This window comes from Hevea brasiliensis, chromosome 12 (assembly GCF_030052815.1).
Source record: "Hevea brasiliensis isolate MT/VB/25A 57/8 chromosome 12, ASM3005281v1, whole genome shotgun sequence".
In the NCBI taxonomy this organism is placed as follows: Eukaryota; Viridiplantae; Streptophyta; class Magnoliopsida; order Malpighiales; family Euphorbiaceae; genus Hevea; species Hevea brasiliensis.
Window position 1 is genome coordinate 90,391,711 of NC_079504.1, and position 144,179 is coordinate 90,535,889.

At 34.7% G+C, this 144,179-nt stretch overlaps 1 protein-coding gene across 1 annotated transcript; it reads right to left on the minus strand.

Annotated features, from left to right (window-relative positions):
* Positions 1 to 138,117: 138,117 nt before the first annotated feature.
* Positions 138,118 to 139,243, minus strand: LOC131171249 (uncharacterized). Its single transcript, XM_058130719.1, has 3 exons — positions 138,959 to 139,243; positions 138,769 to 138,861; positions 138,118 to 138,228 (listed from the first exon to the last, which is right to left on the minus strand). Exons 1-3 carry the CDS (start codon positions 139,241 to 139,243, stop codon positions 138,118 to 138,120), a joined length of 489 nt encoding a protein of 162 aa, XP_057986702.1.
* Positions 139,244 to 144,179: the final 4,936 nt, after the last annotated feature.

Here is a 144,179-nt window from a genome sequence, read left to right on the forward strand (position 1 = left end):
ACCCCAAATTATGGCCAGAACATATCCAACAAGGCAGTTGCAGTCACTGTTCACTGCACTGTAGATATGATCAATTCTGCAGTTTTTCAATCCGGCCAGCTGTGGTTTTTGGACCATAACTGGAGCTACAAAACTCCAAATGGAGTAATTCAAAAAATGAAATTCTACTAGACAAAATAAGGAACAACTTTCATGTTTACCATTTCCTCAAATTCCCACTGTAACAGTCACTAATGGAATAGTAAAGTTAGGGTACAAAAACTGAAAATTCTGCTCCCTTAGTTCTAAGCTTAGAAATGGTATTGGTGATTAATTCTAACAAGTTTTGAATGCAAAATGTGGTACATTGGGGGTGTTAAAACCAATGTACCTATTTTCTATCCAAAATTCAACATTTTTGTTGATCAATGAAGTGAATAGTGACACCAAAACTTGAAATTCAAAAATTGAAGAATTCAAAAGTATCAAATGCCCTAGTATACCTAACAAGATTGGTTTGGATAGTTTGGCATGCCAATAGGGTTCAGCTAGCAGTACTGCACATGGCATTATGCCATTTTGTGATTTCATGGCTTTTGGCCATTTTGACATTGTGTTGATATTTGGCCTTGTGCCTATGGTCATTATAGCTTATTAGCTGTTCTGTTGCACACCGGGAGATACATATGTGACCGATGGTGTGACGGCCCGAGGTACTTGATACCCAGTGCCAGTTTACCCGTTTATCCAGCCCAGTCATCCAGTATAGGTTACTTGGGCAACCAAAAGAATGAAAGTGGATAAAGTTAACAAAATAAATTATTATAATAAGTACAAAACCAGTAAAACATCGATACATTCAATACATATTTATTTTCTGCTATTCCTTTTATTTTATTATTGCACCACTAAGCATTATTGCTTAGCGCGTTGCTTTTTCCACGAGTAGGTTCTGGAGATACTGATCGAGAGCCCAGTAGACCACAGACTGGGTGAGTCCATCCTGCAGCTCTGCATACTGTCCGTGTCACCTCACCATCATCAGTGTATTGGTAGGACACTAGGTTTCATTTTGATATTTTGTAACTAATTTTTATTTTCTCATATGTAATTGAACTTATGAAATGTATTTTGATGTTCATGTAAATAATGAGAATTGTGTTTGTGAATGGAAAAGTGAATGTTTATCTGTGATTTATACATGATTATCACATGAGATGAATGATTGAGAAATGAAATTGAAAAATGTTGAGATTTTGATATTGGAGTTTGAGATGATTGAATATGATTATTGGAAGTGTTTTTCACAGGTTCCGAATAACTGTTTTCTCCATTTTTAGCTGGTACTCTGCCGAATTTTCTATAAAATTTTCGGAACCTCAAATAAATTAAAATTTCAACAAATGACTTAAATAGATTATATTTCACAAATTCTGTTCAAAATTATGATGAAAATTAATTAAGATAAAATAGAGTGTTCCGGTACACCGTGTGACATAGCTTACTCGGATATACTGTAGACGGGTAAGGGGTGTCACAATATGTCTTTTGTCTTTTGTCTTATGGAAGACCAAAAAATCAATTTAATCAAATTAATAATTATGGGATTTATGGCATCATGCATGATGTCATCTTCCTTCACTTTTTCATTTTCTCTTTTTCTTTATTTATTTTTCTATTAGTTCTTTAATTTAATTCCCGACTCCAAAATTTTCTTTTCTCCGATTTTATTTGACAATTAGGTCAGGAGTCAGCTCTCGGGGTCAATTGACCAAATTGCCCCTCGTCGGTTTGCAAATAATCCAATATTTCTTCTGGCTCCCGGACCTAATTATTTGACTGGCTTAACAGTTCTTTTTCATGATTTTTTCTTTTCCACTGTGTTCATAAGGGTCCTAAGGACCACAGCGTCACATTTTATGATTCAAAATTTGAGTTTAAATTGACTTCGCAGTCGTTCCCGAGAAGGTCATCCATCGCTGTGACTCTCGGCTCGTTTAACTTCTTATGTTCTGTTTTTCTTATTTATACTTAACTAATTTGCAATCACTAATTATTTGTGTTTATGGTTTGTCTAGTTGTCTTAAGAGTGATTTTAAACCCCTTAATTTTCCTGACCGACTCCGGTCACCGGAACAGTGAAATATACCAGGCTATACCAATAGGGGTGTTACAATTCTCCCCCCCTTAAAATAAATTTCATCTCAAAATTTTACCTGGTATTAATCTCTGAACAGCTATGGGTGTTGTCTCCTCATGTCCTCTTCTTGTTCCCAAGTAGCCTCCTGGCCTGAATGATGGTTCCACAGCACTTTCACCAACGGTATCTGCTTGTTCCGTAGCTGTTTCATCTCATAAGCCAGAATCTCTATGAGTTCTTCTTCATAGGTGAGGTTTGGATTCACTTCAATTTCTTCTACTGGTAGTACATGAGATGGGTCTGATCGATACCTCCTCAACATAGACACATGAAAGACATTATGTATCTTCTCCAACTCTGGACGTAGAGCTAAACGATATGCTAAAGGATCCACTCTTTCCAGAACCTCATATGGCCCAATGAAACGAGGACTCAGTTTCCCCTTTCTGCTGAATCTCATAATTCTCTTCCAAGGAGAAACTTTTAGGAAAACTTTCTCACCCACTGCATACTCAATATCCCTTCTTTTCAAATCAATGTAGGACTTCTAACGGTCTAATGCAGTCTTAAGTCAATCTCTGATCACCTTAATTTTCTCTTCAGTCTGCTAAACAATTTCGGGTCCAATCATCTTTCTTTCACCCATGTCATCCCAACACAATGGGGTTCTACATTTTCTGCCATACAAAGCTTCATATAGAGGCATCCCAATGCTTGATTGGTAGCTGTTGTTATAAGCAAACTCAATCAAAGGCAAGTGTGTGTCCCAACTGCCCTCAAATTCAATCACACAAGCCCATAGCATGTCCTCCAAGATCTGAATTACCCTCTCGGGTGGCCATCATGCGTGGGTGGAATGCGATCAAGTTCAATCTAGTTCATAAGGCTCCCTGAAGACTACCCCAGAATCTAGAAGTGAACCTAGGATCTCCGTCTGATACGATGGATACTGGCACTCCATGCAGTCTCACAATCTTATCAATGTACAACTTGGCCAATCTTTCTAAACTGTAGTCCATCCGAACTGGCAGAAAATGAGCAGACTTGGTTAGTCTGTCAACAATGACCCATACTGCATCATGACTCATCTGTGTCCTCGGAAGTCCCATCACAAAATCCATCGTTATTCTCTCCCATTTCCATTTTGGTACTGGTAGTGGATGTAACAACCCAACGGGTACTTGATGCTCTGCCTTCACTTGCTGACAAGTTAGGCATTTGGAAATAAACTCTGCCACATCTCTTTTCTTACCCATCCACCAGTAATGCTCCTTTAGCCCTCTATAGATTTTTGTGCCACCAGGGTGCATGGCAAAAGGAGACTCATATGCTTCCTTCAAAATGATCTGCCTCAAATCCACATCATTAGGAACACACATTCTGCCTTGGTGTAGCAGTAGACCATCATCTTTGACTGAGATTTCTGGTTTCTTACACTGCTTGTCTTCTTCCAACAGCTTCTGATATTTCTGATCATTCTGAGCAGCCATTCTAATCTGATTAATCAACACTGGCTGTACATGCCATGCAACTGCTGTCTGCCCCTCATCATTAACTCTAAGCTGGCATGTAATGATCTCAACTCATGTACCATAGACAAAGGAGTAACCCGTAGACTAGCCATAGTCTTGCGACTTAAGGCGTCAGCCACAACATTAGCTTTCCCTGGCTGATAGTCTATCAGACAATCATAGTCTTTTATCAATTCTAACCATCTCCTCTGTTTCAAATTCAACTCCTTCTGAGTACCCAAATACTTCAAACTCTTATGATCTGTGTAGATGTACCACTTCTCCCCATACAAATAATGCCTCTAGATCTTAAGAGCAAACACAATAGCTGCAAGCTCCAAATCATGTGTCGGATAGTTCCTCTCATGCAGTTTTAGTTGGCGTGATGCATAGGCAATGACATTTTGATCTTGCATCAATACACAACCTAACCCATTGTGAGAAGCATCACTATATACTGTGTATTCTTTACCCAGAGTAGGTAAAGTCAGGACTAGAGCTTCAGTCAAACATTTCTTCAATTTATCAAAACTCTGTTGGCATTTATCCATCCACTGAAATTTCACATCTTTTCTAAGCACCTTGGTCAATAGAGATGCCAACATGGAGAATCCCTTCACAAATCTATGGTAGTATCCAGCTAAACCCAGAAAACTGCAAATCTGCGTGATTTTTCTAGGTGGCCTCCAATTAAGGACAACTTCAATCTTACTTGGATCTACCTTGATGCCCTCTTCTGATACTACATGCCCCAAGAAAGATATTTCCTTCAGCCAAAATTCACACTTCGATAATTTGGTATATAGCTGTTTCTCCCTCAAAGTCTGCAGTACAATCCGCAGATGTCTATCATGCTCTTCTGTACACCTCGAATAGACCAATATATCATCAATAAATACCACAACAAACTGGTCGAGGTATGGTCTGAAGATAGTGTTCATCAGATCCATAAAAGCAACCGGAGCATTAGTTAACCCGAATGGCATAACCAAGAACTCATAATGGCCATAGTGGGTTCTGAAGGCAGTTTTAGAAATACTCTGCTCTTTGTACTTTCAGCTGATAATAACCTGATCTCAGGTCAATTTTGGAGAACACAGCTGCACCCCTCAACTGATCAAACAAGTCATCAATGCGGGGCAATGGATATCTATTCTTTATTGTCACCTTATTCAACTGTCGATAATCAATACACAAGCAGAGAGTGCCATCCTTCTTCTTAACAAATAACACTGGCGCTCCCCAAGGTGACACACTAAGGTGGATAAAGCCCTTGTCAAGCAACTCTTGCAACTACACTTTTGACTCTTTCAATTCTGTAGGTGCCATTCTATACGGTGTTATGGAGATTGGGTCCACACCAGGAATAACTTCAATCTCAAACTGCACCTCTCTTTTTGGAGGTAATCCTGGCAATTCATCAGGAAACACATCTAGAAAGTCACATACAGTAGGGATGTCCCTTTTTAACAGTTCTTTTTCGTGATTTTCCCTTCTCCACTATGTTCGTAAGGGTCCTAAGGACCGCAGCGTCACATTTTACGGTTTGAAATTTGAGTTTAAATCGACTTCGTAGTCGTTCCCGAGAAGGTCACCCATCGCTGTGACTCTCGGTTCGTTTAACTTATTATGTTCTATTTTTCTTATTTATACTTAACTAATTGGCAATTACTAATTATTTGTGTTTATGATTTATCTAGTTGTCTTAAGAGTGGTTTTAAACCCCTTAATTGTCTGGACCGACTTCAGTTACCGGAACAGTGAATTATACCAGGCTATACCAATAAGAGTGTTACAGCAGAACCTTAAACAGATCCTTTAGCCGTGGTAGTAGGTAGTCCAGATCTACGGGCACTAGTACAGTCTTTAGCAAACTGCCGCGTACCACCACAGTGAAGGAGTGGAAGCATGAAAATCATTAGATTAGAACATAGAATTCAAAAATTTTCTTCTAGGGTTTCATGCGTCATGCCACATCCATTATGTGCCTAATTGATTTCAATGTTCAATTGCATATTAAAACACTTTCAATATGTATTAGGATCTATATTTTCCATTTAAGATTTTTCAATTAACAAATTAATTCATTTGAACCCTAGATTGATACAAGAATATGTGCACTATCCTTTAGATGCACTGTAGATGTAATTGGTACCTTTGTGAATCACCTAGGACCCCAAGAGTTGTCCCTGTAAGTTGTCCGCACCAAGATCACCAATGGCAGCCCCTAAACCAGCTTTTCAAGTCTTGCAAACCAATTAGAAATTAGGGATTTACCTTTAGAGAGGTTGTAGATTTGTATAGGACACTAGAAACAATTTCTAGCAATTTTAATTCAAAAAGATTTGGGCAATTCTCTTTAAGTTGATGTGAGAAGAAGAAGAAGAGAGGAGTGCACCATAGGTGGCTGCACCTTTTTTGAGAAAATCAGAATCTATTTTATTTTTTTTTTCTTTCTTTTCCGTTTTATAATTAGGTCATCACTTAAAACCCTTGCCACATGTCATCACCTGATTGCATCTTAATTTTAATTGACCTAATCATATTAAGCCAAGAGTCAAAGCTAGATTTAATCTTGACTTTGATCACCCTGCATGATAGGAAGACAAATGGCAAACTTATATGGTGCCATGTGTCACCATCTCATGGTGCCTTATGTCACCCTGTGAAATGACCAAATTACCCTTGTATTTTAATTTTGAGTTCTCAATCCAAAATAATTATTTCTCCTCTTCTAATCAATTTATATAAAATATAAATTAACTAATTAATCTCTATTAATTAATTTCTCATAATTAAATTCATATTTAAACACTTTAAACGTAAATTTAACTTATACTATATATCCAATAGCCTAGATTTAGTTTCAAGCCATGCTAAGGACTTTGCAATCTTATTACAAACCAAACTTATTTAATTAATCAATTAAAAACTTTAATTAATCAATTAAATCACATTTAACTTGGTGATTATCTTGTGTATGTGTGTGACTTACTATGCTTATCACTAATTAGCAATGAGTTATGATATTAACTCTTAATATCATCAGAACTCTTTCTTACCATAAATGATTTCTCTAAATCATTTTAGACATCTCATAGACTATGGTTGACACCTAGCATAGCATGCCATGACCACCCAATCAGTAACAAGGAATACCTTTAAATAAACCTATAATCATATGTTACCATGCACTAGAATCTCTTTGTTACAAAATCCCAATTCGAGCTAGAGTCATGGTTTATGTCAAAACCCCATTTGCTATGAATATTATGTTCTTTTTAATTCCAGTTCTTGATTAATTAGATTTTCTTGTCTAAACTCTTTTATGACTAAATCTGTCTGTCCTGGCTAGGAACTTGCAACATCAAGAACAATTAAATGAACATAAGATTTTATCCCTATTTACTTAGGGTATTAGATTCCATCTTGATCAACACCTACCTCCATATACAACTAGTAGGAGCCAACACATGCCCATATACCCATACACAGTACAAGTATGAAAGTAGTTTCAAACTCAAACCACCTATAAACATGATAACTATGTTATCTCAGGTCTAAAGATTATATGCACTGATATGATATATGATAATGTATTGACAAGAGTAAACTCCATGTGCTTGTTATATGCATCACTGGTTCGGCCTACTTATCATGTATAAGTGCCTATCATGTTTGTTATATGGCATGAGACTCACCATTCCATCTTATTTATATCTCATATAAATACCTTGGGAACAAACATGATTGCAATTTTTCTGGATAAGTCATGTCCTTATTGTGAAGTATCCTCGATTGTGAACCAATTTATGATACTTTGTGCTAGAAATATTGTCACTCATATTCTTAACAACTTAAGAATAGAATTTCTAACAAAATATCAATGGACTTTTTCTATTACACATAAATACATTATGTAAATGGAAAAGTGAAATTGCCTTTTACTAATAAAATATTTACTAGATACATACTAAATGATATGCTCTAGGGTATACTACTAACAATCTCCTACTAGCACTAAAGCCATTCATTACAATATCTTAGACCCATCTTCTTAAGATGTCGGTCTAACTGAGCTTGTGACATAGGCTTCGTGAATGGATCAGCTGGATTTTCAACTGATGTTATTTTCTGCATGGCTATATCGCCTCGCCTAACTATTTCTCTGATAATGTGGTAGCTCCTTTTTATGTGTTTGGATTTCTGGTGAGATTGGGTTTCCTTATATCCAAACAGCCTCTTTTGCAGCATCTGATACAGTAATATACTCGACCTATGTAGTGGAATCAATAGTCATACTCTATTTGAAACTCTTCCAACTGACTGCCCCTCTATTACAAATGAACACAAACCCAGAGGTAGACTTTCTATCATTGATATCTGATTGAAAATCAAAATCAGTATAACTATCCAATTGCAAGTCACCATCTCTATAAATCAAGAATAAATCCTTAGTTCTTCTCAAGTACTTAAGGATATTCTTGACAGCTATCTAGTGTTCTAAACCTGGATTGGATTGAAACCTGCTAGTCAAACTAACAGCATATGCGATATCCGGCCTAGTACACAACATTGCATACATCAAACTTCCAATAGCCGAAGCATATGGAATCCTGGCCATTTAATCTCTTTCTTCAAGTATATTTGGAGACATCTATTTAGAAAGGTGGATACCATATCTCACTGATAACAATCCTCTCTTGGAATCAAGCATGTTAAACCTCTTTAACACCTTTTCCAAGTATAGACTTTGGGATAAACCAATTATTCTTTTCGCTCTATCTCTATAGATGCGAATTCCAAGAATATAGATTGCCTCCCCTAAGTCTTTCATGGAGAATGTAATTGACAACCATACCTTTACAACTGTCAACATACCTGTGTTATTACCCATCAACAAAATGTCATTCATATATAAGATAAGGAAAGTGACAGCACTATCACTAACCTTCTTATATACACATGGTTCATCCTCATTTTTGATAAAACCAAATGACTTAATGGCTTCATCAAAATGGATGTTCCAACTCCTTGAAGCATGTTTCAACCCATAAATGGATCAATTTAGCTTGCATACCTTGGAACCATCTAAGGATTCAAAACCCCTAGTTCCAAGAAAATGTTTTCTTCAATGTATTCATTGATAAAAGCTGTTTTGACATCCATCTGCCAAATCTCATAATCATAGTATGCAACTATTGCTAATAGAATCCTAATTGATTTAAGCATGGCAACAGGCGAGAAAGTCTCCTCATAGTCGATTCCTTGCCTTTGGCGAAACAATTTCGCTACTAGCATTGCTTTATAGTTCTTTACCTTTCATAAGAACCAATTTTCTTCTTGAAAACCCATTTATTCCCTATAGGTACAATACCTTCAGGTGGGTCAACAAGATCCCAAACTTGATTCTTATAAATGGAATCAATTTCGGATTTCATAGCTTCAATCCATTTTGAAGAGTCTATATCTGATATAACTTCTTCATAGGTAAGTGGATCATCTCCATGATCTACTTCTTCATGAGTCAACAACTCTTGTTCATCTCCATGAAGGAAACCATATCTCATTGGTGGGTGAGATATCCTGGTTGATCTACAAGGAATTACTATAAATGTTTCATCAATTGGTGTAGGTTGACTAAATGGATCTATATCCATTTGATCTGTTGGTTAGTCAGAATTCTCCAATTCTAATTCTATTTGCTTTCCTTTGCCTCCTTCTTGAATAAACTGTTATTCAAGAAAAGTGACATCTCTACTTGCCACAACCTTTTATGATGTAGGCAAATAAAAATAATATGCCATGTTCTTTCAAGTATTCATCAAATTCAGTACTTAGGTATTCATCTCCACGATCTGATCGAAGAGTTTTAATACTTTTTCCTGTTTGATTTTCCACTTTAGATTTAAATTCTTTAAATTTTTCAAAGGATTCATGTTTGTATTTCATCAAATACAAAAACCCAAACCTTAATTTATCATCAGTAAAGGTAATAAAGTAATGAAAACCACCTCTAGCCATTTCTTTAAATGGACCACATCCATCACTATGTATTAACTCTAAAATATTTTCAGCTCTTAGTCCTTGTCCAACAAAGGGTGATCTAGTCATTTTGCCCTGAAGGCATGATTCACAAGTTGGAGTAGGCTTAGAACCCAATGAGGATAAAATCCCCATTTTCTCCAATTTTGCAATCATATCTTCTACAACATGACCTAATCTTAAGTGCCAAATATATTTTGAACTTGAGTTGATTTTCACCATGGCATTGTATTCTTTTAGATTGCTTGCATTCATTTTGTGTTTATAATTATTATCTAAATAATAAAAACCATCATGCATATAACCTGACCTAACATATTTATTTCCAAAATAAATATTACAAACATCATTTGTGAACTGAAATTCACAGCCATTTCAAGTCAAACTAGATATAGAAATGATGTTCTTAAAAGCATCAGGTACATATAAAATATTATTTAAACACAAAACATTTCTAGACATGTAAAAAGATTTAGATCCTATGGCTAAAGCTTCAACAGTTGAGCCATTGCCAATATGAAGTCTAACATCTCGAGAACACAAGCTGCTTCTATTCGCTAGTTCCTGCATATCATAAGAAATGTGAGAATTGGCACCAGTATCTAAAACCCAAGCTGTAGATGAACTATGAGCATCATCAGCATCTAAATAACAAGATATAGACATACCTTCTGAAGGTGTATCCTTCTTGTCCTTCAAAGAAGCAAGATATTCTAGGCAGTTCCTTTTCCAGTGCCCATCCTTCTGGCAATGGAAACACTTTCCTTTGCTTCCATCAGCTTTGGCCTTCCCCTTCAGTTTGGCTATTTTCTTGGAAGGACCAAGAATTTGAGGTTTCTTTTTCTTATTGCCCTTCTTCTTATTGGACTTTCCATTAGAAGAAGATGCAATCAAAGCTACCTCTTTTCCTTTATTGCTCAACATATTCTTTTGGGCAATAACCAGCATGTTAAGTAAACCAGCCAAGGTGTATCCCTGCTTAGTCATATGGAAATTTGTCACAAAATTCCCAAATGACTCAGGTAGGGACTGAAGGATCAAATCCGTCTGTAGCTAGAAATCCATGTGAAAGTCAAGATGTTCTAGTTGCTCAATCAACTGAATCATCTTGTGGACATGATCCCTAACATTCTGTCCCTCTAACATCCTCATGTGGAATAGCTATCTAGATATCTCATACCTAGCATTCCTGCTGTGCTCACCATATAACTCTTGTAGATGAAGGAGGATCTCAATTGCATATTGCATATTTTCATGTTGGTTTTATAACTCATTACTCATAGAAGCAAGCATGTAACACTTGGCTCTCATATCATGCTCCTTCCACTTGTCCAAAGTTTCATGTTCCTCTTGAGTGGCCTCTGGAGGTAAAGGACTAGGAACCTTTGAGTCTAGAACATATCCTATATGTTCAAGGTTCAGGACAAGTTTCAAATTTCTGAGCCAATCAAAAATAGTAGGTCCTGTCAATCTATTGTGATCAAGTATGCTCGCAAGGATATTGGATAGTGGTGGTTGTTGTGTGCTCATTATTATCAGAAGAATAACTATAGAAAATAACCAGATTAATTAGTAAATATATCATATAATTAACCAAAATGATTATGGTCTTTTAATGAAATTGGTCCTCCCACTAACTTAGCGAATCCTACACTTCCAAAGTAGGAAACAGAAATCCTAGTTGAATGGATTTCTAGTGGGTGATTGAATTCTTATAGTCTTATTAATCATCCTCATACACATCCATTATTGGAATTACAATAAACTGTAAGTGAGCAACTCCTTGCCCATCACATCTCATGTGAGGTTCAATCATTTACCTAGCCCCTAATGCTCAAATCTCAGGCACATCCATTATTGACTTATCTTGCATTAGTTAAGTTGATCCCATTGAGCCAGTAAACATGCAAATAATTTTAATGTCCTCAGGCACATCCATTATTGGCCACCAAACCATTTACATATTTACAACATCTCATGCTTAACAATTATTCTTAAGAAAATCTCTTAAATTAATTGCATCATACGCGAGTATTTAAAATTTTTTAAAATAATTGCCTCAATGGAGGGCCCATGATATAATTATTTTAATTATACCATTTCCAACTTAATCATTTGTTTGGAAGATTTAGTGGTCGGCTTAATTACTATTATGGTCTCACTTTGCACATTATCAAATTAGCATGCATATATCTTATACTTGCATACATTCCCATACATCTCATGCATACATGGATAAATAAATAATATGGTATGATCATGGACTTTCTAAGGGATTCAATTATGAGTCACCAAGAATTGAATCAGGGCATTCCTAGGTGCATTTCATTTATTAATATTACAATAGTTGCTGAAGGAGTACATAATCAACATTTAATCTTGAAGTCCTCCCACTGGTCCCACTAATGGTCTTGACCTCTTTGATCTTCTTGCAATCAAATTACATAGTAATCCTTGGCATACCAAGGCAAATTTACAAGAACATGGACTTTAAAGTCCTCAAATAAATGAAATTACAATCCAAAAATATTATAACAATTATAATACAATGCCACAAAATTAAAATTAATTATTTTACAACCCAAAGAAAAATAAAAGAAATAAATCCAATCACATTGGTCTTTTATTGTCCATGATCATCCATCATGCATATTACCATTTAACAATTAAATAAAACATACATACTAAAATTAAATTGAATATCTCATATTCAACTAAAAAATTTAGATTTGAATCTCATTCAACCAAATTTAAAAATTTAGATTTGAATCTTATTCAAAACAAATTTAAAAATTCAGATTTGAATCTCATTCAAACAAATTTAAAAATTCATATTGTAATCTCATTCAAACAATTGAATCAAAATATAATTGTGTGATTAAAACTCCTAATTAAACATTTTAATTAGTCATGGGCCTAATTATGGGCCTTGAAACCAAGCCCACACTCAAGCCCAAAAACCATGCGCATGGTTGAATGAACCAAACCATGGGCACCAATGGTGCTCTACACCTTACCGCCACATTGTTAGTCTAAACAGCAATGAATCAATCAATTTTTGATCAAATCACACAATTAAATCAGATATTAAATAATCAAAATGGCAAATATAGTGGCTCTAAAACCAATTGAAGGAGCAAAAGCATAAAAATTGTTAGATTAGAGCATTGAATTCAAAAATTTTCTTCTAGGGTTTCATGCATCATGCCACATCCATTATGTGCCTAATTGATTTCAATGTTCAATTGCATATTAAAAAACTTTTAATATGTATTAGGATCTACATTTTCCATTTAAGATTTTTCAATTAACAAATCAATTCATTTAAACCCTAGATTGATACAAGAATATGTGCACTAACCCTGTCATACCTTACCCCTCTGTAAGGCATAACATGATCCCGTAGAATACTAATGAACTACCGAACTTCACCTACCGATAACTCATTAAGTACCCTACAAGGGATTTTAAAACAATTTTCTTACATTTTGAAAGTGGTGAGCATTTTGGTAGGAATTAAAACCATTTATTCAAAGTTTAAATACTAGTGAAAATTTTTATCCATTTAAATTTTGCCGCAAATTTTATAAAAATTTTGACAGAGTTCCGTTTGTAATTGGAGAAAACAGTTCTTCAAATACCTAAAAAAAACACTTCCAAAAGTTTTTTACAACTCCCAACCTTCAATAAATCTCAATCAACCCAATTCAATCACTTCAAAGTAATTTCCACAATACAAATCAAATTCATCATCTCAAAATATTTAATACTTCATTCACAAGGCATAAGTCATGAAATTCATATGTACAAATATTAAATTTATGGAAGGAAATCCAAAATAATATTATTACAATTTATTCACAACTGCTCAACTACATTGATACATACAACATTTCTATATTTACATCAAAATTATCTATAAGGGCATAAAATAATACCCGTACAAAAGACCAGAGTAGTCCTCTATTTAATAGCAGCTCACTCTGCTGCTTTCCCCTTGCTCTTATCTGCGACAGCAAAATAAGCTATCGCTGAGTATAAAAATACTCAGTGGTGCACAATAAAAATTTAAAATGCAATACAGAAATCATTCATTAGTGAAACACAATTTAAATATTTCTCAAATTATCAAAGCTCATAATAACACAATTTAGTCAAACAATTTCATAAACACAGTGTTGCCAAAGTCATACACAACTTAAGCCATGACACAAAATTTCCGATCAATGCCGTGTTGTACACCACGACAAAGCAATCTCAACCCCATTAATCGAATCAATGAGGGAGGTGGCTAGCCAGCTAATGAGTACTCATCCGATCTCAACCTCAACTGGTAAACCAGAGAGGGAGGAAAATAAACAATCTCAACCCCATAAATGGAGGAGGAATAATGTGATACTGTCATGCTAAGTGTGAACATAAAATCAATTCAAAACAATTTATTCAAATAATTTATGAGAAATCTGATCAATTTCCAAAGTCACATTTACAATTATAAAATGGCAACACAGTACATAATTAATCAAAGAAGTCAAATTTTTGAGATTAAAATATTTAAACAATTATTATTGTGCACAAACCTGACGTGAGTCGCCTTTAGGCCTTGACTCAGTCTCTTCGAGTTTCCAAGTCCTTTTCAGCTGAAACACACAATTTCACAGTGTTTTAGTACCATAACTTAGCATAAATCCAAAAATAAATTTCACTTCATTTTTACCTAGCTTTAATGTACTAATTTCGACGTTCTCGAAGTTTTTGTGTTTGGGTTACTATTCACTACACTATTAAGTCAAATTGTTGACGTTTTAAGGCTTAATAGGTATGGGAACTCCAACTTCACCCACATACCACATTTTGGTCATTAAATTTGTTGGTTTTGGTTATTTTCTCAAAGCTTAAGTCCTTTTGGCTAAATTGTCAAATTTTCAGTTTTGGTGCTCCAAGTTGCACTGTTCCATTGGTCAATCTACTGTTGGAATTTGCAAACCTTTCTTCATAGAAAATGTTCCTTATTGTATTAAGTTTATTCTCATTTTTGGATCACCTCAATTGGAGTTTTGTAGCTCAAGTTATGGCCATTTGAACTAGGACTGGCGGATTGGACACAACCCAGATTTTACGGGCAGTGCAGCGCGAAAGGCATTTGAGTCACCAACTTGGGGTGGCCAAATGGCTTGGTTGCTGGCAGATTTTGGACTTGTGTTATTCACGAAAATTTTAGGTCTATATCTCATCTAACCTCTGGTAAAATTTTAGGTCATTTTGACCTGCCTAGCTCGAGTTATGACCAAATGAAACTGTTCATTTGGTCAGTTTATGCATGCATCGCTCTTATTCAACTTTGGTCAATTGGTTCACTAAGTTTTGGTCACTTTTTGGGCATGATTCCTAAATGAAAATTGTGTCATTTTATGTCTATTTTCATCCCCAATTGGTACCATATCAATTGGACTTGTAAAATTTCAGTTTTGGTCCTTCAAAGTTGACTTGGTCATGCTGCCAGTAGCATGACCATTCACCCTCTGAATTTGGCTTCACTTCCAACAATTCAAACACAACTCATTTGGTCACAATTGACCATTTTTCACTTCACAATAGGTCAAACATGCCATTTACTCATTTCTTGCATTTTTGGTTCACAAACCCTAAGTCCCAAAACCCTAACTCACTTAATTGTTACAATTAATCACATTTATGCATTTCCATCTTACTACCATACTCATGTAAGTTTACTAACACCTTTAATTCATTCTAAACACATCAAACCATAAAAAATCATACTCCCCTTCAACAGGCTGAAATTTCAGTTTGGTCCTTCCCCCCCATATTTGTTTTCATTTCATTAATTCCAACAACCAATTAGGCATTTAAAATGGAAAAATGGCAAGTTAACATACTAACCTCAACTTAAACACCAAATCTTCAATTGTTCTCCTTCTTTCTTCTTTCTTTCTTGTTCTTAAGTTGAGATTGCAAGCTCTAGTAAGGTTTTTAGGGGATTTATTAAGGTTGAGTGGAGGAATTAAAGCTTAAGTGCAAGCTTTAATGGAGGGTTAGCAATGGTGAAATGAAGGAGAGAGTGAAGCGGCACCAAGGAGAAGAAGAAGAGATTTTTCTATTTTTTTTCTTTTGTTTTCTTTTATCAATTTTGCTTATGGAAGACTACAAAATCTAATTTAATAAATATTTAATTAATTTAGTTATGGCATCATGCATGAGGTCATGCATGATGTCATCACCTTTTTACTTTTTGATTTTCCTCTTTTTTTTTATTTTTTTCTATTAGTTCTTTAATTTGATTCTTGATTCCAAAATTTTCTTTTCTCCGATTTTATTTGACAGTTAGGTCAGGAGTCAGCTCTCGGGGTCAATTGACCAAATTGCCTCTCCGGTTCATCCCGGTTTGCAAATAATTCCATATTTCTTCCGGCTCCCTGACCTAATTTTTTGACTGGCTTAACAGTTCTTTTTCGTGATTTTCTCTTTTCCACTGTGTTCATAATGGTCCTAAGGACTGCAGCGTCATATTTTACGGTTCGAAATTTGAGTTTAAAATGACTTCGCAGTCGTTCCCGAGGAGGTCACCCATCGCCGTGACTCTCGGCTCGTTTAACTTCTTATGTTTTGTTTTTCTTATTTTTACTTAACTAGTTGAACATTACTAATTATTTGTGTTTATGGTTTCTCTAGTTGTCTTAAGTATGGTTCTAATCCCCTTAATTGTCCGGACCGACTTCGGTCACCAGAACAGTAAAATATACCAGGCTATACAAATAGGGGTGTTACAAACCCTTTGATGCACTGTAGATGTAATTGGTAGCTTTGTGAAGCACCTAGGACCTCAAGAGTTGTCCCTCTAGCCTTTCCACACCAAGATCACCAATAGCAGCCCCTAAACCAGTTTCTCAAGTCTTGCCAACCAATTAGAAATTAGGGATTTGCCTTTAGAGATGTTGTAGATGTGTATAGGACACTAGAAACAATTTCTAGCAATTTTAATTCAAAAAGATTTAGGCAATTCTCTTTGAATTGATGAGAGAAGAAGAAAAAGAAGAGAGGAGTGCACTATAGGTGGAGGCACCTTTTTTTAGAAAATCAGAATCTATTTTATTTTATTTTTTCTTTCTATTCCCTTTTATAATTAGGTCATCACTTAAAACCCTTGCCACATGTCATCACTTGATTGCATCTTAATTTTAATTAACCTAATCACATTAAGCCAAGTGTCAAAGCTAGATTTAATCTTGACTTTGATCACCTTGCATGATAGGAAGACAAATGGCAAACTTATATGGTGCCATGTGTCACCATCTCATGATGCCACATGTCACCATCTCATGATGCCACATGTCACCATCTCATGATGCCACATGTCACCCTGTGAAATGACCAAATTATAGTTGTGTTTTAATTTTAAGTTCTCAATCCAAAATAATTATTTCTCCTCTTCTAATCAATTTATATCAAATATAAATTAATTAAATAATCTCTATTAATTAATTTCTCATAATTAAATTCATATTTAAATATTTTAAATATAAATTTAACTTATATTATACATCCAATAGCCTAGATTTGATTTCAAGCCATGATAGGGACATTATAATTTTATTGCAAATCAAACATATTTAATTAATCAATTAAACACTTTAATTAATCAATTAAATCACATTTAACTTGGTGATTATCTTGTGTATGTGTGTGGCTTACTAGGCTCATCACTAATTGGCAATGACATATGATATTAACTCTTAATATTATCAGAACTCTTTTTTACCATAAATGATTTCTCTAAATCATTTTAGGCATCTCATAGACCATGGTTGACACCTAGCATAGCATGCCATGGCCACCCAATCAGTAATAAGGAATACCTTTAAATGAACCTATAATCATATGTTACCATGCACTAGAATATCTCTGTTACAAAATCCCAATTTGAGCTGGAGTTATAGTTTATGTCAAACCCCATTTGCTATGAATATTATATTCTCTTTTAATTCCAGTTCTTGATTAATTAGATTTTCTTGTCAGAAACTCTTTTCTGACTAAATCTGTCTATCCTGGCCAGGAGCTTAAAACATCAAGAACAATTAAATGAACATAGGATTTTATCCCTATTTTTTTAGAGTAACAGATTCCATCTTGATCAACACCTACCTCCATATATAACTAGTAGGAGCCAACACATGCCCATATACCCATACACAGTATAAGTATGAAAGCAATATCAAACTCAAAGCACCTATATATAAGATAAATGTCACACCCTACTCCTCGTAAGATGTAACATGCTCCCGTAGTACACCTAATGAATTACCGTACTTCGCCTACCGATAACCCATTAAATATATACTACAAGGTATTTTAAAACAATTTTCTTATTTTTGATAAGTGGTGAGCATTTTCTAATAGGTATTTAAAACATTTAATTAAAATTAAAACTAGTTAATATTTTTTGTCCATTTTATTTTTCCGCAAATTTTATAAAAATTTTGGCAAAGTTCCGTTTGTATTTTGAGAAAATAGTTCTTCAAAACCTGAAAATAAAGACACTCCCAATATTTTTCTCAACAACTTCTTCAAATTTCACAATCAATCTCAACCAATTCCTCAAGTCTAAAAATTCAAACAATCCTCATTTTACAAATCAACACAAGCAATTCAATACACAGTTAAAATTAAATCAAATATTGAAATATCTCATTAAAATAACAAAATGAATATTTACATTCATGGGAGTATTAAAAATTTAGTAGTGCAAACTTTATAAATACATAAAATCTCAAGATAATATTACAATAATTTGTATTTGATTACAATCGAAGTATATATATTACAAAAGAGTTGGTACAACTGCTCAAAGTAAATTTTATACATATGATTATAGAATTACATGAAAAGTTAATGTACAAGGGTATACCTATGATATACCCAAGGATAATCTCACCATATCTTTCAGTAACCTTGCTCAGCTGCTCTATATTTTCTTTCACCTGCGACAGCATACAAAGCTATCGCTGAGTAGTGAACTTAGTGGTGCACAAACTAATAATTTAAAACTTAATATAAATTATTCTTAACAATTCATAATGAATAAAAATTTAAAATTTCTAAATTCTTCAAAATCCATGACATACAAAAATCATTATTTTCATTCATGCAAATTATTCATTTGAATAACATTTTCATCAAATAGTAACTATTTATTTACATTTCTTTTAAATTTCGAAACAATACAAAAATATTTTGAATCATTAACAAATTATTTATTTCAATTACAATTTATCAAATTATGCATAATTTAAAGGGCGTTGCCAACAATTCACACAGTTGATCCCATGACCCAAAATTCAAATAGATGTTGTGTTGTATACCACAACATTTCACATTCTCCCAATAACCGAGGCTAAAAGGGAGAAACAAAGACTAGCTAGTATATATGAGTACTCATTCAAATTCTTCCCCAACTGGCAAGCCAGAGAGGAAGTAACTCGCCCCATCTAGTGGAGGAGATATCTCACTAGACAAGCTAATGAGAATTCACAACAAATTTTGTCATGTCAACTGTGGTTTCAAATCATATTCAAAACAATTTCTATTTACAAAGTGTTTACAAATCATAAATATATTTAATCATCATAAATTAATGCTCAAAGTTGGCAACACATCAAACTTAAAATTTACAATTCTCAAAACAATGCAATAAATCCTTAAATGTACAAGAAAATTTATATTCAAATTATACAATTTCATTCAATAAGTTAAAATTCTCAACACAACAAAAATCATAAATCATACAATAAATTTATTTCAAATCAATTTGGAATTGAAAAATAACAAAAGAGTTAGTTGTGCACAAACCTTAAGCGAATCACCTCTTGACCTTGACTCGATTCCTTGGGTTTTTTCCCGGTGTTCTTTTCAACTGAAACACACAGTTTCACAGTGTTTCAGTATCATAACTCATCGTAAATCCAAAAATAAATTCAAATTCACTTATACCTAGCTTTAATATGCTAAACTTGGCGTTCTTCAAAATTTATGTTTTGGGGTTACTATTCACTACTCTATTCAAGTCAATTTGTTGACTTTCTAAGGCTTAATAGGTATGGGAATTCTAACTTTACCAACATACCAAATTTTGGTCACTAAATTTGTTGGTTTTGGTGGTTTACTCAAATTCTAAGTCTTTTAGGCAAATTTGATAAATTTTCAGTTTTGGTGTCTAAGGTTGCACTATTCCATTAGTCACTTTACTGTTGAAATTTGGCAAAACTTTCCTCATAGAAAATGTTCCCTATTGTCTTAAGTTTATTCTCCTTTTTGAATCACTCCAATTGGAATTTTTGAGCTCAAGTTATAGCCATTTGAACCATGGCTGCCGGATTGGTCTCAACCCAGATTTCAGGGTAAATTTTGGTTCTGGCAGTTTTAGGTCACCAAATTTGGGTGGCCAAATGATTTGGTTAATGGCATAATTTGGGTTTGTATTCTTCATGAAAGTTTTAGGTCTATATCTCAACTGTCCACTGGTCAAATTTCAGGTCATTTAGACCTGCCTAGCTCAAGTTATGGCCAAATGAACAAATACTGTTCATTTGGTCATTTTGTACAGGGTCGACTGAGATTTTCCAAGTTTGGTCAAATTGTTCACTAGGTTTTAGTCACTTTTTAGGCATGTTTCCTAAATGAAAATTGTGTCATTTAGTGTCTATTTTCATTCCCAATTGGTCTCATACCAATTGGACTTGTAAATTTTCATTTTTGGTCCCTTAAAGGGACCTTGGTCATGCTCCACGCTCAATCCGAATTTGATCTCAACTCCAACACTTCCAACACACTTCATTTGGTCACCATTTACCATTTTCCATTTAAACTAGGTCAAATATATCATTTACCAATTTCTCACATTTTTGTCTCTAAACCCTAAGTGTCCAAACCCTAGTTTACTAATTCTTTACATTTGATTGATTCAATGCCTATATACATGTTTCTTCATCTCAAACAAGATCACATATACTTTTAAATCTATCAAACCATGCAAATATTGAAGGAACGGAAGCGTGAAAAATACAAGTTTATACCATTGAATTCAAAAATTTTCACCTAGGGTCACATGCATCATGCAAGATTTATTTTTATCTATTTGATTTCAATGATAAACAACACATTAAAACTCTTTTAATATGTTTTTGGATCTGTATTTGCCATTTAAGATTTCAAAATTAATCAGATTAATTTTAGAACCCTAGATTAAATCAAGAACGATTACACTAACCTCTTGATGCACTGCAGCGTGTCTGCGCCTTTGAGATTCGTCTTCAGGACACTAGATGTTGTCCCTCTAGCTTGTCCACACCAAGAACACCTATAGCAGCCCTTGAACAGCTTCTAAAGCCTTTTCTATTAATTAGAAATTCAAGTTCTACCTTTTAAGAGATTAGAGATGTAAACAGGACACTAGAAACAATTTCTAGTGTTCTTAATTAAAGAGATTGATGGCTAATCTCTTTGAATTGATGAGAGATGAAGAAGAATAGATGAAAAGCCTCAAAGTGGCGTGACAAAGGAGAGGAGTGGCTATTGGTTATTTTTTCTTTTCATAACCATACTTAAATAGCTAGGTTAACACATTAAACCCTTGCCACATGTCACCCTTTGATTAGCTCTAGGTTTAAGTGACCCAATCACATTGTGCCAAGTGTCAAACCTATATTTAATCTTGATTTTAATCATCTTACATGATTAAAAAACATTTGGCAAGCTTATGTGTAATCCCATGTGTCACCATCTCATGGTGCCACGTGTCACACTGTGAAATGACCAAAATGGCCCTATGTCTTAATTTTGAGTTCTTAACTCAAAATAATTATTTTTCTTCTTCTAATTAATTAATCTCTATTAAATAATTTCTCATTAATGAAATTCATATTTAAACACTTTAAATATAAATTTAATTTATACTACACATCCAATAATCTAGATTTGGTTTCAAGTCATGCTAGGGACTTTGCAATTTAATTGCAAACCAAACCTATTTAATTAATCAATTAAACTATTTAATTAATTAATTAAATCATATTTAAATAGGTGATAACTTGTGTATGTGTGTGACTTACTAGGCTCATCACTAATTGGCAATGAGACATGATATCAACTCTTAATATCATCAGAACTCTTTCTTACCATAAATGATTTCTCTAAATCATTTTATGCACCTCATAGACCATGGTTAACACCTAGCATAGCATGCCATGGCCACCCAATTAGTAATAAGGTTTACCTTAAATGAACCTATAATCATATGTTACCATGCACTAGAATCTCTCTGTTATAAAATCCCAACTCAAACTGGAGTCATGGTTTATGTCAAACTCCATTTGCTATGAATATTATGTTCTCTTTTAATTCTAGTTCTTGATTAAAAAGATTTTCTCATCAGAAACTCTTTTCTGAATAAATCTATCTGTCCTGGCTAGGAACTTGAAACATCAAGAACAATTAAATGGACATAGGATTTTATCTCTATTTACTTAGAGGAACAGATTCCATCTTGATCAACACCTACTTCCATATATAACTAGTAGGAGCCAACAGATGCCCATAATAATTCTTTTTCGTGATTTTCTCTTTTCCACTGTGTTCGTAATAGCCCTAAGGACCGCGGCATCACATTTTACGGTTCGAAATTTGAGTTTAAATCGACTTTGCAATTGTTCTTGAGAAGGTCACCCATCGCCGTGACTTTCGGCTCGTTTAACTTCTTATGTTCTGTTTTTCTTATTTATAGTTAACTAATTGACAATTACTAATTATTTGTGTTTATGGCTTATCTAGTTGTCTTATGTGTGGTTCTAATCCTCTTAATTGTCCGGATTGACACCGGTCACCAAAACAGTGAAATATACTAGGCTATACAAATAGGGGTGTTACAATAAATGTGTTATCTCAGGTCCAAAGATTATATGCACTGATATAATATATAACAATGTATTGACAAGAGTAAACTCCAAGTGCTTGTCATATGCGTCACTGGTTCGGCTTACTTATCATTATAAGTGCCTATCATGTTTGTTATATGGCATGATACTCACCATTCCATCTTATTTATATCTCATATAAATACCTTAGGAACAAATGTGATTACAATATTTCTGGATAAGTCATGTCCTTATTGTGAAGCATCCTCAATTGTGAACCAATTTATTATACTTTGTGCTAGAAATATTGTCACTCATATTCTTAACAACATAAGAATAGAATTTCTAACAAAATATCAATGGACCTTTTCTTTTACACATAAATACATTATGTAAACGGAAAAGTAAAATTGCCTTTTATTAATAAAATATGTACAAGATACATACTAAACGATATGCTCTAAGGCATACTACTAACACACAGTTGTCACAGGAATCAATGGCCTTGTGGCATACCCCTCCATGGGTCTTGCCACATGTGATATCCTCACTTTAGGTAGTCCGTACATTCTCCTGTTCCAGTAACCAATGGCTGTCCGAAGAGCCAAAATGCCCAAAACTATATTTAAGCTAGAGTGAGGAGTCATAAATAACTTAAATAATGATAAGAAAAATTAAGAAAAATTTTAGAAAAGAAATGCTCTAAGGTTAAATGAGCCGATGCCCTAGCAATGGGTGACCTAATGTGAAGTTGCTGTCTTCACAGTTAGTAGCTCTAAACCTGGGGAAATTTCTGTGAAATAGTTTTTGGGACTCCAAAGAAGATTCATTGAGGTTTTGATGGCATTAGAATGCCAAGAAAATGCTTAGAAAAATTTTTAGATCGGTACAGATGATTTTAGTTCATTAAGCAAAACGAAGGGCATTTTGGTCATTTCGCCTTCAAAGATAATTTTTAACCGACTTGTCCATTTATGTAAGTGAATTATATGACATAAAATATGAATAAATATTACTAAAAATTTAATTAAAAATGAGTAGAAAAGAAAGAAAAAGAAAATGAAAATAAATACCTAATTATGACATAATATGATGTCATAAAGACCCCTTAGCCAATCAAATTTTAACAAGCACACCACTAACACATTAAAAAGAGGAAAAAGAGGTCAAAATTAGAAAAACCAATCTGCCCTTTCTTCTTCACTTTGGCCGACCTCCATGGATGCACTTTCCATGAATTTTTCAAGCTTTTTAGCTAAAAAGTCTCCCTTCTCTCACACTAAAAGCCCTAACCACCTTCACTAAAAATTACACCCACACCAAGGAGAAGTGTTTGGTAGCCAAGAAAGAATGAGAAAGTGAAGAAAAAATTGAAGTCTTAGTTAGCTTGGATTTGAGCTACAAGAGGTTAGTGCTTATTTATGCATATCTCTCTCTTTATTCCATGTTAGGGACTTAAATTGAGCATGAAATTGTAAGAAAATTGAAATAAAACTTATGTGTATGAGCACCATGGAATTCGACAGCCCTAAGGAAGTGATGATGTTGATGGTTTAAATTGAATTAAATTGGTTTAGTGATGGTATTTGAGAAGTGTGAATGGAGTAAAGATGGTAGTTCATGTGATATGCATGAATTAGGGATAGTTAGGGTTTTCTGATCAATTGGGGGTTTTGTGTTTTAAGGTTTCATTGGAGCTCTAATGGTCAAGTAGTGACCATTTAAGTTAAGTTAACCATAAATTGAAGTGAGTTATGGCATTAGAAATAGCTTTGGTATGCTGCCTTGTTGTTGAGATTCTGGACCCTTTGAGTCCAATGTGTTTAGATGGTTATATCTTGGGGTAGGTTGCTATAACTAGTGAAAGGCCAATTAGATTTGAAACTATACACATAATGACACAACTTTGATGAAGGAAGCCTGCCCAGAAAACCACTTTAGAATGACCTAAAAACTGGCAAAATCTGGGTAACCAATTATTGACCTGGAAAAATTGACCAAATGAACAGTACGGTCATAATTCAGTGTAGAAAAGTCCAATTGACCTAAATTTTATATCAATGGAAATATTAGACCATTTAGGACAACTTTCATGAAGACCATAAATCCAAATTTTGACCAGAACTTAATGAAAATTTCCACCAAAGTCAGGACACCAAAACTACCAAAATTGGTTCTGCCCAGAAATTTTGGAAAATTTCAATCCGGCCAGTTATGGTATTTAGGCCATAACTTGAGCTACAAAACTCCAAATGGAGTGATTCAAAAAGGGAATTTAAGAAGACACATAAAGGAACAATTTTGATGAAAAAAATTTTGCCAAATTCTCACTGTAGCTTAGACCAATGGAATAGTAAACATAAGACACAAAAACTAAATTTTTTAAAATACTTCTAGGAGGCTTTAAAGTGCAATTGGCAATCAATGCTAACAAATTTAGAACTTAAAATGTGGGATCTTAGTGTAACTAGGATTAACATATTTACTAGGTATGAAAAAGTCCACTTTTTGAGTGAATAGTAAGGTAAATAATCATCTCAATAATATTAATGCAAATAACCAAAACTTAAATTACAAATGATAAGTTAGATAAATAGTGTAATGAATAAATGGATTATATTAATATATGAATAAGAAATTAGTTCTTATTATTGTAGAAAGGAAAAATACTTTGAGTACAATGTTATATAAGGATAATTGATGTGAATTGTGATCATATGAATGATCAAATGAATGTATAAATTATAATGAATGCATAAATTATGTAGAATTGTATTTTAGAAATTTATGCTTCTGGTAGGAATAGAATTGAAATATTATAAATTATTATTGGAGCTTATAATGAAATAATGAAATAATAAAACATAATAACACTTAATGGTACTTATGTGCCCATGTATTGCCCAGACACATGTGTCAGATTGGATAGATTGGTATGCCAATAGGGTATTGTTTTAGCAATACTACGTAAGGCTTTATGCCCGTATTTATGGATTATCTGTTATCATGGCTTTTAGCCATACTGATATGTTATCATGGCTTTTAGCCATACTGATTGCATACGTAGTTGACGTTCTGAGCTTACACGTCCCATGGTATGACAACCCGAGGCACTGCAGTGCCCAGTGCCCAGGACCCATTTATCTAGTTTAGTCAGCCTGTCATAGGTTACTTGGATAGTGAAATTTGTTAAGAATAATGTGAATTAAATGAATGAATAAGAAAGAAACTAGAATTAGTTTTAAAAATTTTATTTACTATGCAATGATTAAAAATACCTAAAAATAAATTAGTGAAATGATAAGAAGATTTGCAAAAGAAGTAGAACGTAAATAAATATTATAAATGCGTTTCTCATAATAATTTAAGACTAAATTTAATATTGTTAAATAATTGACTATTGTATATATTATTACTATAAAGTTTATACACTAAGCATTTTTAAAGAAGGACAAATTAGGATAACTGATAATTAATATTAGTAATCTCACACAAAATTAAATTAATTCTTGAGCATCCAAATATTGCTTCGGTTTTGTCTTTATTGTATATTATTTTCTTTGTTATATTATTGCACCACTAAGTAGCGATGCTTAGCGCGATGGATTTGTTTTCTCGCGCAAGTACTGAAGATAAAGCCCAGTGGATATTAGACTGGGATTTTGGAGTTCTAATCTGCAGAGTGTTTAAGGTTGTCACCTTCTCAACAATGCATATAGATAGGGCTCATATAAGTCATTTTATGTATTTTGTATATTATAAAAATTTCGTATGTTGTAATGTAAACTAGGAAATTGTAATTAATGTGCATATGTTGTAAATTAATAAATTAGCTATTTCATCTGAAATTAATTTGTATATTATGTAAATTATAAATTTGTGTAATTAGTTTATAAATCATGTAAATTTATGTAATTTGAGAATTTTTACATATGAATTGAGTATGAATAGAAATGTATGGAAATGATTATGGGCATAATATATATGGATGATATTCTAAATGATGATATTTTTATTGTAAAATATTATTGAAAATTTCAAGCAGGTGAATAGTAAAATACGCCAAATGGTAATAGAAACAGGGGAAACTCCGCTAGTTTCTCCTTAGAAAAATAATTAATATTAAAATATAACTAAAACAAATTATTAAAAGAATAAAGTAAGATAAGATAGGGTGCTCCGGCACTGAGTATAACATGTCTTGCTTGGCTACACTATAGATGGGTAAGGGGTGTTACACCACACGTCTCATAGAGACAAGGAGGGAAGGAACTTCTGGATGTCTGCTGACTGGATCTAAGTGGTCTCTATCCTGAGAACCTTCCCCTACTAGATTTCTGCTACTATGTCCCCCAAAGTTCTTCCTCTTACCTGAATTACCACTGGAACTCTGACCCCCAGGCTTCCCACTCTTCTATTTTTCTGTCGTCCCCTTCTCTGATTCCCCTTCTGATTCTATCCTCTCTAGCTCTAGGGCATAGGATATTAATTAAGAGAAGTTCTTATGCTGAAACTCCACTATTTGTAACCTCAAACTAAGCTTTAAATCATACTCAAATCTTTTGCATCTGTCCCTGCTGGTGGTGAGTAGGCTTCCAGCATAGTGGCTTAAATAGGAGAATTCCCTCTCACACTCAACCACTGTTCTGTTCCCCTATTTCAGACTCAAAAATTCTTGTAGCTTCATATCTACATAAGTATCTAGGATGTATTTCTGTCTAAACTCTCTAAGGAAGTCATTCCATGTCAACACTAGGGGTTCCACTAGGCTGTGGGGAATGGTTTTCCACCATTCATACGGATCCCCATGTAGTAAAGAAGCTGAGTATTCAAATTTTAAGTCTTCCATGCAGTGTAGCTTCTTAAAAATCCTTTCCATCCTCTCAAGCCACTGTTCTGCTTCCAACGGATCTACTGTACCCTTGAACTCAGCAGCCCCATATTTCATTAACTTATCATATTATTTGGCAGGAGGTGATGGTTGCACTTTTGGTGGTTACACTGGTGTCTCACCTTACCCCTCTGTAAGGCATAACATGATCCCGTAGAATACCTAATGAACTACCGAACTTCACCTCCCGATAACTCATTAAGTACCCTATAAGGGATTTTAAAACAATTTTCTTACTTTTATAAGTAGTGAGCATTTTCTAATAGGTATTAAAACATTTATTTAGATTTTATAAACTAGTTAAAATTTTTGTCCATTTTATTTTTCTGCAAATTTTATAAAAATTTCGGTAGAGTGCTGTCTGTATTTTGAGAAAATAGTTCTTCAAATACCTATAAAAAGCACTTCCAATACTTTATCTCAACAACTTCATCAATTTCCACAACCATCCCAACCAAATTCAACATCATTTCTCAATTTCCAAAATTCAACAATCATTAAAATACTATTAATCAATTTCATTCAAATTAAAACAAAATACTTCCATTCATATTTCATTAAAGATAAAACAATTTATATACATCATTACAGAAATTTACATTAAGAGAAATCTAAATCAAAATTTATCATAAGCTTTATACAACTTTATACAACTGCTCGTGACCATTTTCTACATTTACATACATTACATACATCAAAATAATTTTTACAATCAGGGTATAAAATATACTCGATAGAACTTCAGGGTAGGTCACTCCATAATCCTCAGCAGCTCACTCTGCTGCTCCTCTAGTCTCTATATCTGCGACAGCAATAACAGCCATCGCTGAGTACTAGGACTCAGTGGTGCACAACCTACTAAAATAACCTTTATGCAAAATTTAAATCATACTTATTCAAAAATTAAACGGAATATGGGAAATAAATACAAAACATGATTTATATGATTTTAATCCAAATAATTTCATTTCAAAGGTCTCAAAACACATTTCATAAAAACACACAGTTATATCATGCCATTCGAAACAAATATAATCTCAATAGCCAGAGGCTAAGGAGAAGTCACAACACAAGGCTAACTAGCTCAAATATATGGGAACCCATTCTTTTTCTTCTTCTACTGGCACACACCTCAACACTTCAGCCAGAGAAGGAATCAAAATTTGAAACTGATTTCCCCCACTAGTCATGCTAGTGAGGTATTCAAATATATGGTCATGACATTGTGGTTTCAAAACTATCTTAACAATTTACTAAACATTTGATGCCATTTCAAATATAAACAATTAAACTTTCAACAATTTAAATTAAAAGCAAAATAAACATTTCAAGATAATGATATCACAATTCAATATTTCAATTAATTCAAAACAATGTGGAGGAGAAAATTTACAGAAATTCTATGTTCTGCACAAACCTTAAGCGAGTCTCCTCTTGGCCTTGACTCGATTCCTTGGGTTCTTTCCCGGTATTCTTTTCTACTGAAACACACAGTTTCACAGTGTTTCAGTATCACAACTCATCATAAATCCAAAAATAAATTCAAATTCACTTATACCTAGCTTTAATATGCTAAACTTGGCATTCTTTAAATTTTGTATTTCGGGGTTGCTATTCATGACACTATTCAAGTCAATTTGTTAACTTTCTAAGGTTTAATAAGTATGGGAATTCCAACTATACTCACATACCACATTTTGGTCACCAATTTTGTTACATTTAACTAATTGAAAGCATACCAACATCACTTCCACACTAATAAAAGTTTATCTACACTATTAATTCAAGCAAATTCATACATTACCATGGCAAACCCTAGATGACCGAATTTACTTCTAATCCTCCAACAATTATTTTCATTTCATTTTAAGTAGATTTCTAAGTTAGTTAAGCTACAAACAAAATAATTAAATTAAAAGGTTGAAGTTTGAATTACTACCTTGAATACAGAATTTTCTTCTTCCTTTCCTTCAAGTTTTCTTTTCTTTCTTTCCCTTGCACCTTCCTTTCTAGTTGCCCAATCAAGTTTTATATAGGGTAGACTATTTTTTTATGGTGGAATTTTGTTATTTTCAAGCTCACAAAAGAGCTTTAATGGAGGTTTATGGGTGAGGGAGAGAGTGAGAGAGAGAGGGACGGCAATGAAGAAGACTCTCTTTTTTTTTTCTTTTTTTTCTTTTTCTTTTATTAATTTATCCTTTATGGAAGGCCACAAATTATCCAAATTTATTTTTTTTAATTAGTGTTTATTGCATCATGCATGATGTCATACATGATGTCATCACCTTTCACTTTTCCTTTTTATTTTTATTTATTTATTTTTTCATTAGTTCTTTAATTTAATTCTCGATTCTGAAATTTTTTTTTCTCTGATTTTATTTGACAGTTAGGTCAGGAGTCAGCTCTCGGGGTCAATTGACCAAATTGCCCCTCGCAGGTTCGACCCGGTTTGCAAATAATTCAATATTTCTTCCAGATCCCTGACCTAGTTATTTGACCGGCTTAATATTTCTTTTTTGTGATATTCTCTTTTCCACTATGTTCGCAATAGTCCTAAAGACCGCAGCGTCACATTTTACAATTTGAAATTTGAGTTTAAATCAACTTCGCAATCCTTCCCGATAAGGTCACCCATCGCTGTGACTCTCGACTCATTTAACTTCTTATGTTCTGTTTTTCTTATTTATACTTAACCATTTGACAATTGCTAATTATTTGTGTTTAGGGCTTATCTAGTTGTCTTAAGTGTGGTTCTAATCCTCTTAATTGTCCGGACTGACACCGATCATCGAAATAGTGAAATATACCAGGCTATACAAACAGGGATGTTAAAACTGGGGCCTGTGCTTGCATATTTACAGCCATTTGTTGGAAGAGTGTGGCCATTTATTAGGCGAATTGTGTGGGGAATTGCTACATTGATGGAACTCGTGCAGCTGACCCACCAGCATTCTAAGGAGCTGGGGCCTCCCCCTGTGCCTCAGCTGCAACTGATTGCTCTACTGAGTGATCCCATTCTTCCATTTTAATTCACAGGGATTTCTACTTCCTGATAACCAATAAAAAGGAGAATTCTCTCCATTAGTCTATATTCAAGACATAAATGTAATGTATGTATCATTCAAGGACAACTGAGCAGCTGTACAAATTAAAAGTTAATTCAAATTCACAGTTCAAAACTCATTTCAAAAACATCCTCTGATACCACTAAAACATGTCACACCTTATCCCTTAGTAAGCCATAACATGACCCCATAGTATACCTAATAAATCACTAAACTTCACCTACCGATAATCTATTAAATATATTACAAGGGGTTTTACACATCAATTTCCTGTTTAAGTTTGGCATGGTGAGAAAAGCAATATTAAAATTGTAATTAGTTCAAATTCATGCCATAAAATTTATTTGGAAATAATTTAGCATTTTTAAAGTTTTGTAAAAATTTTGCGTGGTTATGGCAAAAAATACAAGAAAATAGTTCTTTTAAACCTGTGAAATTCAATTTATAAAATATCTTGTACATAATTGAATTCAATCCAATTCAAACATTTCATTTCATTTCACAATTGCTCATAAAATGTGCTCAATTCATATACAAATCAAAATAAAGGTTTATATTCAATTTACAACTCAAAAGGGATACAATATCATTACACTTTTATTTGTACAACTGCTCATCTATCTATATACACATACAGATCAATTTACATCAAAAAGGAAATTTACAAAGGGTATAATTGATGTACCTGATAATAGTCCAAATGTAGTTCTAATCTGCGCCATAAGCAGCTCACTCTACTGCTTTATCTATCTCCTTACCTACGATAGTATGAACAAGCTATCGCTGAGTATTACACTCAGTGGTGCACAACTTAAAATTTTAAAGCCCAATATAAATCATAGTTTCAAACACATGGAAAATATTACAATTTCTCTAAAATGAGAGAATCATTTAATAAAATCACATTTTATTCCAAACAATCATAAAACACAAGTTTGCTGAAAAACACATAGTTTAGAACATGACACAAATTTCTGATTCATCCTAATAGCCAAAGGTTAATAAGGAATATAAGGACTAGCTAGCAAATATGATTATTCATTCAATCCGTCCTCAACTAGCAACACACCTCAACACTTTAGCCAGAGAGGGAAAACAAATCTAATTCATCTCACTAGGCAAGCTAGTGAGGAATAAAAATCACATAGTCATGCCATCTATGGTTTCAAACCATGTTCACTATCACATTTCATTCAAACAAGTACCCAAAAGGGTTAGCAACATACAAATTCTCAAAAAACTTTCAAATTTCATTCAAAACCGGCCCACCTCCATACTACAATAATATAAAAGGGGCCAACATCCACCTTTCCAAGATTAAAATTTCATTTCACAAAATCAAAATTCTCAAATTGCAAGGGGAAAATTCAAACTCGTTTATAATAAGTCATTTAAATCAAATTCAAAGTGAAAAACAAAGCAAAGGATTAGTTGTGCACAAACCTCAAATGGATCTCTTTATTTATCCTAAGCTGTCACACTTTACCCCTCCGTAAAGCATAACATGATCCCGTAGTATACCTAATGAATTACCTAACATTGTCTACTGATAACCCATTAAATACACCACAAGGGATTTTAAACCTTTTTCCTATTTCTTTTTGCAGTGGTGAGCACTTTTGACAGGTGTTACAGGTGTTAATTTTTTTTTTTTAACTGAAGTGAAACCAAATAACAAATCTGAAGTATAAGTAATTTCAATAAAAATTTCGGCAGAGTGCCATCTGTATTTTGAATAAAACAGTTCTTAAAAAACCTGGAAAAAGCACTTCCAATATATTTGTTCAATCCCAAACTCCAATATGGCTCAACACTAATCAATTTTCTCAATATTTGTCAAACTCAATTCAATATCAATTTTCAGCATTTCCAAAGATAGACTACAAAATGACTGAGTAGTTCAAAAGTTAAGATAAGAAATAAATATATTACAACTTTAGTTTACAACTGCTCAAGACCAAGTACAATATATACATACAATGCACATACATTATAAGAAAAATTACAAAAAGGTGGTATACTCAATATACCTAGCAGAATCCCAAAATGTAGCACAAGTAGCCTACTCTGCTGCTTTGTCTGTCTGTCTACCTGTGACAGCAATGAAAATGCTATCGCTGAGCCAATGTCTCAGTGGTGCACAACATTAAGAAAATACAATGTAAAACCATAAACCATAAATCATATAAACTTTGGATACTTAAAATCACAGTTAAATTCAAAAGAAAGAGAATGTCATAAAGAATTAAACTCCATTTCACAATGTCTCAATGAATATCAATAAATCACACACACAGCTTAATCATAATTCCAAAGTCCAATTCGTCCCAAAAGCCAATGGCTAGTGAAGAATAACATAACTAGCTAGCAATTATATGAGTACTCATCCTATTCGTCCTCAACTGGCACACACCTCAACACTTTAGCCAGGGAGGGAATTCAAAGCCAATTCGTCCCACTAGACAAGCTAGCAAGGAATTCAATCAAATATACAGGATAGCTATTATTTCAAACCATTTGCAATATTTTTCACGCAATAAGTATCCATCAAATTCTATGCAAATAATTTTCCACAATTTAAACAATAACATACAACTTGTCATAATTTATTTCAATTGAAAATTCAAAAGAAATAACTGTTGTGCACAAACCTTTGATGAGTAGCCTCTTGGCCTTGACTCAGTGTTTCTTTCCCCTTCCCTGAGTCTTTGCTAACTGAAACACACAATTTAAAGTGTTTCAGTACTCAGTTAAATTGTCTCTAACAATAAAGTTTAATAATTAAATTTATTTAATACTATTGCTTTCATTAGTCAACCTATAATGTTGACCTTTGATGCACTCCGGGGGAATAAATTTTAATGTTACCAATATGTCACATTTTGTAGTCCTTTAGTGTTGGTATATGTTACAATTTCATTTTCAATTGTATTGCATTTTATTGCAATTTATCGGATTTCGATATGCTGTTTTGACCTAGCCGGATGACCTAGTTCCCTCGATTTTTGGGTTCTGGTCAGAATCACAAACTTCTAGGTCTATGTCTTAGTGAACTTTTGCCATAAATTTTAGGTCATTTGGAGTTTACTAGACCAAGTTATGGTCATTTTACTATTACTGGATAGATTGCACTAAAATGGCAAACTTAGGTCATTTTTAGGTCATTTCCGATTCTGACAATTTTTATACTTGAAATTGTGCAAGCATTTTGACTTGCTTATGGTCATTTCTGGGTTTGGTGGTCTCAAAAAAAAAAAAATGTAGCCCTATGTCTAAGCTTTCCAACCCTATAAATTTCAGGTCATTTGGACCTGTTTTGAGTGAGTTATGGCCAAAATACTAACTGCTGTTCAAATGGTCAATTTTCAGGTTTGCAAAATCACAAATCCAGATTTGGTCAGTTTTCATGTCACTTTCAGAATAGAATTTTGGTAGGCTTTCAACATAAAAGTTGGCACATTTTGTGCCTACTTTCACCTCCAATTGGCCTTATTCCAATTGGAGTCACACACTTAGGGTTATAGGCTCATTTGCATACTACCCTTTACATGTCTCTCAAACACCAATCCAAATACACATTAACCTTGTTATAGGTCTACTTCTTTACCAAATTCTGAATTGGTACTAACCATAACCACTCAACACATCATATTTAGGTCAGCTTGGGCAGAATATAATAATTCACAATACATCAATTACACTTCCATTTCACAATATCCAATTTCAACGATACATACACATGAATACCTCTCATTAACACATCTAATTTCTCATCAATAATCTCATACACATTCTACCATCCTTGGTACCAAAATTCACTAAACTATTTCATGAATTTAAACACTCTACCATGCATCACAAGGCTGCCCAATTGCTCATATACAATAAGTTTCTCAATTTCAATACAAGATCTCACTTTACATTTATACTTCACACATACACATAAAATACATTGGCTAAAACATCTTATGACATTAATCAACATGATTTCTCATCAATTATATGTAAAAGCAAGCTAAAAATCTTGAACTTCCATGGCTGTCGAAAATGGAACATCACCCTAACACATCAAACCTCAACATTTCTTCCATAAATCAACTCACCACAACACCCACACAAACTTTGATGAAGAAAGGGAGAGGAAATGAGCACTTACTCAATTTGAAGCTTGTTAAAAACTCATCAGAACCTTTCTTTCTTGCTCCCTATCTCCTCCCCAAGGTGTATAGACAAAACTTTAGTGAAGAAACTATGGTGAAATGGAGCTTAGAATGGGAGTGCATGTGGCTTGCGTGAGGTTTGGCTATGGAGCTTCCATGGAGGATTGGTTTCGGCTGAATGGTGATAGGTTGAAGATGATGATATCTACTATCCCAAATGTTGTATTTTAATGTCCATTAATTCCCCTTAGTGGAGCACTAACTTAGTTTTAAGATTTAATAAATTAAAGTTTCACAATTCACACATTTTACCTCGATTCTTTTACTATTCCTATAATGTACCACAATTTTAATTTCATGACATTTTCAAAGTTTAATATCATTTATTTTTAATGGAAGTTTAGGTCAAAAGGCAATTCGGAGTGTCAAACGATCACAATGCCTCTATTCGGGTTGTATTCCCTATTTTTCGATAACACCGATTTTTGTCGGTTTCTCGATTTCTCATTTTTCTTTGTACTAATTAATTAATTTTTCTTTGACATTTCCAATGTCATTTATACTTTAATAGATGTTTATTTAAGTTTTAAAAATATTTCCTAAGGTTCGCCACGGTCCAGGGCTAGTCAACAGTCCTCGCTGTAACTTCCCGGTGCGGCCACCCATCGCTACGGTTTTTGGCTCGTTTAACTTAGTTACATTTCATTGCTATTATTTTTCCTTTATTTTTCTTGTATTTTTCTCTATTTTATTTCATTATTTCATATCTCCTCACTAACATTTAAGCGTAGTTCTAAGCATTCTAGCTATTCGGACAGACACTGGTCACCGGAACAGTAGAATGCACTACTGAATATAAGGGTGTTACATAAGCCTTCCCTTCTTTGGAAGTCTCTTTGTCCATTGAAATCATACAATTACCAAACTTTAATACTCATTCTAAGTCCCATTTATAGTTAACTAAATAAAATTGTAATGACTTCCCAAGTTCTAGTTGTTTTTGGATTCTGGATAGTTTTGAACCTTGACTTTAGAACCCAATTTCAGCCTAGTTCTAGTCATAATTTACTGAGATATTCTTCATCAAAATTGTTCCTCTATGTCTTAGCTTTATTTTGCAATTTCAATCACTCCATTTGGAGTTTTGTAGCTCTAGTGATAGTCGATTTACCCAGTACTGGTCCAATGACCAATACTATTATAGATCAGGGCAGATTCTAGAACTCAACTTTGTCAAGCTAATTGGACTAGTTATAGTCATAATTTGGCTTAGTATTCTTCATATGAGTTGTTTCCCTATGTCTCATGGTTACACAGGTTAAAAAATTTCTAAATTTGAAGCTGTATAGGGTGAGTTATGGCAATTTAATTAACCTAGACTTATCAGCCCTGTATATTCAGGATTTCAAGTTCAGGTCAGCTCTTGCATTTAACATTTAAGGATTTTACATCAAGAATTTGAGTAAGGTTCCTCAACAAAAGTTGTAGCCCTGATTCTTAGGTTTTTAGATCATTTTAGCTAATCTCATTTCGAATTTTCTATTGAAAGTTATAGTCTAATTACTATCCTGGGGTCAAACAACTAAAATGATTCTAGTGCAGGAGTTCTAGATTGGGATGTCCTGACCTCTCCTAACAATTTCCCCAAGTTACTTTAGGATCTGAGTTTTGGTCAAAACACAAAAATTGTAGTTCTATGTGTTATGAACAATTTGGCTTTAGAATCACTGCATTTGCAATTTTGTAGCCCAAGTTAGGGCATTTTTGCCAAAACTGGTAGGATGGCCATTTGTCTAGGATTTCTAGGTTAGTCCAGAATCAGGCCGATTTGATGGACTAATTCTGCTTAGCAATTTGACCAAGTTAGGGTCATAATTTGGGTTTATGATCTTCATAAGAAATGTTATACTAGGTTTCAAGTTTCCATTGGTTCAAGAATTACCTAATTTGGAGATGTCTACTATGAGTTATACCTAATTGAAAATGTATTGTTCATTTGGTCATTTCTGGTCAGGTCCAAAACACCGATTCCGGATTCAAGGAGGGAAAATTATGGTTAGTTTTTGGACAAGGTCTCCTCATGAAAATTATAGCCCTATGTTTTAAGTTTCATCTCTAATTAGCCTCATACCAATTGGAGCTATATAACTCAACTTATAACCATCTAAGTGGACTGGACTCAAACTGTCTAGAATTCCAGCTTATGGCACACCGCCAATCCATTAATTCCATTCATCAATTCTATACTAATTCACACTCAAGACATTTCAAATGACCAAAATTTATCGTTACAAACATCAATTGAGTAACATACAATAAAACCCTAATTCTCCATAAACCCTAATTCATCCACCTTACCAATTCATGCAAACTCCTGCCATCTCAATACCTTAATCATGCATACATCATTACTCACACTAGATTTCATGTCCAATTTGTTCAAAACACCTCAAACCCTATTCCCCTCGATGGCTGGCCAAAATCTGGGTTTAGAATTCATGCAAGTTTTTCAAGTTTTCTCATGCTATTTCCACTCAATTCAACTTAATTTCATGAACTAAAGACTAATCTAAGGTTAACTTACACTTATCATAATTGACCAAATTTTTAGGTCTTCAAATCTTCACTTCTTCTTTATTTTTCTTGCTCCCAATCTTCCTACCAAGGTGAAATAGCAAAACTTCACTTTGGTGGCTTGGTTGTTTACGGAAGGAAACTCAAAAACTCAATCTTTATGTGTTCATCAATGGAGGGAAATGAGAGAAGAGTGAGGGAGAGATGAGCCGACTGCCTTATGAGGAAGAAGAGAGTGAATTTGTTTTTATTTTAATTAATTTTTTGTCCCTTTGTAACAATATTTATCCCTAAAATTTAATAATTTAAAATTATAATTTTAATTATATCATTCCTATATCATGATGATGTCATAAATTCATTTTAAACTTGAATTTTATTTCTTTCATTTTCTTTTCCCTTATATCTCTATATTTTTAATTACTTTTTTATTATTTTAATCTCATACATTTTAATGGACATTTAGGTCAAAAGTCACTTTTAAAGGTGAATTGACCAAAATGCCCCTCATCTGTAATAATTCATCTTTCTACTAATGCTTGATGAATACTTAAGTTCTGATTCCCATATTTTAGCTTGTTCTTTTTCTTTTCTATGGTTTCACATTTTTAATAGCTTCACAATTATCCCTTAACCTAGGATGTCATGGGGTCCCACACGAATTTAGAGTTGCAACTGAGCTCGCAGTCGCTTCCCTGGTCAGTCAACCATCATCGGGACCTCAGCTCATTTAATCGATTTAGGTTTTATTTCACTTGTTTTCTTCCTACTACATTTGATCTTTATCAATTTTATTTATGGTTTCTCTATGTGATCTAAGTATACTTCTAGACATTCTAACTATCTGGACAGACATTAGTTATTGGAACAGTAGAATGTACGGACTACTAAAATGAGGGTGTTACAAAATTGGACTGCTTGCATTATTGATATGTAGGCCGATTGCGCTTTTGTATCTCCATCCTATTGGCCTTTAACTTGACCCCTCCTAGTCGGAATACATCTTATTCACTCGTATCAGATATGAAAGTTCACAAATTTCACATATCAAATGCAAAATGGTACTCAAGGCTACATGTTTCTAAGTCCATGATTGTTCCATGCTTATAATTTTGGGTTAGACGTTTCGCTAACATGTTTCTGATGACCCCGAGGTAGTGATATAGGCAAAAATTTAGTTAATAAGCCTAATTAAAATATATTATTTATTAAATAAATAAAAGTTGATAAAAGAATTTTTTATAAAAGTTTGCAATTAATCTATAATGATAAAACTAAATACTTTAATTTTTTAATAAAATTAGCTTGTTAAAAATTAAATGAAATTATTATTAATTTAAAAATATAACAAATGTTTTATATTATGAATTACTATGATAATCTAAAATTGATAAATTTATCCAATTTGTCTCAAATTTATTTTTTGAAAAAAATCATAAAAAATAAATTTACTTAAAAAAAGAAATTTATTTTAACTATCCTAATTTTAAATGTTTTTTATCACACTCAACTATATATATATATAGAAAAATAGAAACTATATTGTTTGATTTTAAAAAACCAATGATTAAATTGTTGATCCATTAAAATGACATGACGATTAAAAGTTGAGAAACTAATTTGTTTCATTTTGAAAATATATAGACTAAGTTTTACATTTCAATAAATATTAAATACTACAGTATAAATTACCCTATAAATTATCTATTTTTAGAAAATTACCATTATACTTCTAAAATTTTTGAAATTTGACCTTAAGTTCTCTTCGTCCCTGCCATGAGGCCAATAGTACAAACGACCAAACAATAGTCTTTATACATCTCAAATAACGAATTTTTATTTAGTGCAACCGTTGTACATGCAACATTTAATTATAATCATTGATTATGATGAGACTCGTATGGGACCCACCACAATCAATGATTACAATGAAATTATTACACATATATCAGTTTCATTTTATAATTTTTTCTCAAAGGATTCATGCTTGTGAGTTGTAAAAGTAAACCAATTTCTTAAGGTCAAATGGGATTAAGCCTCCTCATTTTACTCTCATGAGGCTACATGGTTGACTCGAGATTTATAATGTGTGCAAGTGTTATGATGCAAAAGGGTCCAACAAAAGAATACTAATAGGTCATGAGCTGCACATCTTCACCATAACCTATTTAGCATAATTTTCTCTAACATTTTTATGGTGCTTAAGAGTATGCTACAAATGATTGATAAGAGTCACCACTCAAAAAATAACATAAAAATGTTATTAAACCCGATTTGGAGGTTAACCCACTAAAAAGATAAGATTAATGAATCAATATTCAACTAGTGAATTATTAAAAAAAAATAAGTAACTAAATATAAACTAATTAAATATAACATATTAATATAAATAAATAACTAATTATTTAATTTTTAATTATTTAAATTTGCATAAATCTTAATATTGTTTTTAAATTTTAAAATGATTCAATTTTAAATATTATTATTAATTATATATAATACTTATGAATAATACATAAAAATTTCTATAAATTTAATTATTTTTATTATTTTTGAAATATCAATATATTAACAAAAAAATTATTTTATAAACATTTATTGTATTATTATGAAATATATATATATATATATATATATATATATATATATATATATATATATATATATATATTGAAATAGTTAATATATAACTATCAAGTTAGCTTAATTGTGACTTTAAAAACCTTTTATGAGGTTTTGGATTCAATTCACCTTGTTGAAAAAAAAAATTCATTAATTGGTTCAACCGGCCGAGTAACATGGTTCACCAATTTTGACCATCCAAATCAATTGGGTTACACTAAATCACATGCTTATTTGGTTTAATTACAAATTCAAATCAATTTGAGGTTTGATTCATCGATCCGACTAGTTAGTCTAATCCAAGTTTAATAACACAATAATTAGGACAAATAAAGAATGTTAGTCGTAGTATACCCCTCGCAGAGGTCTACTATAACCCAACGGACATGAAGTTCAAAATATTAGGTACGAAGAAGGAAATGTATTAGACATCTTTTTTGCCTAGATTTACTAATAAAAAGTATTGGGCCTACCTTTACTTATCATGTTATTAGGTCTTTCTTAGCATTCATTTATTGGATTATTGGGACAAGCATATGCATACAATTTATAGCACACATAGATTTCACATGGTTTAAAATAATGTAAAGGGAAGTTTTAAGCATACAAAAACAAATAAAAAAAAATCCTAAATATGCCATGTTTCTATGTTAGTGATAGACGTCTATTTTTTGTACTCTTCCATGCATGCATGATTAGAGTTAGTGAAAAGCTTGACGATGAAAAATTCAAAGGAAATTAAGGTCTCTAGATAATAAAAAAATGAGCAAAAGACAAAAAATGCAATTAAATTAGGATTTCGAATGACTGAGAGTTAAAAGAGCTAGAGAAATGGACCTTAGATATCGAACTGAGCCTGAACTAGGCCAAAACCTCAATTTAGATGACCAAAGCTTGCTCTAGGCTTCCTAAATCTAAATGGGCCAAGGAAAGCCTTCAACTAAGTCTTATCCAAAAAACAAGACAGCAACAAGCCTAGGCTTCCTAGCCCATTTGGCTAAGCATATTTGACATTTGGGGTAGCAAAGTACATTTATGTGAAGTTGGTAATTAAAGAGGAAGATTGAAGGAAAAAAAAAAAAAGAAAGAAAAACAAACGAAAGAAAGAAGACGATAGGGTTGTTGAAATCAAGGAAGGAAAATCAGTTGAAAAGGAAGGAGATTCTTTTCCCTTCTGGAAGTGATCACCTTCCCATTAAGATAGCCTCTCCCCTATCCTTAAATAAACCTTTTTCTTTTCCTTCCTATTTCCCTATCTTGGAAGTTCCTAGCAACCTAGAGAGTTAATCCTAGCAGCCAGTAATCCTCCCTAAAACCCAAAAACTCACACTCTCACACTTAATCGAAAACCCTAGAAAAAAAAGTTGGCAGCCATCTTTCACACCCATTTTAAAATTAAGGCATCCAGTAGCTCTTCCAAACCTTTGCTCAAAGTTTGAAAGCATCCAAAGAGTCCTACAACCCATAAGAACATAACTAAAATGAAAATAATGCTCTAAGGGTTTATCTTTTTTTTTTTTTTTATCAAAAGATAGAAATGCACACATACAACACTCAGGGATAGGACTCAGCATCTTGATAAAACTATAGTGAGCACCAAGATTCTCTCACACATCCTTACAATAAGTAATCTTGTTTTTAGCTACTATCTAACTTTGACTTGTTAAAAGTGATTTTTTCAATCCACCATTAAATCAAGTTAGAATAAGCACAAAACTGACTGGAACCACTTTGGTTCAATCCGATTCATTCGTTCAATTCCTATGTTTATCCAAACCGCTCAAAGTCTTAAAGTATCCGAGAAGTCCTAAAATCCATGAGAGCATAACTAAAATTAAGATAATGTTCTGAGGGCACCAAGATTTTCTCATGCATCCTTAAAACAAGTAATTTCATTTTTAGCTATCGTCTAACTTCGACTTACTAAAAGTGATTTTTTTAAATCGCCCATCAAATCAAGCTAGAATAAGCACAAGACTGGTTGGAACCACCTTGGCTAAATCTGATTCATTCTATCCTTCAACCTTGATTGGTTGGTTTTGGCTTAATTCCCAAGTTTACTTACAGCCATATTTATGTGCCTTGGTGAGGGAGGAAATAACTCAATCAAATTAAATGGAATGGAATTCGCATTAAGAGAAAGAAACAAGAAAACTAACATTAAACAAATAGGAAATAAGTAAAAATCAAGCAAGAGCACTCAAAACACAAGAATTGAATACTGTCAGATTTTAACTCTTTTGGTATTTTCTGGTTTTAACTTGCAATAAAGCAAGAAGAAAGGATAAAGAAAATATTTCTGTAGTTTTAATGTATATAAACTGAAACTAAGAACAAAACAAGAAAGATAAAAGGATAAGTAGAAGAAAGAAATTCTTTAATAAGTTCAGAATGCTACAAAGAACTCAATATTCAAAGGTAGACACCACACAAGGAACCTTGTGATAAGTCAATTAATTCGCCACAATCAAACTAGATTGATAAGAATTGAAATTTGGTAGCACTTATGCCAAGCTTTTCTCTTCATTCTCTAAAGTGTCTGAAATCTCTTATTTGTGTTTAAGCATTACATATGTGAGCCTATTTATAGGCAAAGATAAGAAACTAAAGAGGAAAATTACAAAGAAACTAATTAGGAAATAAAAGAAACACAGATTTGGAATAAATTCTAATAGAAATAGGAAAGGAAAAGTAAAAGATTCCTAATTAATAAAGTGCTAGCCAAGATCTTCCAAGATAGAAATAATCTCCCATGATTTTATTCTGAGTTGACAAGTCAAAATTCATCCATAATATTGCTGGCCATAATCTTTGAAAATTTTGGAGAATATTTGGTGGCCAAATATGCCAAATTGACTTCCAATCCATTTAGGAACATAAAAGGCATCAAAAATACTAAAATCTCCTTAATATGAGATTCCAAAAGTGAATAAATAATAGCATATTATGGACCCATGAATTTTAAAGAATAAAGGTGGACAAGGTAGCCCAATAAATCCCCCATTAGTGTGTGCTATTTGGGCCTAATCTTCTTAACTCCAAATAAGCTTAACATGTTTGCTTTCACTAAGCCCACACAATCATAATGAAATAGTTTCCCATGTGCTTTCCACCTTACATGCTTGTGATGAACGTGCTTCAAGATTCTTAAATTAAAGGAAATTCTTGACCCCCTTTATAGACACATCATACCCCCTTTCTTGAAAAGGATTTATCCTTAAATCCTTGCTAAGGATATTAAGAACAAGATTTGAAAGGTCCACTCTTCTTATTTGTTTGGATATAGCATGATCTCTTTAGGGTAGAGGAACAAAAGTGTTAAAAACTTTTGGTGCCTTGATTTGCACCTCTTCGAACCTGCAATTTGATAAAGACAATGAAACTTCATTGGAAATTATTATTGATAAAGTCATTAATTCCTCAAGTTCATTATCTTGTGCTATGGAATCCAAGGATAACAATTCTCCCTCATCAGCATACATAACAATTTCTTCCATAATGTCATTTTGCTTTTTCTCCATCAAGAGTACTTCATGCTTATTCTCAACTTCTTCTTGAATAAGTTGCAAGCTTGTCTCCTCTTTTAAGCTGGAATTTGATGAGGTAGAAGCTGATTTGGTACTATGCATGCGTTGCCATTCTCCCTCATATGCAAGTTTAATTAATTCATCCAAAGAATCAAACTGTTGCAATTCAACTATTCTTAAAATATCATACCTCAAACCTACAAGAAATCTCGCAATTGTTTGCTGTTGAGGCTCTTGAAAATCATAACGCCCAACAAATTTCATCAAATATTCTGCTACACACTTGTTACCTTGTTTCAATTTGCACATCCTAGACATTTTCTCCGAAGCTTGAATGATGTTGTGAAGTTGTGACAACACCTCTTCATAACCTGTTGCAAGCATTTTTTTTATATATATATGCATTCAACACTCAATTCACACACTCCCTCACGTGTTTGCACTCTCAAGAACACAAAGTGCTACCACCTAAGCTCTGATACTAAACTGATGTGCCTTGGTGAGGGAGGAAATAACTCAATCAAATTAAATAAAATGGAATTCGCATTAAGAGAAAGAAATAAGAAAACTAACATTAAACAAATAGGAAATAAGTAAAAATCAAGTAAGAGCACTCAAAACAAAAGAATTGAATACCGTTGGATTTTAACTCTTTTGGTATTTTCTAGTTTTAACTTGCAACAAAGCAAAAAGAAAGGATAAAAGAAAATATTTTTATAGTTTTGATGTATATGAACTGAAGCTAAGAACAAAACAAGAAAGATGAAAGGATAAGTAGAAGAGAGAAATTCTTTAATAAGTTCAGAATGCCACAAAAAACCCAATCTTCAAAGGTAGACGCCACACAAGGAACCTTGTATAAGTTAAGTAATTCGACACAATCAAACTAGATTGATAAGAATTGAAATTTGGTAGCACATATGCTAAGCTTTTCTCTTCATTCTCTGAGGTATCTGAAATCTCTTAATTGTCTTTAAGCATTACATATGTGATAAGAAACTAAAGAGGGAAATTACAAAGAAACTAATTAGGAAATAAAGAAACATAGATTTGGAATAAATCCTAATAGAAATAGGAAAGGTGTCACACCTTACCCCTCTGTAAGATATGACATGAATCCGTAGTGTACCTAATAAATTATCAAACTTCGCCTACCGATAATCTATTAAATATACTACAAGGGATTTTGACAAAACAAAATTCATTTTTGTATGACAAAACAAAATTCATTTTTGTATTTAATGCAGTGGTAAAAGAATTATTTCAGTGTCTTCAATTTAAGTGCATGCCATGAAATTTACTTAAAAATAATTTAGCATTTTTAAAATTTTATAGAAATTTTGCGTGGTAACGACTAAAACTATATAAAACCAATTCTTTTAAACCTGTTGAAAATCACCTGTAACAATTATTATACATAATTAAATACGATCATTATTAAAAAATTTTCTTTCTTTCATCCACGAATCAAAAAGGATGAAACTTTTACATTTACAATACAAAAATCATTTTATTACAAATTGACATCCATTGAAATTAAGGAAATTGGTATTACAAAATTTACAAATATTCAAACTCACAAGAAATAAAATTATAACAATTTACATTTGATTAAAGTCCTAAAAATAATATTACAAAGTTTTTGTTCAACTACTTGAATGTAATTACATACATATAGCTACATGATTACATCAAAACCTAATGTACAAGGGTATACCTATGATATACTCGAAGACAACTCCAACTTAGCTTCAAGTCACAGCTTCAAGTACGCTTACTCAACTACTCTATCTTTTCTTTCACCTGTGACAGCATACAAAGCTATCGCTGAGCAGTAAACTCAGTGGTGCACAACTAATAATTTAAAACTCAATATAAAACACAATTTACAAAATCAAAATAAAGCATTTAGAATATTCACATTTTTTCTTGAACCATGAAAACAATATAATATTTTTTAACCATTAACATGTGCTATAAGTCCATTCCTTACACCCAATTCTGAATTGGTAACATATCATAACCATTCATTACATCACATTTTGGTTAATTTGGGCAGAATATAACAATTCTTAATACACCAATTACAACTTAGAATTACAAGTCTAATTTTAACAATACATACACATGAATATACCTAATTAACACATCTAATTTCCAACAATAAATTACATACATATTTCTCAACCTTTAGTACCATAATTCACCAATAATTTTCATGAAATTAAACACTCTTCAATGCTCCACAATGCTGGCGAATTGCTCAAGTCACAAGGCCCTCACAATTCCTTTCAAAAACCCCAAAATTCAATTGTTCAAATACTCAATTCAAACACATATATGCTAATTACACTCTTACACATTTAAGTACTTTAATCAATCCTTTAAATCACCATTTTCATGAAAAATTAAACCAAACTTCCATGAACATGAAACTGCTGAAAATGGAGCATCTCCATAACTCCTCAAATTCTTCCATAATCTAACTCAACACAACCTCAATTACAACTTTAATGAAGCAAGAATTGAAAACAAGCAATTACTTATTTTTGAAGCTTATTAAATCTTCCCTAAAAATCCTTCTTTTTGCTCCCAATATGCTGCCCAAGGTATGAGAATAAAGTTTAGTGAAGGAAAATATAGGAATCAAGGCTTGGATCATGGAGATTTTGGCTTTGAAATGAGGCGGCCATAGGAGGATTTTGAGAGCTTGGTTTCGGCCAAGATGAACTTTGAGGAAGAAGAATGTGTTGTAGAATGTTAGTGGAGAATTCTAATTTCTTAAGCTTTATATAGTGCTTAGTGGTCCACTAATACCATAAAAAAAAATTAAGTTAATGTTAAACTTTTAATTATTCAACATTATACCCCATAATTTTCCTTAGTTATACAACACATAAAATTTCATTTTTCATGGAATTTTCAAAATTCAACACTACTTATTTTCCATGGACATTTAGGTTAAAAGTTAGCTCTAAGTGTCAATTGACCAAAATGCCCCTCTTCGGGTTGCATTTCCTATTTTTCGGTAACACCGATTTTTATTGGTTTCTCGATTTTTTTCATTTTTATTTGTACTAATTCATTAATTTTCTTTGACATTTCTAATGTCAATTACACCTCATTAGGCCATCAATTATGTCTTGAAATTTAATTCCAAGGGTTCCCTGTGGTCCTGGGGTCGATAATTGCCTTCGCCGTAACTTCCCGATGTGGTCACCCATCACTACGGTTTCCGGCTCGTTTAACCTAATTACATTTCATCTCTTTTATTTTTCTTGTATTTTCTATTTGACCTTCTGGTACTTACTATTTATTCTCATTCAGGGTTTTACTAGGTGACTTAATTGTGATTCTAATTCTCTTAACTATTCGGACTGACACCGGTCATCAGAATAGTGAAATATACCAGGCTATGCATATAGGGGTGTTACAATTGCCCCCCCCCCCCCTAAAAGAAATTTCATTCGCGAAATTTTTCCCAATATCCATCCTAAAGTAGTCGTACATTTGTTTTCTCATGTCTTTTATATATTTCCATATAGCTTCATAATCTGAATAATGGTCCATAACACCTTAACTAAACGTATACATTTATTTCTCAGCTGCTTCACCTCATGTGCCAAGATCTTTATGAGTTTCCCCATCATACGTTAAATTTAATTTCATTTCACTTTTTAGAGGTAAGCAATTCCGTGTGCTAGCGAATCCACTCTTTTTAGGACTTTATGTGGTCCTATGGGGTGAAAACTTAGTTTTTCTCCTTTCTATATAATCGTATAATCTTCTTTCCTTTGAGTTTGTGTAAGACTTTTTACAATATAATACAACATTTAATTGGTTTGTATAATATTAATCTTCCCTTACTATCGTTCTGTCTAATATTTCAATTCATGTTTCCTTATTGAATGACCATTGTGGTCATATTAGAATTATTTATCTAATCATGGGTCCTTTGACCATTTTTGTAACATCCTCCCGGTAGCAACTCCGTACATTCTACTGTTCCGGTGACCGGTGTCGGTCCGGACAGCTAGACCGTCCGGAAAAATATTTAAACTAAAGTCAGGAACCATAATTAACTCAAATATTAATAAGAAAAATTTAGTAAAAATTTTAGAAATAAAATACAACCAAGTCAAATGAGCCGGTGCCCAAGCGATGGGTAACCCAGAGGGAAGTTGCGGTTCTCGCAACGAGGAGCCCTAGACCCGGGAAAATTTTCATAAAATAATTTTTGGGACTCCAGAGAAGGGTCATTGAGGTTCCTATGGCATTAGAATTCCAAGAAAATATTTAGAAAAATTTTTCAATCGGTACAAACAATTTTGACCCGTTAAGCCAAACGGAGGGCATTTTAGTCATTTCGCCTTCAGAGGTGATTTTTGGCCGACTTGTCCAGTTAAGTAAATAATTATTATGACTCAAAATATGAATAAATATTGCTAAAAATTAAATTGAAATGTGGTAGAAAAGAAAAGCAAAGAAAAAAATCAAAATAATGCAAATAATGACATCACATGATGTCATTTATAAATTACCAACCAATCACAAGCTAATAAGCTTTCTTAAATACTTAAAAGAGACAAATTAAAGACCAAAGGAAAGGAAAAAAAACGTGAGCAGCCATTTTCATCCTCCCAACCAGCCGAAAATGTCTTTCTCTCCTCCATAAACATTTTCTTTCATCTCTCTTTCATTCCCATGAATTCTCACCATTAAAACCTAAATTGCCTTCATTAAAAATTGTCTACCTCTTTTGGGGAAGTGTTTGGTTACTAAGAAAAGTTAAGGAAATGAAGGATTGTGAAGGGACAAAAAGCTCATGCAAAGGTTAGTGCTTACTTATGCTAATATTCCTTTATTTCCATGTTAAGGACTTGAATTTAGTATGAAATTGTAAGTTAAATGGACTAAATTCATATGTATACATACCATGGATTTCAGCTGCCCTAAGGAAGGAATAGGATTGAGTGTTGATGATGGACTTAGAATGAATTAGAGCTTATGTTTAAAGTGTATAAACACATATATAATGAATGGAAGTGTGTAACTAAGGTGTATGGGTGTATTGCAATGAGAAATTAGGGTTTTAAGGGTGAAAATTGGACTTGGCATTTGAATTGAGTAATGGAAATTTTAGTGGTCAATTAGTGACCATTTTAGGTATGTTGACCATGAATTGGACTGAAAAATAGGATTGCAAAGTGAAGATGTAGGCTGCCCTAGGACAGCAGCAGAGGGACTGAAAATTCAGTCCAATTACACAGCCATAACTTGGGCTGTGTTGGTCCAATTGGTGTTTGGCCAATTGGACATGAAACTAGGCTTATAATGGCACATTTTTTCTGAAGAAACCATGCCCAAAAGACCAAAGCAAGAGGACCAAAACTTGGCCCCAATCCGGATATCCTGCAAACAGCCCCTGCAGAAATGACCAAATGAACAGTAACTGTTCATTTGGCCATAACTCATTGTAGAATTGGTCAATTGACCTGAAATTTTTACAGCAACAAGTTAAGACATAGACAAACAACTTTCATGAAGAAACCTACCCCAAATTATGACCAGAACCTAACCCAAATGGCAGTCACAGTTACTGTTCAAACCTGCAACTCTGCAGATTTTCATTTGAGCAGTAATGTTTGGATGGCTATAACTCTCTCTAGAAAACTCGGATTTAGGCGATTCTTGAACTGATGAAAACCTAAGGCATAGTAGAACATTTCATATGAAGAAAGTTAGGCTAAATTATGAACTTAACTTGATCAAATTACTAACCAAAGTTGGACCAAAATCTGCCAAAACCCAAAAGTGCAGCATGAACAGTGCACGTGAACAGTAAACTTATTTTGGCCATAACTTGAGCTACAAAACTCCAAATGGAGTGATTCAAAAAAAGAAATTCAACTAGACAAAATAAGGAACATTTTCTATGAAGGAAGTTTTGTCAAATTCCAACAGTAAATCAACCAATGAAACAGTGCAACTTCGGAGCACCAAAACCGAAAATTGGCAATTTTGCCAAAATGACCTAAGCTTTGAGAAAGTGACCAAAACCAACAAGTTTTAAATGAAAAATGTAGTATGTTTGAAGTGCCAAAGTCAATGTACATATTTTCTATGCAAAAGTCAACATTTTAGTTGACTAATGAAGTGAATAGTGACATGAAAACTTGAAATAAGCTTGGAAATGGATTTGGTAATTGATTCCAACAAGTTTTAAATGCAAAATGTGATACATCGGGAGTGTTAAAACCAATGTACCTATTGTCTATGCAAAAGTCAACATTTTTGTTGACCAATGAGGTGAATAGTGACACCAAAACTTGAAATTCAAAATTTGAAATTAGAAATGCATCTAGGGTACTTTAAATTGCAATTGGCAATTAATACTAGTAAATGTAAAACTCAAAATGTGGGATCTTGGTGTAATTAGAATTAATATATCCATTAAGTATAAAAAGGTCAACATTTTGGTTGACTAGTATGGTGAATAGTAATCAAAATGATTAGTGAATTAAGATGAAGACCTAGAACCAATTCTAAGCTTAAATGCTTAGAATTGTATGACAAATATGGACTATGCATCCTAGTCAAAATTGTTAAAATGAAATTTAAGCCATAAATTTGAAATCCATGAAATATTCATGGATTACTTGAAACATGAAAAATAAGTCACCTAATTGATGTGAATAGATAGTTAGGGCATATATGCCCATCACAAATGGAATTCATAAAATATTAGTAACTCAACTTGAAATATAAAATTTGTAATTACATAAGTAGACTCTTGAATGTATAAATGAGAAAGGAAAAATGTTTTGAATACAATGGTACATGTGAACCATTGTTTAGAATTGGGATCAATATGAATAACATAATGAATGGATAAATAAACCATATTAATGTATGAATGAGACATTAGTTCTCATTATTGTAAAGAGGAGAAGTATTTTGAGTACAATGGTATAAAAGGATAATTGATGTGAATTGTGATCATATAAATGATCAAATGAATGTATGAATTATGATTGAAAATAATGAAGTCATAAAGCACAATATATTAATATTTTAAAGTATCAAATGCCCTAGTATACCTAACAAGATTGGTTTGGATAGTTTGGCATGCCAATAGGGTATTGTTTTAGCGATCACGAAAGGCTTTATGCCTGTATTCATGGCTTTATGCCCGTATTCATGGCTTTTATGCCCGTATGCATGGCTTTTATGCCCGATTATGTGATATCATGGCTTTTTAGCCATACTGACTGCATACATGGTTGACGTTCTGCGTCCCATGGTATGACGGCCCGAGGCACCGCGGTGTCCAGTGCCAACGACTCGTTATCGATCCAAATCGTCTAGTATATGTTACTTGGGTAGTCAATTAAAGTATTATTCAATTCAGCTAAGTTAAGTTAAGTATAATGAAAATCCAGTACAATTAAATTAAGTATTGAATGAATAAGCAAAAGAGATTAGCAAAAGAAACATAACAAAAATATAAATTGCGACTGCATGCAGACTTGAAATGCAATACGGATAGAATAAATTATATACCGCTAGTATTATCAAAAGTTATAAACTAAGCACTTCCAAAGAGGAATAAACTAGTCTATAAGATCGTTGATACTAGAAATACCATACCAAATTAAATTGATTCTTGAGTATCTGAATTATCATTTATTTCTTTCTTTACTTGTATATATTATTTCGTTATATTATTGCACCACTAAGCGTAAATGCTTAGCACGATGGAATTGCTTCCTCGTGCAGTCAAGGTAAAAACCAAAGATCGTCGATCGAGATTTTTGGAGTCCAGATCTGTATGTCGAAGAGTTCAAGATTGTCACCTCCTCAGCAATGTATGTAGATAGGGCTCATTTTATACATGTTATGTATATTGTTCATTCCTAGCACATTGTAAATTATTTGTATATCTTGTACAAAATAAACTCATGTAATTAACCTATGAATTATGGAAGCTATTCAAAGTAAGTATTTTAGTATGTGAATTGAATTTGAGTTATAATGAGATTATACTTGTGAATATTGAGATATTGAAAATCTAATAAGATTTATGAGAAATGTGGATACTGCATTGAGATACATTATGTTTGAAAATTTTTGAGACTATTAAGTTTGAGAAATTGAGTATATATTGAAATTGTCTTTGGCAGTTCGTAAGAACATAGTCCAAATTACAGCCGACACTTTGTTGGATTATCGTTAAAATTTTTGAAATTTCCAACTTAGTTAGATTTTGATAAAAGTAAAAATAGCCTAAATCTTTAATAAAGTTTTTGAATAAATAAATCAAGGACTGTAATGAAATCAGATAAAATAGAGTGCTCCGGCACACTGAGTGGCATAACTTGCTCGGCTACACTGTAGTCGGGTAAGGGGTGTCACATTTAGTGGTATCAGAGCGCGGTTTAGGCGTTTCTGGACCTAGATAGATTGCATATCATGCATTGCATTCATAAGAGTCGAGGTGACACTATTGCAGATCTGTATTTCCTGTTTATTTTAGGTTAAGGTATGGAATAAGAGAGTGAAGAGACAATGAGATAGCGAATGGAGATGAGAAAGAGACTGTATTTAAGATGAAAAAGGATGAGTACATAACTGTTTGAGGATAGGATTGAGACTAGGAGAAAGTGAAGTATGATAACACGGAAAGGTGAAGAAATAAGGAGGTAATAGCTCCTCGACTATTTACAGCGGATAAATTTCGAGGACGAAATTTAAATAAGAGGGGAAGAGTTGTAACATCCTCCCGGTAGCAACTCGGTACATTCTACTGTTTCGGTGACCGGTGTCGGTCCGGACAGCTAGACCGTCCAGAAAAATATTTAAACTAAAGTCAGGAATCATAATTAACTCAAATATTAATAAGAAAAATTTAGTAAAAATTTTAGAAATAAAATACAACCAAGTCAAATGAGCCGGTGCCCAAGCGATGGGTAACCTAGAGGGAAGTTGCGGTTCTCGCAACGAGGAGCCCTAGACCCGGGAAAATTTTCATAAAATAATTTTTGGGACTCCAGAGAAGGGTCATTGAGGTTCCTATGGCATTAGAATTCCAAGAAAATATTTAGAAAAATTTTTCAATCGGTACAGACAATTTTGACCCGTTAAGCCAAACGGAGGGCATTTTGGTCATTTCGCCTTCAGAGGTGATTTTTGGCCGACTTTTCCAGTTAAGTAAATAATTATTATGACTCAAAATATGAATAAATATTGCTAAAAATTAAATTGAAATGTGGTAGAAAAGAAAAGCAAAGAAAAAAATCAAAATAATGCAAATAATGACATCACATGATGTCATTTATAAATTACCAACCAATCACAAGCTAATAAGCTTTCTTAAATACTTAAAAGAGACAAATTAAAGACCAAAGGAAAGGAAAAAAAATGTGAGCAGCCATTTTCATCCTCCCAACCAGCCGAAAATGTCTTTCTCTCCTCCATAAACATTTTCTTTCATCTCTCTTTCATTCCCATGAATTCTCACCATTAAAACCTAAATTGCCTTCATTAAAAATTGTCTACCTCTTTTGGGGAAGTGTTTGGTTACTAAGAAAAGTTAAGGAAATGAAGGATTGTGAAGGGACAAAAAGCTCATGCAAAGGTTAGTGCTTACTTATGCTAATATTCCTTTATTTCCATGTTAAGGACTTGAATTTAGTATGAAATTGTAAGTTAAATGGACTAAATTCATGTGTATACATACCATGGATTTCAGCTGCCCTAAGGAAGGAATAGGATTGAGTGTTGATGATGGACTTAGAATGAATTAGAGCTTATGTTTAAAGTGTATAAACACATATATAATGAATGGAAGTGTGTAACTAAGGTGTATAGGTGTATTGCAATGAGAAATTAGGGTTTTAAGGGTGAAAATTGGACTTGGCATTTGAATTGAGTAATGGACATTTTAGTGGTCAATTAGTGACCATTTTAGGTATGTTGACCATGAATTGGACTGAAAAATAGGATTGCAAAGTGAAGATGTAGGCTGCCCTAGGACAGCAGCAGAGGGACTAAAAATTCAGTCCAATTACACAGCCATAACTTGGGCTGTGTTGGTCCAATTGGTGTTTGGCCAATTGGACATGAAACTAGGCTTATAATGGCACATTTTTACTGAAGAAACCATGCCCAAAAGACCAAAGCAAGAGGACCAAAACTTGGCCCCAATCCGGATACCCTGCAAACAGCCCCTGCAGAAATGACCAAATGAACAGTAACTGTTCATTTGGCCATAACTCACTGTAGATTTGGTCAATTGACCTGAAATTTTTACAGCAACAAGTTAAGACATAGACAAACAACTTTCATGAAGAAACCTATCCCAAATTATGACCAGAACCTAACCCAAATGGCAGTCACAGTTACTGTTCAAACCTGCAACTCTGCAGATTTTCATTTGAGCAGTAATGTTTGGATGGCTATAACTCTCTCTAGAAAACTCGGATTTAGGCGATTCTTGAACCGATGAAAACCTAAGGCATAGTAGAACATTTCATATGAAGAAAGTTAGGCTAAATTATGAACTTAACTTGATCAAATTGCTGACCAAAGTTGGACCAAAATCTGCCAAAACCCAAAAGTGCAGCATGAACAGTGCACGTGAACAGTAAACTTATTTTGGCCATAACTTGAGCTACAAAACTCCAAATGGAGTGATTCAAAAAAAGAAATTCAACTAGACAAAATAAGGAACATTTTCTATGAAGGAAGTTTTGTCAAATTCCAACAGTAAATCGACCAATGAAACAGTGCAACTTCGGAGCACCAAAACCGAAAATTGGCAATTTTGCCAAAATGACCTAAGCTTTGAGAAAGTGACCAAAACCAACAAGTTTTAAATGAAAATTGTAGTATGTTTGAAGTGCCAAAGTCAATGTACATATTTTCTATGCAAAAGTCAACATTTTGGTTTACTAATGAAGTGAATAGTGACATGAAAACTTGAAATAAGCTTGGAAATGGATTTGGTAATTGATTCCAACAAGTTTTAAATGCAAAATGTGGTACATCGGGAGTGTTAAAACTAATGTACCTATTGTCTATGCAAAAGTCAACATTTTTGTTGACCAATGAGGTGAATAGTGACACCAAAACTTGAAATTCAAAATTTGAAATTAGAAATGCATCTAGGGGACTTTAAATTGCAATTGGCAATTAATACTAGTAAATGTAAAACTCAAAATGTGGGATCTTGGTGTAATTAGAATTAATATATCCATTAAGTATAAAAAGGTCAACATTTTGGTTGACTAGTATGGTGAATAGTAATCAAAATGATTAGTGAATTAAGATGAAGACCTAGAACCAATTCTAAGCTTAAATGCTTAGAATTGTATGACAAATATGGACTATGCATCCTAGTCAAAATTGTTAAAAAGAAATTTAAGCCATAAATTTGAAATCCATGAAATATTCATGGATTACTTGAAACATGAAAAATAAGTCACCTAATTGATGTGAATAGATAGTTAGGGCATATATGCCCATCACAAATGGAATTCATAAAATATTAGTAACTCAACTTGAAATATAAAATTTGTAATTACATAAGTAGACTCTTGAATGTATAAATGAGAAAGGAAAAATGTTTTGAATACAATGGTACATGTGAACCATTGTTTAGAATTGGGATCAATATGAATAACATAATGAATGGATAAATAAACCATATTAATGTATGAATGAGACATTAGTTCTCATTATTGTAAAGAGGAGAAGTATTTTGAGTACAATGGTATAAAAGGATAATTGATGTGAATTGTGATCATATAAATGATCAAATGAATGTATGAATTATGATTGAAAATAATGAAGTCATAAAGCACAATATATTAATATTTTAAAGTATCAAATGCCCTAGTATACCTAACAAGATTGGTTTGGATAGTTTGGCATGCCAATAGGGTATTGTTTTAGCAGTACTGCGAAAGGCTTTATGCCTGTATTCATGGCTTTATGCCCGTATTCGCGGCTTTTATGCCCGTATGCATGGCTTTTATGCCCGATTATGTGATATCATGGCTTTTTAGCCATACTGACTGCATACATGGTTGACGTTCTGCGTCCCATGGTATGACGGCCCGAGGCACCGGTGTCGGTGCCAACGACCGTTATCCACCCGATCATCTAGTATAGGTTACTTGGGCATCAATTAAAGTATTATTCAATTCGTGCAGCTAAGTTAAGTTAAGTATAATGAAAATCCAGAACAATTAAATTAAGTATTGAATGAATAAGAAAAAGAGATTAGCAAAAGAAAAATAACAAAAATATAAATTGAAGAACCCTACAGAATTGAAATACAAAACATATATAAAAAATAATATACCGCTAGTATTCTTAAAAGTTATAAACTAAGCACTTCCAAAGAGGAACAAACTAGTATATAAGATCGTTGATACTAGAAATACCATACCAAATTAAATTGATTCTTGAGTATCCGAATTATCATTTATTTCTTTCTTTACTTGTATATATTATTTAGTTATATTATTGCACCACTAAGCGAAATGCTTAGCACGATGGAATTGCTTCCTCGCAGTGCATCAAGGTAAAACCAGTAGACTGTCGACTGAGATTTTTGGAGTCCAGATCTGCAGAAGTGTCAGAAGAGTTCAAGATTGTCACCTCCTCAGCAATGCATGTAGATAGGGCTCATTTTATACATGTTATGTATATTGTTCATTCCTAGCACATTGTAAATTATTTGTATATCTTGTACAAAATAAACTCATGTAATTAACCTATGAATTATGGAAGCTATTCAAAGTAAGTATTTTAGTATGTGAATTGAATTTGAGTTATAATGAGATTATACTTGTGAATATTGAGATATTGAAAATCTAATAAGATTTCTGAGAAATGTGGATACTGCATTGAGATACATTATGTTTGAAAATTTTTGAGACTATTAAGTTTGAGAAATTGAGTATATATTGAAATTGTCTTTGGCAGGTTCAGAAGAACTGTTAGTCCAAATTACAGCCGACACTTTGTCGGATTATCGTTAAAATTTTTGAAATTTCCAACTTAGTTAGATTTTGATAAAAGTAAAAATAGCCTAAATCTTCAATAAAGTTTTTGAATAAATAAATCAAGGACTGTAATGAAATCAGATAAAATAGAGTGCTCCGGCACACTGAGTGGCATAACTTGCTCGACTACACTGTAGTCGGGTAAGGGGTGTCACAATTTTAGTCAACAATCTTTCTAATTTTCGTGGCATTTATTTGTTACATCTAAACCAACTATTCAAGTTTTTACTTATATAACTCTTTTATTAATCGATATTCAATAATTTATCGTATTCTAGGAGATGTCTTTGGCAAACAAACTTTTCCAAAACTAATTTTAAAAAGACTTGTCACAAACATATCAAAATTGATTTTTTTTTTAAAAGGGACAGTAGGAAGGCAAGCAATGCTGGCACTAACACAAAAGTGTACAGACCCTGGGTCAAACAATACATACATACATATATATATATATATATATATATATATATATATATATATATATATATATATATATATATATATATATATATATATATATGTATTAGTAAAAAAAATTGACAAAGTACCAGCAACAATATCAGAAGTCTCATCCTCATCCCTCTGTCGCATAGTTTATACTCTAGCTGGAGCATCACCTTGTTCTGGCTGATTCACAGTACTCTGACTTCCAGGTGTACTACCCCTGCCTCTGCCTCTGCCTCTACCTCTACTAACCGATAGTGAACTCTTTGGGGTAGAAACTTGGGCTAATCCTTCTGACGTAATAAATTATCCAAAAGGGCATGGACTGATACAACCCTCAGCAAAATGACCAGTCCCTCCACAATTAAAACATGCTCCTATGGCTCTATAACATACCCCACTATGTGGTTTACCACAAGTTTCACAAAGTCGATCCGATAGCGCATTTCTGGGTATCTATTGAGTTTGTTGACCAGATCGAGATGGCTTCTGTCTATAAGATCTACCTTTACCCGATTCGCGTGAGCTAGATCTTCCAAAATGTTTTCTCTTTCTTAAGCCACTCTCAGTAGCTTGGCCTATAGCCTTTTCAGTCTTCTCTTTCTCTTGAGTACCCTTTTTAACAACCTCTTCTAGTTCTATCCTTTCCAGTTCCAACGCCTATGAGATCAACTCAGAGAAATTTTGATGTCGGAAGCCCACAACTTGCATTCTAAGATTAGGCCTTAACCCAGCCTCAAATCGCTTACACCGATCTCTAGGGGTGGAAACTAGGCTTCCACCATAGTGGCTCAGTCAAGAGAAATCTCTCTCATACTCTACTATGGTTCTACCCCCTTATTTCAAACTCAGGAATTCTTGTAACTTCATATCTGCATAAGCATCAGAAACCCACTTCTGTCAAAACTCCCTTAGAAAATTTGACCAGGTAAGAACATAAAGAGTGGAAGCACGAAAAATACAAGTTTAGAACATTGAATTCAAAAATTTTCTTCTAGGGTCTCATGCATCATGCAAGATTCATTATTTATCTAATTGATTTCAATGTTAAACAGCATATTAAAACACTTTTAATATGTTTTTGGATCTACATTTGTCATTTAAGATTTTAGAATTAATAGATTAATTCATTAGAACCCTAGATTAATTCAAGAACATGTGCACTAACCTTTTAATGCACTATAGTTATGTTTGGTACCTTTGGGATACACTTAGGATACCGGATGTTGTCCCTTTAGCTTGTCCACACCAAGATCACCAATGGCAGCCCCTTGAACAGCTTCTCAAGCCTTTCCAATCAAATAGAAATTCAAGTTTTGCCTGTAGAGAGATTACAGATGTATATAGGACACTAGAAATGATTTCTAGCAATTTTAATTCAAGAGAGTGTTGGCAATTCTCTTTGAATTGATGAGAGATGAAGAATAAGAGAGGGGAGAGCTTCTTTGGGTGGTGGCACATATGAAAGAATAGCAGCTTATTCTTTTGTTCTTTCATCCTTTCCCTTATATAGCTAGGTCATCACTTAAAACCCTTGCCACATGTCATCTTCTGATTGGCTGTTAGTTTAATTGACCCAATCACATTGTGCCAAGTGTCAAACCTAGGATTAATCTTGACTTTGATCATCTTACATGATTAAAAGACAAATGGCAAACTTATGTGTAGTGCCATGTGTCAACATCTCATGGTGCCACATGTCACCCTGTGAAATGACCAAATTACCCTTGTGTCTTAATTTTGAGTTCTCAACCCCAAATAATTATTTCTCCTTTTCTAATCAATTTACATCAAATATAAATTAATTAATTAATCTCTATAAATTAATTTCTCATAATTAAATTCTTATTCAAATACTTTAAATATAAATTTAACTTATACTATACATCCAATAACTTAGATTTGATTTCAAACCATGCTAGGGACTTTACAATCTAATTGCAAACCAAACGTATTTAATTAATTAATTAAACTCTTTAACTAATTAATTAAATCATATTTAACTTGGTGATTACTTGTGTATGTATGTGACTCACTAGGCTCATCACTAATTGGCAATGAGATATGATATCAACTCTTAATATCATCAGAACTCTTTCTTGCCATAAATGATTTCTCTAAATCATTTTAGGCACCTCATAGACTATGGTTAACACCTAGCATAGCATGCCATAGCTATCCAATTAGTAATAAGGAATACCTTAAATGAACCTTTTATCATATGTTACCATGCAGTAGAATCTCTCTGTTGTAAAATCCCAATTCAAGCTGGAGTCATGGTTTATGTCAAACCCCATTTGCTATGAATATTATGTTCTCTTTTAATTCTAGTTCTTGATTAAAAAGATTTTTCTCATCAGAAACTCTTTTCTGATTAAATCTATCTGCCCTGGCCAGGAACTTGAAACATCAAGAACAATTAAATGAACATAGGATTTTATCCCTATTTACTTAGGGTAACAGATTCCATCTTGATCAACACCTACCTCCATATATAATTAGTAGGAGCCAACACATGCCCATATACCCATACACAGTACAAGTATGAAAGTAGTATCAAACTCAAACCACCTATATACAAGATAACTATGCTATCTCAGGTCTAAAGATTATATGCACTGATATGATTTATGACAATGCATTGACAAGAGTAAACTCCATGTGCTTTTTATAAATGTCACTAGTTCGGCCTACTTATTATGCATAAGTGCTATCATATTTATTATATGGCATGAGACTCACCATTCCATCTTATTTATATCTCATATAAATACCTTGGGAACAAACATGAATACATTCTTTCTGGATAAGTCATGTCCTGTTTGAAGTATCCTCAATTGTGAACCAATTTATGATACTTTGTGCTAGAAATACTGTCACTCATAATCTTAATAACTTAATTATATAATTTCTAACAAAATATCAATGGACCTTTTCTATTACACATTAATATATTATGTAAACGGAAAAGTGAAATTGCCTTTTTATTAATGAAACATGTACAAGATACATACTAAATGATATGCTCTAGAGCATACTACTAACAAGAACTGGAGGTTTTACCAGGCTGTAGGGGATGGTCTTCCACCATTCATAGGCATCCCCTTGTAGAAGCGATACAGAATATTCAAATTTTAGTTCTTTAGCACACTGTAGTTTCCTGAACACCCGTTTCATCCTTTCTAACCACTGTTCTACTTCCAGTGGATCCATAATTTCCTTAAATTCAGTAGCCCCATACTTTATTAGTTTGTCATACTGTCTGACTGGAGCCTGCGATTGTGCTGTAGGGGCTTATATCTGGGCTGGTGTTGGCAGGTTCCCGGCCATTTCTTGAAATAAGGCAACCATCTGCTGAGTAAACTGAGTAGGAAACCGTGGTACTTGAGGAGCTGGAGTGGCTGAGCCACTCACATTCTATAGTGTTGGGGCTTCCCCTTGTGCCTCAGTCTCTATAGACTATTCCACGGAATGATCTCCTTCTTCAATTTCGATTCCAATAATTTTCTACTCCGTAATAACAAACACAAGCAGGTTGACCTTTGTTAGTGCGTATTCATGATGTAAATATGTCATATGTATCAATTTAGGACACTTGAGCATTTATACTTATCAAAAGAAATCATCAAATTCACAGTCAAAACTCAGTTCAAAACCATGCTCTGATACCACTAAAACATGTCACACCTTACTCCTCTGTAAGGTATAACATGATCCCATAGTATACTTAATGAATTATCGAACTTTGCCTACCGATAACCCATTAAATATACTACAAGGGATTTTGAAACAATTCTATTCCTTTTTGAAGGTAGCGAGCATTTTTAGTAGGAATTAAAAACTTTTAACTGAAGTTTAAAAACTACGTAAAATGTTTGACAGTTTCTATTTTTCGCAAATTTTGTAAAAATTTCGGCAGAGTGCCAGCTATAATTGAGAAAAATAAAAAATTTAAACTTGTAGAAAAACACTTCCAAATAAGTTTCAATCACAACCCAACCTCTAAATTTTTCAAACCAACATCCTCAATAACAATTCAATTCAAAATCCACAATTCAAATCAAAATTATCATCTCAAGATTTCAAAATAATTCATACACATTGCATTCAAGTTATTTAATGTACATTCACAAATTTAATTTACAGACATAAAAATCCACAAGATAATATTATTATAATTTACTGTACAACTGCTCAATTTTACATTAATACATATGACACTAAACTATTTACATCAAAATTAAGCTAGAAGGTTATAAACAAATACCCATACAAAAGGCACTACAACCCTATTAATAGCAGCTTACTCTGCTGCTTTCTCCTTGCTCCTATCTACGACAGCAAAAGAAGCTATTGTTGAGAATAAATTACTCAAGGGTGCACAATAAAAATTTAAAATGCTTAATATAAACATCCATTGACATATCACAATTCAAATATTTCACAATTTCTTTTCACAATTTTCAAAGCTCATCTATCACAAATTTGATTAAATAATTTAATAAACACAGTGTTGCCAATCAATAACACAACTTATGTCATGACATAAAATTTTCTATCATGCCGTGTTGTGCACCACGACAAGAAAGACTCACCCCGCTAATCGAAATCAAAGAGAGAGGTGGCTAGCTAGCTAATGAGTACTCATCAAAACTCACCTCAGACTGCAAGCCAGAGAGGGAGGAATATAGTCAAACTCGCCCCATAAATGGAGGAGAAACATAGTGATATTGCCATACCAAGTGTGAATAAAAAAATTTTCAAATCACAATATTTAAATATTTCATACAAACCACAAATCATATTTTATCTCAAAATTTCTATTTACAACATAGGTAACACACAAATTTTCAAATAAAATTCCCAAGGCCAAAATAATAAAAAATTATTCATAACTCTTATTCAATTAGCTTTTTAGTAAAAACAATGAATTTAAAATGTTATGCACAAACCTGATTTGAGTCACCTCTAAGCGTTGACTCAATTTTCCCTATGCTTCTTAATATCCTTTTCAACTGAAACATACAATTTATAGTGTTTTAGTATCACATCTCATAATAATTCCAATATGTTGCCAATATAGTACATTTTACAATTCTCACAAGTTGGCATTTATTGCCAATTTTATTTCAAAGGCTTTATTGTGTAATAATGGTAAATTTCCAGATTTTGTATGCTAGATTGATCTAGCTAAATATCTTGTTTCCCTTAGTTTTTAGGTTCTGGTCAAAAAAGCAAATTTGTAGGTTTATGTCTTGTAGAATTTTTGCCACTGATTTCAAGTTATTCTGAGTTGTATAGACCAAGATATGGTCAATTTACTAAAGCTAGACAGATTGCATTTTTAATGCAAAGTTAGGTCAATTTTAGGTCAATCCAATTCTGGTAGATTTTGTGACTGAATTTTTGCAAGCAAATTGACTTGGTAAATGGCATTTTTGGGTTCTATGATCTTCATAAAAGATGTAGCCCTATGTCTAAGCTTTCCAACGATATAAATTTCAGGTTATTTGGACCTGTTTTGAGTGAGTTATGGCCAAAAGACTTACTACTGTTCATATGGTTAAATTTTAGGGTTACCAAGTTTGCAATTTCAGATTAGGTTAATTTTACGGGCAGTTTTTGGACAGAATTTAGGCAACATTTCTCCATAAAAGTTGGCCTATTTTATGTCTATTTTTCCCTCCAATTGGCCACATACCAATTGGGGTCACACAATTAGGGTTATAAGCTCAATTACATACTGCCCTTAAATATATTGTTCAAACACCTATCAATTGCACATTCACCTTACTATAAGTCCGTTCCTCATACCCAATTTTGATTTGGTAGCATATTATAACCATTCATTACATCACATTTGGGTCAAATTGGATAGAATATAACAATTCTCAAAACACCAATTACAACTTAGAATTACAAGTCCAATTTTAACAATACATACACATGAAGATACCTAATAAACACATCTAATTCCCAATAATAATTTACATACATATTTCTCAACCTTTGGTACCATAATTCACCAATAATTTTCATGAAATTAAACACTCTTCAATGCACCACAATGCTGCCGAATTGCTCAATTCACAAGGCCCTCACAATTCCTTCCAAAAACCCTAAAATTCAATTGTTCAAATACTCAATTCAAACACATATATGCTAATTACACTCTTACACATTTAAGCACTTTAATCAATCCTTTAAATCACTATTTTCATGAAAAATTAAACCAAACTTCAATGAACATGAAACTGCTGAAAATGGAGCATCTCCATAACTCATCAAATTCCCAAATTCTTCCGTAATCTAACTCACCACAACTTAATTACAACTTTAATGAAGCAAGAATTGAAAATAGGCACTTACCTATTTTTGAAGCTTATTAAATCTTCCCTAAAACTCCTTCTTTTTGCTCCCAATATGCTGCACAAGGCATGAGGATAAAGTCTAGTGAAGGAAAATATAGCAATCAAGGCTTGGATCATGGAGGTTTTGGCTTTGAAATGAGGCGGCCATGGGAGGATTTTGAGAGCTTGGTTTCGGCCAAGGTGAACTTTCAGGAAGAAGAATGTGTTGTAGAATGTTAGTGGACAATTCTGATTTTTTAAGCTTTATATAGTGCTTAGTGGTCCACTAACACCATAAAAAAAAAATTAAGTTAATGTTAAACTTTTAATTATTCAACATTATACCCCATAATTTTCCTTATTTATACAACACATGAAATTTCATTTTTCATGGCATTTTCAAAATTCAACACTACTTATTTTCCATGGGCATTAGGTCAAAAGTCAGCTCTAGGTGTCAATTGACCAAAATGACCCTCTTCGGGTTGTATTTCCTATTTTTCAGTAACACGTATTTTTGTTTGTTTCTCAAATTTTTTCGTTTTTATTTGTACTAATTCATTAATTTTCATTGACATTTCTAATGTCAATTTCACCTCATTAGGCCTTCAATTATGTCTCAAAATTTAATTCTAAGGGTTCCCTGCGGTCCTAAGGTTGGTAATTGCCTTCACCGTAACTTCCCGATGCAATTACCCATCGCTACGATTTCCGGCTAGTTTAACCTAATTACATTTCATCTCTTTTATTTTTTTTTGTATTTTCTATTTGACCTTCTGGTACTTACTATTTATTCTCATTCAGGATGTAACACCCCTATGTTCGGTAGTGCATTTTACTGTTTTGGTGATCAATGTCTGTCCGGACAGATAGGATGCCTAGAACTACATTTAAATGTTAGTGAGGAGACATAAAATAACAAAATACAAGAAAGGAAAAAAACAAGAAAAACAAAGGAAAAATAATAGCAATGAAATGAAACCAAGTTAAACGAGCGTAACTGCATGATGGGTGACCGCAGGAAGTTACAGCGCAGCAATAGCCGACCCAGATCACAGAAACCCTCGGAATTTAGTTTCAAGACATAATTAAAGACTTATTGAAGTATAAATGTCATTAGAAATATCAAAGAAAAATGAATTAATTAGTACAAAGAAAAAAATGAGAAATCGAGAAAACAACAAAACTCGGTGTTACCGAAAAATTAGAAATGTAACCCGAATAGGGGCATTGTGGTCATTTGACATCCCGAGTTGCCTTTTGACCTAAATGTCCATTAAAAATAAATGATATTAAACCTTGAAAATATCATAAAAATTAAAATGGTAGTACATAATCTAAATAGTAAAAGATATGAGGAAAATGTGGGAAATTGGAAACTTTGGATTATTAAATCATTAACCTACATTAGTGCTCCACTAAAATCACATTTGGGACACCTAAGGAGTGAAGTGGGACAGGTGTAGGATCAATTGTTTTCTTCTTCCTCACAAGCTCACCTTGGCCGAATTCTTTCTCCCATGGAAACCTCCATGGCCGTCCACCATTAAGCTTAAGTCCACCTTTGATTTAGCCATCCTTTACACTAGCTCCCTTCATTAAACTTGACCACCATACCTTGGGCAGCATACTTGGAGCAAGAAAGATAAGTTTTGGTGGAGTTTTGAAGAAGTCCAAAAGAGGTAAGTGGTTATTTTCAATCCTTGTTTCATTAAAAGTGTAACTAAGATTGTGATTGTTTGAATTATGGAAGAAGTTTGAGGTTTGATGAATTGTTGGGGATGGAGCATTTCGGCAGCCATGGAACCTCACCATGTATAGCTTATCTTTGCATGTAAATGGTAGTTTGGGATGTTGATTTAGATGTTTAATTGTATTGAAGTTGAATTCCATGTGTGAAGTTTGAATATTAAGCTTGAAAAGTGAAAATGGAAGTTAATGTGTATGTGTGATTTTTGGGTAGCCTCAAAGTAAAAATTGGTAAGGTTCAAATTCATGAAACGTTGTTGAAATATTGTATAAAAATTTGGCAGCATATATGTGTGTGGAATAGTAGCGATAGGTATGTAATTTGATGATGGAAGTTTGTGTGATAATTAGAAGTATTTATGTGTATACATTCTTGGGATTGAACTTTGTGAATTGTGACTGCATTTGGTGTATTTTGAAGTGGTTATATTCTGTCCAAGTTGACATATAATGTAAAGAAGTGAATGGTTTTGGTTAGTGCCAAATGCAGAATGGTATGGAAAGTGAAAATATAATTGGTAAACTTTTGTTTGGTTTGATGTTTGAAAAGGATATAGAGGGTAGTGTGCAAATGGACCTATAACCCTAAGTGTGTGGCTCCAATTGGTATGAGGCCAATTGGAGGTGAAACTAAGCACCAAATGTGACGACTTTCATGAAGAAAGCCTATCTAAATTCTATCCAAAAAGTGACTTGAAAAATGACCAAATCCGGATTAGTGACTTGAAAGCCTGAAAATTGACCATTTGGGCAGCAGTTAGTATTTTGGCCATAACTCACTTAAAAAAGGTCCAAATGACCTGAAATTTTTACCATGAATAGATTAGACCTAGAGCTACAACTCTTATGAAGAGACCAAAACCCATAAATGACCATAAGCAAGTCAAAAGGCTTGCACAAGTTCAGGTATAAAAACTGCCAGAACCAGAAATGACCTAAAAATGACCTAAAGTTACCATTTTAGTGCAATTTGTCCAGCTTTAATAAATTGACCATATCTTGGTCTATACAACTCAAAATGACATGAAATTTTGACCCACATGCAATAAGACATAGATCTACAATTTTGCTTCTTTGACCAAAAGCTAAAAAGCAATAGAAATAGGACTTTAAGCTAGACCAATCTAGCATACAAAAATTGAGAACTTGACATTTACATACAATAATGCTTGAAATAATTTGGCAATGAATGCCAACTTGTAAAAATGGTAAGTTGCACTATATTGGTAGCATATTGAAATGCAAAATGTGACATATTGGTAACATTAAACCTAATTCACCTAGAGTGCATCGAGGGTCAACATGAAAGGTTGACTAAGGAAAATAATAGAATTTAATAAATTAATTATTAAGCCTTATTGTTAGAGACAGTTTAAACGAGTACTGAAACACTTCTAATTATGTGTTTTAGTTGAAAAGAATATTGAAGAGCATAAGGAACATTGAGTCAAGGCCAAGAGGTGACTCATCCGAGGTCTGTGCACAATACTTTTTATATTCACTGCTTTTACCAGAAAATTTATTTGGAGAAATGAGTTATGAATAATTTTTTATTATTTTGGCTTTGGGAATTTTATTGGAAATTATTGTGTTTCCTACTTTGTGAATAGAAAATTGAATTTGGAAATTGATTATGTTTTGCATGAAATATTTGAATAATATGATTTGAAATTGTTTTTGGTTCACACTTGGCATGGCAGTCCCTTACTCTGTTTCTCCTCCACTTGTGGGGTTGAGTTTGATATTTGATTATTTTCCTCCCTCTCTGGCTTGCCAGTATGAGGTGAGTTTGGATGAGTACTCATTAGCTAGCTAGCTAGCCACCTCCCTCATTGATTTCGATTAGTGGGGTAAGTATGCCTTGTCGTGGTGTACAACACGGCATATTCAGAATATTTTGTGTCATGACCTAAGTTGTGTTATTGATTGGCAACACTGTGTTATTCAATTATTTGATCAAATTGTGTTATATGAGCTTTGAAAATTGTGACATGAAATTGTGAATCATTTGAATTGTAAATTGTCAATAAAAGTTTTATATACCGTATTTTAAATTGTTATTGTGCTCCACTGAGTAAATTTTACTCAGCGATAGTTTATTCATTGTTGTCGCAGGTAAACAGAAGGACAGAGCAGCAGAGTAGGCTGCTTGTGCTACATTTTGAGATTTCATCGGGTATATTGAGTATACCATATTTTGTATTTTTTGTTAGAATGTATGTGCACTGTATGTATATATTGTACTTGGTCTTGAGCAGTTATAAATTAAAATTGTAAATTATTTTGGCTTGTAGAAGTATTATGATATATTTATCTTATCTCAGCTTTTAGAAACACTGGAAAATTGATTGTTGAACTAAGTTGATAAATGTTGAGAAAATTATTGTGTTCAATTGTTATTGGAGTTTGGGATTGAACAAATTATTGGAAGTGCTTTTTAGAGGTTTTTGAAGAACTGTTTTATTCAAAATACAGATGGCACTCTGTCAAAATTTTTACAGAAATTATTGATACTCAGATTTGTTATTTTGTTTCACTTCAGTAAAAAAAAAATTTAATACCTGTCAAAAGTGCTCACCACTGTAAAAAGAAATAAGAAAAGGTTTAAAATCCCTTGTAGTGTATTTAATGGGTTATCAGTAGGCGAAGTTTGGTAATTCATTAGGTATACTACGGGATCGTGTTATGCCTTACAAAGGGGTAGGGTATGACACAGGGCTTTACTAGATGACTTAATTGTGATTCTAATTCTCTTAACTATCCGGACTGACACCGGTCACTAGAATAGTAAAATATACCAGGCTATGCATATAGGGGTGTTACAATATTCACATTTTTCTTGAACCATAAAAACAATATAATATTTTTTAACCATTAACATGCACTTGTTTCAGTCACATTTTATCAAAGTATGCACAATGTAAGGGTGTTGCCAATAATTCACACAGTTGGACCCATGACACAAAATTTCCTATCAATGTCATGTTATACACCACGACAAAGCCAAGACGTCCCAATAACCAAAGGCTAACAGGGAACACAAAGGCTAGCTAGCATATATGAGTACTCAGCCAAGACGTCCTCACTTGGCAAGCCAGAGAGGGAAACTCAACCCCACAAGTGGGGTAGAAACAAATCAAGTCATCTCACTAGGCATGTTAATAAAGAATACAAATCAAATTGCCATGTCCACTGTGGTTTCAAAACATATTCAAAATAATTTTCATTCAACAAAATGCATTTACAAATTAATAAACACATTTAGTTGTTACAAATTCATGTACATGATTAGCAACACATCAAGTTCTCAAAAGCATTTCAAAACACATTCAAAACCGGCCCACCCCCTTGCTACATTGAAATTAAGGGCCAACATTCGCCTTTCCATAATATAAAATCATTTCACAATTCAAAATTTTCAAAACAATGCAATTAATTCTTAAATGCATAAAATAAATCATATTTAAATCATACAAAGTCCATTCAACACATTCATAATGTTAAAACAAAAGAAAAGTCTAGTTATGCACAAACCTTTTTATACTTCTCTTGACTTAGCTCAACTTTTGCCTTCCTTGGAAGGCTCCTTTTCTACTAAAAACACACAATTGAAGTGTCTTAATATCATCCCAATCATCACCAATAACTAATAAAATAAATGACCAATGAATCCCTAAGTTAACTATGGAAGTTAAATGAATTCTGGGTTCTGGACAGGTTTAAAGCCTCATTGTAGAACCCAACTTCAACCTAATTCTAGTCCTTATTTGCTAAAGTAATCTTCATGAAAATTGTTCTTTTCTGTGTTAGATTTATTTTACTTTTTGAATTACTCATTTTGGAGTTCTAGATCTCAAGTTATGGCCAAAATATTAGACACTATTCCCTGTGTCATATTCTGAAATTCTTGGTTTTCCAAATTTGTACCTTAAATTTGTATTCTATATTCGGCCATCTTAACCTAATAATTTGGCCCTGGTCCCTAAAATAATGTTTTAGGACTTTGTCTTAGGTTTCTAAATCATTTTGAATTACTTTAATTGAATTTTTTTAGAGAAAGTTATGGTCTATTAACAATTCAGAGCTCACAGGGCAATTTTGTTGAAGTATAGGATTTCTAGATTTGGCATTCCTGACTTACCCTAAAATTTTCCCTATTTTCCTCTATGAACTGAGTTTAAGTCCAAACATGAAGTTTTTAGTTATGTCTTATGGTTATTTTGGCTTTGGAATCACTTAATTTGTTATTGTGTAGCTTAAGTTATGACAATTTTGCCAAAACTGGTCGGATGCCTAATCCTTCACATTTTTCAGGTTCAGTCAGCATCAGGGCAGATTTGCTGGACTAATTTTATCTAGCAATTTAATCAAGTTAGGGTTATAATTTGGTTTCATAGTCTCCATAAGAATTGTTCTTCTATATCTCAGGTTTCCATTGGTTCAAGAATCACCTAATATGGAGTTTTCTAGAGTGAGTTATGCCTAATTAACTAAGTACTATTCATTTGGTCATTTTCTCCAGGTCCATAATTGCAATTCCGGATTCAAGCCTTAATTAGGGTAACTTATGGTCATTTTCTAGGTAGAGGTTTTTCATGAAAGTTTTAGCCCTATGTCTTATGTTTCATTTCCAATTAGTTTCATACCAATTGGAGTTGTGTAGCTTCACTTATGAGCATTTAAACCTACTGGACTCAAGTGTCTAGAATTCCAACACAATAATCCCATTTCTATATCATTAATTCTTTTCACCAACCAACACCATTTCTCATTCATACACATTCAATTGGTCATTACATAACATTAAGAACATCAATTACACTTCATATCACTAAAACCCTAATTTCTCCAAAACCCTAATTTCACAACTTCTCAATTTCATGCAATTCCATGCAACCTCAACATGCAAATCATATAAACACCTCTACACAAGCTTGAATTCAAGTTCAATTCAATTAAAATACACAAAACCCTAATTTTCCATGGCTGGCCAAAATTTGAAGCCCTCATTTTCATGCATGATTTTATCACTTTCTCAAGTTATTCTTCCATAATCTAACTCAAATTAAATGACTATAATATTAATTTAACTTGGAAGGATGCTTACCTCTCTTGACTAATTTCCCAACATCAAATCTTTAAGATTTCCTTCAATCCTTGCTTCCAATCTTCTTTTTATAATCAAATATTAAGTTTTCTATAGTGGACTATGGAAAATATGGAAGAATTTCAAGGGATTAAAAGCTCAAAATGGTTAACAACGGAGGAAGGTTAGAGAGAGAGTGAGAGAGATGATGAGCCAGCCATGGAGGAAAAAGGAGATGAATTATTTTTTTCCTTTTGTGTTTTGTCTTCTTATAAATAGATAATTATCCAAAAATAATTAATTTTAATTTTAATTATAATAATTATTTTTATAACAATTCACTAAATTCCATATATGTCCCTTTTAATTTTCATACACTTCTCATTATTTTTAATTCTTTTTCAATATTTTAATCTCACACGTTTTAATGGACATTTAGGTCAAAAGTTGACCCTTAGGGTGAATTGACCAAAATGCCCCTCATCGGGTTATAGTCCATCTTTTTCTATAATACCCAATGAGTCCTTAGGCTGTGATTCACTTAATTGTACTTCTTTCTTTTTCATTTCTTTAATTTTCAATTTCCCAATAATGTCTAAATTAATTCTTGATTTAGGACTCTACAGAGTTCCATACGAATTTAGGATAACAACTAATTTTACAGCGACTTCCCGTATAGGTCACCCATCGCTGGGACCTAAGCTCATTTAACCAATTTGTGCTTCATTTCTCTTATTTTAATCCCACCTCAATTGATCTTTATTAATTTAATTTATAACTTTTCTATGTGATTTAAGTATGGTTCCAGTCACTCTAACTGTCCGAACAGACATTAGTCACCGGAACAGTAGAATGTATGAAACTGCCTAACATGAGAGTGTTACAATTCTTCCCTCCTTAAAAGAAATCTCATCCTTGAAATTTACCTCATGTCAGTTTCTGAATAGTTGTGGTTATTGTCTCCTTATGTCCTTCTCAAATTCCCATGTGGTCTTCTGGCCAGAATGATAGTTCCATAGCACTCTAACCTGAGGTATCTGTTTATTTCTCAACCGCTTCACCTCATGTGCCAAGATTTTTATGGGTTCCTCATCATAAGTTAGGTATGGATTAAGTAGAAGTAAAGCAAGTCTGTGACACCCCTCACCCGTTTACAGTGTAGCCAAGCAAGGCATGTCACACTCGATGCTGGAGCACCTTATCTTAAATGATGAGAATCCACGCCACATCCACGCTAAAGGATTTCATCCAAGGTCCAATTACTAGAGCTAGAGCTAAATCACTTCAGAATTTAATTTGTGAAATCTTAAGGAGCAATGATTATACGCTGGAATGGCATGAAGAAAATTATAAAGGATTAAATTTGGTGAAAATTAAGCTTGGAAGTGACCAGGTGTCATGTGGAGCATTAGGTTACATGGAATAACCTATGGACATGCACGTACCAGATCCAACCCATGCTACTGGCACCTTTTTGAAGGAATATTCCTTGCTGTTATAACTACCTCTCTTTTGGACTTAAATGCCCTTATTGCTGCTGTATTAAGTTTGCTTTTAGTTGGGACGCTTTAGTCTTTTGATAGATTAATTTCTGTTTGGACTTAAAGCTCCTTGCAGCTTTTACTAAAGTAGGGATATTTTTGTCTTTAGCTTTAGGACCAAGAGGTTATAAATGCAAGTGTAATGAGAGAGGTGGAGGACACACTTTGAATATTAATGAAAGATTGTTTCTACTCTATTAGTGAGTAAATTGGTTGTTGCTTTTGTTCTTGTGAAGCTCATTAACTTGCTGAGATTTCTATCTTGCAAGGTTTAATATGCATAATATTCTTGGTTTATTCATTCTCCATATGAATTAGGTCAAGAATCCCATTTCTGATATTTTCTTTGAATTACACAGCAATCTGATTGTGTTGGTTCAAAGAATCAAATTCATACATCTTAATTTGGTGCTTTCCATATTGTTCCTTTAATTCTTGAATATGGGTTTTCAAGTTACCAATTACTTGAGGGTTCACATCAATTACACAGCAAAATGAATGTGCTGGTTCAAAGAACCAAATTCATACATCTTGATTTGGTGCTTTCCATATTGTTCCTTTAATTCTTGAATGTGGGTTTTCATGTTACCAATTACTTGAGGGTTCACATCATTATCTTACTTTATTCTTTTAATAATTTGTTCTCATTATATTTTAAAAATAAATTATATTTCCAAAGGAGAAACTAATGGAGTTTTCCCCTATTTTATTATAGGTTGGCGTGTTTCACTATTCACCTGCTTGAAATTTTCAATAATATTTTACAATAAAAATCTCATCCATACATATCATAATCATCTCATTATTTCGAATATAATCTATGTAACACCCCTATGTTTGATAGTGCGTTCTACTATTTCGATGACTAGTGTCTGTCTGGACAGCTAGGATGCCTAGAACTACATTTAAATGTTAGTGAGGAGACATAAAATAATGAAATACAAGAAAGAAAAAAACAAGAAAAACAAAGGAAAAATAATAGCAATGAAATGTAACCAAGTTAAACGAGCAGAAAACCGTAGCAATGGGTAACCGCACCGGGAAGTTGCGGCGTGGATCGTTGACTAGCCCTGGACTACGGGGAACCCTGAAAAATATTTTTAAGACTTAAATAAACATCTATTGAAGTATAAATGACATTAGAAATGTCAAAGAAAAATTAAGTAATTAGTACAAAGAAAAATGAGAAATCGAGAAACTGACAAAAATCTGTGTTACCGAAAAATTAGGAATACAACCCGAACAGGGGCATTTTGGTCATTTGACACCTTGAGTTGCCTTTTGACCTAAATGCCCATTAAAAATAAATGATATTAAACCTTGAAAATATCATGAAAATTAAAGTGGCGGTACATAATTTAAATAGTAAAAGAAATGAGGTAAAATTTTCAAATTTGGAAACTTTGGATTATTAAATCTTTAACCAAACTTAGTGCTCCACTAAGTTAAGTTAGTGGACATCAAAATATCACAATGGTGGGCAGAAACTTCATCTTCAACCTCTCATTTCCAAAACAGCCGAAAATCCAAGCTCTCATCCATGGCTGCCCCATTTACATGCTCCCATCTCAATGATTTAGCTAAAGTTCTTGCAAGTTCTCTTCATTAAACTTAGTCTATACACCTTGGGCGGCAATAAGGGAGCAATAAAGATAGGTTTTTGTGAGTTTTTAAGAAGCTTCAAAAGAGGTAAGTGGTTGTTTTCAATTCTTGTTTCATTAAAATTGTAACTGAGATTGTGGTGAGTTGATTTATGGAAGAAAAGTTGAAGTTTTGATGAGTTAGGTTGATGCTCCATTTCGACAGCCATGGGAGTTCATCATGTATAGCTTGTTTTTACATGTAAATGGCAGTTTGAGATGTTAAATTAAGTGCTTATATGTATTGAAGTTGATTTCCATGTATAAAGTTTGAATGTTGAGCTTGAAAAGTGAAAATGGAAGTTTGTTATGAATGTGTTACTTGGGCAGCCTCATAATGAAAATTGGTAATGTTTAAGTTCATGAAATGTTGTTGAAGTATTGTACAAAAAAATAGCAGCATATGTATGTGGAATAGTAGTGATAAGGTATGTAATTTGATGATGGAAGTATGTGCAAAAATTATAAGTGTTTATGTGTATATATTGTTGGGTTTGGACTTTGTGAATTATGAGTGTATTTAGTGTATTGTGAAGTTGTTATATTCTGTCCAAGTTGACCTATAATGTAAAGAAATGAATGGTTATGGTTAGTGCCAAATGTAGAATGGTCTGGGGAAGTGAAGATGTAGTTGGTAAATATGCGTTTGATTTGGTGTTTGAGAGGCATATAAAGGGCAGTGTGCAAAGGAGCCTATAACCCTAAGTGTGTGACTCCAATTGGTATGAGGCCAATTGGAGGTGAAACTAGGCACAAAATGTGCCAACTTTCATGAAGAAAGCCTACCCAAATTCTGTTCAAAAAGTGACATAAGAATTGGCCAAATCTGGATTAGTGACTTGAAAACCTGAAAATTGACCATTTGGACAGCAGTTAGTGTTTTGGCCATAACTCACTCAAAACAGGTCTAAATGACCTGAAATTTTTACCATGGATAGCTTAGACATAGAGCTACAACTCTTATGAAAACCAAGACTGAGAAATGACCATAAGCAAATCAAAATGCTTGTACAAGTTCTGGTATAGAAACTGCCAGAATCGGAAATGACCTAAGTTTACCATTTTAGTGCAATCTGACCAGCAATAGTAAAATGACCATAACTTGGTCTAGTAAACTCAAAATGACCTAAAATTTGTGGCAAAATTTCACTATGACATAGACCTACAAGTTTGTAAGTCGACAAGAAATCGAAAATTGAGGGAAGTAGGTCGTCCGACTAGGTCAAAACAGCATACCGAAATCTGATAAATTGCAATAAAATGCAATACACTTGAAAATGAATTTGGTAACATGTATCAACACTAAAGGACTATAAAATGTGACATACTAGTAACATTAAAATTTATTCCCCTACAGTGCATTAAGGGTCAATATTACAGGTTGACTAAGGAAAGCAATAGTATTAAATAAATTAATTATTGAACCTTATTGTTAGAGACAGTTTTAAATAAATACTGAAACACTTTAAATTGTGTGTTTCAGTTAGCAAAGACTCAGGGAAGGGGAAGGAAACACCGAGTCAGGGCCAAGAGGTTACTCTTCAGAGGTTTGTGTACAACAGTTATTTCTTTTGAATTTTCAATTGAAATAAATTATGACAATTTGTATGTTATTGTTTTAAATTGTGGAAAATTGTTTGAATGGAAATTTGATGGATACTTATTGCTTGAAAAATATCGCAAATGGTTTGAAATCACAGCTATCATGTATATTTGATTGAATTCTTCGCTAGCTTGTCTAGTGGGATGAATTAACTTTGAATTCCCTCTCTAGCTAAAGTGTTGAGGTGTGTGCCTGTTGAGGACGAATAGGATGAGTACTCATTTATTTGCTAGATAGCTATGTTATTCCTCACTAGCCATCGGCTTTTGGGACGAATTGGACTATGGAATCGTGATTAAGCTGTGTGTGTGATTTATTGATGTTTATTGTGATATTGTGAAATGGAGTTTAATTCTTTATGATATTCACTATCTTTTGAATTGAACTATGATTTTAAGTATCCACAGTTCATATAATTTATGGTTTATGTTTTAAATTGTATTTTCTTAATGTTGTGCACCACTGAGACATTGGCTCAGTGATAGCTTTTTCATTGTTGTCGCAGGTAGACAGACAGACAAAGTAGTCGAGTAGGCTGCTTATGCTACATTTTAGGATTTTGCCTGGTATATTGAGTATACCACCTTTTTGTAATTTTTGTTGTAATGTATGTGCACTGTATGTATATATTGTACTTGATCTTGAGCAGTTGTAAACTAAAATTGTAAATTATTTTGTCTTGTAAAAATATTATGACATATTTCTCTTATCTCAGCTTTTGGAAACACTGGAAAATTGATGTTGAATTGAGTTGAGAAATTTCTTGTGTTGAACTATTATTGGAGTTTGGGATTGAAAAAAAATATATTGGAAGTGCTTTTTATAGGTTTTTGAAGAACTGTTTTATTCAAAATACAAATGGCACTCTGCCAAAATTTTTACAGAAATTATTGATACTCAAATTTGTTATTTGGTTTCACTTCAGTAAAAAAAATTTTAACACCTGTCAAAAGTGCTCACCACTGTAAAAAGAAATAAGAAAAGATTTAAAATCCCTTGAAGTGTATTCAATGAGCTATAAGTAGGCGAAGTTTGGTAATTCATTAGGTATACTACGGGATTATGCCATGCCTTACGGAGGGGTAGGGTGTGATATGTTTTAGTGGTATCAGAGCTAGTTTTTTTAAATTCTATTTTGACCTGTAATTTGAATATTCTTTCTTCATAGTACAATTGCTCAATATCATGGTTTGATACATACAGTACATTACATTATAAATATGCACTAAAGAGAGAAAATCTCCTTGTGTTATTTGTTTAGGAGGTATAATACCCTCAAATTGACTATGGAAGAAGGGGATCGTTCAGTCGATCAATCAATAGAGGCTAAGGTACAAGGGGAAGCCCCAGCCCTTCATAATGTGAGTGGATCAGCCGCACTAACCACCTCAGTACCGCAGTTCCCTACTCAATTTGCTCAGCATATGGCTGCAATATTCTAATAAATGGCTGGTAACATGCCTACTCAAGCCCCACTACAGACACCAGTGGTACAACCACAGTCTTCAGCTAGGCAGTATGACAAGCTGATTAAATATGGGGCTACTGAGTTCAAGAGGACAGCAGATCCACTAGAGGCAGAACAATGGTTAGAGAGAATGGATAGGGTGTTCAAGAAACTACATTGCACAGAACAGCTGAGATTTGAGTATTCAGTGTCACTACTACAGGGGGAAGCATATGACTGGTGAAAAACCATTCCCCATAGTTTGGTGGAACCTCCAGTACTAACTTGGGATGACTTTCTGTGGGAGTTCAGATAAAAATATGTCCTAGATGCCTATGTGGACCAAAAGCTATAGGAGTTCTTAAGTCTGAAACAAGGAAGTAGATCATTAGCAGAATATGAAAGGAATTTTCCCACCTGAGCCACTATGCAAGAAGTCTCCTTTCTACCAGCAGGGAAAGGTGTAAGAGGTTTGAAACTTGCTTGAAGCCTAGTCTTAGACTACAAGTGGTCGGATTCAAATATAATAACTTCTCCGAGCTTATTTCTCAAGCATTGGAATTAGAAAGAATTAAGTCAGAAGCAGCCCTAGAAAAAAAGAAATCAGAGAAGATAGAAAAAGAGAAAGAGGGGAAGTCAGTAGATCAGAGTTCCAGTGGTCCTACTGGGAAGAGGAAAAACTTTAGGGGACACAACAGAAGTGGTAAAAAGTCTGGTAGGAGAAGATTTTCAGGACAGAAATCTCCTCCATTTTGTTAGCAGACTACCAGAAGTTCCTACCCTCCTCGCCAATGTGAAACTTATGGTAGAAATCATGGTGGAGTATGCTATAAGGCCTCAGAAGCCTATTATAACTGTGGAGGCACAGGACACTTTACTAAAGACTGCACCAGTGCCCGTAGAATTGAGCCACCTCCTACTACTGTAGAAGGGTCAGTTTAGAATCCTGCCACCAGAGGTTCACAACCACCTAGCAGAGGTAGAGGCAGGGATAGAGGTAGTCCAGTAGGCATCCAAGGCATAGTGAATCAATCAGAGCAAAGCAGTGCTCCAGTCAGAGTCTATGCAATGAGACAGAGAGAAGAGGCCGAGATGTAACACCCCTAAGTTCGGTAGTGCGTTCTGCTGCTCCGGTGACCAGTGTTGTCCGGACAGCTAGGATGCCTAGAACTACACTTCAATATGAGTGAGGAGACATAAAATAATGAAATACAAGAAAATAAAATACAAGAAAAACAAAGGAAAAATAATAGCAAAGAAATGTAACCAAGTTAAGCGAGCTGAGAACCCTAGCGATGGGGGACCGCACCGGGAAGTCACGGCGTGGACCGTTGACTAGCCCTGGACTGCGGGGAACCCTGGAAAACATTTTTAGGACTTAAATAGACCCTTGTTAAAGAATAAATCTCATTAGAAAGATCAAAGAAAAATTAAATAATTAGTACAAAGAAAAGTGAGAAATCGAAAAACGGACAAAACCCGGTGTTACCGAAAAATCGGGAATGCCACCCGAACAGTAGCATTATGGTCATTTGACATCCCGAATTGTCTTTTGACCTAAATGTCCATTAAAAATAAATATTATTACACTTAGAAAATAAAATGAAAAATTAATTTGGTGGTACCTAAAGTAAATAGCTAAAATCATGGGTTAAATGTGGAATAAGCGGGAATTAACATATCATATAATTATTTGGAGTTAGTGGGCCACTAAAGGAATATAATAAACACATAATGGGGCAGGTGTAAGTCCACTATATCCAGCAGAATGTTCATCTTCCTCACTCCCTTAACTTAGACGAATTGAAGAAGAAAAATCCTCCATGGCCATTTTTCAATCAAGCTCCATGCACTCCTCCATTTCAACTCCAATCACCTAGGGTTCTTCATTAAAGTTTGTCTACTCATCATAAGGAATAGTTTGATACCAAATTTAAGAAGTTTAAGCAAGGTTTAACAAGCTCCAACCATAAGGTAAGTTAGCATTTTTGAAGATTTCTTTGATAAACATTGTATACATGTTATGGGTGTTGGTTTTGTGAAGGAAATTTTTAAGTTTGAAGAGTATTGAGATATCCATTTTTGGGAAGCCATGTAATCATGTATTCATGAAGTAATTGTACATATATTTGATGAGAATTATGTTAGTTATGATGATTTAATAAACCTAGTGAATTACTTCACATGTATAAGGTGATTTTTGCACTTGGAATGGGATTTAATGAATTGTAGGACACTTGGTGTTGAAGGACAATTTTCGGCAGCTTGGGGACACTTGAATAAATGTATGTATTCATGGAAGTGTTGGCAGAATATTGACATAGAAGGATTGATGGATATGTATATGAACTTGTTGTGTAAAGAGTATGTAAAAACTAGTAATGTTATGTGTATGTGTAATTGTGTTTGGACTTTGGGAATTAGAGTTATATTTGGTGTATTGAAGATAATTGTAATCTGCCCAAAGTGATGATAATGTAAAGTGGGATGTGGTTTTGGTAATGAACCAAAACAGAAATGGTAGGAAAGTAAACATATTGCAAGGTAAATGTGTCATGGATGTGTGTTTAAGCAAGGTAACTAAGGGCAGTGTACATTTTAGCCAATAAGTTTAAATGTGTAACCTCAATTGGTATGAGACCAATTGGAGGTGGAACTAGGCACAAAATGTGCCAACTTTCATTGAGAAAGCATACCAAAATTCTGCTTGCAAGGTGACCTAAGAAAATGACCAATTCGGATTAGGTGCAATTAGGACCTGAAAAATGACCAATTGGGCAGCAGTGAGTGTTTAGGCCATAACTCACTCAAAACAGGTCGAATTGACCTGAAATTTTAACCATGAATAGTTAAGACCCATACCTACAAGTCTTATGAAGACACCAAAGCCCAGAAATGACCATAAGCAAGTCAAAAAGCTTGCACAAGTTCGGGTCCAAAAACTGGCCGAACCAAAGTTGACCAAATTGACCTAAAAATGACCTAATTTGATACCATTTGACCAGCAATAGTATAATGACCATAACTCGGTCTACTTAACTCGGAATGACCTAAAATTTTGTACCGCGGTCCACAAGACATACATCTACAAGTTTGTAGTTTTGACCGAAACCCGAAAACTGAGGGAACTAGGCTGTCCGGCTAGGTCAAACTAGTATCCCGGAATCTAGCAAGTTGCATTAAAATGCACTAAACAAGGTACCAACCCTAAAACCCTATCGAATGTGACATATTAACGACACTAAAACTTAATTTACCTAGAACACATCGAGGGTCGGTATATTAGGTGATTAAGCAATTAATAGCTTGCAGTGAATTACTTATCGAACATTATCGTTAGAGGCAAATTAATTTAGCACTGAAACACTTCAAATTGTGTTTCTCAGTTACTAAAGACTCAGGGAAAGGGAAAGAAACACTGAGTCCAGACCAGGGAGACAGTCATCAGAGGTTTGTGCACAACAACTGTTTCTTTTGAATTATTTTCAATTGAAATAAATATTGACTATTTGTATATTATTGTTTTAAATTGTGGAAATGTGTTTGAATGGATATTTATTGCTTGAAAAGCATTGTAAATGATTTGAAACTGTGAGAAATTGTTTGAATGATATTGATGGATGCTCATTGCTTAAAAAGCATTGTAAATGGTTTGAAATTGTGGAAAAATTGGTTTAGTGTGATTTGTGAAAATTGAAGTTAATTATGAATTGTGTTGCCATTTTGTGAATGAAATTATGACTTGGGAAATTTATTGCATTCTCATGAATCATTTGAATAAAATGTTTGGAATTGATTTCGTGTTCACACTTAGCATGACAGTATCATATCATTCCTTCTCCATTTATGGAGTTGTGATCGTTTATTTCCTTCTCCATTTATGGAGTCGTGATCGTTTATTTTTCCCTCTCTGGTTTACCAGTTGAGGTGATCGGATGAGTACTCATTATATAGCTAGCTCCCTTCCTCATTGATTTCGATTAGTGGGGTTGTGATTGCTTTGTTGTGGTGTACAACGCGGCATTGATCTGAAAATTGTGTCATGGCTTAAGTTGTGAATGAATTGGCAACACTGTATTATTAAATTATTTGACTAAATTGTGTTATTATGCGATTTGATAATTTGTGAAATGGAGTTTAAATTCTTATTGACATTTACTGTCTTTTGAATTTAACTATGTTTCGATTACTGAGATTTAATGTGATATTGTGTTAAATTCTTTATGACATTTATTGTCTTGAATTTAATTATGGTTTTACGTATCCATCATTTATTTGAATTATGAATTGCGATTTAAACTTGCATTTGGTTAATGTTGTGCACCACTGAGACATTCTCTCAGCGATAGCTTTTTATTGCTGTCGCAGGTAGACAGACAGATAGGGCAGCAGACTAGGCTGCTAATACCGCCAGCAAGAGATTTTTGCGTATAGTGAGTATACCACATTTGGCATTTTGTACTGTAATGTATGACACTGTATGTACATTTTGTTTTTGGTTTTGAGCAGTTGTAAATTCAAATTGTACCTTGAAGTTGTAAATTAATTATGAGTTATTTGACTTGTAAAAATTGTATTATATTTCCTTATCTCAGACTTTGAAAAATTTCTATGGAATTGAGTTGATAAATTGTTGTGTTGAGAAATGTATTGGAGTTTAGATTTGGAAAATTATTGAAGTGCTTTTTACAGTTTTACAAGAACTGCTTTGTCCAAAATACGATGGCATTCTCGCCAAAATTTTCTGAAATTCCAAATAATTCAAATGTGTTAGTTCTATCACTTGAGATAAAAAGGTTTTAACACTGTAAATAGTGCTCACCACTGTAAAAGAAGTAAGAAAAGTTTTAAAATCCCTTGTAGTATATTTAATGGGTTATCGATGAAGCGAGTTGGTAATTCATTAGGTATACTACGGGATCATGTTATGCCTTACAGAGGGGTAGGGTGTGACATGTTTTAGTGGTATCAGAGCAAGTTTTTAAATTCTGTTTTCACCTGTTAATTGAATGTTCTTTCTTCATAGTACAACTGCTCAATATCATTGTTTGATACATACAGTACATTACAGTATAAATATGCACTAACGAGAGTAAAAATCCTTGTGTTATTTGTTCAAGAGATCTAGAATCCTCGCATTGAATATGGAAGAGGGTGATCGTTTAGTCGATCAATCTATTGAGGCTGAGGTGCAAGGGGATGCCCCAGGCCTACATAATATTAGTGGTTCAGCAGCACCAGCCCCTGCATCGCAAGTTCTGCTCGGCCGCTCGTGAGATGGCTGCAATGTTCCAACAAATGGCTGGTAATGTACCTACTCAAGTCCCAATACAGACACCAGTGGTACAACCACAGTCTCCTACCAGGCAGTATGATTAATTGATGAAATATGGGGCTATAGAGTTCAAGGGGACAGTAGATCCTCTAGAAGCTGAACAGTGATTAGAGAGGATGGATAGGGTATTCAAGAAACTGCATTGCACAGAGGAGCTCAGATTTGAATACTCAGTGTCTTTGTTACATGGGGATGCTTATGATTGGTGGAAAACCATTCCCCACAGTCTGGTAGAACCTGCAGTGCTAACATGGAATGACTTTCTCAGGGAATTCAGACAGAAATATGTCCCTGATGCTTATGTAGACCAGAAGCTGCAAGAATTCCTAAGTCTGAAACAGGGGGGCAAATCAGTGGCTGAGTATGAAAGAGAATTTTCCCGCCTGAGCCATTATGCAGTGAGTCTACTCTCTACCAGCAGGGAAAGATGCAAGAGGTTTGAAACTGGCTTGAAGCCCAGTATCAGAGTACAAGTGGTCGGCTTCAAACACACTAACTTCTCTGAACTTGTTTCTCAAGCCCTAGAGTTGGAAAGAATTGAGTTTGAGACTGCTCCTGAGAAAAAGAGATCAGAGAAGACAGAGAAAGAGGGAAAATCTGTAGAACAGAGTTCCAGTGGTCCCACTGGAAAGAGGAAGAACTATGAAGGACACAGCAGAGGTGGCAAGAAGTCTGGTAGGGGAAGACATTCAGGACAGAAACCTCCTCTATCTAGTCAGCAGAGTACCGGAGGTTCCTACCATTCCCGCCAATGTGAAAATTGTGGAAGATATCATGGTGGGATATGCTATAAGGCTATTGGAGCCTGTTATAACTGTGGAGGCACAGGACACTTTGCCAAGGACTGCACCAGTAGTCGCAGAGTTGGACCACCTACTACTACTGCAGAAGGGTCAGTTCAAAGCCTTGTCACCAGAGGTTCGCAACCACCCAGCAGAGGTAGAGGCAGGGGTAGAGGTAGCCAAGCAGGCAGCCAAGGCACAGTAAAACAATCAGAGCAAGATAGTGCCCCAGTCAGAGTCTATGCAATGAGGCAGAGGGAAGAGGCCGAGACATCTGATGTTGTGGCTGGTACCTTCTCAACTTTTAACCAAGATGTGTTTGTGTTATTTGATCCGGGTTCTACCCATTCTTATGTGTGTGCTAGCATCATTGATTGCATTGCAGTTCCATGTACAAAAATGGACTTTGAGGTGCTAGTAACAAGTCCGCTAGGACAGGAGGTCAGGGAAATAAATTTTAATGCATTAGTGATTAGTCCTTTAGGATAAGGATTGTGATAATAAGTGAAATTAGTTTAGGAAGAGTTTATCAGCGAAAAGTATTTCCTGACACACTATAAATTATAAAGCTAATTGGCGAGCCTACTTAATGTAAGGCAAGAGGACGTAAAAGTAAGTTACAGAAATAGAATTGCTCTAGATGAAGGCAGAGATGTTACTGTTAGTAATTGTTAATGGATATTGTAATCAGAATAAGTTCGGATATCAGTGAATTCGAAAAGGATAAAAGATAGGAAAGTTTGATCTATTGAGTAAGCTGCAGATTTCAGTACTAACTTGAGATTATTGTGTAGAGCTACGTACTACCCGATAGTATATCTAGATGAGAATAGTTGCCAATGGCATCTGTTTTGGTATAGTTATGCCAGGACAGAATTTAATTGTTAGAAATAAGTTTGAAAATCTACTTAGGGATCCAAAACTTAAAAGTTAGAATATCGAAAGGTTATAGTTCAGTACAAAAAGAAGTTATAGAATATTGACAGATAAAAAGAGTTATGGAAGTAGAAATTTGAACAGTTGATTCATATATAACAAAGAAATATTACGAATGTGAGGAAGACTATGGACCAGAATGGTCAGAGGACCAATGACTGATGAATGATTCTAACATGACCTCAAGGGTCATTCAAGAAGCAACGTGAACCGAAATATTAGACAGCATAATAGTAAGAGGAGATTGGTGTTATCCAAACAAATTAAACATTGTATTAGATTGTTAAAAGTCTTATACAAATTTGAAAAAAAAAAAAAAGATTATACGATCGTATAGAAAGGAGAAAATAAACGTATGACTATTGTAAGATGGCTATTGGATAAAATTTCGTGGACGAAATTATTTTAAGGGGGGGAGAATTGTAACACCCCTAAGTTCGGTAGTGCGTTCTGCTGCTCCGGTGACCAGTGTTGTCCGGACAGCTAGGATGCCTAGAACTACACTTCAATATGAGTGAGGAGACATAAAATAATGAAATACAAGAAAAGAAAATACAAGAAAAACAAAGGAAAAATAATAGCAAAGAAATGTAACCAAGTTAAGCGAGCCGGGAACCCTAGCGATGGGGGACCGCACCGGGAAGTCACGGCGTGGACCGTTGACTAGCCCTGGACTGCGGGGAACCCTGGAAAACATTTTTAGGACTTAAATAGACCCTTGTTGAATTATAAATCTCATTAGAAAGATCAAAGAAAAATTAAATAATTAGTACAAAGAAAAGTGAGAAATCGAAAAACGGACAAAACCCGGTGTTACCGAAAAATCGGGAATGCCACCCGAACAGGGGCATTATGGTCATTTGACATCCCGAATTGTCTTTTGACCTAAATGTCCATTAAAAATAAATATTATTACACTTAGAAAATAAAATGAAAAATTAATTTGGTGGTACCTAAAGTAAATAGCTAAAATCATGGGTTAAATGTGGAATAAGTGGGAATTAACATATCATATAATTATTTGGAGTTAGTGGGCCACTAAAGGAATATAATAAACACATAATGGGGCAGGTGTAAGTCCACTATATCCAGCAGAATGTTCATCTTCCTCACTCCCTTAACTTAGACGAATTGAAGAAGAAAAATCCTCCATGGCCATTTTTCAATCAAGCTCCATGCACTCCTCCATTTCAACTCCAATCACCTAGGGTTCTTCATTAAAGTTTGTCTACTCATCACAAGGAAGAGTTTGATACCAAATTTAAGAAGTTTAAGCAAGGTTTAACAAGCTCCAACTATAAGGTAAGTTAGCATTTTTGAAGATTTCTTTGATAAACTTTGTATACATGTTATGGGTGTTGGTTTTGTGAAGGAAATTTTTAAGTTTGAAGAGTATTGAGATATCCATTTTTGGACAGCCATGTAATCATGTATTGATGAAGTAATTGTACATATATTTGATGAGAATTATGTTAGTTATGATGATTTAATAAACCTAGTGAATTACTTCACATGTATAAGGTGATTTTTGCACTTGGAATGGGATTTAATGAATTGTAGGACACTTGGTGTTGAAGGACAATTTTCGACAGCTTGGGGACACTTGAATAAATGTATGTATTCATGGAAGTGTTGGCAGAATATTGACATAGAAGGATTGATGGATATGTATATGAACTTGTTGTGTAAAGAGTATGTAAAAACTAGTAATGTTATGTGTATGTGTAATTGTGTTTGGACTTTGGGAATTAGAGTTATATTTGGTGTATTAAAGATAATTGTATTCTGCCCAAAGTGATGATAATGTAAAGTGGGATGTGGTTTTGGTAATGAACCAAAACAGAAATGGTAGGAAAGTAAACATATTGCAAGGTAAATGTGTCATGGATGTGTGTTTAAGCAAGGTAACTAAGGGCAGTGTACATTTTAGCCAATAAGTTTAAATGTGTAACCTCAATTGGTATGAGACCAATTGAAGGTGGAACTAGGCACAAAATGTGCCAACTTTCATTGAGAAAGCATACCAAAATTCTGCTTGCAAGGTGACCTAAGAAAATGACCAATTCGGATTAGGTGCAATTAGGACCTGAAAAATGACCAATTGGGCAGCAGTGAGTGTTTAGGCCATAACTCACTCAAAACAGGTCCAATTGACCTGAAATTTTAACCATGAATAGTTAAGACCCATACCTACAAGTCTTATGAAGACACCAAAGCCCAGAAATGACCATAAGAAAGTCAAAAAGCTTGCACAAGTTCGAGTCCAAAAACTGGCCGAACCAAAGTTGACCAAATTGACCTAAAAATGACCTAATTTGATACTATTTGACCAGCAATAGTATAATGACCATAACTCGGTCTACTTAACTCGGAATGACCTAAAATTTTGCACCGCGGTCCATAAGACATAGATCTACAAGTTTTTAGTTTTGACCGAAACCCGAAAACCGAGGGAACTAGGCCGTCTGGCTAGGTTAAACTAGTATCCCGGAATCCAGCAAGTTGCATTAAAATGCACTAAACAAGGAAATGAGTTTGGTAAAACGTACCAACCCTAAAACCCTATCGAATGTGACATATTAACGACACTAAAACCTAATTTACCTAGAACACATCGAGGGTCGGTATATTAGGTGATTAAGCAATTAATAGCTTGCAGTGAATTACTTATCGAACATTATCGTTAGAGGCAAATTAATTTAGCACTGAAACACTTCAAATTGTGTTTCTCAGTTACTAAAGACTCAGGGAAAGGGAAAGAAACACTGAGTCCAGACCAGGGAGACAGTCATCAGAGGTTTGTGCACAACAACTGTTTCTTTTGAATTATTTTCAATTGAAATAAATATTGACTATTTGTATATTATTGTTTTAAATTGTGGAAATGTGTTTGAATGTATATTTATTGCTTGAAAAGCATTGTAAATGATTTGAAACTGTGAGAAATTGTTTGAATGATATTGATGGATACTCATTGGTTAAAAAGCATTGTAAATGGTTTGAAATTGTGGAAAAATTGGTTTAGTGTGATTTGTGAAAATTGAAGTTAATTATGAATTGTGTTGCCATTTTGTGAATGAAATTATGACTTGGGAAATTTATTGGATTCTCACGAATCATTTGAATAAAATGTTTGGAATTGATTTTGTGTTCACACTTAGCATGACAGTATCATATCATTCCTTCTCCATTTATGGAGTTGTGATCGTTTATTTCCTTCTCCATTTATGGAGTCGTGATCGTTTATTTTTCCCTCTCTAGTTTACCAGTTGAGGTGATCGGATGAGTACTCATTATATAGCTAGCTCCCTTCCTCATTGATTTCGATTAGTGGGGTTGTGATTGCTTTGTCGTGGTGTACAACGTGGCATTGATTGGAAATTTGTGTCATGGCTTAAGTTGTGAATGAATTGGCAACACTGTATTATTAAATTATTTGACTAAATTGTGTTATTATGCGATTTGATAATTTGTGAAATGGAGTTTAAATTCTTATTGACATTTACTGTCTTTTGAATTTAACTATGTTTCGATTACTGAGATTTAATGTGATATTGTGTTAAATTCTTTATGACATTTATTGTCTTGAATTTAATTATGGTTTTATGTATCCATCATTTATTTGAATTATGAATTGCGATTTAAACTTGTATTTGATTAATGTTGTGCACCACTGAGACATTATCTCAAATGATAGCTTTTATTGCCGCCGCAGTAGACAGATAGAGGCAAATGCACTAGGCTGCTAATACCGCCAGCGAGAGATTTTTGGGTATAGTGAGTATACCACATTTGGCATTTTGTACTGTAATGTATGACACTGTATGTACATTTTGTTTTTGGTTTTGAGCAGTTGTAAATTCAAATTGTATCTTGAAGTTGTAAATTAATTATGAGTTATTTGACTTGTAAAAATTGTATTATATTTCCTTATCTCAGACTTTGAAAAATTTCTATGGAATTGAGTTGATAAATTGTTGTGTTGAGAAATGTATTGGAGTTGAGATTTGGAAAATTATTGAAGTGCTTTTTACAGGTTTTCTGAAGAACTGTTTTGTCCAAAATACAGATGGCATTCTGCCAAAATTTTTACAGAAATTCCAAATAATTCAAATGTGTTAGTTCTATCACTTCAGATAAAAAAGGTTTTTAACACCTGTAAATAGTGCTCACCACTGTAAAAGAAGTAAGAAAAGTTTTTAAAATCCCTTGTAGTATATTTAATGGGTTATCAGTAGACGGAGTTGGTAATTCATTAGGTATACTACGGGATCATGTTATGCCTTACAGAGGGGTAGGGTGTGACACGAGACATCTAATATTATGGCTGGTACCTTCTCAACTTTTAATCAAGATGTGTTTGTATTGTTTGATCCAGGTTCTACCCATTCCTATATGAGTACTAGCATCATTGATTGTATTGCTATTCCATGTACAAAAATGGACTTTGAGGTGCTAGTAACAAGTCTGCTAGGATAGGAGGTCAGGGTCAATAGAATGTATAAGGATTGTCCTTTGGTGATCCAAAGACATACTTTTCTGTCTGATCTCATTGAAATACCCTTCAGAAATTATGATATCATCTTGGGCATAGATTGGTTAGCCAGGCATCACGCAATGATTGATTGTAGATCAAGATACTACTTTTGGTCTCCTCAAGCATGCTGATGTGGTAATCCAAGGGGAGAGGCAGCTATTGCCATCAAACATCATTTCGGCTACACTAGCCAGAAAAATGATCAGAAAGGGGTGTGAAGCATACTTGGCACATATGGTAGACACCCAAGTGGGGAGTCCAGCATTAAGAGACATCCCTACAGTATAAGACTTTCCAGATGTGTTTCCTGATGAATTGCCAGGATTACCTCCGACAAGAGAAGTGTACTTTGAGATTAATGTTATGCCTCGTGTGGATCCAATCTCCATAACACCGTACAGAATGGCACCAGTAGAGTTGAAGGAGTTGAAGGTACAGTTGCAAGAACTACTTGAAAAGGGCTTCATCCGCCCTAGTGTGTCACCATGGGGAGTACCAGTATTATTTGTTAAGAAGAAATATGGCACTCTCTGCTTATGTATTGACTACCGGCAGTTGAATAAGGTGACAATAAAGAATAGATATCCATTGCCTCGCATTGATGATCTGTTTGATCAGTTGAAGGGTGCAACTGTGTTCTCTAAAATTGATTTATGATCTGGTTATTGACAGTTGAAAGTACAAGAGCGAAATATTCCAAAAATTGCTTTCGGAACTCGATATGGACACTATGAGATTCTGGTAATGCAATTCGGGTTAACTAATGCTCTAGCTGCTTTTATGGATCTGATGAACACTATCTTCAGGCCATATCTCGACAAATTTGTGGTGGTGTTTATTGATGATATTTTGATATATTCGAGGGATGCAGAGGAGCATGATAGACATCTGCGAATTGTGTTGCAGACTTTGAGGGAGAAATAGCTATACGCCAAATTATCGAAATGTGAATTTTGGCCGAAAGAAATCTCTTTCTTGGGACATATTGTGTCAGCTGAAGGGATCAAGGTAGATTCCAGCAAGGTAGAAGCTATCCTTAATTGGAAGCCACCCAGGAATATCACAGAAATTCACGATTTTAGGTTTAACCGATATTACCGCGGTTTGTGAAAGGGTTTTCTATGTTAGCTTCTCCACTAACCAAGCTACTTCGAAAAGATGTGAAATTTCAGTGGACAGATAAATGCCAGCAGAGTTTTGATGAGTTGAAGAGGTGTTTGACTGAAGCTCCAGTCCTTACTTTACCTACCCCAGGTAAAGAATACACGGTTTATAGTGATGCTTCTCACAATGGGTTAGGCTGTGTACTGATGCAAGATTGGAATGTCATTGCTTATGCATCACGCCAGCAGCAATCTCACAAGAAGAACTATCCGACACATGAGAGCTAGCAGCTATTATTTTTGCTCTGAATATCTGGAGACACTACTTGTATAGGAAGAAATGCTACATTTACACAGATCACAAGAGCTTGAAGTATTTGGGCACTCATAAGGAATTGAACTTGAGGCAGAGGAGATGGTTAGAATTGATTAAAGACTATGATTGCTTAATAGACTATCAGCCAGGGAAAGCAAATGTGGTGGTTGACGCCTTAAGTTGTAAGACTATGGCAAGTCTCAAAGTTTCTCCTTTGTCCATGGTACATGAGTTAAAAGCACAACATGCCAGTTTGGAGAATGATGATGAGGGACAGACAGTAGTTGCATGGCATGTACAGCCAGTGTTGATTGATCAGATCAGAATGGCTACTCAGAATGATGAAAAATATCAGAAGCTACTGAAAGAAGTCCAGCAGGCAAGAAACCTGAATTTTCTGTGAGAAATGATGGTTTATTGCTACATCAGGGTAGAATGTGCATTCTAATGATATGGAATTGAGACAAATCATTATGAAGGAAGCACATGAGTCTCCTTTTGCTATGCATCCTGGTGGAACTAAAATGTACAGAGGGCTGAAAGAGCATTACTGGTGGATGGGTATGAAGAGAGATGTAGCTGATTTTGTCTCCAAATGCCTAACTTATCAGCAAATGAAGGCAGAACATTAGGTTCCAATTGGTTTGTTACATCCATTACCAATACCAGAGTGGAAATGGGAATGAATAACTATGGATTTTGTGATGGGACTTCTGAGGACACATAATAGTCATGATGTAGTATGGGTTATGTTGACAGACTGACCAAGTCTACTCACTTTCTGCCTGTCCGGATAGACTATAGTTTGGAGAGATTGGCCAGATTGTACATAAATGAGATTGTAAAACTGCATGGAGTGCCAGTATCGATTGTATTAGACAGAGATCTTAGGTTCACTTCTATATTCTGGGGTAGTCTTCAGAGAGCCCTAGGAACTAGATTGAACTTCAGCATGGCATTCCACCCATAGACAGATGGCCAGTCTGAGAGAGTAATTCAGATCTTGGAGGATATACTACGAGCTTGTGTGATTGAGTTTAAAGGTATTTGGGATACACAATTGCCTTTGATTGAGTTTGCTTATAACGACAGCTACCAATCAAGCCTTGGGTTGCCTCCATATGAAGCTTTGTATGGCAAAAAGTGTAAAACTCTCCTATGTTGGGATGAAGTAAGTGAAAGAAAAACGATTGGCTCAGAAATTGTTCAGCAGACAAAGGAAAAGATCATATTGATTAGAGATAGACTCAAGGCTGCATTAGACCGTCAGATGTCCTATATTAATATGAAGAAAAGAGATATTGAATATGCAGTGGGTAATAAGGTATTCCTCAAAGTTTCTCCTTGTAAGAGGATTATGAGATTTGGCAGAAAGGGGAAATTGAGTCCTCATTTCATCGGACCATATGAGGTTTCTGGAAAGAGTGGGTCCTTTGGCATATCGGTTGGCATTACCCCCAGAGCTAAAAAGGATACACAGTGTCTTCCATGTGTCTATGTTAAGGAGGTACAGATGTCACACCTTACCCCTCCGTAAGGCATAGCATGCTCCCGTAGAATACTTAATGAACTACCGAACTTCACCTACCGATAACTCATTAAGTACCCTACAAGGGATTTTAAAACAATTTTCTTACATTTTGGAAGTGGTGAGCATTTTGGTAAGAATTAAAAACCATTTATTCAAAGTTTAAATACTAGTAAAAATTTTTGTCCATTCAAATTTTGTCGCAAATTTTATAAAAATTTTGACAGAGTTCCCTCTGTATTTTGAGAAACCAGTTCTTCAAATACCTGTAAAAAGCACTTCCAAAACTATTTTACAACTCCCAACCTCCAATAATTCACAATTCAACTCAAGTCAATCCATTTCAAAAGCTTTCACAATCCAAGTCAAATTTGTCAACTCAAGAGGTTCAATAATTCCATTCACAAAACATAAGGCGTAAAATCCATATGTACAAATATTAAATTTACGTAAGAAAATCTAAAATAATATTATTATAGTTTATTTACAATCGCTCAATTTACATTGATACTTATGACATTACAAGATTTACATCAAAATAACCATAAGGGTATAAAATAATACCCGCATAAAAAGGGATCAAAAGATCTTGTCAATTCCGCACTCACTCGCTTTCTCCTTGCTTTTATCTCATGATAAGAAATTAAACTATCACGAGTATAAACATACTCAATGGTGCACAATAAAGATTTAAAATGTGATACATAAATCATTTATTGATGAAACATAATTTGAATACTTCACAATCACATTTCACAAATATCAAGCTCATAACAACTCATTTGTCAAATAATATATTAAACAACAGCTTAGTCAAACAATTGCATAAACACAAGTTGCCAAAGTCGCATACAACTTAAGCCATGACACAAAATTTCCGATCAATGCCGTGTTGTACACCACGACAAAGCAATCTCAACCCCATTAATCGAAACCAATGAGGGAGGTGGCTAGCTAGCTAATGAGTACTCATCCGATCTACAACCTCAATCGCAAGCCGTAGAGGGAGGAAAATAAACGATCTCAACCCCATAAATGGAGGAGGAATAATAAGTAATCACATGCTAAGTGTGAATCAAAAATTCATTTCAAACATTTCATTCAAATATTGCATACAAAAATCAATCCATTTCCAAAGTTACAATTTGATCGCAAGGTGGCAACACAAAAGTTCATAAATTCATAATGCGTACTAAATCAATTTTTCAAGGATAAAATGCTTAAATAGGGTTTATTGTGCACAAACCTCAAGCGAGTCGCCCCTTAGCCTCGACTCAGTTCCTCGGGTTCCTTCCCGATATTCTTTTCAACTGAAACACACAATTTTACAATGTTTCAGTACTAGAACTTAACATAAATCCCAAAATGAATTTTAACTTCGTGATTTACCTATTTCTAACGTGTTAAATTCGACGTTCTCAAATTTTGTGTTTCGGTTACTATTCATCGCACTATTTAAGTCAAATAATTGACTTTCTAAGGATTAATAGGTATGGGAACTCCAACTTCACCCACATACCACATTTTGGTCACCAAACTGGTGGGTTTTGGTCATTTGTTTAAAGCTTAGGTCATTTTGGCAAAATTGCCAATTTTCGCTTTGGTTCTCCGGTTGCACTGTTCCATTGGTCGATCTACTGTTGGAATTTGATAAAACTTCCTTCATAGAAAATGTTCCTTATTGTCTTAAGTGTATTCTCATTTTTGGATCACCTCAATCGGAGTTTTGTAGCTCAAGTTATGGCCAAAATAAGTTTATCGCTCACGGTAATCGCTCATACCGAGATTTTGGTGCTGGCAGATTTTTGGTCCAACTTTGGTTAATAATTTGATCAAGTTAAGTTCATAATTTGGTCTCACTTTCTTCATATGAAATGTTGTACTATGTCTTACGTTTCCATCGGTTCAAGAATCGCCTAAATCCGAGTTTTCTAGAGGGAGTTATAGCTATCCAAACATTGCTGCTCAACTGAAAATCTGCAGAGTTGCAGTACAGTAATTTAATTTTGCTCAATGATTTTGAAAGGGTTAATGGCCTAATTTGGGTTGGTGTTCTTCATGAAAGTTTTAGGTCTATATCATATCTAATTGCTGGTAAAATTTCAGGTCAATTTGACCTACCTAGCTCGAGTTATGACCAAATGAACAGTTACTGTTCATTTGGTCAGTTGGTGCAGGCAGCCGCTATCAACTCACTTTGGTCAATTGTTTCACCAACTTTTGGTCAGTTTTTGGTCATGGTTCCTTAATGAAAGTTGTGCTCTTTTATGTCTATTTTCATCTCCAATTGGTGGCATATCCATTAGGCTTGTAAAATTTGAGTTTTGGTCCTTCAAAGTAGGTTTGGTCATGATTCCAGAAGAATGAACATTGACCTACGAATTTAGCTAAATTTTCCACCATTCCCACACAACTTATTTGGTCATAATTGACCATTAATTCATGTCACAATAGGTTAAACATGCCATTTATGCATTTCTTCAAATTTTAGTTCACTAACCCTAACATTCAAACCCTAATCTCACTAATTCATTGTGTTTAACTACTTTCAAAGCCTTAAACCATAATAACTCAACTACTTAAGGTTCATATACTCATACACACCTTTAAGTCCATCAAATTCATACACACACATCAAAACCCTAGCTGGATGAATTTGTCTTTAATCCTCCCACCATTAATTTCTTTTCATTTTAAGTATATTCCTAGGTTAATTAAGCTATAAACATAACTAAATCAACTAACAATTCAAGTTTAGTTTACTAACCTTGTGTGCAGAATTTCTTCTCCCTTTTCTTCAAATTTTTCTTCTTTCTTTTCTTTGAATCCTCTTTCCTAGTTGTCCAAACAACATCTAGTTATGGTAGGACAATTGGCCATGGTTGGATTTTGGTTCTTCAAGCTCAAAAATGAGCTTTCATGGTGGTTTTGGTGTGGGAGAGAGAGAGTGACGTTTTTTTGAAGAAGAAGATTTGTGTTTTAGTTTTTTTTTTTTTCTTTTCTTTATCTTATGGAAGACCACAATTCCCAATTTAATAATTCACTAAATTAATTTGTTTATGACATCATTCATGATGTCATCAACTTTGACTTTTCCATCTTCTTCCTCTTTTTTTTTATTTATTTTTTCTATTAGTTCTTTAATTTAATTCTCTATTCAAATTTTCTTTTCTTCGATTTTATTTGACAGCTTAGGTCGAGTCACTCGGGTCAATTGACCAAATCGCCTCACCTGCTCATCCCGCTTGCAAATAATCCAATATTTCTTCCGCTCCTCGACCTAATTATTTGACCGCTTAACAGTTCTTTTCGTGATTTTCTCTTTTCCATCGTGTTCATAAGGGTCCTAAGGACCGCAGTCTACTTTTTACGGTCAAATTTGAGTTTAAAATGACTTCAGCTGCTCTCGAGGAGGTCACTCATCGTGACTCTCACTGCTTAACCTCTTATGTTCTGCTTTTTCTTATTTATAGTTAACTAATTAAACATTACTAATTATTTGTGTTTATGGCTTCTCAAGTTGTCTTAAGTGTGGCCCTAATCCCATTAATTGTCCGACCGACACCGGCCACCGAATAAAGAAATATACCAGTTATGCAAACGGGGTGTTACAATTCTCCCCTTAAATAAATTTCGCCTCAAATTTTTACCGTATCAATCTCAACACCGTGGGTGTTGTCTCCTCATGTCCTCCTCTCGCTCCCAAGTAGCTTCTTGGCCCGAATGATGGTTCCACAAAGACTTTTACCAATGGTATCCGCTATTCCGTAGTCGCTTCACCTCATAAGCCGTAATCTTTATGGGTTCTTCTTCATATGTGAGGTCCGATTCACTTCTATTTCTTCTACTCGTAGTACATGAGATGGGTCTGATCGATACCTCCTCAACATAGACACATGGAAGACATTATGTATCTTCTCCAACTCGAGGTAGTGCCAAACGATAAGCCAAAGGACCCACTCTTTCCGTAACCTCATATGGCCCAATGAACGAGGACTCGCTTTCCCTTTCTCGCTAATCTCATAATTCTCTTCCAAGGAGAAACTTTGAGGAAAACCTTCTCACCCATCGCATACTCAATATCCCTTCTTTTCAAATCAACATAGGACTTTTGACGGCCTGATGCAGCTTTAAGTCGATCTCGATCACCCCGATTTTCTCTTCACCGTTGAACAATTTCTGTCCGATCATCTTTCTTTCACCCACGCCATCCCAACACAACGGGTTCTACATTTTCTCGCCATACAAAGCTTCATATGGAGGCATCCCAATGCTTGATTGGTAGCCGTTGTTGTAAGCAAACTCAATCAAAGGCAAGTGTGTATCCCAACCGCCTCAAACTCAATCACACAAGCCCGTAGCATATCCTCCAAAATCAATTACCCTCTCGCATCGCCATCCGTCTGTGGATGGAATGCAAGATCAAGTTCAATCTAGTTCCTAGGGCTCTCAAGACTACCCTGCAATCTAGAAGTGAACCTAGGATCTCTGTCTGATACGATAGATACCGCACTCCATGCAATCTCACAATCTCATCGATGTACAACCCGCCAATCTGTCAAACTATAGTCCATTCGATCGCGTAAAATGAGCAGACTTGGTTAGTCTCACAACAATGACCCAAATCGCATCATGACTCTTCCGTGTCCTTGGAAGTCCCATCACAAAATCCATTGTTATTCTCTCCCATTTCCACTGCATCGTAGTGGATGTAACAACCCAAATGGTACTTGATGCTCGCTTTACTTGTCGGCAAGTTAGGCATTTAGAAATAAACTCGCCACATCTCTCTTCATACCCATCCACCAAGAATGCTCCTTTAACCCTTTATACATTTTTGTGCCACTGTGGTGCATGGCAAAAGGAGACTCATGTGCTTCCTTCAAAATGATCTTCCTCAATTCAACATCAATAGGAACACATATTTTGCCCTGTGTAGCAAAGAAACCATCATCTCTAATCGAGAACTCGTTTCTTGCCCCGCCGACTTCTCCCAACAGCTTCGATACTTCGATCATTCCGAGTAGCCATTCTAACTGATCAATCAACACCGGCCGTACATGCCATGCAACCGCCGCTTGCCCATCATCATTAACCTCTAAGCCGCATGCAATGATCTTAACTCATGTACCAAAGACAAAGGAGTAACCCGTAGATTTGCCATAGTCTTGCGACTTAAGGCATCACCACAACATTAGCTTTCCTCGGCCGATAGTCTATCGCATAATCATAGTCTTTTATCAATTCTAACCATCTCCTCTGCCTCAAATTCAACTCTTCTCGGTGCCCAAATACTTCAAACTCTTATGATCTGTAAATGTAACACTTCTCCCCATACAAATAATGTCTCCGCATCTTAAGAGCAAACACAATGGTCGCAAGCTCCAAATCATGCGTCTGATAATTCCTCTCATGCGGTTTTAGTGGCGTGATGCATAGGCAATAACATTTCGATCTTGCATCAACACACAACCTAATCCGTAGAGAAGCATCAGAATCGTATATTCTTTACCCGTGTAGGTAAAGTCGGATCGAGCCTCACAAACATCTTTTCAATTCATCAAAACTTTGCCGCATTTGTCCGCCCACCAAATTTCACATCCTTTCTAAGCAACTTGGTCAATGGAGATGCCAACATGGAGAATCCTTCACAAATCGACGGTAGTATCCAAATAACCCTTAAAATCGCGAATCTCGTGATATTTCGGTGGCTTCCAATTAAGGACAGCTTCAATCTTGCTAGATCTACCTTAATGCCCTCTTCTCGACACTACATGTCCCAAAAAGGATATCTCCTTCACCAAAATTCACACTTCGACAATTTGGCATATAGTCGCTTTCTCCTCAAAGTTTGCAAGATAATCCGCAGATGTCTATCATGCTCTTCTCGCATTCCTCGAATAGACCAATATATCATCTATGAATACCACAACAAACCGGTCGAGGTATGGTCTCAAAATAGTGTTCATCGATCCATAAAAGCAAATGAGCATTAGTTAACCCAATGGCATGACCAGAATTCATAATGGCCATAGCGGTTCTCAAGGCGCTTTAGAAATACTCGCTTCTTGTACTTTTAGCCGATAATAACTCGATCTCGTGTCAATTTTAGAGAACATACCGCACTCTCAACCGATCAAACAAGTCATCAATACGGGTAATGGATATTCGTTTTATTGTCACCTTATTCAATCGCCGATAGTCAATGCATAGCCGAGAGTGCCATCCTTCTTCTTTACAAATAATACCGGCGCTCCCAAGGTGACACACTAGGCGAATGAAGCCCTTATCAAGCAACTCTTGCAATCGCACTTTCAATTCTTTTAGTTCCACTGGTGCCATTCTCAGATGGCGTTATGGAGATTGGGTCCACACTGTGCATAACATCAATTTCAAATCGCACTTCTTCTCGAGGTAATCCCGCAATTCATCAGAAACACATCCGAAAGTCACATACAGAGGGAATGTCCTTCAAGGCCGGACTCCCACTTGGGTGTCTATCACATGTGCCAAGTACGCCTCACACCCTTTTCTAATCATTTTTCTAGCTAGTGCAAATAAATGATGTTTGAAGGCAATAATCGCCTCTCCTCAGACATTACATCACCATACCGAGGAAGACCAAAAGTGACTGTTTTCGCCATACCAATCATAGCATGATGCTCAAGCTAACCAATCCATGCCCAAGATAATGTCATAATCTCCAAGGGCATTTCAATTAAATCAGACAAAAAGTGTGTCCTTGGATCACCAAAGGACGCCTCTATATAGCCTATTTACCCCGACCTCCGGCCTAATGGACTAGTTACTAACACATCATAGTCCATTGGTACACACTAATAGTAGTAGAACACATCACACTAGCACTAACATACGAATGTGTGGAGCCAGATCAAATAACACATGCACATCTTTGTCAAGGATGGAGAAAATACCACCACAACGCTCGATGTTTCAGCCTCTTCCTCCGACGCATGGTATACACTCTAACCGTGCGCCATCGATGCCGGGCCGTTAACAGTGCTCGACTTCCGTGGGTGTTACCAGACTCTACCGCCTCGCTCTAGCAATGATTGTGACCCTCTGGTGCAGAGACTTGAGCCGATCCTTCAGATGTAGTGAAAGACCTGCACCGGCGCGACTAGTGCAATCCTTAGCGAAATGTCCGCTCCTCCACGCTTAAAACACGCACCAAGAGCTCAGAACAAACCCCACCATGAGTTCTACCACGTGCTCTCAGACCGCCTGCATCGATAGAGCTCCTGGGTGCCGTTGGGTCTCACGACTGCATCGAGGTGGTCTTTGGCCGTAAAATCGCCTCGGCCTCTACGGAGCTAGATCCCCAAACTGCTTCCTCTTCCTGCAACTACTTCCATGCTTGTTCAAGAGTCTTTTCGCTTTTCTCTTGTGGACCCTTCTTCACCGCCCTTCCGATTCTATCTTTTCTAGTTCTAGGGCTCGTGAGATCAATTCGCAAAATTCGATGTCCAATCCCACAACTTGCATTCTCGCACTGCCTTAGCCCACCTCAAACCTCTTGCATCTGTCTCTGGGTGGAGACTAAGCTTCCAAAGATAGTGGCTTAGTCTTGAAAAATCTCTCTCATATTCTCGCTACGGTTCCCTTGTTTCAAACTCAAGAATTCTTGCAACTTCATGTCCACATATGCATCGAACCCATTTCGCCTGAACTCCTCAAGAAGTCTGACTGTGTTAACACAGTGGCTCCACCAGTCGTGGGGATGGTCTTCCACCATTCATAGGCATCCCCTTGTAATAAGGAGACAGAATACTCAAACTTCATTTCTTCAGACATCGCAGCCTTTCTAAAAACCTGCTCCATTCTTTCCAACCACTGCTCGCTTCCAAGTGGATCCACAAGACTTTAAACTCTGTGGCCCCAAATTTCATCAATTTTTCATACCGCCGAGCCGAGGGTCAGGTTGTGCCGCAGTAATCGGCATTTGAGCTTGGGGTGGCACATTACCCGCCATTTGTTGAAAGAAGGCAATGACCATCTGCCGCATAAATTGAGCAGAAATCGCAGTGTGGAGCAGAGCCGGAGTGGTCGACCCACTCACATTCTCGAGTGCCGGGCTTCCTTGAACCTCACTCAACAGATTGTTCTTCTAATGATCTCCTCCTTCCATTCCGCTTTTTCACAATTTTCTACTTCCTGAGATCAAACACAAGGAGGTTGACCTCCGTTAGTGCATATTCATGATGTAAATATGTCATATGCATCAATTAAAGACACTTGAGCAATTGTACTTATCAAAGAAATATTCACATACATAGTCAAAATTTATTGCAAAACCATGCTCTGATACCACTAAAACATGTCACACCTTACCCTCCGTAAGGCATAGCATGCTCCGTAGAATACTTAATGAACTACCGAACTTCACCTACCGATAACTCATTAAGTACCCTACAAGGGATTTTAAAACAATTTTCTTACATTTTGGAAGTGGTGAGCATTTTGGTAAGAATTAAAACCATTTATTCAAAGTTTAAATACTAGTAAAAATTTTTGTCCATTCAAATTTTGTCGCAAATTTTATAAAAATTTTGACAGAGTTCCTCTCGTATTTTGAGAAACCAGCTTCTTCAAATACTGTAAAAGCACTTCCAAAACTATTTTACAACTCCCAACCTCCAATAATTCACAATTCAACTCAAGTCAATCCATTTCAAAACAGTTTCACAATCCAAGTCAAATTTGTCAACTCAAGAGGTTCAATAATTCCATTCACAAAACATAAGGCGTAAAATCCATATGTACAAATATTAAATTTATGTAAGAAAATCTAAAATAATATTATTATAGTTTATTTACAATCGCTCAATTTACATTGATACTTATGACATTACAGATTTACATCAAAATAACCATAAGGGTATAAAATAATACCTGCATAAAAAGGGATCAAAAAGATCTTGTCAATTCCGCACTCACTCCGCTTTCTCCTTGCTTTTATCTCATGACAAGAATTAAACTATCACGAGTATAAACATACTCAATGGTGCACAATAAAGATTTAAAATGTGATACATAAATCATTTATTGATGAAACATAATTTGAATACTTCACAATCACATTTCACAAATATCAAGCTCATAACAACTCATTTGTCAAATAATATATTAAACAACAGCTTAGTCAAACAATTGCATAAACACAAGTTGTTGCCAAAGTCGCATACAACTTAAGCCATGACACAAAATTTCCGATCAATGCCGTGTTGTACACCACGACAAAGCAATCTCAACCCCATTAATCGAAACCAATGAGGGAGGTGGCTAGCTAGCTAATGAGTACTCATCCGATCTACAACCTCAATCGCAAGCCGAGAGGGAGGAAAATAAACGATCTCAACCCCATAAATGGAGGAGGAATAATAAGTAATCACATGCTAAGTGTGAATCAAAAATTCATTTCAAACATTTCATTCAAATATTGCATACAAAAATCAATCCATTTCCAAAGTTACAATTTGATCGCAAGGTGGCAACACAAATGTTCATAAATTCATAATGCGTAATAAATCAATTTTTCAAGGATAAAATGCTTAAATAGGGTTTATTGTGCACAATCCTCAAGCTTAGTCGTCCCTTAGCCTCGACTCATTTCCTCGGTTCCTTCCCGATATTCTTTTCAACTGAAACACAAAATTTGACAATGTTTCAGTACTAGAACTTAACATAAATCCCAAAATGAATTTTAACTTCAGATTTACCTATTTCTAACGTGTTAAATTCGACGTTTCTCAAATTTAGTGTTTCGGTTTACTATTCACTGCACTATTTAAGTCAAATAATTGACTTTCTAAGGATTAATAGGTATGGGAACTCCAACTTCACCCACATACCACATTTTGGTCACCAAACTTGTTGGTTTTGGTCATTTGTTTAAAGCTTAGGTCATTTTGGCAAAATTGCCAATTTTCGCTTTGGTTCTCGGTTGCACTGTTCCATTGGTCGATCTACTGTTGGAATTTGACAAAACTTCCTTCATAGAAAATGTTCCTTATTGTCTTAAGTGTATTCTCATTTTTGGATCACCTCAATCGGAGTTTTGTAGCTCAAGTTATGGCCAAAATAAGTTTACTGTTCACGTAATCGCTCATACCGAGATTTTGGTGCCGCAGATTTTTGATCCAACTTTGGTTAATAATTTGATCAAGTTAAGTTCATAATTTGGTCTCACTTTCTTCATATGAAATGTTGTACTATGTCTTACGTTTCCATCGGTTCAAGAATCGCCTAAATCCGAGTTTTCTAGAGGGAGTTATAGCTATCCAAACATTGCTGCTCAACTGAAAATCTGCAGAGTTGCAGTACAGTAATTTAATTTTGCTCAATGATTTTGAAAGGGTTAATGGCCTAATTTGGGTTGGTGTTCTTCATGAAAGTTTTAGGTCTATATCATATCTAATTGCTGGTAAAATTTCAGGTCAATTTGACCTACCTAGCTTGAGTTATGACCAAATGAACAGTTACTGTTCATTTTTGGTCAGTGCAGGGCAGCCTGCTATCAACTCACTTTGGTCAATTGTTTCACCAACTTTTGGTCAGTTTTTGGTCATGGTTCCTTAATGAAAGTTGTGCTCTTTTATGTCTATTTTCATCTCCAATTGGTGGCATATCCATTAGGCTTGTAAAATTTGAGTTTTGGTCCTTCAGTAGGTTTGGTCATGCTGCCAGAAGATGACCATTGACCTACGAATTTAGCTAAATTTTCCACCATTCCCACACAACTTATTTGGTCATAATTGACCATTAATTCATGTCACAATAGGTTAAACATGCCATTTATGCATTTCTTCAAATTTTAGTTCACTAACCCTAACATTCAAACCCTAATCTCACTAATTCATTGTGTTTAACTACTTTCAAAGCCTTAAACCATAATAACTCAACTACTTAAGGTTCATATACTCATACACACCTTTAAGTCCATCAAATTCATACACACACATCAAAACCCTAGCTGGATGAATTTGTCTTTAATCCTCCCACCATTAATTTCTTTTCATTTTAAGTATATTCCTAGGTTAATTAAGCTATAAACATAACTAAATCAACTAACAATTCAAGTTTAGTTTACTAACCTTGTGTGCAGAATTTCTTCTCCCTTTTCTTCAAATTTTTCTTCTTTCTTTTCTTTGAATCCTCTTTCCTAGTTGTCCAAACAACATCTAGTTATGGTAGGACAATTGGCCATGGTTGGATTTTGGTTCTTCAAGCTCAAAAATGAGCTTTCATGGTGGTTTTGGTGTGGGAGAGAGAGAGTGACGTTTTTTTGAAGAAGAAGATTTGTGTTTTTTTTTTTTTTTCTTTTCTTTTCTTTATCTTATGGAAGACCACAATTCCCAATTTAATAATTCACTAAATTAATTTGTTTATGACATCATTCATGATGTCATCAACTTTGACTTTTCCATCTTCTTCCTCTTTTTTTTTTTTTTTTTTCTATTAGTTCTTTAATTTAATTCTCTATTCAAATTTTCTTTTCTTCGATTTTATTTGACATTAGGTCGAGTCACTCTGGTCAATTGACCAAATCGCCTCACCGCTCATCCCGCTTGCAAATAATCCAATATTTCTTCCGCCTCGACCTAATTATTTGACCGGCTTACGCTTCTTTTCGTGATTTTCTCTTTTCCATCGTGTTCATAAGGGTCCTAAGGACCGCAGCTCACTTTTTACGTTCAAATTTGAGTTTAAAATGACTTCAGCTGCTTCGAGGAGGTCACTCATCGCCGTGACTCTACTGCTTAACCTCTTATGTTCTGCTTTTTCTTATTTATAGTTAACTAATTAAACATTACTAATTATTTGTGTTTATGGCTTCTCAAGTTGTCTTAAGTGTGGCCCTAATCCCATTAATTGTCCGGACCGACACCGGTCACCGGAACAGTGAAGTATACCAGGCTATGCAAACGGGGGTGTTACAACAGATCTAACCCATCTCATGTTCTATCAGTTACAGAGATCGAGGTAAATCCAGACCTTTCATATGAAGAAGAACCTACAGAGATTCTGGCATAATCTAGGGTTCTAAAATTAATCTGATTAATTTTAAAATCTTAAATGGCAAATACAGATCCAAAAACATAGTAAAAGAGTTTTAATATGTTGTTTATCATTGAAATCAAATAGATAAAAATAAATCTTGCATGATGCATGTGATCCTAGGTGAAAATTTTTGAATTCAATGGTATAAACTTGTGTTTTTCACGCCTGCCTTCAATTGGTATCAGAGCCACTATATTTGCCATTTAGATTGTTGATTATATGATTTAATTGTGTGATTTGATCATGAGATGATTGATCCATTACTGGTTGCAATGGATGTGTGGCGGCACACATGGTGAAGCCACCATTGGTGGCGGCAACAATGGTTCTTCAAGGTGGCGCAAGGTTTGCTTTTTAATTTACAATTGTTATATGATCTAAAAGCTCATCCTATGTCTAATTAAATTGTTTAATTGGAATTTTAATCACACAATTAAATTATGATTCAAATCAGAATTTTAAAATTTGTTTGAATGTGATTCAAATCTGAATTTTAAAAGTTGTTTGAATGTGATTCAAATCTGAATTTTTAAAGTTGTTTGAATCATATTTAAATCTGATTTTTTTAAAATTGATTGAATAAAATTCAGATCTGATTTTTTTAAAAATGTTTGAATGTGATTCAAATCTGATTTTTTAAAAAATGTTTGAATTTGATTCAAATCTGAATTTTTAAAGTTGTTTGAATGTGATTCAAATCTGAATTTTTAAATTTGTTTGAATAAGATTCAAATCTGAATTTTTAAATTTATTTGAATCATATTCAAATCTGGATTTTTAAGTTGAATATGAGATATTCAATTTAGTTTAAGTATGTATTTTTTATTTAATTGTTAAATAGTGATATGCATGATGAATGATCATGAACTATAAAAGACCAATGTGATTGGATTTATTTCTTTTATGTTTCTTTGGGATTGTAAATTAATTAATTTATTTTAATTTATTTTGGGCATGTGTTATTAAGTTTGTAATAATTTTTGGGTTGTCATTTCATTTATTTAAGTTCTTGTAAATTCGCCTTGGTATGCCAAGAATTACTATGTAATATTGGATTGCAAGAAGTTCAAGGAGGTCAAGAGCATTGGTGGGACCAGTGGGAGGAATTCAAGATCAAGTGTTGATTATGTACTCCTTCAGCAACTCTTGTAAAATGAATGAATGAAATGCACCTAGGAATGCCCTGATTCAATTCTTGGTGGCTCAGAATTGAATCCCTTAGAAAGTCCATGATCATACCATATTTATTGCATATCCATGAATGCATGAGATGTATGGGAATGTATGCTATTATATGATATATGCATGCTAATTGGATAATGTGCAAAGTGAGATCTTAATAGTAATTAGAATGACCATAAAATCTTCCAAACAAATGATTAAGTTGGAAATGCTATAATTAAAGTAATTATAACATAGGCCCTCCATTGAGGCAATTATTTTAAGAAATTTTAAATAGTTACATAAGATGCAATTAATTTAAGAGATTTTCTTAAGAATAATTGTTAAGCATGAGATGTTGTAAATATGTAAATGGTTTAGTGGCCAATATTGGATGTACCTGAGGACATTAAAATTATTTGCATAATTACTGGCTCAATGGGATCAACTTAACTAATGCAAGATAAGTCAATAATGGATGTACCTGAGATTTTGAGCATTAGGGGCTAGGTAAAGGATTGAACCTCACATGAGATGTGATGGGCAAGGAGTTGCTCACCTATAGTTTATTATAATTCCAATAATAGATGTACCTGAGGATGATCAATAGAATTATAAGAATTCAATCACCCACTAGAAATCCATCCAACTAGGATTTCCGTTTTCTACTTTGGAAGTGTAGGATTCGCTAAGTTAGTGGGAGGACCAATTTGATTAAAAGACCATAATCATTTTGGTTAATTACATGATACATTTACTAATTAATCTGGTTATTTTATGCAGTTAATTTTCTAATAAAAATGCGCACAAAACAACCACCACCATCCAATATCCTTGCAAGCATGCTTGATCACAATAGGTTGACAGGACCTAATCTGTCTGATTGGCTAAGAAATTTGAAACTTGTCCTGAACCTTGAACATATAGGATATGTTCTAGATTCAAATGTTCCTGGTCCCTTACCTCCAGAGGCCACACAAGAGGAACATGAAACTTTGGACAAGTGGAAGGAGCATGATATGAGAGCTAAGTGTTACATGCTTGCTTCCATGAGTAATGAGTTACAGAAGCAACATGAGAATATGCAGAGTGCAAGTGAGATCCTCCTTCACCTACAAGAGTTGTATGGTGAGCACAGCAGGAATGCTAGGTATGAGATATCTAGACAGCTATTCCGTATGAGGATGTCTGAGGGACAGAATGTTGGGGATCATGTCCACAAGATGATTCGGCTGATTGAGCAGTTAGAACATCTTGACTTCAACATGGATTTCCAACTACAGATAGATTTGATCCTTCAGTCCCTTCTTGAGTCTTTTGGGAATTTTGTTACAAATTTCCATATGACTAAACAGGAATGCACCTTAACTGGTTTACTCAACATGCTGGTTATTGCCCAAAAGAATATGCTAGGTAATAAAAGAAAAGAGGTAGCTTTGGTTGCATCTTCTTCTGCTGGAAAGTCTAACAAGAAGAAGGGCAATAAGAAAAAGAAACCTCAGATTCCTGGTCCTTCCAAGAAAATAGCTAAACAGAAAAGGAAGACTAAAGCTGATGGAGGCAAAGGAAAGTGTTTCCACTGCCAAAAGGATGGGCACTGGAAAAGGAATTACCCAGAGTATCTTGCTTCTCTGAAGGACAAAAAGGATATACCTTCGGAAGGTATGTTCATATCTTGTTATTTAGATTCTGATGATACTCATAGTTCATCTACAGCTTGGGTTTTAGATATCGGTGCGCTTCTCACATTTCTAATGATATGCAGAACTAGCAAATAGTAGCGACTTGCGTTCTCAATATATTAGAGTCGGATTGGCAATGGCTCAACCATAAAGCTTTAGCCATAGGATCTAAATCTTTTTACATGTTTGGACATGTTTTGTGTTTGGATAATATTTTATATGTACCTGATGCTTTTAAGAACATCATTTCTATATCTAGTTTGACTAGAAATGGCTATGAATTTCAGTTCACAGATGATGTTTGCAATATTTATTTTGGAAATAAATATGTTGGTTCGGGTATATGAATGATGGTCTTTATTATTTGGATAATAATGACAAACACAAATTGAATGCAAGTGATCTAAAAGAATGCAATGCCATGGTGAAAACCAACTCAAGTTCAAAATATATTTGGCACTTAAGGTTATATCATGTTGCAGAAGATAGGATTGCAAAACTGGAGAAAATGGGGATTCTATCCTCATTGGGCTCTGAGCCTGCTCCAACTTGTGAATCTTGCCTTCAGGGTAAAATGACTAGATCACCCTTTGTTGGACAAGGGCTAAGAGCTGAAAATATTTTGGAGCTAATGCATAGTGATGTATGTGGTCCATTTAAAGAAATGGCTAGAGGGGGTTTTCATTATTTTATTACCTTTACTAATGATAAATCAAGGTTTGGGTATTTATATTTGATGAAATACAAACATGAATCTTTTGAAAAGTTCAAAGAATTTAAATATGAAGTAGAAAATCAAACAGGAAAGAGTATTAAAGCTCTTCGATCAGATCGTGGAGGTGAATATTTGAGTACTGAATTTGATGAATACTTGAGAGAGCATGGCATTGTTTCTCAGCTGACTCCTCCAGAAATGCCACAACTGAATGGTGTATCTAAAAGGAGAAATCATACCCTATTAGATATGGTACGTAGTATGATGAGCTATAATGATATGCCAATCTTCTTTTGGGGATTTGCATTAGAATCAGCTTTGTATATTCTGAAAAGGATTCCATCAAAATCAGTTTCTTCCACACCTTATGAGATATGGCATGGAAGAAAACCAAGTCTTAAGCATGTTAAGATTTGGGGTTGTCCAGCTTATATCAAACAGCTGAACACTAATAAATTGGAGACCAGATCAGAAAAAGGTTGATTTGTTGGATATCCAAAAGATAGTTTTGGATATTATTTTTATTTGCCTACTTCACAAAAGGTTGTGATAAGTAGAGATGCCACATTTCTTGAATAACAGTTTGTTCAAGAAGGAGGCAAAGGAAGGCAAATAGAGTTAGAATTGGAGAATTCTGACCAACCAATAGATCAGATAGATATAGATCCATCTAGTCAACCTATACCCGTTGATGAAACATCTACAGCTGTTCCTCGTAGAACAACCAGGGTATCTCACCCACCAGTGAGATATGGTTTTCTTCATGAAGAAGAACAAGAGTTGTTTACTCATGAAGAAGTAGATCATGGAGATGATCCACTTACTTATGAAGAAGTTTTATCAGATATAGACTCTTCAAAATGGATTGATGCTATGAAATCGGAGATTGATTCCATGTATAAGAATCAAGTTTGGGATCTTGTTGACCCACCTGAAGGTATTGTACCTATAGGGAACAAATGGGTTTTCAAGAAGAAAATTGGTTCTGATGGAAAGGTAGAGACCTATAAGGCAAGGCTAGTAGCGAAAGGGTTTCGCCAAAGGCAAGGAATCGACTATGAGGAGACTTTCTCGCCTGTTGCCATGCTTAAATCAATTAGGATTTTATTAGCAATAGCTGCATACTATGATTATGAGATTTGGCAGATGGATGTCAAAACAGCTTTTCTTAATGGATACATTGAAGAAAACATTTTCATGGAACAACCTAGGGGTTTTGAATCCCAAGATGGTTCCAAGGTATGCAAGCTAAAGCGATCCATTTATGGGTTGAAACAAGCTTCGAGGAGTTGGAACATCCGTTTTGATGAAGCCATTAAATCCTTTGGTTTTATCAAAAATGAGGATGAGCCATGTGTATATAAGAAGGTTAGTGACAGTGCTATCACTTTCCTTGTCTTATATGTGGATGACATAGTGTTGATGGGTAATGACACAGGTATGTTGACGACTATAAAGGTATGGTTGTCAAATACATTCTCCATGAAAGACTTAGGGGAGGCAACCTATATTCTTGGGATTCACATCTATAGAGATAGAGCGAAAAGAATAATTGGTTTATCCCAAAGTCTATACTTGGAAAAGGTGTTAAAGAGGTTTAACATGCTTGATTCCAAGAGAGGATTATTACTAGTGAGACATGGTATCCACCTTTCTAAAGAGATGTCTCCAAAGACACCTGAAGAAAGAGATAAGATGGCCAGGATTCCATATGCTTCGGCTATTGGAAGTTTAATGTATGCAATGCTGTGTACTAGGCCAGATATCGCATATGCTGTTAGTTTGACTAGCAGGTATCAATCCAATCCAGGTTTGGAATATCGATAGTCACAAGAATATCCTTAAGTACTTGAGAAGAACTAAGGATTTATTCTTGATTTATGGAGGTGGAGACTTACAATTGGATGGTTATATTGATTCTGATTTCCAATCAGATATCAATGATAGAAAGTCTACCTCTGGATATGTGTTCATTTGTAATGGAGGTGCAGTCAGTTGAAAGAGTTCCAAACAGAGCATGACTGCAGATTCCACTACAGAAGCTGAGTATATTGCTGTAACAGATGCTGCAAAGGAAGCTGTTTGGATAAAGAAGTTCATGACAGAACTTACAGTAGTTCCTTCAATTGAGTCAGCGGTTCCACTACACTGTGACAATAATGGAGCAGTCATACAGGCTAAGGAACCAAGGTCTTACCAGAAATCCAAACACATAGAAAGGCGCTACCACATTATCAGAGAAATAGTTGGGCGAGGCAATGTAGCCATGCAGAAAATAGCATCAGCTGAAAATCCAGCTGATCCATTCACTAAGCCTATGTCACAGACTCAGTTAGACCGACATCTTGAGAAGATAGGTCTAAGATATTATAATGAATGGCTCTAGTGCTAGTGGGAGATTGTTAGTAGTATGCCCTAGAGCATATCATTTAGTATGTATCTTGTACATATTTTTATTAATAAAAGGCATTTCTACTTTTCCGTTTACATAATATATTTATGTGTAATAGAAAAGGTCCATTGATATTTTGTTAGAAATATTATTCTTAAGTTATTAAGAATATGAGTGACAATATTTCTAGCACAAAGTATCATAAATAGGTTCACAATCAAGGATACTTCATAATAAGGACATGACTTATCCAGAAGATTGTATTCATGTTTGTTCTCAAGTTATTTATATAAGATATAAATAAGATGGAATGGTGAGTCTCATACCATATAACAAACATGATAGGCACTTATAAATGATAAGTAGGCCGAACCAGTGACACTTATGACAAGCACATGGAGTTTACTCTTGTCAATGTTTTGTCATAAATCATATTAGTGCATATAATCTTTAGACCTGAGATAGCACAGTTATCTTGTATATAGGTAGTTGGAGTTTGATACTGCTTTCATACTTGTACTATGTTTGGGTATATGGGCATGTGTTGGCTCCTACTAGTTATATATGGAGGTAGGTGTTGATCAAGATGGAATCTGTTCCTCTAAGTAAATAGAGATAAAATCTTATGTTCACTTAATTGTTCTTGATATTTCAAGTTCCTAGGCAGGACAGATAGATTTATTCAGAAAAGAGTTTCTGATGAGAAAATTTTTTAATCAAGAAATGGAATTAAAAGAGAACATAATATTCATAGCAAATGGAGTTTAACATAAACCATGACTCCAGCTTGAGTTGGGATTTTGTAACAGAGAGATTCTAGTGCATGGTAACATTTGATTATAGGTTCATTTAAGGTAAACCTTATTACTAATTGGGTAGCCATGGCATGCTATGCTAGGTGTTAACCATGGTCTATGAGGTTCATAAAATAATTTAGAGAAATCATTTATGGTAAGAAAGAGTTCTAATAATATTAAGAGTTGACATCATGTCTCATTGCCAATTAGTGATGAGCCTAGTAAGTCACACACATACACAAGTTATCACCTATTTAAATATGATTTAATTAATTAATTAAAGAGTTTAATTGATTAATTAAATAGGTTTAGTTTGCAATTAAATTGCAAAGTCCCTAACATGACTTGAAACCAAATCTAGATTATTGGATGTGTAGTATAAATTAAATTTATATTTAAAGTGTTTAAATATGAATTTAATTAATGAGAAATTAATTAATAGAGATTAATTAATTAATTTATATTTGATATAAATTAATTAGAAGAAGAAAAATAATTATTTTGGGTTAAGAACTCAAAATTAAGACACAGGGGCATTTTGGTCATTTCACAGTGTGACACATGGGATTACACATAAGCTGGCCAAATATTTTTTAATCATGTAAGATAATTAAAATCAAGATTAAATATAGGTTTAACAGTTGGCACAATGTGATTGGGTCACTTAAACCTAGAGCTAATCAAAGGGTGACATGTGGCAAGGGTTTAATGTGTTAACCTAGCTATTTAAGTGTGGTTATGAAAAGAAAAATAACCAGCAGCCACTCCTCTCCTTTGTCACGCCACTTTGATGCTTTTCATCTATTCTTCTTCATCTCTCATCAATTCAAAGAGATTAGCCATCAATCTCTTGAATTAAGAACACTAGAAATTGTTTCTAGTGTCCTGTTTACATCTCTAATCTCTTAAAAGGCAGAACTTGAATTTCTAATTAATAGAAAAAGCTTTAGAAGCTGTTCAAGGGCTGCCATAGGTGTTCTTGGTGTGGACAAGCTAGAGGGACAACATCTGGTGTCCTGAAGACGAATCTCAAAGGCGCAGACACGCTGCAGTGCATCAAGAGGTTAGTATAATCATTCTTGATTTAATCTAGGGTTCTAAAATTAATCTGATTAATTTTAAAATCTTAAATGGCAAATACAGATCCAAAAACATATTAAAAGAGTTTTAATATGTTGTTTATCATTGAAATCAAATAGATAAAAATAAATCTTGCATGATGCATGTGACCCTAGGTGAAAATTTTTTAATTCAATGGTATAAACTTGTGTTTTTCACGCTTCCGTTCCTTCACCTTCTTCTACACTTGAAGAGACTGGTAGAGGTAGTGGTTCAGCTTATCGAGGAGGGGAAGGAGCGATCTCTACCTCTAAGGTTGGCTATTTTGGAGGTTGGAACGAAGAGCTCAGTACTTTTTTCGAGTCCCGCCTCGGTGTCTGGGAGGTAGCAGCAGCTTTCATTTCTCGCACTTTCCGGGTGACCTCTCTTTTTTGCTTGCGGCTCTCCTTTACGCTCTCACCTCCAGCCATACCTGCACAGAGAACAAGTTAGTGAGATCACCAAAGTGAGTAGACTGAAGATTTAGGTTATACCGATCCCAGGTCCAAGGTCAAAGAGTTGCCGCTCATAGTCCTCATGGGCGATCATTTGCATTAACCACCATTTCAATTCGGCCATAACCCCATTTAAATATGAATACTTGTGAGTGGCCTCCTGATCCTTTAATTCCTTTACCATGGCATCCTCGTCTTTATTTAAGGTGATCTCTTTTGGAATGGAAGGAGCTAGATATTATCAACTACGCGGGATACGCTCAAAGCCATTCGGGTCCTTACTCCTCAATATGAAGAACTAACTTTTCTAGTTATTCAACAAGGAAGGGAGATCGGTGAAGAGTCCACAGTTCATCTTGGCTTGGAAAAACCAATATTCATTGACCTTCCGCCGAGCAAGCCTATGCAACTCAGTAAAAAACTTTCGTCATAGGTTTTACCTTTTTAGCTCAGCATAAACTGCTGAAAGCTACCAGAGTCCGCTAGGGCTTCACAGATATGATGGAACTTCAGAACGGCTCTATAGAACTCGTTTAGGGGAAACTGAATCCTGGCCTTTAATTGTTCTTCATATACCATGATCAGGTCGGTGCCTTCAAAGAAATGATCAGCTAGGAGATTGCCATGGTATCTGATAAGTTTGAAGGAGTCAGTCGGAAAGTTGTAATCTTAGCTAATGGGCTGGAGATCAGTCTCCTTGAGAACCAATGGCAACTCATCCACGGGTAAGTTCTCTTTCCCTGAAGATGATGCTTGTTTTGATCTAGTCACCCGACCATGGGCTAGGATGGTCATTATAGAAGGTTCGGTCGATCACTCGATCTAGCCACCTCACCATCGTCCGACGTCCATGAGATGTGAACAAAAGGAGGACTGGCAGCTCTCTGACCAACGGTACTGCTCATTTTCAGAGAATAAAATGAAATCAATCGGAAAAAGATTAAAGCTTACGGAGTATAAATCGGCACCTGAAAACTATAGAAAAACAAGGGAGAGTGTCGAAGTTGCTAGAGGAAATCCTGAAAATGACATAAGAGAATGAATGGCCAACCTCCTCCCTATTTATATCCACCCGAGCATTAAATGCTCATGAAGCCCCAAGGGACGCATTGTTTAGCAAGACCGGGTTATTTCAAGGACATGTCAAAAGAAGATTCCAGAAACATAGTAAAAGTTCTGACAAATAAGATCGGTTAACAAAGATTATCAGATAGAATAAGGCTCTGAACCAACAGATCGGCAAAATGGTGATTTGTCTAGGGATCAGATTGGGCTCATTTATCAAAGATTGGAATAATAACCAATGCAATAATAAAAACAAAATAAGGAGATCCAAATTTCAATAATAGATTTCATTTCATTTCCAAAAAGTCAGATTAGATCATTTAGGCGATCTCTTAAGATCGACAATTACAAATGTCCTTACACTACATTCTACCTAACTTGAACCACTCCCTAACCCAAAGTGTTACATAGTAGGCCTATGTCAAAGCCTAATCTTGTGGCTGAATCAAAAGATGTGTTTGATCAGAAAGCCAGTAATAAATATGGACAAAGGTACAACTCAGATAGGATGACTATGACTCTCATGATATTGAGCAGTGTCATTATCGATGTCATTGACCAAAACCGAGCTACAATCGAGACTCTCGAGATGGTGAGGGGCCAAATGAACTTTAAGAGGCGGTCACCGATATTAAGATTGAAATTAGCGGTTCTCTTTCAGAGATCGGTCTGCAAACCATATCGATGGGCCGATTTGAGATCAACGCAGTAGTCAATTTTGACCTTGATCGATCAATTAGTCCAATTCCCTCATCGTCATCAGACGACACCCTCATGAACCTCTGATCACCGGAATTGCTTATTTTTAGGAGATGAACAAAGAAAACATTCAGAAAAAGATTAAAGTGGTTGTCGTGAGAAGAATTCTTACCGGCAAAGCCAAGAACTGAGAAATAAAACATTGAAGATTCACTGGAGAAAGAAATTTATGAGTATGCAAGGAAAAATTCATCAGCATATATATAGGGCCTTGGCATTTATTGCATGCAGAAGTCGAAGCGGCTCATTGGCAATCGAAAAATTTATTGCTTTGACCAACACAGAGAAGGGATAGAAAGAGGTCAAGGAACAGAAAGAGATCGAGAAAGTAGAAAGGTCCAGATGCAAAAGAAAATAGAGATCGGAATAACAATCCTAAGATCAGTCAACCACAGTGAGAAGATCGGAAAAGGGAAGGACGATCTACAGAGATCGGGGAACTCAGGGAGTTGGACAGCTTCTAATCATGACCTTTAATTCATAGACACTAGCTCCCTCCACCGTCAGATCAGAGTCAGTTAAAGCATTACAGGCATGGTCCAATCTTCACCACACATCCCATTTGTAAGGACGCGCTCCTAGCCGTCAGATTCCAAATAGTTAAAGCAGCCTAGTACATCTCAATTTACACCGTTGATTATAATTATAAGGATGGATTTGAAGCCTTCAGATCAAAAATAAATGATAGATTCGATGCTTTTTATTTCCAGCCCTTGGATCCATTTTGTAAGGCAAGACCCTTAACCATTGGATTAGGAGGCGAAAGGACAAAAATTTCGAACAGAATCCCAACACTCAATTTTGATTCTCATTAATTCCAGGACGTCGGATTATGTTCTTTTGAATCAAGGCCTTCCATCTCCTCCTGTTGGAATCCTGACCCTCTATTTTGAGTACCCATCTCCTATAAATACCTGCATGCAACGCTATGGAGGGAGTGGTGATTATTGAGGAGAAACCCCAAAATTTTTGCTATAGCTTGATTTTTAATCTAAAACTCTCAAGCTTCCTAGAGACTTTAGGAATAGGTTTTCTAAAGAATCTTACCACGGAAACTATAGAGCTTGCAATCAATACTTCGGATAACCTCGCATAGTTTTGGGAATTCAATCACCGTTTCTCAAGAAAATCTCACTTCAGTTGTTTACAAACTCCTTAAAATCACCTTACTGTCTCAGTGTTAGTAGCGCTAGATACACGAAAACATCAGTACCAACTTACTCGTTGCTTCAACCGTTTCTATAAGTAAGTGTTCGATTTATCGTTCTCAAGTGTTCATGGCATAGTTTGTCACAATAAATATTCAAAATAAGTTTACATCGAAATTGGACTTACTTCACTTTTTGTGACGTCCACAAGTTTTACCTTTTATGTTTACGTTGTCTTTGATTCCTTTACATTAATTTGTATAGAAAAAGAGAATGATTCAGGATACTTACATTCTGTAAGTACTATAAGGAGTACGGATGGAAGAAAATAATGTGGAGATTCCCGATCAGGGTAAAAACGATTAGGAATAGTATAGATGAATTGGGAGTTTAGTTATTCAGTCTATCCCCAAAAAGAAATGAGATCGGAATTCGGGACCTAGTTCGGATGGGAACTTCCGAAATAAGATGTCTAGAAGGTTCAAAATGAGGAGTCGTAATAAGTTGAGAGAAGTTCGATAAATAAATCATGAGATCAGAAACAAAAGTCTATGATAATATGAAAAGAGAGAGGTGATATGAGCAACGTTCTCATATCTAATAAGGTCAAACGAGATCAGTCCCGCGACCGTGACCTTTTAAAATTCATTTTTGACAAATTAGAAGAGATAGGGAGAGTTTCCTTACCCGAATCCCTTCAACAAAATTCTAATATACACATTTTAAGAGATCAGGAGAGAGTTCTTACCCGAATCCTCTTAAAAAAAATTCTAATATATACAATTTGAGAGATCAGGAGAGAATCCTTATCCGAGTTCGCTCAACAAAATTCTAACATACACATTTTGAGAGGTCGGGAGAGAGTACTTACTCGAATCCTCATAGCAAAATCCTAATATACACATTTCAAGAGATCGGGAGAGAGTTCTTACCCGAATCCTCAACAAAAGTCTAATATATACATTTGAGAGATCGGGAGAGAGTCCTTACCCGAGTTTGCTCAACAAAATTCTAATATACGCATTCTAAGAGATCGGGAGAGAGTCCTTACCCGAACCCTCTTAACAAAAATTCTAACATATACATTTTGAGAGATCAGGAGAGAATCCTTACTCGAGTTCCCTAAATAAAATTCTAATATACACGTTTTAAGAGATCTAGAGAGAGTCCTTACTTGAATCCTCTTAACAAAAATTCTTATATGCACATTTTGAGAGGTCGGGAGAGAGTCCTTACCCGAATCCTCTTAGCAAAATCCTAATATACACATTTCAAGAGATCGAGAGAGAATTCTTACCTGAATCTTCTTAATAAAAATTCTAATATACATATTTTGAGAGGTCAAGAGAGAGTTCTTGTCCAAATCCTCTTAGCAAAATTCTAATATACAATTCTAATCCTCTTACTGGAGTCCTCTCCTGAAATCTTAGAATCCCAAAATAAACAATTAAATAAGATATGTAACAAATCAAACAAACAAAACACCAATTCACCGTGGGGACATCCCATGTACCCATGTTTTTGGGATATCCAAAATGGTGAGATATTGAACGCTCCTTCAATCAATAAAAGGACCGACAACATGACTCTAAAACCCCCAAATTGTTAATCGTAAAGAGCACATCGTTAAATTTGATAACCCTCGTTAAGAGATGAGGTGGGGTGCCTAACACCTTCCCCACCCGTGAATGGACTCTGAACCTAAAATCTCTGTTTCAAAAGTGATTTTTGTTTTTATTAATGGTTTCCTTTAATTTTCCTTAAAATTAAAGTGGCAACTCCTCACTTTTTTCACTTCGGTGAGAATCGTCCAGCGACTGCAAAGTCCTTGCGACACCGGCAACTACATTTGAGGTCTCTGCCTCTTCCCTTTGGTGCATGGTGTACACCTTGGTTGGTGCGCCCCTCTGCTCAGGTTGGTCCATTGTGCCATGGCTGCCAAAAGTATTGTCTCTACCTCTGCTTCTGCCTCTACTGACTATCTGTGAACCTGTGGAAGCAAAACCTTAGACTAATCCCTTTAGTGTAGTATGTGGCATAAATCGATGTACTCTAGTACAATCTCTGGTAAAATGCCTGATTCTACCACAATTGTGACAGGCTCCAATAGCCTTATAGCATACCTCTCCAAGTACCTTACCACAAGCGTCACAGATACAGATAAAAAAGAAACTTTTAGTTGTCTGCTGACTGAATCTTGGTGGCCTCCGCCCTGAAGATTTGCCTCTGCCATACATTTGAGCATGCAGTCCCCCAAAATTTTTTCTCTTGCAGGCTTCCCAAACTCTAGCCAGCAGGCTTCCCACTCTTTTCTTTTTCTCTAATTCCGTTTTTGGTCATCCCTTCTAGTTTAATCCTCTTTAACTCAAGAGCTTGGGAGATCAATTCTGAGAAGTTTACATGTCTAATCCCAACCACCTGCAATCTCAGGCCAGGCCTTAACCCAGTTTCAAACCGTTTATGTCTATCTATATTAGTGGTGAGCGAACTCCCAACATATTGACTCAGACAGAAAAACTCTCTCTCATATTCAGCCACAGTTCTATCTCCTTGGTTTAAACCCAGAAACTCCTGAAGCTTCATATCCATATATGTATTGGAAACATGCTTCTGTATGAATTCCCTCAGGAAATCTTCCTAAGTCAAGACTGGAGGCTCTACTAGACTAAGAGGAATAGTCTTCCACCATTCATAAGCATCTCCATGCAACAGAGAAAGTGAATACTCAAATTTGAGGGCATCAGTGCATTGCAGCTTCTTGAAGACCCTCTCCATCCTTTCTAGCCACTGTTCAGCTTCTAATGGGTCTATTGTGCCCTTAAATTTTGCAGCCCCATACTTTATTAACTTCTAATATTATCACACTGGGAGTGGTGGTGGTGGTTGTACGGGGGGTTGAGCTGGTGTATTTCCAGCCATTTATTGAAAGAATGCAGCCATCTACGATGCAAATTGTGCAAGAAACTGCATAGGTGGGACTGGTGCAGCCGGGCCTCTCACTCTCTGAGGAGTTAAGGCCTCTCCCTGTGCTTCAGTTGCCACAAACTGTTCTATTGAGTAATCTCCCTCTTCCATCTCGAATCACAAAGATTCCTAACTCCTAAGAAACCAACACAAGGAAATTTGCCCTATTAGTCCACTTTCATGATGTAATTATACTATATGTACCAAACCATAACATTTGAGCAATTGTACTTATCAAAAAAATATTTCAAATTCACAATTCAAAACTTACTTTAAAAAAAAAACATGCTCTGATACTACTAAAACATGTCACACCTTACCCCTCTGTAAGAAATGACATGATCCTATAGTATACCTAATAAATTACCAAACTTCGCTTACCGATAATCTATTAAATATACTACAAGGGATTTCGACAAAACAAAATTCATTTTTGTATTTAATGCGGTGGTAAAAAAATTATTTAAGTGTCTTCAATTTAAGTGCGTGCCATGAAATTTACTTAAAAATAATTTAGCATTTTTAAAATTTTATATAAATTTTATGTGGTGACGACTAAAACTATATAAAACCAGTTCTTTTGAACCTGTTGAAAATCACTTGTAACAATTATTATACATAATTAAATACAATCATTATTCGAAAATTTTCTTTCTTTCATCCACGAACCAAGAAGGATGAAGCTTTTACATTTACAATACAAAAAACATTTTATTATAAATTGACATCAGTTAAAATTAAGGAAATTGGTCTTACAAAATTTACAAATGTTCAAACTCACAAGAAATAAAATTACAACAATTTACATTTGATTAAAGTCCCAAAAATAATAATACAAAGTTTCTGTTCAACTCCTTGAATGTAATTACATACATATAGCTACATGATTACATCAAAACCGAATGTACAAGAGTATACCTATGATATACTCGAGAATAACTCCAACTCAGCTTCAAGTCACAACTTCAAGTATGCTTACTCAACTGCTCTATCTTTTCTCTCACCTGCGACAACATACAAAGCTATTGCTGAGCGGTGAACTCAGTAGTACACAACTAATAATTTAAAATTCAATATAAAACACAATTTATCAAATCAAAATAAAGCATTTAAAATATTCACATTTTTCTTGAACCATGAAAACAATATAATATTTTTCAACCATTAACATGCACTTATTTCAGTCACATTTTATCAAAGCATGTACAATTTAAGAGTGTTGCCAACAATTCACACAATTGGATCCATGACACAAAATTTCTGATCAATGCAGTGTTGTACACCACGACAAAGCCAAGACGTTCCAATAACCAAAAGCTAAATGGGAACACAAAGGCTAGCTAGCATATATGAGTACTCATTCAAGACGTCCTCAGCTGGCAAGCCAAAGAGGGAAACTCAACCCCACAAGTTGGGAAGAAACAAATCCAAGTCGTCTCATTAGGCATGCTAATGAGTAATATAAATCAAATTGCCATGTCCATTATGGTGTCAAAACATATTCAAAATAATTTTCATTCAACAAAATGCATTTACAAATCAATAAACACATTTAGTTGTTACAAATTCATGTACATGGTTAGCAACACATCAAGTTCTCAAAAGCACTTCAAAACACATTCAAAACTGGACCACCCCCTTGCTACATTGAAATTAAGGGCCAACATCCGCCTTTCCATAATATAAAATCATTTCACGATTGACAATCTTCAAAACAATGCAATTAATTCTTAAATGCATAAAAAAATCATATTTAAATCATACAAAGTCCATTCAACACTTTTATAATGTTAAAATAAAAGAAAAGTCTAGTTGTGTACAAACCTTTTTATACTTCTCTTGACTTAGCTCAACTTTTTCCTTCCTTGGAAGACTCTTTTTCTACTGAAAACACACAATTGAAGTGTCTTAATACTCATCCCAATCATCACCAATAACTAATCAAATAAATGCCTAATGAATCCCTAAGTTAACTATTGAAGTTAAATGAATTATGGGTTCTGGATAGGTTTGAAGTCTCACTATGGAACTCAATTTCAACCTAATTCCAGTCCTTATTTGCCAAAGTAATCTTCATGAAAATTGTTCCCTTACGTGTTAGTTTTATTTTCCTTTTTGAATCACTCAATTTGGAGTTTTGGATATCAAGTTATGGCCAAAACATTAGATACTGTTCTAGGTATCATATCCTGAAATTTCAAGTTTTCTAGATTTGTACCTTAAACTTGTATTATATATTCGGGCATCTTAACCTCATAATTTGGCCCTGGTCCCTAAAATAATGTTTTAGGCCTTTGTCTTAGGTTTCCAAATCATTTTGAATTACTTCAATTGAAGTTTTGTAGAGAAAGTTATGGTCTGTTAACCATTCGGAGCTCACAGGGCAATTTTGTTGAAGTGCAGGATTTCCAAATTTGGCATTCTTGACTTACCGTAACATTTCCTCTATTTTTCCCTATGAATTGGGTTTAAGTCTAAACATGAGGTTTTTAGTTCTATGTCTTATGGTTATTTTGGCTTTGGAATCACTTAATTTGCTATTGTGTAGCTTAAGTTATGGCAATTTTGCTAAAATTGGTCGGATGCCTAATCCTTCACATTTTCCAAGTTTAATCTAGCATCAGGGCATATTTGCTGGACTAATTTTGTCTAACAATTTAATTAAGTTAGGGTCATAATTTGGTTTCATGGTCTTCATAAGAATTGTTCTCCTATATCTCAAATTTCCATTGGTTCAAGAATCTCCTAATTTAGAGTTTCCTAGAGTGAGTTATGCCTAATTAACTAAGTATTGTTCATTTGGAAATTTTCTACACGCCCAGAATTGTAATTTCGGATTCAAGCCTTAATTAGGGTAATTTATGGTTATTTTCTGGGCAAGGGCTCCTCATTAAAGTTTTAGCCCTATGTCTTATGTTTCATTTCCAATTGGTTTCACACCAATTGGAGTTGTGTAACTTCACTTATGAGCATTTAAACCTACTAGACTCTAGTGTCCAGAATTCCAGCACAATAATCCCACTTCTATATCATTAATTCTTTTCACCAACGAACACCATTTCTCATTCATACACATTCAATTGGTCATTACATAATATTAAGAATATCAATTACACTTCATATCACCAAAACCCTAATTTTTCCAAAACCCTTATTTCACAACTTCTCAATTCTATGCAATTCCATGCAACCTCAACATGAAAATCATATAAACACCTCTACACAAGCTTGAATTCAAGTTCGATTCCATTAAAATACAAAAAATCCAAATTTCCCATGGCTGGCCGAAATTTCATGTAACATCCTCATTTTAGCTAGTCCGTACAATCTACTGTTTCGGTGACCAATGTCGGTCCGGACAGCTAGAATGTTCAGAAAAATATTTAAACAAAAGTGAGGAACTAAAAATTAACTCAAATAATTAATAAGAAAAAAAATTTAGGAAAAATTATAAAATAATTCTTGGGAACCCAGAGAAGGGTCATTGAGGTTCTTATGGCATTAGAATGCCAAGAAAATACTTAGAAAAATTTTTCAATCGGTACAGACAATTTTGGCCCGTTAAGCAAAATGAAGGGCATTTTGGTCATTTCATCTTCAGAGATGATTTTTGGGCCAACTTGTCCAGTTAAATAAATAATTTATATAACATAAAATATGAATAAATATTGTTAAAAATTTAATTGCAATTAAATAGACAAGAAATGGAGTGAAAATGAAAGAAAATGGATTTATGACATCATCATGATGTCATTAAAAACTCTTCCAACCAACCCAATATTGACACATGGCATAAACATATATAAAAGAGGCCAAATGGGCTGGAAAACAAAAAAAAAATCAGAACACCTTCTTCTCTTCTTCTCCTTGACGTAAAACACTCCCACCATGGCCACCATGAACAAGCTTTCAAAGCTTGATTTTCCCCCACTTTTACCCAACTAAACCCTAACCTAGCAACACAAAAACTTGCTCTTACACCTTGGTGATTCTTTTGGGAGCAAAAAGAAGAGGAAAACAAGAGCTTTAGCAAGTGGAAAAATCTCATTCCTTTGAGGTTAGTGACCTAACCATGAATTTTTCTTTAAATTCATGTTAAGGACTTTGAATGAGTGTAAATTACAAAGAAAAAAATTATTGAATACCATTTGTATGTAAACCCTATGTTTTCGGTAGCCATGGTTAGGTTTTGATTGTGTTGAGTTTAATGAAATTAAAAGACTGTCATGGCTGCCCACATCATGTATTTACTAAGTGGATTGATAAAATAAAGTGAAAATGCATATGGGGTAATGTTTGAGTTAGGGTTTGGAGTGGAAAAATGGGACTTTGACCATGTGATGATGGAAGTAGGTTTTAATGGTCAATTAGTGACCATTTAGTTTGGTTTGAATAAAAAATGAAGTGTGCTTAGTGATGGGATTTGGGTTTAGTGTGGCTACCCTAGGTGACCTGCAGAATTGGACATGAGTCCAGCAGGTTTGGGCAGCCATAACTTGAATTGTAGAGGTTCAATTGGTGCAAGGCATTGTACATGAAACTAGACACATAATGGCACAACTTTGGTGAAGAAACCATGCCCATAAGACCAAACCAAGTGGACCAAAAGCTTGCCTTAATCTAGGTGACCTGCAGTCTATTTCTGCAGAATGACCATTGTTCATTTGGCCATAACTCAATGTAGAAAAGTCCAATTGACCTAAAATTTTACTAGCAACAAGCTGAGATATAGACCAACAACTTTCATGAAAGAACCTAATCCAAATTATGACCAGAACCTATCCAACAAGTGAGTTGCAACACTGCTCATCAGACCGTAGATATGGTCACCCGTAAAAATTTCAATCCGACGAGTTATGGTTTTGGACCATAACTTATGCTACAAAACTCCAAATGGAGTGATTCAAAAAAGGAAATTCAATTAAACAAAATAAGGAACAACTTTCATGTTGATCATTTTTCCAAATTCCCACTGCAAAAATGACTAATGAAATAGTAAAAATGAAGCATGAAAACTGAAAATTCTGCTTAATTAACATTAAGCTTAGAAATGGTATTGGCAACCAATACCAACAAATTTTAAATGCAAAATGTGGTATGTTGGGAGTATTAAACCAATGTACCTATTGTTTATGCAAAAGTCAACATTTTGGTTGACTAATGAAGTGAATAGTAACACCAAAACTTGAAATTCAAAAATTGTAAAGTCGAAAGTGTAAAATGCCCTAGTATACCTAACAAGATTGGTTTGGATAGCTTGGCATGCCAATAGGGTTCTATTAGCAGTACTGCATATGGCTTTATGCCATTCTGTGTTTCATGGCTTCCCATGCCATTCTGTGACATAATAACCTTTGGCTCTATTATTTAAGTTATTGCACTTGGGTTTTCACCCTGATGATTATTACAGCTTGTTAGCTGTTCAGTTACACACCGGGAGACACAATGTGACCGATGATGTGATGGTCCGAGGTACTTAGTACCCAGTGTCAGTTTACCCGTTTATCCAGTCCAGTCAACTAGTATGGGTTACTCGGGCAATGATAATAAACCTTACCAAATTTTAATTGAATAATACTGCAAATAATACCAGAAATTAAGTCTACCCAAAAATAAAATCATACATTCTGCATAATTATTTTATTCTATTTTATTTTATTTTATATTGTCACCACTAAGCAGAATTGCTTAGCGCGTCGCTTTTGCCATGCGTAGGTACTGGAGACCTAGCAGGGGAGCCCAGCAGACATCAGACGGGGTGAACCTTCAGAGCTGCATCCGGGGTCTAGAGTCACCTGACATCTGCACTGCATATGGTAGGACATTAAGACTATAGGTGGCCCTTTTGTATTTTGCATTTTGTATTAGTTTGGATTATAACTATAAACTCCTGTAATTATGTATTAATGTAAATATATGAAATTTCATATTATTGAGGTTTTCTGCATTATGTATGTTAAAAAAAATAAAATGTTGAGAATTATTTGTGAACATGCTTCAAATGATGAAGTGAACAGAAAAGTTTTGAAAATAGTATTGTGATTTGAGATTGAGATTTTGAGATTGACTTGAAAGTGTATAATGGAGTTTTGGATTTGGAAATTATTTTAGAAGTGTTTTTAAGCAGGTTCAGAAGAACTGTTTTTCCAATTTACAGCCGGCATCTGCCAGATTTTCTATAAAATTTGCGGATAAATTCAGAATTATCAAAATTGAAAATAAATGAATTATAAAGGGATAAATTGTAATAGAGACATAAATTGGTGCTCCGGCACACTGAGTGGCATAACTTGCTCAGCTACACTGTAGACGGGTAAGGGGTGTCACATTTAGTGGTATCAGAGCATCGGTTTAGGCGTTTCTGGGCCTAGATAGAGTACATACCATTGCATTGCATTTGTAAGTATTGAGGTGACACTGATGCAGATCTGTTTATTTTCTTATTTTGAATAGGATATGGATCCTGCTTCACAAATAGCAGTTGATGAAGAGGTGGAGAGTCATGCTCCACCAAGGGCTGAGTCTGGAGGCAGGGGAGAACCTGCTCCACTAGCAGCTGAGGCACTTGCCCAACCTCAGTTTGCACTATTTCAACAAATGACCGAGTTTTACCGACAAATGATGGGGGCAATTCCACCACCACACCCACAGCCACAACGTCCACCCGCACCACAGAAATCTCATTTGGAGAAATTGAGGAAGCATGGGGCTGTGGACTTCTTTGGGAAGAGGGAAGATGATCCCATGGCCGCAGAGAATTGGTTGGATAGAACCATCAGAGTGCTGAAACAGCTAAATTGCACCCCCGAGCAGAACCTGGTGGGTGTTGTGTCCCTACTTCAGGATGATGCATATCAGTGGTGGGACACAGTAACTAGTGAGGTTCAACCTGAACGGATCACCTAGGAATTCTTCCTCACAGAGTTGAGGAACAAATATATTAGCAAAGTGTATTTAGAAGAGGGAAGAAGGGAATTTATTAGTCTGATACAGAGATAGTTGTCAGTGGCTGAGTATGAGCGTGAATTTGTTAGATTGAGCAGATATGGGAGGGAGATAGTCCCTACAGAGGCAGAGAGGTGCCGAAGGTTTGAAGAAGGGCTCAATGACAACATCAAAGTCATAATCACAGCATTGGAAATCACAGATTTTGCTAAGCTAGTGGAAGCTGCATCAAAAGTGGAAAGGGTCAGAATCAATGAACAAAATAGAAGAGAAAGACAACAGAAGAGGGGTCCGGGTCAGACCAGTACATTTTCTGCTCCTAGTAAGAAGAGTAAGGGTCCTCCTGCTCAGAGTTTAGGACCACCACAGGGTCAAGGTTAGTCTCAGGGGCCCAGACCACAGTTCACACCTAGGAGAGGCCAGTCCACACCAACAGTGGGCAGCTCTCCAGGGACGGTGTTTAGGGGACCAGCCCTTGCATCTTCTGCTTGTCAGTACTATCATAAGTGGAATAAGGGGGAATGTTGGCGAGTGATCGGTGCATGCTTACGGTGTGGATCGACAGAATATCAGATCAAGAATTATCTAAAGAGGACTACTACAGTTGCTCCAGCACAAACTGAGAAACCTGCTCCTGCACCACAAAGGGATAGGATGCCTGGTAAACCTGAGGCAACTGGTCCATCACTGAGGCCTGCATCCAAGTCAGCTGAAAGGCTAGATACTAGAATACCAGCCAGGGCCTATGCCATCAAAGCTTAGGAGGAGCAAGATGCCCCGGATGTCATCAAGGGTATGTTTTTCCTCTACAACACTTCTATGCATGCATTGGTGGATCCAGGATCCACTCATTCCTACATTTGCATTAAACTACCCATAGAGAGGAGAATTCCAGTAGAGGAGTGTGATTAAGACATTCTGGTCACAAATCCACTAGGCCACAGTGTGGTAGTGAATAAAGTGTATAAAGGCTGCCCGTTGAGGATTCAAGGGTATGAATTCTCGGCAGACCTAATTGAGTTGCCCTTCCATGAGTTTGACATGATTTTGAGAATGGACTGGTTGTCACATCATCAGGCAATAGTTGATTGCAAATTGAAGAGGATTTCTCTGAAACTTCTGAGGGTAATGAGATCACTGTTGTGGGTGAAAGGACAGATTTCCTGTCCAATGTTATCTCAGCCACAGTTGTAAGAAGATTGATGAGAAAAGGCTGTGAAGCTTACTTAGCACACGTAGTTGATACTAGGTAAGCCAAGCCGAACCTGTGTGATATACCTACAGTGAAAGACTTCCCAGATGTATTTCCTGAAGGGTTGCTTGGTTTACCACCAGAAAGGGAAGTCGAGTTTGTTATTGAGGTAATGCCGGGTACAATACCCATTTCTATTGCTCCTTATAGGATGGCACCCACTGAATTGAGGGAGTTGAAAACTCAGTTGCAAGAGTTGCTTGATAGGGGTTCATACGCCCCAGTGTGTCACCATGGGGAGCTCCGGTGCTGTTTGTGAAAAAGAAGGATGGAACTTTGAGATTGTGTATTGATTACCGGCAGTTGAACAAAGTAACTATGAAGAACAAATATCCATTGCTCAGAATTGATGATCTGTTTGATCAATTGAAGGGAGCCGGTGTATTTTCAAAAATTGATCTCAGATCAGGGTATCATCAGCTGAGGGTAAAGGATACAGATGTATCAAAAACTGCATTCAGAACCCGGTATGGGCATTATGAATTTTTAGTGATGCCGTTTGGGTTAACAAATACACCAGCAGCATTTATGGACCTTATGAACTGTATCTTCTATCCATACTTAGATCGGTTTGTATTGGTCTTTATTGATGATATTCTAGTGTATTCCAAGACCAGGGAAGAACATGATGAACATTTGAGGATTGTTTTGTAAACCCTGCGAGAAAAGGAGTTGTATACTAAGTTGTCCAAGTGTGACTTCTAGATGAGTGAAATCTCTTTCCTTGGACACATAGTATCAGCAGAGAGGATTAGAGTGGATCCCAAAAAGATAGAAGCAGTGATGGAATAGAAGCCTCCTAGAAATACAACTGAGGTCAGAAGTTTCTTGGGGCTAGCTGGGTATTACAGAAGATTTGTGAAGGGGTTCTCTCTTATAGCTACTCCAATGACCAAGTTGTTGCACAAGAATGTGAAATTTGGCTGGAACGATAAGTGCCAAGCCAGTTTTGAGAGGCTAAAGGCTATGTTGATAGAAGCACAGCCAGTGTCGGGAAAGGACTTTGTGGTCTACAGTGATGCCTCACATAATGGGCTAGGGTGTGTATTGATGCAAGAGGGGAAGGTGGTCGCCTATGCTTCCAGGCAGTTAAGGCCACATGAACAAAACTACCCTACTCATGACCTGGAGTTAGCAGCAATTATCTTCGCACTGAAGATATGGAGGCATTATTTATATGGTGAAAAATCCTACATCTATACGGACCACAAAAGCCTAAAATATTTGCCAACCCAAAAGGAGCTCAATCTTAAACAGAGGCGATGGATCGAGTTCCTCAAGGACTATGATTGTGTGATAGATTATCATCCTGGGAAGACAAATGTAGTTGCTGATGCCTTGAGCAGAAAGTCTATCACAGCTTTAAGATCACTAAATGACTGTCTGTTCTTAGCTCAAGATGGAGCTATTTTGGCTGAGTTGCAAGTGAGGCCAACCCTGCTACAACAGATACAAGATGGGCAGAGGGTAGATGAAAAATTAATAACCATTGTGGGTAAAATTTCAAAGGGAAAGTAAACTGAATATGAGGTGAAAGCAGATGGGTGTCTGTACTACAAAGGAAGAGTGTGTGTACCAGATGAAGGGGAACTGAAGACTAGTATTCTGAAAGAAGCACACATTAGTATTTATGCTATGCACTCGGGAAGCACAAAAATGTATAATGATTTGAAGCCTCATTATTGGTGGCCTGGTATGAAGAGGGATATAGCTGACTATGTGACTAAGTGTTTGACATGTCAGCAAGTTAAAGCAGAACATCAAGTTCCATCAGGATTGCTACAGCTGATAAGCATCCTGAATGGAAATGGGACCGGGTCACTATGAATTTTGTTAGTGGTCTATCTCTCACCCAAAGGAAGCATGATGCAGTATGGGTGATAGTAGATAGATTGACGAAGTCAGCACATTTTCTGCCAGTTAGGACTGACTACTACTCACTAGAGAAGCTAGCAGAATTGTATATCAGTGAGATAGTTAGACTGCATGGAATCCCACTTTCCATCATATCTGATCGAGACCCAAGGTTTACATCGAGATTCTAGAAAAAGTTGCAAGAAGCCTTGGGCACACAACTCCGTTTTAGCACGGCTTTTCATCCCCAGATGGATGGACAATTAGAATGAGTAATCCAGGTAAACCTAAAACCTAATTGAATTTTTGCAATTAATAAATTGAAATGATAGTAACACTGTGAATTATGTGATAGATCTTGGAGGATATGCTAAGGAGTTGTGTCATTGAGTTTGAGGGGAGTTGGGATAGATACCTCCCACTGGCAGAATTCGCATATAACAATAGCTACCAAGCTAGCATTCAAATGGCTCCATATGAAGCACTGTATGGGAGGAAATGTAGAACCCTAGTGTGTTGGACTAAATTGGGCGAAGATAAGCTGATAGGACCAGACCTGGTGAAATAGACTGAGGAGAAAGTGAAGATAATCAAAGCTAACCTGAAGGTTGCCTCAGATAGACAGAAATCATATGCCGACTTGAAGAGAAAAGAGATAGAGTATGTAGTTGGCGATAAAGTGTTTCTCAAAGTCTCAGCGTGGAAGAAAGTACTAAGATTTGGGAGAAAGGGTAAGTTAAGCCCTAGGTTCATTGGCCCATATGAAGTCATTGAACGTGTGGGACCAGAGGCCTATTGGCTAGCTTTACTACCATAACTAGGTAAAATTCACAATGTGTTTCATGTTTCTATGCTGAGAAGATTTTGCTTAGACCCTTCACATGTCATTTCCATGAAAGAGATTGAAATCCAACCAGACTTGACATATACAGAAGAACCTATACAGATCATAGCTCGGGAAGTGAAGGAACTGAGAAATAAACAAATTCCACTGGTGAAAGTGCTTTGGAGGCACCACAACACTGAAGAGGCAACTTGGGAAAGTGAAGAGATAATGAGGCAACAGTTCCCTCAACTGTTTGCATTAGGTAAATTTCGAGGACGAAATTTTTCTTAGAGGGGAAGAGTTGTAACATCCTCATTTTAGCTAGTCCGCACAGTCTACTGTTCCAGTGACCAGTGTCGGTCCAGACAGCTAGAATGTTCGGAAAAATATTTAAACTAAAGTGAGGAACCAAAAATTAACTCAAATAATTAATAAGAAAAAAATTTAGGAAAAATTATAAAATAATTCTTGGGAACCCAGAGAAGGGTCATTGAGGTTCTTATGGCATTAGAATGCAAAGAAAATACTTAGAAAAATTTTTAAATCGGTACAAACAATTTTGGCCCGTTAAGCCAAATGGAGGGCATTTTAGTCATTTCGTCTTCAGAGATGATTTTTGGGCCAACTTGTTCAGCTAAATAAATAATTTATATAACATAAAATATGAATAAATATTGTTAAAAATTTAATTGCAATTAAATAGACAAGAAATAGAGTGAAAATAAAAGAAAATGAATTTATGACATCATCATGATGTCATTAAAAACTCTCCCAACCAACCCAATATTGATACATGGCATAAATATATATAAAAGAGGCCAAATGGGCTGGAAAACAAAAAAAAAAAATCAGAACACCTTTTTCTCTTCTTCTCCTTGACGTAAAACACTCCCACCATGGCCACCATGAATAAGCTTTCAAAGCTTGATTTTCCCCCACTTTTATCCAACTAAATCCTAACCTAGCAACACAGAAACTTGCTCTTACACCTTGGTGATTCTTTTGGGAGCAAAAAGAAGAGGAAAACAAGAGCTTTAGCAAGTGGGAAAATCTCACTCCTTTGAGGTTAGTGACCTAACCATGAATTTTTTTTTTTAAATTTATGTTAAGGACTTTGAATGAGTGTAAATTACAAAGAAAAAAATTGTTGAATACCATTTGTATGTAAACCCTAGATTTTTGGTAGCCATGGTTAGGGTTTGATTGTGTTGAGTTTAATGAAATTAAAAGACTATCATGGCTGCCCACATCATGTATTTACTAAGTGGATTGATAAAATAAAGTGAAAATGCATGTGAGGTAATGTTTGAGTTAGGGTTTGGGGTGGAAAAATGGGACTTTGACCATGTGATGATGGAAGTAGGTTTTAATGGTCAATTAGTAACCATTTGGTTTGGTTTGAATAAAAAATGAAGTGTGTTTAGTGATGGGATTTGGGTTTAGTGTGGCTGCCCTAGGTGACCTGTAGAATTGGACATGAGTCCAGCAGGTTTGGGCAGCCATAACTTGAATTGTAGAGGTTCAATTGGTGCAAGGCCAATTGGACATAAAACTAGACACATAATGGCACAACTTTGGTGAAGAAACCATGCTCATAAGACCAAACCAAGTGGACCAAAAGCTTTCCTTAATCCGGGTGAACTGCAGTCTGTTTCTACAGAATGACCAAATGAACAGTGATTGTTCATTTGGCCATAACTCAATGTACAAAGGTCCAATTGACCTGAAATTTTACCAGCAACAAGCTGAGATATAGACCAAGAACTTTTATGAAGGAACCTAACCAAAATTATGACCAGAACCTATCCAACAAGTGAGTTGTAGTCACTGTTCACTGCACTGTAGATATGGTCAGTCCAGAAAAATTTCAATCCGGCTAGTTATGGTTTTTGGACCATAACTTGAGCTACAAAACTCCAAATGGAGTGATTCAAAAAAAGAAATTCAACTAGACAAAATAAAGAACAACTTTCATGTTGATCATTTTTCCAAATTCCCAATGCAAAAATGACTAATGGAACAGTAAAAATGAAGCATGAAAACTGAAAATTCTGCTTAATTAACATTAAGCTTAGAAATGGTATTGGCAACAAATACCAACAAATTTTAAATGCAAAATGTGGTATGTTGGGATTATTAAAACCAATGTACCTATTGTCTATGCAAAAGTCAACATTTTGGTTGACTAATAAAGTGAATAGTAACACCAAAACTTGAAATTCAAAAATTATAAAAACTCGAAAGTGTAAAATGCCCTAGTATACCTAACAAGATTGGTTTGGATAGCTTGGCATGCCAATGGGATTCTATTAGCAGTACTACATATGGCTTCATGCCATTTTGTGTTTCATGGCTTCCCATGTCATTCTGTGACATAATAACCTTTGGCTATGTTATTTAAGTTGTTACACTTGGGTTTTCACCCTGATGATTATTACAGCTTGTTAGCTGTTCAGTTGCACACCGGGAGACACAATGTGACCGATGGTGTGATAGTCCGAGGTACTTAGTATCCAGTGCCAGTTTACCCGTTTATCCAGTCCAGTCAACTATGATGGGTTACTCGGGCAATGATAATAAACCTTACCAAATTTTAATTGAATAATACTGCAAATATTAACAGAAATTAAGTCTACCCAAAAATGAAATCATACATTCTGCATAATTATTTTATTCTATTATATTTTATTTTATATTGTCACCACTAAGCAGAATTGCTTAGCGCGTCGCTTTTGCCACGCGCAGGTACTAGAGACCTAGCTGGGGAGCCCAGCAGACATTAGACGGGATAAACCTTCAGAGTTGCATCGGGGGTCCAGAGTCACCTCACATCTGCACTGCATATGGTAAGACATTAAGACTATAGGTAGCCCTTTTGTATTTTGCATTTTGTATTAGTTTGGATTATAACTATAAACTCCTGTAATTATGTATTAATGTAAATAAATAAAATTTTATATTATTGAGGTTTTCTGCATTATGTATGTTAAAAAAATGAAATGTTGAGAATTATTTGTAAATATGCTTCAAATGATGAAGTGAACAGAAAAGTTTTGAAAATAGTATTGTAATTTGATATTGAGATTTTGAGATTGACTTGAAAGTGTATAATGGAGTTTTGGATTTGGAAATTATTTTAGAAGTGTTTTTAAACAGGTTCAGAAGAACTGTTTTTCCAATTTACAGCCGGCACTCTGCCGAATTTTCTATAAAATTTGCGGATAAATTCAGAATTATCAAAATTGAAAATAAATGAATTATAAAGGGATAAATTGTAATAGAGACATAAATTGGTACTCCAGCACACTGAGTGGCATAACTTGCTCAGCTACACTGTAGACGGGTAAGGGTGTCACATTTCAAGCCCTCATTTCATGCATGATTTTATCACTTTCTCAAGTTATTCTTCCATAATCTAACTCAAATTAAATGATTATAACATTAATTTAACTTGGAAGGATGCTTACCTCTCTTGACCAATTTCCCAACTTCAAAATCTTCAAGATTTCCTTCAATCCTTGCTTCCAATCTTCTTTTCATAATTAAATATCAAGTTTTATTATAGTGGACTATGGAAAATATGGAAGAATTTCAAGGGATTAAGAGCTGAAAATGGTTAACAACGGAGGAAGGTTACAGAGAGAGTGAGAGAGATGATAAGCCGGCCATGGAGGAAAAAGGAGATGAATTATTTGTTTTATTTTGTGTTTTGTCTTCTTATAAATAGATAATTATCCAAAAATAACTAATTTTAATTTTAATTATAATAATTATTTTTATAGCAATTCACTAAACTCCATGTATGTCCCTCCTAATTTTCATACACTTCTCATTATTTTTAATTCTTTTTCAATATTTTAATCTCACACATTTTAATGTACATTTAAGTCAAAAGTCGATCCTTAGGGTGAATTGACCAAAATGCCCCTCATCGGTTTATAGTCTATCTTTTTTCATAATACCCGCTGAGTCCTTAAGTTTTGATTCGCTTAATTGTACTTTTTCCCTTTTCATTTCTTTGATTTTCAATTTTCCAATAATGTCTAAATTAATCCTTCATTTAGGACTCTACAGAGTTTCAAACGAATTTAGGATAGCAATTAATCTTACAGTCACTTCCCATATAGGTCACCCATTGCCGAAACCTAAGCTCATTTAACCAATTTGTGCTTTATTTCTCTTATTTTTATCCCACCTCATTTGATCTTTATTAATTTAATTTATGACGTTTCTATGTGATTTAAGTATGGTACCAGTCATTCTAAGTGTCCGAACAGACATTAGTCACTGGAACAATAGAATGTACTAAACTGCCTAATATGAGGGTGTTACAAAAGGAAAAAAAGAGATTCCTAATTAAAAAGGTGATAGCTAAGATCTTCAAGATAGAAATAATCTCCCATGATTTTATTCTGAGTTGACAAGTCAAAATTCGTCCATATTAATGCTGGCCATAATCTTTGAAGATTTTATAGAATATTTGGTAGTCAAATATGCCAAATTGACTCCCAACTCATTTAAGGAAATAAAAGGCATCAAAAACACTAAAATCTCCTTAATATGGGCTTTCAAAACTGAATAAATAATAACATATTATGGACCTACGAATTTTGAAGAATAAAAGCCCACCACAAGGCAGCCCAATAAATCTCCCATTAGTGTGCGCTATTTGGGCCTAATTTTCTTAACTCCAAATAAGCTTAACTCTTTTGCTTTCACTAAGCCCACGCAATCATAATGAAACAGTTTCCCATGTGCTTTCCACCTTACATGCTTGTGATGAACGTGCTTCTGGTTTTAACTTGCAACAAAGCAAAAAGAAAGGATAAAAGAAAATATTTTTGTAATTTTGATGTATATAAACTGAAACTAAAAACAAAATAAGAAAGATAAAAGGATAAGTAGAAGAGAGAAATTCTTTAATAAGTTCAGAATGCCACAAAGAACCCAATCTTCAAAGGTAGACGCCACACAAAAAACCTTGTGATAAGTCAAGAAATTCACCACAATCAAACTAGATTGATAACAATTGAAATTTGGTAGCACTTACGCCAAGCTTTTCTCTTTATTCTCTGAAGTGTCTGAAATCTCTTAATTGTGTTTAAGCATTACATATGTGAGCCAATTTATAGGCAAAGATAAGAAACTAAAGAGAAAAATTACAAAGAAACTAATTAGAAAATAAAAAAAAAAACACAGATTTAGAATAAATCCTAATAGAAATAGGAAAGGAAAAGTAAAATATTCCTAATTAATAAAGTGCTAGCCAAGATCTTCCAAGATAGAAATAATCTCCCATTATTGTATTCTGAGTTGACAAGTCAAAATTCGTCCATATTGTTGCTAGCCATAATCTTTGAAGATTTTGGAGAATATTTTGTGGTTAAATATGCCAAATTGACTCCCAACCCATTTAGGAACATAAAAGGCATCAAAAACACTAAAATCTCCTTAATATGGACTTTCAAAAGTGAATAAATAATAGCATATTATGGACCCACGAATTTTAAAAAATAAAGGCCCACAACAAGGCAGCCCAATAAATCCCCCATTAGTGTGCGCCATTTGGACCTAATTTTCTTAACTCATTTGCTTGCACTAAGCCCACGCAATCATAATGAAACAGTTTCCCATGTGCTTTCCACCTTACATGCTTGTGATGAACGTGCTTCTGGTTTTAACTTGCAACAAAGCAAAAAGAAAGGATAAAAGAAATATTTTTGTAATTTTGATGTATATAAATTGAAACTAAAAAAAATAAGAAAGATAAAAGGATAAGTAGAAGAGAGAAATTCTTTAATAAGTTCAGAACGCCACAAAGAACCCAATCTTCAAAGGTAGACGCCACACAAAAAACCTTGTGATAAGTCAAGTAATTCACCACAATCAAACTAGATTGATAACAATTGAAATTTAGTAGCACTTACGCCAAGCTTTTCTCTTTATTCTCTGAAGTGTCTGAAATCTCTTAATTGTAGTTAAGCATTACATATGTGAGCCTATTTATAGGCAAAGATAAGAAACAAAAGAAGAAAATTACAAAGAAACTAATTAGGAAATAAAGAAACGCATATTTAGAATAAATCCTAATAGAAATAGGAAAGAAAAAGTAAAAGATTTATAATTAATAAAGTGTTATATAAGATCTTCCAAGATAGAAATAATCTCCCATTATTGTATTCTAAGTTGACAAGTCAAAATTCGTCCATATTATAGCTAGCCATAATCTTTGAGGATTTTGGAGAATATTTTGTGATTAAATATGCCAAATTGACTCCCAACCCATTTAGGAATATAAAAGGCATCAAAAACACTAAAATCTCCTTAATATGGGCTTTCAAAAGTGAATAAAAAATAGCATATTATGGACCCATAAATTTTAAAAAATAAAGGCCCACAACAAGGTAGCCCAATAAATCCCCCATTAGTGTGCGCCATTTGGACTTAATTTTCTTAACTCCAAATAAGCTTAACTCTTTTGCTTTCACTAAGCCTACGCAATCATAATGAAACAGTTTCCCATGTGCTTTCCACCTTACATGCCTATGATGAACGTACTTCAAGGTTTTAAAATTGATGAAAATTCTTGACCCCCTTGTAGGCACATTTTACCCCCATTCTTAAAAAGGATTTGTCCTCAAATCCTTACCAAGGACATTAAAAACAAGATTTGAAAGGTCCACTCTTCTTATTTGTTTGGATACAACATGATCTCTTTGGGGCAGAGGAACAAAAGTGTCAAACACTTTTAGTGCCTTGACTTGCACCTCTTCAAACCTACAATTTGACAAAAACAATGAAACTTCATTGGGAATTGTTAGTGATAAAGTCATTAATTCCTCAGGTTCATTATCTTGTGCTATGGAATCCAAGGATAGCAATTCTCCCTCATCAGCATACACAACAATTTCTTCCATAACGTCATCTTGCTCCTTCTCTATCAAGAGTACTTCATGCTTGTTCTCAACTTCTTCTTAAATAAGTTGCAAGCTTGTCCCCTCTTTTAGGTTGGAATTTGATGATGTAGAAGCTGATTTGGTATTATGCATGCATTGCCATTCCCCCTCAAATGCAAGTTTAATTAATTCATCTAAAGAATAAAACTGTTGCAATTCAACTATTCTTGCAATATCATACCTCAAACCTGCAAGAAATCTCGCCATTGTTTGCTGTTAAGGCTCTTGAAAATCATAGCACCCAACAAATTTCATCAAATATTCTGCTACACACTTGTTACCTTGTTTCAATTTGCACAGCCTAGACATTCTCTCCAAAGCTTGAATGATGTTGTGAAGTTGTGACAACACCTCTTCATAACCTGTTGCAAGCATTTTTTTTTTTTTATATATGCATAAAACACTCAATTCACACACTCTCTCACATGTTTGCAGTCTCAAGAGCACAAAGTGCTACCACCTAAGCTCTTATACCAAACTGATGTGCCTTGGTGAGGGAGGAAATAACTCAATCAAATTAAATAGAATGGAATTCGCATTAAGAGAAAGAAATAAGAAAACTAACCTTAAACAAATAGGAAATAAGTAAAAATCAAGCAAGAGCACTCAAAACACAAGAATTGAATACTGTCGGATTTTAACTATTCAGGTATTTTCTGGTTTTAACTTGCAACAAAGCAAAAAAAAAAAGGATAAAAGAAAATATTTTTTTTAGTTTTGATGTATATGAACTGAAACTAAGAACAAAACAAGAAAATAAAAGGATAAGTAGAAAAGAGAAATTCTTTAATAAGTTCAGAACGCCACAAAGAATCCAATCTTTAAAGGTAGACGCCACACAAGAAGCTTGTGATAAGTCAAGTAATTCGCTACAATCAAACTAAATTGATAACAATTGAAATTTGGTAGCACTTATGCCAAGTTTTTCTCTTCATTCTCTGAAGTGTCTGAAATCTTTTAATTGTGTTTAAGCATTATATATGTGACCCTATTTATAGGCAAAGATAAGTGTTGTCCCTTGTAGCAACCCAAGAAGGGGGATGAATTGGGTTCTAATTGGAAAATTAAAGATTAAAAGAAATTTAAACACAAAGAAGAGAAAATGAAGAATGATAACACAAAAGATTTATAGAGGTTCTGATATCCCAAGCCTAAGTCCTCTCCTCAAGGCCCTCCTTAAGAGTTAACTCCACTAAAATTCTTCTTTGGGTAAAGAATAAACCCCTTAAAATCACCACAAGAGTAAACCCATGCTCTTTTACAAATCCCTTTACACTCAAGAGCTATTTAAATCTCTATCACACTCAAAATTACAATAAGTGCTCACAACAACTTTGAAGGAACTCTCAAAATAATGAATTTATAATTAAAATATCAAGTTATCAACATTAACTATGGTAGCTCAAGTTCTAGAGAGAGAGAATGAAGAAAATCTTTAGAAACTAATAAATTTCCAAAAGATTATTGTTGTCTAAACTTATTTCCAATCATAAATAGTGCCTATTTATAGTTTTTGCAAGAAAATAGTCGTTAGGGGTGCATTAAATGCAAAACTAGCCGTCCAACCACCTAAAGCTCTATTTTATCAAGTTGTAGAAACCCAGGTTTGGCTGCCGGAGTTATTTACTTCGGCTGCCGAAGGTTGAAGCGCCAAAAAATAGCTTTTGAAAAGTCACTTTCGACTGCCGAAGTTCCTACTTTCTGCTGCTGGAGTGCTCTCTGGACAAAATGACTTTTAACGCTCAAAAACCATGATTTAAAGAAGAAAGTGTCAAAAGGGAACTTAGGATTCGAAAATGCATAACTTTATGATCGGAACTCAGATTTTCGATCCGTTTGAACCGTTGAAAAGCTAATTTGATAAACTTTTCAATGAAAACACTTTCAAAAACAAAATTTGCATTTCTTAAATGTGAAAATTTCATTTTAGTCCCCCTTGGTCAAGAAAAAGTGACAAGTAAAGATACTAAGAAATTAAGAGTTTAAAAAACTCATAACTTTTTTATTCGAACTCGGATTTTTGATCCGTTTGAACTATTGGAAAGCTAATTCAATGTATTTTGCAACTAAAATACTTTTCAAAATTTATATTGCATTTTTGAAAAATTTATTTAATTTTCCCTTGATAAAAAATTAGGTGAAAACTAAGTTGAACAAGATATTCTTAGTACCACCTAGATTTGAGCCAACATAATTAATAAAATGAAATTTACAAGATATAAAATAAATAAAAGTTACATTGTAGATTCTCAAAAATGTTTGCTTCCTTATGTTGCTCTTCCTTAACTTTGATTTAAAGCAATTTGGCAATTTTGAGTCTATGACCTATAAACGCAACACAAACACTTGCAAAGTATATTAGTAGCACACCAATTGTTTATTATCATCAAAACATGGGTTAAGACACCTAGGTCCAACAATCTGCCCCTTTTTTATGATGACAAATAATTAGTGGATGAGGAAAATTAAGCACAAGTGAAGTGTGTGTTTTTCAGAAATTCTCCCTCTTAATGTATTCCCCTTTCAAAAATAGTTTGTGCCTTACTAAATAGAATTTGGAAAGCACATAAGAGAGGCTTTGACTCAATGAATGCAATGCCATGAGTCCTAGGTGAATGATGATGCAAAGTTATTTTTATATCAAAAATAATTCAGAATATGTATCAAAGGATTACCAAGAAGCTTCACATAAGTATACCCAAAACATGTATCCTACTAAATCATCATTTATATATCATGTTTAAAGCTTAAAATTTGGAATTATTCATCCACTTAGCTAATTCATCCACTAGCTATATATCTCCCCCTTTTGGCATCATCAAAATGCACTCTATAAGGAAAAACATACAAAAATTATGGCATCATCCAAAGGCTTACCAACATGCATTTGAGCACAAAAAGTGATACCATTAAGGTGGTTATATGGTAACTAAGCAAATGTGCATAATTAACTTGATTTGAAACTGAACATGAGTATAATTATGTCATTGAGACACTTAGAATACATGTATAGTATATGCTAAATCTAGAGGCAACATACCAATTATTCTAAAGAATAGCCTATAAAGAGCCAAGAAAACTACAATACAAATTTACTAATTTCATTTGCATAGAACTTGTAAAACCATCAAGGAGTCTATTCAAAGCATCAACAGAATCTTGGCAAATAACCTTCATAAAACAATCAAGGAGAACAATATAAATTAATGAGGAATAGTATTGTGATCATATGGCAGCCAAAAATAAGAAACCCATATTTTGTTCATGTGAACAGTAACGTGAACAGCAAATCACAATCTCAAACATCAAGATTGTCAAGCATGCCTAATTCTCTCTTAATAAAATTAAGCATATCTTCACACAAAGGTTTTGTAAAGATATCAGCTAATTGGTGATATGTATCAACAAACTCAAGAACAACATCATCGTTCAATACATGATCACGTATAAAATGATGTCTAATGTCTATATGCATAGTTCTAGAATGTTGTATGGGGTTCTTAGTCAAATTGATTGCACTTGTGTTATCACATTTAATAGGTATGTGATCAAGAGATATTTTGAAGTCTCTCAATTGTTGTTTAATCCAAAGTATTTGGCTACAACAAAGACCTACAGCTACAAATTTGGCTTCGGCCGTGGAAAGTACAACCGAGTTTTGTTTCTTGCTACACCAAGAAACTAAAGAGTGTCCTAAGAGTTGACAAGTACCTGAGGTACTCTTCCTATCAAGGATGCTTCAAGCAAAGTCTGCATCCGAGTAGGAACATAAATCAAAGGATACATTTCTACGATACCACAGACCTAAATGCAATGTACCATTCAAGTATTTGAAAATACGTTTAACAGCATGCAAATGAGACTCTTTAGGACATGATTGAAAACGTGTACATAAATATACGGAAAACATAATATCCTGTCTACTAGCTGTGAGATACAAAAAACTACCAATCATACCTCTATAGAGCTTTTCATCGACCGGTTTTCCTTTTACATCCTTGTCAAGTTTAGTATTTGTGCTCATTGGAGTTCTACTTGGCTTGCTATTCAGCATTCCAAACCTCTTGATCAATTCTTTGGTGTACTTAGCTTGGTTGATGAAGATGTTATCCTTAGCTTGTTTGATTTGTAGCCCAAAGAAGAACTTGAGTTCTCCCATTATGCTCATCTCAAACTCACTCTTCATTATATTAGCAAACTCTTCACACAAATACTCATTAGTAGGACCAAATATAATATCATCAACATATATTTGTACTACAAAGATGTCATTTATATGATTTTTAACAAAAAGAGTTGTATCAACTTTTCCTTTTGAAAAACTATTTTGCAAAAGAAAGTTACTAAGCCTTTCATATCAAGCTCTAAGAGCTTGTTTCAAATCATACAAGGTTTTAGTCAATTTAAAAACATGGTTTGGAAACTCATAATTTTCAAAACAAGAGGTTGCTCAACATATATCTCCTCATCAATAAAACCATTTAGAGGAGAAGAAAAATTGTGAGTGATCCCTAGTGAGTTATAAAACTTATCAAATTTCTCATTTTCAAATTCTCTACCATATCACTCCTAAGAGAAGATATTTGAAAACCCTTTTCATTTTGAACCCTTTTTGAAAATCTCTCAAAAATATCAAAACATTCATCCTTATGAGTAAGGAATGCAACCCAAGTATATCTAGAATAGTCATCAACAATCACCAAGGCATAATATGCACCACCTAAGCTAGCCACTCCAGTAGGACGAAACAAATCCATATGCAATAATTGAAGGGGTCTAGAAGTAGATACCTTATGAATAGATTTAAAAGAGCTCTTGACTTGCTTACCTATTTGGCATACATTACACACCTTATCCTTTTGAAACTTGATCTTTGGTAGCCCATCAAATAGGTCCTTTGGGAAAGGAGCACGATAAAAGTGTGGGTAGAGAAAGTGAGGTGAATCCTGAAACGGAAGAATTGATCCATGAAAACAGTGAAGGAGTGGATAGAGGTGAAGTTGTTTAAAAGCAACTAGGTAGGGGACAAAGGGCCAAGCAACCTAGTGTTCGTTTGAAGGATTATGTGACAAACGCCATCAAAACAAGCCCCTCGGTATGCTCACCTTTCCAATCTGATTCCTCAGGTACGCCTTACTCTATAGCACATTATGTGGGTTATGATAAATTCTCTGCACAACACTGATGTTTTTTGGCAGCCATTACTACAGGACATGAACCAAGCTCTTATGCAGAAGCAGTTAAGGATGAACGGTAGAGAGCGGCTATGAGAAAAAGAAATACAGGCTTTTGAGGATAATGGTACATGGACAGTTGAAAATCTGCCATTTAGGAAGAAAGCAATAGAAAGCAAGTGGGTATACAAAATTAAATATAATTCTGATGGAAGTGTTGAACGATACAAGGCGCAGTTAGTGATATTGGGAAATAATCAGGTTGAAGGCATAGATTATCAGGAGACTTTTGCTCCTACAGCAAAAATGGTTACTATGCGCAACTTTCTTGCCATTGCGGCTGCAAAGAATTGGGAACTCCATCAGATGGATGTCCAAAATGCTTTCTTATACGGTGATTTGGAGGAAGAGGTTTACATGAAGATGCCGCCTGGATTTGCTTCTCAATTACCAGGGAAGGTTTGTAAACTCCGGAAATCTCTATACGGTTTACGGCAGGCACCTAGATGTTGGTTTGCGAAATTGGCTGCATCTCTGAAAGCTTATGGATTTCAGCAATCATATTCAGATTACTCTTTGTTCACTTTTCAAGCTGGGACTATTCAATTGAATGTGCTTATTTATGTGGATGACCTTATTATCTCTAGCAATGATATTTCCACTGTACAAAAATTCAAGAACTATTTGAGTTGCTTTCATATGAAAGACTTGGGGAAGCTAAAATTTTTCTTAGGGATTGAAATAGCCAGAAACTCGAATGGTATTTTCTTGTGTCAACGTAAGTATGCGTTGGACGTAATTTCAGAAGTTAGATTACTGGGTTGCAAGCCGGCTAAAACTCCTCTTGAACAAAATCACAAGTTGGCCCTTACCGAGAGTGATGATGTGGATGACCCTGTTTAGTATAGGCATTTGGTGGGACGGCTTATTTATCTAACAATAACTCGGCCCGAGTTGTCTTATTGTGTGCATATTCTTGTTCAGTTCATGCAACAACCGAAGAAATTGTGCATTATTTGAAAGGAAATCCAAGTCAGAGTATACTACTGCATGTCAATTGTGATCTCAAATTATCTGCTTACTGTGATTCTGATTAGGCTAGCTGTCCTTTGACGAGACAGTCTTTGATCGGTTATTTTATTCTTTTAGGTGAATCTCCTATCTCGAGAAAGACTAAAAAGCAACAGATAGTGTCTCACTCATCCGCTGAAGCTGAATATCGGTCTATGAATACTACAACTTGTGAACTTAAATGGTTGAAAGGATTATTGAATTCTCTTGGTGTGGCACATACTGAACCTATGAATTTGTATTGTAATAGTCAGGCAGCTCTGCATATAGCTGCTAATCCTGTCTATCATGAACGTGCCAAGCATATTGAAGTGAACTGTCATTTTATCCGTGATGAGATATTGAATGGTAACATTCGAACAGATTATGTACGTAGTTCAATGCAACCTGCGGATATATTTACAAAGGCGTTGGGAAAGGATCAGTTTGACTTTCTTCTTCGCAAGTTGGGTATTCGAGATCTCCATGCTCCAACTTGAGGGGGGGTATTAGAAAGGCAGCTGTTAGTTGCCACTTATTTTGCATTTATTTAGGGCATTTGTTTAGGAATTTTTGTGTGCATATCTGTTCTTACCTTTTGTTGTATGATTCTGATACAATTTTGGTAGTTTAGCTTGATTAAGATCCTATTTGTTAGCTGTAATTTTTTATATATATCTTTGATTTCTGGGGCAATAAAGATCATAATTCTTATTCCAAAATTTCTTAGTTATTTTACAGGTTTTCATCTCAGTTGGCTTGCTCTAACTTTTGCCTAATTAGCCCTTTTGGGTTTTCCACCTAGCGAGCTCTTTTTTTTTTTTTTTTTGAAATTGGACAATTGTCAGGGCATTCATATCAAGCACCTATCTTGTCATACTCAGAAGACATAGATTAAATCAAAACAATGCAGTTCAAGTACTTAATCATTTTATGCATCTCTCAAGAAACAAACATTCACAATCATAATTAAATAAAACTTATTCCTGGTTAATGCAATAAAAAATTTCTTTATTTATTCAGGCACACCATTACTCCCTCTTACATTTAGTTTTACTAAATTTTCAACCTTCCAAAGTTAGAAATAAGCTTTATAACTTGCTGAATGACCTTTTCAGGTTTTCCATCCAGATCTTCTCTCATCTCTCCTTTTGCCTAGACCACTTTTTGCAGATTTTCAATCTAGCATTTTTTTTTTCTTTTTTTTTCTTTGGCCCTTACTTTTGCCTAGACCGCCTTTTGTAGGTTTTCAGCCTAGCAAGCCTATCTCACACAAAGTACCATTTGAGCATGTCTAAATTGACTGATTCTTGAAATTCATTCCCATCCAAATCTGATATTCTTACCGTAGCAAGATCTTTTTGACTATGTATGGACCATTCTAGCTTGGGTTAAACTTTCCTCTTAAATCAAAAGGGACGGGCCGAGCTTGTTTTAAAACCATGTCTCCTTCTTTGATCTTTCTTGGCTTCACCTTCTTATTAAAGACTCTAGCTATCTTCCTTTGATAAGCCTGCATATGATACAAAGCTCACATCCTCTTTTCATCAATCAAAGCTAGTTCTTCATATCTCTTTTAGGCCTACTCATTTTCTAGGATCTTAGCTTTTAGCATCACTCTTAAGAATCTGACATCTTACTTAATGGATAGCATTGCTTTAGTCCCATACACTAAAGAGAATAGGGTTGCCCTCGTGGATGTCGTTATAGTACTACGATAACCTTAAAGAACATAAAGGAGTTTTTTAGGCCAATCTTTATATGTTTCGAACATTTTTTTCTTCCAACTAGAACATTTCCATTCATATGGGGACCACACATTCCTGCATGTACTTCTTTCATTATTTGCTTAGCCTATTTTTCTATCACACACAAGAGTTTATAGAATTGCCCCCCAAGCTAAAGTAAGTTGAGTGGCTAATCTATGAATTATTGCTCTATCTATTTTGTAGGCTTATTGCGAGTATTCTCTCACTTCTAGAGACCTCCTTATGTCTTCATATCATTTTCCTTCTCTCTCTAGGTCCACATGTGCTACTATTAATCTTTCATAGCATGAAATTTTACTCCTTATTAGGATAACTAGCTAAGTCAACTTTTGATCATTCTTTTCCTATGGGGACACTAGCTTGGCATGGGAATCGGCTATCTAATTTTAAGCTCGAGGCATGTGCTTCTTGGTACTTTGTTAACAAGGCTATAAATTTATCTCTTTCTTCTTGAGTTAAATCTTCAGCTAACTTAATGCCTTTAGGACTATTTGGTGTACCCAAATTAATAGAGATCGATTTTGATGTATTAATAGAAATTGGTTCTAAATGATTATGAATGTGACACCCCTTACCCGACTACAGTGTAGCCGAGCAAGTTTTGCCACTCAGTGTGCCAAGCACTCTATTTTATCTTAATTAATTTATATCATGCTTTTGAATATAATTTGTGAAATATAATTTATTTTAGCCATTTATCGAAATTATAATTTATTTGAGGTTCCGAGAATTTTATAGAAAATCCGGCAGAGTACCGGCTAAAAATAGAGAAAACAGTTCTTCGGAACCTGTGAAAAACACTTCCTATGATCATATTCAATCATCTCATCACTCTCAAACTTCAATATCAAAATCTCAACATTTTTCACCATTGATTTCTCAATCATTCATCTCATGTGATAATCATGTACAAGTCACAGTTATGAATTCACTTTTTCTTTCACAAACACAATTTTCTTAACAATTCCTCTATTTGTCATTCATTCATTTCACATCATAATTAGACTCAAATCATAAATAAATTCTCACATGTGATTTATAATCACAATTTACAAGTACTTACATTAATATAAAACTATATTACATTTGTTTCAAATACACATGATAAAATAAAAGTTTAATTACAAAA

Bases quoted from the DNA above. Each gene is read 5' to 3' on its own strand.
- LOC131171249 (XM_058130719.1), bottom strand. From the start codon at position 139,243: ATGAAGAGTGAGTTTGAGATGAGCATAATGGGAGAACTCAAGTTCTTC. The intron at 138,862-138,958 runs GTATATTTATGT...CATTGCATTTAG, and splicing joins GACAGGATATTATGTTTTCC to GTCTGTGGTATCGTAGAAAT. The intron at 138,229-138,768 runs GTACTTGTCAAC...TGTTTTATGAAG, and splicing joins TGATAGGAAGAGTACCTCAG to GTTATTTGCCAAGATTCTGT.